The sequence below is a fragment of the Fistularia commersonii genome, chromosome 28 (genome assembly GCF_037954325.1).
Source record: "Fistularia commersonii isolate RoL2024-O1a breed Wild chromosome 28, RoL_Fcom_v1.0, whole genome shotgun sequence".
In the NCBI taxonomy this organism is placed as follows: Eukaryota; Metazoa; Chordata; class Actinopteri; order Syngnathiformes; family Fistulariidae; genus Fistularia; species Fistularia commersonii.
The window spans coordinates 8,114,224-8,258,402 of record NC_141311.1 but is presented as its reverse complement, the minus strand read 5'-3'; the positions used below and the strand labels follow the sequence as shown (position 1 = coordinate 8,258,402).

Sequence of the window (144,179 nt, the reverse complement as noted above, 5' to 3'; positions counted from 1 at the left end):
ATATATCTACAGCACAAACCGAGTGTTTGAAATACAATTTATGGGAGAAAATCTTGATGACCTGGACCCTGACCTTGTCAGTCACATCGCTGACCCTGGCTGACGCTGAAGCAAAATAAAAAAAATTCTCCCCCACCAAAACAGCTGTTGTGTAATTGTGGTGTAGTAAGTTGAGTGCTACCAAAAAGGTGCAGTGGCAGCTCAGATATTCGCTACAGAGACAAACACGTTTATTTTTATAAGCTTTACATGTCGGCTTTCGGGTTACACGGTCAACAGGTACTCATGACATCAAAACACTTAGGGCAGACACACGCCCACAGCTGTCTGTTCGGAGGATGGCTGCATTGAGATTTGCGAGTCGCAGTTTGTCTGATCACGCACACACACGCAGCCAAAGACACATGCAAACATACACACATGTAGTGAGCTGAGTGGACAGTTTGGGGCTGGGGGCACGGTGGGCTGACGGCTGCCCGGCTTTGTGCGGCGCTGAGTGGGCTCATTCCTGGCTCTGCAGACAAAGGCGGGGGTTTAGGGCCAGAGAAAGGAGAGCTGCTGACCCCAGAATAGAGCTCAGGCCTGGGGACACCGGGCCACGGACCAGCCTGAGTCCGATGGCGCCTGGGTCCAAGAAGGTGACGGTGGTAGGGAGGACGGGATGTACCTGGTCAACACGCACTTACCCATGGGCATGGGGGGATGAGGGCATCCCTGGATCATTTTTAGAACTTAAACATTTTTTAGGGTAATAAACATGTTTCAGCTTACGCTGGTGGTAAAGTTTTTTAAGAGATACCCTGAAAATACAGCTTATATTTTTAACAGTTCATCATCCTTTTTCCTAACCTTGGCCCTAAATTAAGTGGTTTCAAAATCATTGCAAAATTGGAAAATAGATCACAATATAAGTGACAAGAAAAAAAAAAAAAATCAGTCTAGATCTCAGATAAGAATTACCACGGAAAGAAGAATATAGGTTTGCTTTGATTAAAATATGTAAATACATACATACACAGAGTGATAAAGGACTATTCCTGTCCTGTCTGAAAATTAAGACAATCATTTCGGATGATTTCCACTTAGTAAGACAAGAACTATCTTAAGGACAAATATCTTAGAGTTAGGTTTTTGTACCTTTCACATTTGGCTCCTTACATGATGATCAGTAAATATTCGACTCAGTGGGTGCATTTTTTGCCGTTAGAGAACTTTCCGGACCTGTGAGGACCGTGAAAGGATAGGCCCAGTGGGTCGTGAACCCGGTCGGCGTCGCAATGAATCACGCACTGTGAGAGCAGCTTGGGAGGCTCTTCAGAAACAGAACAGGCGTCTCTTTGGGACCCGATTGTCCCGAAAACACCATGTGAGCCCGGAGGCAGGGGAGATGAGGACGGAACCGGAGCCAGCAGGCCAGAAGTGGGCCCATTGTCCTGGCCTGGCCTGGTACGGCCACGGCGCAAGCCAGTGGAACCAGAATAAGACAACAGGCCTCATTCAATCTGTGCGCCTATCTGCAGCTGCTGCGCGACAGGGTGGCAGAATAATAATAGGTGCCTTGTTTTTCGGCCGCCTCACCCCAGCCCGGCCTCCATATCCTTCAATTTCACATCTGGAGACGTTTGCCCCCCCCCCCTCCCCCTACACCACACACACACACACACAGACACACACGCGCACCTCAAAAAGCTAAATAACCAGTCACGCCGCAGCTCCTTCCAAACACAAGCACAATTTTGGATTCCCCAAGAACTGAAAACATGGCTTTAGACGAACAACTGAAAAACAAATCAAGAGGGGGGAACTATTTTTGGACCTTTCAGTCTGGCAGGGAGAACAGATTGCGGGTCACACTCGCTCCCCCTTATTATCCTCTTTACTCCTTGTGTGTTTATTCTGCAAACTTGCAACTGCCATTTGCTGCTGTAACCTTTTTAATGGACCCCCCCTATGTCCCGGTCATTTGTTTCCAATCAGCCAGACTTCTGTTCTCTTCTTGTCTGGCCCTTTTTTTCCCGGCTCAACCCCGCAGCCCTCGGCTGCAGCACCGTAAGCATTTATATCCCGGCTCCTAGCGGCTCCAGCCTGGTTTCACCTTTAATGCTGTTTAATACAGAAACACTGATTTAAGATACTCCCGGGGGGTTGAAGGCGCCCGCAGGGGCCCAAGTCTCACCTTGAAGTTGGTGTGCAGGGCAGATTCTGGAGGGTAAACAATGAAGTGGCGCAGCGTGAAGCCAAAACCCTGGGAGTTCTTATGGAGAACCAGCGTCCGGGGACCCTTCCAGCCCACGCCGACCCCCTCCCTTCCCGGCCTGGACGCCATCTGCGGCCGAGGGTTGTCACCAGCTGAGGAGAGACCATCCCTCCGCCCCTTAGCCTGTGGACACAGACACAGAGTCAGCAAAACTCAATTTCTGACATTATTAAGTTTAACTGCATTGAGGAGTTGAAGTGCGGTTGCAGAGAGCGGAATCCATCACATATGCATGGACACACTTATTAAACGATAAGGAGCTTCAGAATTCATCTCTATCAAGTGTTATTGACCTTCATACAGGACTTCAGAGCCAGAGCGTATCACATATCAGCAAATGCGCTGCGTAATTAACACTGACTGCCAGAAAACGCACTCAGTGTAAAAAAAATCCAAGTACTCATTACTCAACGTGGCCCATTTTTCTTTATATTTTGACATATACATGGTCCGCAGGCACTGACCGAACATTAGATAAGTATCAAGAGATGATTATCGGAGTAATGTTGAGAACCCAAAGTACTTAATTGAAAGACTAGGGAATCTGTTGGATTCTGCCTCAGTGATACATTCTCAGTCCACCAACAGGCCTGGAGGTGGGAGAAGGGGAAAGTCTACTATCAGGGAGACAGGACCACAGCTGCGCCGAGGAACGCGGGGCTCCTCTGACCTTGGTCTTATCAAGGAGAGAAGGTCCACATGGAGGGGGGGGCACTTCTCCCGGAGTGAAGGGCAGACGCAGATTCCCAGCTGCACTCTAAATATCTCATTCCCGTAGGCCGGGTAAATAAGCCTGGCCGGCCCAGCTGACAATCACACGTGAGAACTATCACCCCTGTGCTGCCCCGTCGACCCACATCTGTCAGTCAAATACCATCACCTGACCAAACAGTCATGGCCGAGGAGAACGAAGACGAGGAGGTGGGGGTAAATTCTCCTGCCGCCTATGGTTTGGTTATCAGGTGCTGTGTGTTCACTGTCAGACCTGTGGATGTCAGCTGTGCCGCAACCAGAATCAATACGTTGAACAACGTTTGCACATGCAGGTACTTCAACCCAGTCATTACCCAATAGGAATTACCTTCCTATTGAGTACATAGATACACATTATAATGAACAGAATCAACAAACTTGCATTTCAAACTAAATCAAGAGATGTTTGAATTGCAAAACCCCAGTGAAAACTGCTACTAAAAGTCCATCCATCCATCCATCCATCCATCCATCCATCCATCCATCCATCCATCCATCCATCCATCCATCCATCCATCCATCCATCCATCCATCCATCCATCCATCCATCCATCCATCCATCCATCCATCCATCCATCCATCCATCCACAGTGCTTAACCTGCATTCAGGGTTGCTGGAGTGCTGAAGTGTATCCAAGCTGTCATTGGGCAAGAGGCAGGGTTGCTGGTCGATTGCAGGGCCACATATAGACACAAACAATTATTCACTCTCTTTCATACAGCTGGGCAATTTAGGATCTCCAATTGACCCGCTACATTTTTTGGACTGTGGGAGGAAACTGGAAAACCCGGAGGAAAACCACATAGACACAGGGAGAGCATACAAACACCACACAAAAAGGTTGGAATCAAACCAGGGACCTTCTTGTTGTGAGGCGGAAGCGCTAACCACTGACGCCACTGTGCCGTCATGATGCTAAAAGTCTTTTTAAAATAAGATGGATGTACCGCATGTGGTGCAATGAGGTCAGCGCCAGCATGTATTTGCAGTATCTGTATTGGACAGTAATATTCTGGTGAGTGCCTACTTTTGGAGGTGAATCTAGAAAAAAAAAGAAAAGCATGTCGCGTCTTAATCAATCAATGAATCTGGATGGTGTGTTTTTTTAAGGGCTTAAAAATAAAATCATAACTCGGTCAGAAAGCCACAAGTCCATATGTAGACCTGTCGATTGGGGGGGGGGGTCCTGATGTGTTTCATGTCACCTAACAGGAGGTGGATGTCTAGACAACTAGCACCCCCTCTCCACAAAAAAAATCCACCATCCAAGATCCATTTCCCTTTCCACATATGAATACTCAATGACACACAGCAGACACACATGCTTGTCTGCGTCAAAAAACACAGACATATGTGACCTGGCAACAGGAAGTAGCAGGCTGGAAACAGGACGTTGGGTAGCATAGCAGGGCATGATACACCAGATGCTACCTAAAAATAACCGCCGCTGGTTGCCATCATAGCTGCTTCCTTTCCATCCCTCAATTCTTCGGTCTCCTTCGCCCGCCTGGCCCTTCCTCCCCCCTCCACCTTTTCTTCCTCCCTCGCCACATGGATGCTTGTCACAAAAAACGGGCCATGTGGAGTTTAACTCCGTGTTCACTTCCTGCACAACTTTTATATTCAATCCAGGAAAATCAACCCCAAAAATAAAAAAAGCCCACATATGTACTCTCTGTTCAGATCATTTGCAGCAGGACTCTTCTCCTCAGGTGTCCTCTTCTGCCTGGACACAGCTGGTTTTAACTTTTCAGAGGAAACTTCGGATTGGAGGTCATGGATTTTGGATGATTTGATAAATCCACGTGAAACTCAAAGCCTTCGATATGGAACACATCAAATCCGCCAGAATTCGGCCTTTGAAATACTTTTCCTTTTTTTCCTCCTGATGTATACTGTTCAGCTAGATGTGCACATACAGCCACCACAATTCTCACACCTCCATTCAAAACAGTGATGCACATCTCAGTGTGTGTGTGTGTGTGTGTGTGTGTGTGTGTGTGTGTGTGTGAGTGTGTAGCTGTGTGCGGGCCTTTCCAACTGCTGGCTATCAACACCTCAAGTATTGTCAATATAAAAACCAGTCAAACTATAGTAATTGCTGAAAGAGGTGGGCAGAGCGCTGTGTAATAAAAAAGAAAAAGAAAAAAAGGCATGCAAGGAAGGGGAGGAGCAACGTTGGTGTTAAATGAAACCGATACAGAGAAAGATGGAGGAAAAAGGGAATGAGGGAGTGTGTGTGGGGGGGTGAATTCCTTAACAGGAGCGGTTTGGCTTGGACAAGTTGAAACACACGCCGTGACTGCCTGAAGAGGCAGAGGGTGAATGAGAGAAGGAGGAGGCGGACAGGCTCCAGCACGCCGGTTTCGACCACATGGCCCCTCCCAGCGCCGGGAATACCAAACCCTGTGATTACCCAAAACACACGGGGTCCGACTTGGTTCTCCGAGCCTGCAGTTTTCCCGCTGGGCTGCAATGGCCTGGTCCACAGCGACCCTCCCTCACCTGAAGCCACGCAAACCCCCCGCCCCCCCATTACCTTTGGTTTGTCTGTTTCTTTGTTGTGTCTTTTTTAAAAATACACATAGAAGCTTGAAAAAAGTCCAAACCCGCTGACATGATCCGGTCGGCTCACGGATTTGGGCCTTCAGATTAACCAACCAGGCGCTTGGAAAATTTTCATGTGGTTTCTCTGTCTAAACTCAACTTCCTCCAGAGGCTTTGGAGCTCAAACCTCGGGGGTTGGGGACCTCGCTGCAGCTCTGACGAGAAAGGGGGGCATTCGGTATTTCCTACATTCCCACAGGGAACTTTTTCTTTTCACACTATTTTTTTTATTTTTGCCTGAAATTCGGACATGGTCTCACTCAGTTATGAGAGTAAATAAATCCTGGAGTGCCTTGCAGACAACATGCAGCCCAGACACACTCCATGACCTGAGCCTGATGTCATTAAGAAACACACCAAAAAAAGGACCCACACTGGAAACAATTTCTCTTAAGCAGCTATTAAAGCAGTGCAGCAGCTTCCTGCCTGCACTGGGTGTTCAGTAGGTGGAGGGCTGCATGCGCACGCACACACACACACACACACACACACACACACAACACAACACAACACAACAGCCTGATTTGCTGCTTTTAATTAGAAAGCACTCCATTAAGACTGAATACAAAGTGGACCAAAAGCAGTCCCAGAACTTCACGCCATGACAACTCGTCTCTCTCAGTACCAGCTAATTTATAAATGTTGTCTCCTTAGATGTTGCAGCATTAAATAGCGTAATTGGCTGAAATATAAATCAAAAGACTGCAGGTTCATGTAAATTATGTCCTGTTTAATCCAACAAAAAATCTTCTGGAGGGAGATTTTGTTCTAACTTTTAGTGACGGTGCCCCCATGAGGAGGACCACAGTCTCCTCTTCTTACTCGGCCTGGAGGCGGAGCGGGAATGCGGTGGTCGTAGGGAGCCCAGCGGGGCAGAACAATAATGCTCTTCTAAACAGCTGAGAGCTGCAACCTGTTTGAAAAGTGGAGCTTTGCGGACGTTACAAATGCTGACAAGCCTTTAAATCCCACCACCCGAGCCGGGCCGCCGGCGGAGAACAGCAGAGAGAAGATGGAAATGCAGGACCGCCTGACGGCTCCTTGACTTACCGAGCACGCGGAAAGCGAGCTCTGACACCTCCAGGGGTCGAAATAGACAGCGGGTTCCATCCTGAGCGTGCATGGCTGCGTTCTAAATATCTCTCCCGGGTTCTACTACACAATCTGCCTGTGCGGAAAAGAAGCGGGTTTCAAATTGAAGTGCAAAACAATTCCCAATGCTGCGGGTCTCTCCTTGATTTACATGACACGAGAATTTACTTCTCATTCATGAGAGTTTGCATGCCGCTCCGTGTCAGTGTGCGTGCCTTGCGGGTGTGTGCGCGCGCACGCAAAGACCGGTCCAACTCCATTGTCGGTTTGACTCGACAAATGGGTGGTGATGCAACATCTGCTGAACAGGGTTTTCTACTTCAGCTGTTCCGCGGCAAAACACGAAGTTCTTGCTTTGTTTGAATGAAAACAAGCATCATTTGACGCTGTAGATGACGATGATGATGCCAGCGGGGACGTGACAGCGAGGATCCGTTGTTTTACCCGAGTTTAAAAGGTTCTACTGCTGGACTTAAGTTTGTGTTTTTTATTTTGATTGTAGCAGTTTAATATGATGGATCTGATTGGTTTTTGGAGGCAGGTTATAAAAGACTTCACTGGAAAAACATACCAATCGCACGAAGCCGATCGTGCACGATACCGGGAAGTCACACCGACGTCACCACACACAAAGTCCCTGCTAAGGGGAGGGTGTGTGCGTGTGTGTGTGTCAAGAACTACACACTTCATTAGCACCCATAAGTTTGGTCAACCTCCTGCAAACACTGCATCAACAACATGACACGCCCCCTGTCTAAAACAACGTTTGCTCCAGCTGTGCACGTAAAGTCTCTCCAAACGGCCATCCAACCCACCCCCCCAACTCGCATTTAGCTGTGAGTCAAAAGTAGCAGGGGGGTGGAGGGAAACGAACAAGGAAAAGTAGAGAGTAAGAGGTGATCGTTTTTGCACAAGTGGCCACGTTGATATGAGATCATGGGGTGGGGTTGGGGGGTGCAGAGAATCAAAAGGGGCTGAGCAGGGAGGGAGAGGGGGAAATGGGGAAGCATGGGCCTCACCCCTCGCTGACCCCGAAACACCTTGCAATAAATTCTCCATTCATCAAAATGACATCATTCGGTCTTTTACTGTTTTTGTGATTCACTTTGAGCCAAATGTCTAATTTTCAACATCTGATTGGGAGTCGCTTTTTGATTTGGCGCCGGGACAACCTTTTAAATGCTGGAAAAATGATGAATGAAAGAGTCAATTAAACTGTTATCTGTCAGAAATCTAACTTTTTTCCCCAAAACAACTGTTTTGATTATATTTGCTGTCAGAGCACAGAGTATTTTCGCCACGTTCAACCCTCAATGGAGTGAACAAAGCCTGCCATGCCTCGCACGCGGAACGTTTCAGTGATGCCGTAATTACAGCTTAAACCTGCGGCTGGGAACACAATTTGGAGTCCGAAATGTAACTTAAAACTGCTTTTTGACCATGTGTTGCATAATGGGAGCTCATTAGTAAACATCAAGTGTCTGCTGTTTTTTTTGCCTCCTAGTTTTGCCAAGCGTCCCCTGCACAGATTCACATTACAACAAAGAAAAGCCGCCCAGCAGACAATAAGAATGACGTTATGAGCGTTACAACTTCAAAACAGTGTGACCTGTTTTTGTAAACCGCCTTCAGACGGAGGCTTTCCTCAAAGCACAACTCCTTCTTTTGGAATTTATAATATACCGTGGCAGCGGATGGCAATTCACAGAAACTTTCTAGGTACCTGCAGGTAGCAGGTAGCTGGAAATGAGGCAAAGTGCTGGCACACTTCAAACACAGTTACGCAGACGTGTTGATGGCATCCATGCGCGTAAAAAAAAAAAAAAAAAAACATGGAAAAGATTGTGTCACGAATCCGCTGGTATCGTTGTTTGATCCAGGTTTTGGAAAACCGTGAGGCTTGGATACGGGTGCCAAAACATTTGTTGCATCGCCCTGATGTGTGACGACAGAGCTCGCCGCTCTTCACTGCGCACTGATTGGTCCTGATTATCAATCAATCAATTAACTGAACGGTCCAGAAATGTAGACAAATCTTCAGTTTTTAGCTTATCAAGCAAGAACAATAGGATACTTATATTAATATTAAATCTATGTTAACTCATGTTAACTCATAAGGGGAAAAAAACAATAAAATAACAATAACTCTAAAAATCAGTTAATGGTAAAACACAACATTAATTTACTGAAAATAAGTACATAAATGTAGCAGACTACTCATTTTCATGTGCTGCTTTCCTAACAAGACAGAATCTCACTGATTATGACCTTCTTTGCTGGTAAAACAGTAATAAACCTTAAACCTGTACCATGTGACAAAGGTGAAGCGCTCCATGTTGGGTCAATAAAGGACCATTTCAAACACATTTGGCCGGGTGACCTCTCCTTACCCTAGGCTGATGTGAGTCCTGACTGCACCCGCTGGGCATTGCGGCCAGCGGGGTGGCCGGCGGGGAAGGCGGTGGCCCGGTGCTGCCACGAAGCACAGCGACCCAGATGCAGCGTGGCTCTGGGGAGCTGCAGTCCACCCCCACCGGGCTCTGGAAGCTCCAGTCAGACCCGGCTGGCGCAGGGCACGGGAGCATAGCAGCGGGCATCGGGGCATGGAGCTTTTTCAGATCCGCATCGCTGGCTGCCCTCATGGGCCGCGCGCATACGCACGCACACACACACACACACACTCAGGGACTGACAGGAGCTCACAGACAACGTCCCGAGGCAGCAGTGCGAAGGGGAGCTCAGGGGCAGAGAGGCGGCTTGAAGCAGAGCTTCGCAGGGCCTCCTCCTGTCATTCACTGGAGTCGGGCCGTCTCCTCTCCATTGGCGTCACTGCCGAGCCTTCCGAAAGTTTAATCCCACAAGTCGCACATCACGGCCGGTCGCTTCCACACTCCAGTGGGGAGAATCAGCTCTCCAACGCTCAAACGCATCAAGTCAGAGGGTTGGTCCGTCCTCAGCAACATGTGGAGGAGTGTGTCTGTGTGTGTGTGTGTGTGTGTGTGTGTATGGCGCAATCAGAGGTAGGTCCGGTTTCACTACAGACACACAGAGAACAACTGACAGCGTCACTCCTGTCGGTGTCCGGCAGTGCTCTGCACGCAAAGCCACTCAATCCACCCCCAAAGCACACACTGCTGTCCCAGAGGGCTGGATCTCTCCTCCCTCCCACTGCCCCCCTCGCACACACACTCACACTCCCTCCCCCTTTCTGTCTCCTCTTCACTCTGCGTCTCTGAAGCCAAACAAATCCATCTCGCCCCCTCCACCGAACTTATCTCAGCAAGCCACAGCCATCTCTCTCTCTCTCTCTCTCTCTCTCTCTCTCGCTCTCTTTCTCTCTCTCGCTCTCTCTCTCTCTCTCTCTCTCTCTCGCTCTCTCTCTCATTCTCGCTCGCTCTCTCGCTCTCTCTCTCTCTCTCTCATCATCCTTGGTTTCTGTAACCCAATCTGTATTTAAACAACCACTCAGTGTCCCTCCGAGCAAACCGGTTGTCCAAGAAAACAACAACAACAACAACAACTAAAATGCCAGAACCTCTGCTGTTCAAGCCAATCTCCAAACTTTGAACTCGGGATGGAGGGAGCGGCGGAGGAACCAGCGGCGGCCCTTTTACTGATAGACCTATGGAGCAGAATGGAGAAGACCGAGCCTCTTGTCTGCACGTGTACTACATGTGTTGGTGACCCACATGAAACAGAGACAGCGACAAATCCGTGATTCCCTGCAGTTAAAACTCCCCCCAAAAAAGCCCCAGCCCTGCCTCCATCACTAACCCAGAGGGAAGACACACACATACACACACACAGGGCAGATTTCCAGCACAGCAGAAAGAGAAAACATTTTCCTCGCTGCTGTGATTAGTGTTTTACTTCCTCTTTTTTTTTTTTTCCTTTTTGGCTTAAAAGAAGAAAATCCAGAGGAGAGGATGGGGGGTGATAATGAGCGGATAAAATGGAAAAAAGATGGTGGAGAGAAAGCAAGAGAGAGAGAAGCAGTCAATAGTGCTGTGCCTTGACACACAGACACAGATTGACCTGACCCACTCAAGCAGCAATGACACCTAAACGTCAACCCATTCGATCCCCCAAATTCTCACCAAACAGCCAGGTGCCCAGGTAACCTGGGATAGTGGCAGACAGGTGACCATGCCGACTCCGAAAAATCTCTAGTCCCCGCTAAAGAGCTGTGGTCGTTAACAATGTGAGGCAGGACAGGTTCCACCTGCCGCTACAGCAAGACAAGTATCAGCTTGACGAACATCTAGGTAGTTGGTCGGTTGTGCTCCGGCTGGATGATCCGGAAAGGTAACAGCGATCGAGAGGGCTGACAAATCTTCCTACCTCCCCGTAGGCATCCAGTCATCATATCGAGAGCGTTAACTTACTCACGATACCAACTGCGAATTGTAGCCACATGGTTCATGCATTCTTTTCCTAGGATGACTCATTCCGAGAAGTTAGAAATCATTTGCTTGTATTTGTTTTTTGGGGTGAACTGTACTGACAAGAGAACTTCAAAGATTAAAAAAAAAATAAAAAGTGCCAAAATAAACTCATTGCTGGATTTTGCTCTTCCCCAATGCTTTAACTTCTTGCTCCAGTTTCCTCAAAACAGAGGGCAGGAATGTCATACAGTACAGTACGTCTCGCTTTACTGTAAACATTGTTATGCATCTTTTCCTTCCAAAAGATTTCAATCTAGTTGTAGTTTGCACAAACAGAAGCATCTTTTCAGCCTGGTTGTTGTTGTAGATACTGACTGTGACAGCAGTTATCCTTTTTATTTCCCACTGGAATTTCATTTGGTTTTCTTCACTGTGATGGAATGTGTCCATGGCTACTTTTCAGATATTGTGTTTACAAGACATTTGTTTATCTGAATCGTTGCCATAAAGGCAGTGTCTTATGATATTATTTTAAAGTCACTGTTGATAGGAGGAAAAAAGAAAAACCTCAGCAAAGCTTTGTACACACTCACAAACACACACACAAGTTATTTGAGAATACACGCAAACACACAACGGTTCTGGCCGCATGTCCGCTGAGTCACAGCTGAGTATAAATATACTATAGTCTGTATAATTAGTGCTTGTCAAAAAGTCATGAAGTTATGTGAGTGTGTGTGTGTGAGTGAGTGTGAATGTGTGTGTGTGTGTGTGTGTGTGTGTGTGTGTGCGTGCGTGCGTGCGTGCGTGCGTGCGTGTAGAAAGGGAGCTCTTTTCTTTTTTTTCTTCCTCTGGTCCAGACCGGAGCTGGTGGACCGAGTTGCACTCGCCCTCCCATGGAGGGATGAGCAGGGGTCCTGCCAGCACGAGGCGAGGGTCAGCTGATCTGGGCCTAATCCGGATGGAGCTGCACGTCTCAGCTGGCACATCACTGAGCCTCAGCGGCACCGCATGTGGATTCCGCATATCTATTTCGCTATTGCCGTAAGATGTGCGCAATGTGCGTTCGAGGTGCTTTAATTGAAAACCAAAGGCTCCAATGCTCTACTTTTTTTCCCCTTTTTTTTATGAACTACGGGGGGGGGGGGGGGGGGGGTTCAGGGGAAGAGGAGGACGAGCGTGAAGCAACAGATGGACAAAAAAGGCAGGAACAAAAAGGCATTGAGTTACAGTTTACACCGAGGATGCAGTCACACATGAATGGCTGTGACAATAGCGGCCCTCCCCGCTCGCGACCCCGCACTGTACTCTCTGGCATGCTTGGACAGGCCGCCAACCATCACCCGCATGCAGGGGGCCTTGTGCACATCACCGGGCAATACCTCCTTTATCTGACTTTACCTGAGTGCAGGGTAAACACATGCTCGCTGCTAAGGAGACGGTGCATAATTTGTACTTGTAAGAGAATTTTATCACCTTAAGTTCTTGGAAGTCAGGAAATCAAAGACTGGCGCGTGCTGCCGTTCCAGCACCTGGCTTCCTCACCTCCTCTCCGATAACACACACATCAAGAGAAAGGAAAAGGAGGGCAAGATAGTGCAGAGCACTGCTGTTGGTAGAACAGACAGATTGGTTCAGTGATATGTTTTAATCTCCTTCGTACTCATAACATGACCACGGGCCAACAGATTAGCACGCGGCAACACCAGGCCTCCCGGCCTCCTTTTTTTCCTTCCGCCCGGAAAGACAAAACACGGGTTTTCTCCCCTCTGCTGTGCCTCCGCACTCTGAAACAGGGTGGCGAAAGGGAAGAAGAGTCTGCAGGCTGATGCTCTGGCATGCGATGCACTGGGCAGACAGGAGGGGAACGCTCAACACGAGCGATCACGGATCACAGAAAGGTGAGGAGGGGTCAGCTGAGGGCAACCCAAGTTCGACACTGATGGTGATACTGGCAGCACAAAGCCTGTGCTAAGTCTGAGGCCCCCTGCTGGTGAGATCCTGGCTCAATATGGAGGGGGGGCAGTTGTGAAAATTAGCACCAGCACGCGTGATCTGTTTTCATGTCACAGATTTTCAAAAGAGGTACAAAACGCTGGTGTCAAGCCGGGGTCGCGGCCTCCTTATCGTCTAGAAGACAGCTCTCGTGACGCGTCATGAGACAGCTCACAGGACACAGGAGACTAAACAACACACAACCTTTGACACTATCAGATTCATTCTCCCAAGCTGTGAAACTTTGTCCATTTCAGCCCTTGATTTAAAAGGTAGCTCTGCCATTTTCTGGGATTTTAAACAAGATACGCGGCCCATGCGCTATTACGTTCCTCCCCGGGTTATTCTATTCAAGGGTTATTCCCTTGTCTCATCCGCCAACTACCATTTGGAAGTTATTCGGATCCATCCCAGCTCAGCCCTCTCTAACAGGGATCTCTGGATACAATGTTTTTTCAAGGATATTTAGCCTTATCTGTAACTTCTCATGGTGTATCATTCAACAATTATAATTGATGATGCATTTCGTCACCCTGTTAAAATAATCACCTAAGTCATTTATTCTGATTTTTCAGGAAACACAAAAAACTGAACCATTTGACACACTCTTGACATAGGCAATTTCAACTAAAGGGGTAGAATGGCACAATCTGTTTAACTGAGGATGTAGGCAATTTTGCCAGAGGTGGTCAGCATCATGAGGAGATGATTTAGGCAAAAAAAACATTTTTGTAAAAAAATGACTTAGGCAATTATTTTAAGAGGGTGACGATTTCAATTGAAGCATTTGTGTGAAAACTGGGGGATAAAAAGGAGTCAGAGCTGTTTTGAGCAAGTTCATTTTAACTGTTATCTCCAATAAATCCTGCACACTGACCTGCCGGCCCATTTGGCAAATCTCAGGGTGTCATTACCTGCTAGTAGCCACTAGAGGGCACTTATAACACAGCTGCAGATGGGTGGTCAAGAGACAGGGAGAAAGTTAGCAACCACACACGCACACACACTCACACACGTGTTTTTATTCTACCGGGTACAGGATGTAGACTTTTCGAGTACCATCGCTGAACCTGATGCCAACTTCAAATGAAAGTCTTAAATAGGGCTGTGAGAGCCCAGCTGGGTGGTGGGGTTACACGGGTCACAACTATGGCGGGCTTTAACATGGAAACCTCAAGAAGTTCAGGGCCGATAGCAGGTGTCAGGGGGGTGGAGGCGATGTGCAAGAGGGGCAGGATATCCTATCGACCGCGGGGCTCGGGGCAGGTGGGTGGTCCCCCCCTGCTCTGCAGCCTGACTAGCACGGATACAGCAACACTACGATGCATGACTCAGGATTAAAGCGGTTAATGCAGCACACCTGACTGTGTGCCCCCCTACACACACACACACACAAATACACACACACTCACACACACACACACACACAAAGATTGCGAGCGTGTTATGCATGCATTCTTTACATGTGTGCGTTGCATGACTACATGACATTACAGTTGGCTGGACACCAAGGTCCTGAAATATGCAGTTAAAGAGGGGAGAAGGATGGAGGACATGTTCCTCTGAGGGTTTGGTGATTTCTGTGGTGTCAGGTGACCTAAACTGGGCACGAGAACATCTAAAACTGAAATGGGACAAGAGAAAATGTGCCTGTGTGTAAAACTACAGACTACAACTTACAAAAATACTTACTTCCTTACAAAGCCAGATAAGTCGGATTGTTATCTGATCCATCTATTTAGGACGGAATTGGGAAAATATTAGCACCCTATTTTAAATAGACTTAATGAAGTACTCTTCCTTGATTTGTAAAGTATAATTTTCTTACATTATCTTGGTTGATGTCGTCATATACTATCTAACTTCAAATACATGTGTCGGCATCGTCTCTGTAACTTTACATTAGACAGATTCTTAAAGGAATGTCCAACATTTGCATGACGGAGGTTCTGCAAAGCAAGAATTCACTTCTTGTTGACTTGCATCTAGCGTCTATTATTACATGACCCCTGGACAAAGGCTGCCTTTGGATAGACATCATATGATACGTCCAATTTACAGACCTGTTGCAGAAAACTAGGTGTCTTTGTGCACCCCTCCCAAAACATGTCAAAAAAAGAAACACTCCTCATGTTGATGTGTGCGGGGAATTAGGATTAAAACCAGTAGTGCTTTCCGTTTACACAGGTGAGAAAATTGGCATAAAATCAATTAGATCTCAAAAACAGGAATTATTTTGTATAAGCAGCATCTACTGCAGCAAATCGCCAGGAATGACCATGGGATGACCCAAATCAGGATGGAGGACGTGTTCGTGATGCCACGTGTGCCACAAGGGAATGTGGGATACATGAGCTGGCCAGCCGGTGTGTTTATGTGTGGGTGTGTGGGGGCTAACGGATGTTGAAAAGTGGACACCTGAGGAGTAGAGTTTACACGCAAAAAAGAGGTCATCAGGGCGAGAATAGCAATGACAAACACTCACATTTACTCACAAATACTCTCTTATTATACACACACACATACACACACACGCACTCCCCAGTGCAGCTCCCATGATGATGAATGTTTGCTGGACCATGGTGCAACACACCGTTGACAAGTAACTATGCCACATGACCAGGAGGATAGGGGGGTGTAAACAGATTAATACACATTGGGTTCGCTGTGCATTCACGTTGTTAAGAATCTGGGCGGGCTGATCTAATCAAATAAGACAAGAATCTGTAGAATTTCAGCCTTTTTATGTCACATCCTGACCTCTGCAAGACTCACTGAATCGGATTTGGATTTGACAGAAAAAGCAGCAAATTTCACTCCCCTGGCACATTAACAACAAAACAAAACAAACAAAAAAAAACAGCATAAATCTTCTGCTCCTTTGGGCTGTTCCCCTTCAGGGATAGCCACAGCCAATCAAATGCCTTCATCCAACCCTCATCATCCTCTTCTCTCACACCAACAAACAAGTTCTCTTTCACTCCATCCATAAATCACCTCTTGGATCTTCTTCTAGATCTCAGGTCTGGCAGTTCCAACCTCAGCATCCCTCAACCACTGGATTCACTATCTCCACTGAAAATGTCCTAAAACCTCAGTCTGGCCTCTCCCGACTATAAATACAATAGCTAAAGAAATGGTAAACAACTGTTTTACTTTTACCTAACTTGGGTATTTGGGGTATTTTGTCTGAAGAGGCCCTGTTTGAGACACTTCTAAAACAAATCAGAGATTATCTATATGCGTCTAGGAGTTTTTGCTCTCCGTTGAGGATTTCCAAGATAGAGTGGTAATTGTACAAGAAAAAAAAATCGCAATATAATTCAATATATCATAACATGACATGAACAAAGTTAAAACATTTGAATAAAAAGGCAGGACTTGAAAGGAAAAAAATAATTTTATAAGAATGAAGCTCAAAAATTTGAGATAAATCAGGGAAAAGGTTCACTGGTGTGATTTATCTTTTATTCCCTTAGAGCTAAAAACGTATTCTTGCCATTGCATTTATTCCGTGGTGGAAAATATTTCTTATTTACTCCGACCATCCACTATCTGTCAGTAAAACCAGCTCTCAGCCGACCGTCATGCTGACATACTGGCAGTCCTACGTAAGTGTGTATTTTTTTTGCTTTTTTTTCCTGTTGGGGGGGTGAATATCTAAGTCACTCTGGAATCCTCTGACAAATGTGTGCCTCCCTCCGGGTTTGTCAGGCTTCGTCTTGACTCTGGCTTTCGGCGTAATCACAAAAACACCAGATCCCAGCTTGCCTGGCAGTTTGCCATGAGAACCAACAAGGTGCGTCTCCAAGTGGAGGGTAAAGAACCCTAAGGGTGAAATGTTTTACAGTGGTGACTTTCATACTAAGTGTGGGTTCAAAATCGGTTTTCATGCATGGTTTTCTCTCGAGAGTTGAAATCACTTAACGGTTGCGTGATTTATGGAAGTTCAATCTGAGGGGGCGCCAAGTCATTCTTGGCTGGCACGCGGCACTAAAAAAAAAAATTAAGATAGCTATCCAAGATATCCAGTCTCCTTGCGTGACTGCTTTTCACGTGAAAGTTTGCGTGGCTCAAACGGGTGGCCAGGTGGGAGCTCAGAACAGATCTGCTGAGGTGGAAACCGCTGGTCTTTCTGGGGAATTTCCCCCGTCACGCAGCTCATCCTCACTCTTCGCCGTAAGCAAAGTGGGCGAGTCTTTCTGGTCCCGCCGGCGCTCGGATTAATTTCTTCAGCCCCATCCAGGCCCTACTTTCTCAGCTTCCAGTGGCTCCAGGGAGCCTAAATGACCACATCTGGCAAAGCGATACCCCCGTTTTCTGGCACTGTACCCCCTCCCCCGCCGCCCGCTTCTCCCGTGTATTGACCACAACCGCTGGGAGTGTCACGTCTGAGCTCCGCTGCAATAAAAGCCCCCCCTCCCCATTCCCTACTTCTTTCGCTGCTCCTTGTTCTTTTCTTCCCTTTCCTCCCTGGTTGTTTTTAAGGCCTCAGAAGCGCACAGTTACAGAAAAACCGCAGGGCTCCGGCATCTCCCCGCCCCCTGTCTGCATCTGGGGAAGGAACAGCCACGCTCTGAGCCATCCCCCCACCCCGTCCACAAGCCCACATGTATATATTTAGCTCTTCTCAGCCCCCCCCGTGTAATTAACAGATGAAAATTATAACTTCGGTGACTGAAAATGACGTCGGCGTTCTACTCGGCGAGGGCTGGAAACGGATCCACTCTCGCATCTCGCTATGTGAGGCCCCACACCAGGCAGGCGTCCAGGCTTCAGGGCGTGGTGGAGACCGTACTGAGCCAGCTTGGGAGGCCCGACCAACAGAGGGAAGAGCTGTGAGCCACGGAAGGGGGAGGAGAAAAAAACGGAAAAAGAAGGTGCGAGCATTGTGCTTATTAGAGCCAGGGAGATGGCCTGCCTGGAGTTTCCATCCCAGGTCATCTGGTTTTTACATTCCTGCCACTTGCCATTGCTCGCACCGCACCAAGGAAGCCATCTAAGTTTCAAATTAAACCCTTAGGGAAGAAGGGGGGATGACATTTTGGGGTGCTCTTGTAACAGCGAGAAATTCAATCAGAGGTGCTTCTAAAACGTGAAGATTTGGTTGATCTGGAGCTTTATCACTAACTCCGTCTTATGAGCATGAAAATGCCTAAAAAAAAAGATGGCTGGACTCATGGTATCATCTGAGAGCTCATATTTCCAATATGCCTTCCAAGACCATCTCAAATTACGATCCGTCATCCAGCCCTTGTGACTCTGCAGAGTCACACTGAGTGAACAACATGCCGAGCATTGGAGCAATAGACGGGGGGGGGGGGGGGGGGGGGGTCTTCAGGCAGTCGAATCAATTACCATATAAATTATGAGTTGACAAATCTACCGCCCTGTTAAATTTAAATTTGCTCCAATCTTGTCCGGGTCTGGGGCTTCACACGGAACAAGTGTGCAGGCTAGGGAGAAAGCTCAAAGTGATTCCAGGTCCCTCACGACCCTCCTTCTTCTCGTCTTCATCTCTGGTGGTACAGAGATGGTACACAGATACTGAATGGTGTGTTACAAACATGGTAGGATCAGCCCTCGCTATCGCAAGATCGGCCCGCCGCTTCCTGTTGATACATCACTGGCCGCAGAACCTAGCTATAAAACAAACAAAACAAAAGATATCTAAAAATGTGCAAGGAATTGTGGTGGATGCATGTTGGTGCAACAGTTTGTACTCTTGCCTCACAACATTATCTTCCCTGATCCAACCTGGTTCTCTAAAATATTAATTGTTTGTAAATGAGAGAGTGAACAGTTGAAAATCTCTAATGGAGCTTTTGAGAGAAAAGTCCCATCACGGCCCATCTTGGTACTTTTTGCATTTCCACCACCTCGTACCCAGTATATGTTGTAGTGCCTGATCTGGTGAGGTTCCAAGCAATTTGAGCTGATACTAAAAAACTGATGTCAACAGACTGCCGGCCTAATACAGAGAATGTTGTTAATGGGCACACTGTTAAACAGGAGAATAAAACCCATCACTTAAAAAAAAGAAGTAACGCCTCCATCCATGTTCTACATTTTTTGTGTTTAGTTTTGCATATATAGCATCTGGTCAGTTTTCCCGTGTGCCATGCAATAACGACCCCGCTAACATTGAGGAGGCAAAGTGGAGAAATGGAAAACCACACAAACTGAGTTGAGCAGAGTCGTGCTGGAACAGTGTAGATGAAAAGCAACATATACATACGGACATATATGAGTGTGTGTGTGTGTGTGTGTGTGTGTGTGTGTGTGTGTGTGTGTGTGCGTGCGTGTGTGTATGCATATCTATCTATCTCTATAACTATCTATATATATGTATGTATAATATACATGGATAGATGGATAGATATAGATATATATACATATGTGTATACATATATATACACACATAAACATAAATACACACAAACACACACACACAAACCCATAGATAATATATGGCCATGTGATTGACAGGTGTCTAGATGAGGTTAAATCCCACCACCCACCGTCAACTGCAATTGCCCCTCCATACACACACACACACACACACACACACACACACACACTTCTCTGTGCAGGATTATCTATTTAAATGATGAATGGCTGAATGGGCAGAGAATCACCTTGTGTAACCATGGACATTAACCATAATTCAGCCCATTTTTGTAAAAGAAATACATAGCTCAAGGATGAGAAAGAAATATCTTTGCCATAACAGGAATAAAAGTGATGCTCACATTTCCGCATGTTTAACCTCTGTCAGCCCAGATTAATCCGGTTTGAATGTCCCAACGGCTACTGTGATTATTGGCCCTACAGAAACAAACCGCCCTGCTCAGTTTTTCCCAGTGTTTCACTCCAGAAACCTCTGTGGGGCGACACACTTGTCGGTTTCAGTCACTAAATGGGGGACTGACTAACCAAAACTGGAGGCTTGACACGGCCATCTGACGCGTTCGTAAGGCTTCAGCTGTGTTCAGATTAAAGACAGCCGTGAAAAGCTAGCAGAAGTTCTCTGGGCCCCCGGTTATCAATTTGTAAACTGAGCAGGCGGAGAAGGGGGGATGAAACAAACTTTCTAAGGCTCAGATTTACTTAGGCAAACGTAACCACATTATGGGTGACATTTAGCTTTGAAAAAAAAAAATGTAAAAAGAAAGAAAAAAAAAGAAGAGCAAAATCAATATCCAAACATTTCCTTGGGTGCGCATTCTGGAAGAGTTTGATAGATGGGAGCGCAAGTGGCTGTAGAAACCAGGAGTAGACCGAAGGGAGATGACCAAAGAAGGCAGCGGAGGGGGATCAAAGCACAAAACATTTACTCAAAGTCAGGGGCGGGGGTGGCAGGGAAATAAGAAAGCTGGAATTTAGAGGGGTATTAAACACTGACTGAATATTACCTGATGAAGGAGGGCGATTCTTAAGAGGAGGGATACAAGAGAACAACTGGGCAAACAGTGGGTTTCTAAATTGAAGAACTGGCCAGATATTTGCATCGGTAAATTGGTGCAACACGGAACTTGTGTTTTAAAGTGTCGCGGGTACGGGGCGGGAAACGGGGCATCTTTACTGTTTCTTGGATAGATCTGGTTTTATCGCGGATACACTCTACTTTCTTCAACTCTAGGGAAAACGAACAAGGGCATGTTCGTACCAGCTGACTTAATTCGTCTCAATAGGGAAGTGACAGAATTATGCAAGCATTGAATTCACCACTCCATCCACTTGTGATATGCGCTCCAACACCCAGATGCAAAATATTCAAATGACGTGAGAGAAACACCAATCATTGGTCATGACAGGTTTGACCGATGTGTTCAGAACCACGGACCGACCCGGCATTCCAGACGGGAGCTGCACGTCCACGTGCGAGCTCATCTGAAGAATGATAAAAACACTTCCAGACGTGGCCAGGATAATTTTTTTCCCTGCATGGTTAATGATATGTTGCTGCTGCAGGCTCAAAATGCCTCAGATCGGCAACAGCCACGGGTGCGCCTGCGGCTTAATGTGAAAATGTCTACAGAAATGGGTGTTTATGAAGCTGCTCTGGCTTACAATAGTCAACATATTATTTCCCCCCCACACACACACACAACTCATGGAAGTAAACTGCTCGGCACAAAGAGCATCCCAAATCTCATCAACCTGAGGGCTTCTGGTGAGCTGACTGCATTGTCACTGTGGAAAAACCTATTCTGGGGAAGGGAAAGTTAGTCATGCACGTTTTCTGCTGATATCTGGGGCTCCCTCTTCCAGAGCCACTACTCTAGAAGTGCAATAACACACAACTATAGAAATGGTACGTCCGGACTATAACGTCCGGACTAAACCTTCCCGTGTCCACCTTCCCACCATCAAGAGCAGCCAACTCCCTACCGGCCCAAGCAGGCTGTTAATCGGAGCATGTAAACAGTGGCAGTACCGCTACAGAGCAGGAAAAGGGCTCTATCTTTTCTCAGCATCCTTAGGTCCTCATTGGCTACACATTAATCGCAGTCTTATAATTGCGCCTGTCAAAATGACCACCCCGCCCAATCATTTGGAGACTACTAAACACTAAGACAGATGCAGCTGCAACCCCTGCAAGATGACACTGCTGGTTGTTTGGGATGTCCAGGTAGAGGCCAGTGAGATGGTTCTCCAGCTCCAATACTTCAATCCTTCCACACAAAGAGTAAACCAGCAAACAGAAGCTGTCCTGACGACACAGTAGTAAGCTGTGAGAAAACCAGAGTATCACGAAAAGACGCATGATGCGCCAGAGGAAGAGCAGTTCCTGGCTTTTCCCGCAGAGGTAATCCTGCAAGGCCTCAGTGCAGCCTTCGACATGAAGTACATGAAAGGTGCAATGTGATGAAAATGAATTCTAGGATCTGATCTGAACAAATGATGAAAATGCCTTTAAAATTTAAAGTACCGTCTGACTTTTACAACCAACAGTCAATCTAGTTCACGCTGCTACATTACCTTGCTAAATCTCTTCTAAACTACATCCTATGGATTTTTAAAGTGTTTGCAAACGCTGAAATAATCTATACATGCATGCATGCGTCTTAATGTGGAATTTTATATCTCTACATGCTCTTACTCACTTGTGCAGGATAAGTGGCACAAATACAGACAGAATAACAGTAATAATGATGGAAATCTTCCGAATCTCAGTCAAAACTTTAAATGAGGGGGGAAAACATTGATGAGGTTCCAAAAACAAAAACAGTCTGTTTATCTTGCAGCAGAATGAAAGAAAACACTTGTGGTTCACATTAGTGCGGCATAAATCTAGCAGAACCCACTTTATTTTTGCATGCCTTCCATTTTAATGGCTGCATTGTTTTGATTTTTTCTTTTTTTTACGCTTGTCACACTGACATAGTTTACCGATTGACTCATCTGCTGATTTTGTTACCTCCTGCCCTGTTTTCCTACTGCCCTCGTCCTCTTTTTTTCCAGCCTCGCGCACATTCCAGTTATCGCAGGCTTCACAGCTGACTGGAGGAAGACCGCAGTGCACCTCCTGGGTTAAGGAGACATTCATCCACATGCACCCTTATGCCCCCTCCTCACATTTTCTCAGGAGGAATCCAAACACGGTGAGAGACCGAGTGAAAAATGCGCAGGGCTGATATGGAGGCGTGAGAAAGACACAACAAGATGCGGGGTCCGATTGTCTGAATGGAGATCAGTCAAAGTTTGCCCCCACTTAACCGCTGTCAGCCCCCGTCGCACACAACAGCAAGGGTTCCCCTCCTGCCTCTTTAGCCTCCCCACAAGGGGCCACGTGTGCGATGAAGGCTGGGGTTGGAGGCTCTAACCTTTGAACCTTGACACTGACTCCGACCCTGCAAAGCAGCCCTCAGGCTGATCCTTGACAGAGACAAACAGACAGGGCCGTTGCTTCAGAACAAGATCTGACGCGTTCTCCATTCCTCTGATTGAGCTGAGCGCTGCATTGGGCTGAAGCCCCCTGTATTGTTTTATAACCATCCATGCAAAGACAATGCAGTGAGTTAAAAAAAAACAGCACAGGGTCTCAAACATAACTGGGCCTGATCTCTTAGGGGGGGCTTTGATTTCGCCCTAAAACCTGAAATGAAGCACATCCAGCTGGAGCTCGAGAGTGCGACGGTAACTGACCCATCACCACTCTGGACAGGTAAAACTCACCTTGAACACGGTCTGTCACGGGCTGAATGGAGAAGGCAACATGGCTCATTAATGTTAGCTTACTTGCGAAGTCTTTTTAGAACTGGTTAAACAATACGCAAAACAACTCCCAGAATCCGGCAGTCCTTCATACTATCAAACTATTGAATAGGAATTGTATGCAAATTACTTTTTAAAATTTGTATATTCAACAAATGTAATAACACATTTCGAAGATACAGGTAATGATTGCAAAGCTAAAAAAATTATTTCCAATGAGAGTGCAAAGTCAGTTTACTGAGAGAGATCTTGACTGACTGACTGACCTCAGCAAAATCAATAAGGAGCCATTACTGAAACATGCCTGCTTTGCAGCGCTGCAGCCACCACTCAGCTCTCAACAACAGTGAACAAGGTCGTTGATGACTGATGTCCTTCGACCACCTACATGCTGGCCACGCCATGTTTGTGCAGCGTCAAGGACCTCCTCACGTAAACATGGAGGAGGAGGAAGGCCCAATCAGAACGCACGGCTGAGCCCTGCGTTTAAAAAAAGCTAAATACGGTGTTTGTGTTTGCAGCCGCGTCTCATGCACCTGCTCACAGGTTGATGCGTGACGTTAACATGCCAACGTGCCTACATTTGTGCACACTGGTGCACGACTCCATATGTGTGTGTGTGCAGGGGTAATTAAGAGTGTGTCTGCACGCACACTGTCCATGTGAATGATTGTGGATGTGAGGTGGTGCAGCTGTTGTCTCAAGGCCTGGTGAGGAGGAATGCGAGGGATGTTTGGACGGTGTTTACAGGCCACCAGGCTGTAAAGAAATCTACTGTCAGGCTCAGAGGCCACAGCACTGACACCTATAAAAAAAGTTAAATTATGACAGGAAATAGAGGTACGTTGCTCATGTGTGACTTGTGTTAGCCAATTCGTGCAAAAAAATCTTTTAAACGAGTTAAGAAAATTCTCAGTCTTCAACACCTTTATTTTTGCCGTCTGGCCCTGAACACTATGGAAACACCTACTTAAATATGGAACTGTCTTGTGTTCAAATAACTATGTTTTGCTTAATTGCAAAGTTTTTCCAATCCAAAGTTAGTAGATCCGGCAATTTGTTAGACCCCTGCAATAGTCCTCTGTTAAACAGTAAATTCTAATTCTCTTGAAAAAAAAGAGGGAGAATAATATTTGACCACTTAAAAATGTTTTTTCTTTAAATCCGTCATCTCAAATCCAGTATACACTTCGCTTCAGAGCTTCAATCCGGCTGGTGTCCCGTCAAAATGTTGGATGAGTGGATTATCAAAGATGTGAAAATCGTGTCAAATTCTCAGGATTGCTGAATTCTCCGCCATGTTCCTGTTGCGCGGCGGAGCCATCTGCTAGTGATCACAGAAATGCTTTCCTCTGCAGCATCACACAGCTGTTTTCACTTTACTTGCCTTGACCAGCAACTGATCCTGGACCTGCCGACTGGATGGGCCTCGGCCATTTTTCCTCCTGCAGCCTTTTCTGAGCCGGCTGGTGTGTGACCAGCTGGTCCCGCAGGCGTCCACACAGGACACGGGGTGTTTTTATACCAAGCCTGTTTGGTCTGGACCTCCTGACTCTTCAGCTCGGTCCAAACCATAATAGCAGGTGTATAAAAGCGTAACAAAACCCGAAGCTCCGTCCGGGCGTTCTGGCGTGAAAATGCTAGTAAAAGCATTTAGTTCATGCTTGCGTCAACCCTGACTCCTTACTGTTACCAATGATCCGGGGGTAGCTATTAGTGGCCCTCGGAAGCCGGACCTCCACGTGAAGCCCCAAATTTAGGTAAACAGAGCTGGGCAAAGGAAGAAGTCAAATGTTAAAGCATTAGGACAAAAAAACACGCCACTTATAACAAGCACTTCCTGTGCAGATATTCATGAGGCCAGGGTAGTACTGCAGTAACAGAAGGGCAAAAAATACTCAAATGAACCAGTTGAACCAACATGGGGATTTTAAGATCGGTCGCCATAAGATGTTCATTGCACTCATCAATAAAGTCAGGTGTCATGTGACATAACGCAGCATCGGACACCGGGGTCTCGTCTTAACCTCCGCCCAACCCTGCTGTTTGCCGCCCCGCTACAAACAGATCTATCGATCTCAGCCCTGCACTGAGAGGCGAACAACACTCTGGCATCATAACAGCGCTCAGCAAAACAGGCTCCTCCATCCTTTCTTCTTCTCCGCTCCTGCACATACAGTTTCGTATCTGTGAGTTTTACAGCTCTATAAAGTTGCAAGGGAAAATTCCTCACTTTGATTGAACGCGAGCAAAAAGCACAGAGAGAATGAGAGAGGCCTCGCTCAAACAAGAGCTGGCTGTTGGCTCATGTGGGTGGGGTCAAAGGTCGGGTATGAAATAGGTCAGGGAATCGAAGCGGAGGTCAGGGCGGAGGCTCACCTGAAAGAGGAGACCTACGCCGGCAGAACAAAAAATGGCATTTATGAGCTGCTGTTGACTGAGGAGATGATGCACAGCTGTCGTTACACAGTTATTGCAAACCCGCTCCACTTTTTCCTTTTTTTTACTTCAACACTAACAGGCCTGAAATTTGAAAGATAAAAGTGACTTCAACTTGTTTGAAGGCGCATTCGTGGGGTGTGATGGCGACACACAACCAGGGGAGGCTGAATCAAAGCGAAGCCACAGAAAAGGAAAACGTTCTTTTGCCGGAGGGAATAAACAGACGATAGACGGCTGAGGTGCTGGGGGGGGGGGGGGGGGGGGGGGGCAAAGATATTTGAGGAGAGAGATTTAATGAATTCTTAATTCTATGGAGTGTGCAAAGTGACAGCAAAGGTTGTACATGCACACATACACACATATAAATAGCAGACATACACTACATAGGATGAAAGAAAAAAAGGAAGCGCCAACTATTTCAGCACAACCGCACTGGAGCCGAGGCCTCGCTGAGGTTAAATCAAAGCACGCAGCGCTGGGCAGGAGACCAACCTGCACACAGACCACCGCCTGGGGCCACGTACCATACCTCATGACTTTACCATGACACATCAGCTCCTCAGTTTGACCCGAAACGGGAGGAATGAAATATACACTTGTTTATTCTCCACTCAGATACAGATTCTCCACTCACATACTCCGTACAGATCCATAATCTCTGTCCAGGCTTGGGGGGTGGACCAGCAGGAAACCCTATATTGCTGATCTGGTTATTAGAAATAACATATTCTTTATATCCCGATTGTCATTTCTATGTTTTTTTTTACTTTTTAAGGTTTCCGACAAACAGAAATTATGCAGGGATTCAAAGACGAGCAGCAAACTGCAGATGCAGTAGGTTTTGTTTGTTTGTTTGTTTACTTTACTTTTGTGATTTAGGCCCGTTTGCACAAGCGAGGCAAAGAAATCCTTGCCCCCCCTCTCCAAGCCATCTTTTTTATCACATTCACTAAATGGAATTTTAAATACAGTCTCTCAAACAATATAATCTTTTCACATCCACCAATTAACATCCGAGGAAAATGTTACCCGATAACTGCACTCGGGTCATCAAACAGAATTCCATTTATGCTACATCTGTGGGAAGAGACTGTCTGTTTTTGTTGACATGTTTCACCGGGTGTGATGAAATTATGAGGAAGTGCGAATAGGGGAAAAAAAGGGGAAAAATAAGAAGAAAAAAAACACTGTGCGGTCTTGTGATGTTCATTTAGTGGAGGTCATACTTTCCCCATATTTCCATTAGCTGCATCACTCTTTGGACCGTGCCAAGTCCAGGAAAGAAAACCATGAGATGTCCTGGCACAGTCTCACGCCTCAATCTTCACAGAAGGATTTGTTTTTTTGTCATTGTTTGGACTAATATAAGAAATACCCACCGCTGAACACACTGACTGACACTCCCTTGCCAACACATCCACGTCTGGGACGTCCCGTTAAGATCGGACAGCTGGGGATTGCCTCCTAACTACCGCACAAGCAAAAAAAAGAACAAAAAAACTAACAAAAAAAATACATATTACTAATATATGATGATAGAGGGGGGAAAATGGATTCAGTCCAGCCAAAATAGCAATCGATCGCGGGTTCATAAAATCGACACGCACACACGCACACTTCGGTACAGTATGTCGGTGTGTGTGTGTGTATGTGTGTGTGTGTGTACAATGTAAACTAGTGTTAATCCTCTTAGGAAATCACGCTCTCTGACGGCACACTTCAGACTGTCCAAACACGGGTGCCGGGCGCGCTCGGCCGCCAGTATCCGGGTACTTACGTGGTTCTCGGCGTAGGGCGGAATTCCAACAAGGCAAAAGGCAACTCCATTCATTGGACAGCGCGGACTGTTGCGGGGCTGCAGCGGCGGGACGCGGAGTTTTTGTTGCTGCTGCGACGGCGGTAGCCGGCGGGGGAGTCCGGGCGGGACAATGCTCTCCGGTCAGCGGCGCGCACACACGCATGCGAGCAAAACTTGTCGCAAACTGCCCTAGCTTACTTGCCCGTTAAAAAAAAAGAACCTCTACTCCGTTGCTGTTGTTTCGGGGCGTTCAACGGGCTTCCCCCTCCTCCACCTCCGCCTCCTCATCCTCCTCTTCTTCTTCTTCTTTCTTCTTCTTCTTCTTCTTCTTCTTCTCTTCTTCTACCGCCAGACCTCACCGGCCGTACATAACTAAATCCCCTCTGTGCTGCCTAGAAACTGACTGACTCGTCAACTGCTGAAGTCGAATACCGGAAGTACGAAGGCGCCCCTTTCAGAATAAGAAGCACGTGAAAGGAGTGCACAAAATATTATACATGTGGCTGTTATGAAATATTGCACAGTTGTGAACATATGTACAGACAAATTACTACAATTTACAGTAAGTGGGTGAGTTTTTTTTAAGGTTTTAAGATGTTAAGATTCTCTGCGACTGAAGGGAGAGGAATTAAAAAGTCTGTTTCAAAGTAAAGGAAGAAAACTAATAATAAACACAGCGTGTTGAAGTTTCTACTGTACAGCAACTGGTCTTTTCGGGAATATTCAGTCATTTCCTGTTTTATGGTTTTCCTATAAAATAACTCACCCCCCCCCCCCCCTTCTGTTACATTGTTATGATTTGTTTTTAGATTTATTTTGAAGTGCTTGGAAGCGCTGCGTGTCACTTAACTTGACCCTGCGCGGACGGAGGAGGGTCGACCGCGAGGGGAGGGTGCGTTTAGTAAATCCACGCGCGCCGCCCCGCACAGCCGCGGCGTGCGGGCTCCCTCTGGCTGCGCCGCAACACTGGCGGGATACGGTGGGCGGAACCGCGGACGCCACCAGCAGACAATGTAAAGTTTGAAACGATACAACGAGATAAATACATTCGCAAATTATCATTGGAAAACATATAAGAATCGGACTTAAATATACTGTGAAATATTCCAATAATTATATTTGTTCCATACTGAATTAACTCAAACTTAATACAGTATTACTGTCAGTACGGTTGTTGAAAATGTAAAAATAGTCAATATGGGATTTTGGATGCGATTGATTCTATTTTCCGTAAACTGGAGTTTGTTCATTCGAAGAATAATCATAAACTCACAAAAAGGAAATAGTTTTCAGCTTGAGACTAAAAGGCATCCACTGGGATTTTTGGGAATCCTGAAAGAAAATAAAAGGCGTGAATGTAGAATCTTGATTTGGATAATTAGACAGATCCCAGGGATGAAGGCTGGTTAATTTCTTAATTTCAGATTCATCCAAAAAAAATATATATATATATATGAAGTAAGTGATTGCTAGCCAAAACCTATTCATAAAGTTTTGTAAAAAAAATGCAAGCCATGTAAAAATATGGATAAAGTACCTCCAGAACTATCAAAGTACAGCACAAGAATGAAAGCGTCGACTCTTTCATTCAATGAAAACAGCAATATAATCACCGTATTCCCGTCACAGAGAGGCCAAACACATCAGACACTTCTACCTGGAATATATAATTCCCAAACAACGATAATTCCTTCCACCAAAAATAACTCAAGCATGTAATTTATGACAAACGACCGAACAGAAAAGGGCAAACAAAGACAGAGGTGATGATCTCATTCCTTGATGTCATGAATTCGACCCGACAGGCGGAATTGGATTTATTCATTCTCGGAAAAAAAAGGCCTCACATCTTTTTTTGTTTTCGGCCATCAGTTAAATACCCATATGAATCAATGGGCACATGATCAGGGGAAGTTTAGTCATCTGCGGAACAGGAAGTCTAGGCTACAGATGTTACATGCAAGCACTATGTGGGATATCGACATCGTGGAGTGGGCGATGACTGCAACTTTCCATGTTCACTAAGCCTTTTTCTGTTGATTTTTATGAAACAATATCACATTTCAAGAGTATCAACTCTGATATACGAAATTCAGCGAATGTTACATTATTGAAGTTTGTTTCTTTATTTCAATAAGCTTATTTCCTCGGCAAGATATTCATATACCTGAAGTAGAAACTACAATACATATATATATACAGTATATTCTGCTCATCCTGCACACACGGTTTGGGAGGTGAAGGTGGCCAATCACAGCTAATGTTGGGCAAGAAGTAGGGTTTAACTTTTTGATCACAGAGCCTTATACAGCATAGAGACATCCAATGAATTTCTCCTAGGGTTAACTGAGAGTCTGAAATGAAGCTGGTCACTGTTTTTGGACTGTAGACGTAAGACGGAGAAGCTGGAGAGAACCCGGTTAAGGATATGTAGGACGTGAGGTGGCCACACAGAGAGAACCCAAGGAGGCACGAGGTACAGAAAGATCTTGATCAGAATAAAAAACAAAACAAAACCCTGTCACAAAAAAAAAAAAAAAAAAAACATTCTTCACGTTACAGCTCCTCTGCTTCTATCCCTGCTGTTTAGGCCAGAGGTGAGAACAACCAGGCTTCTCAAAGCACGAGGCCCATGTGGATTCTATTACCCCAGAGGGAGACGAATATTGCAGTGGGCAAGGACAACCACTTTGAGAGGCTGCCTGCCTGTGGGGAAACACGCCTTCCCAAGCTGAGCGCTATGTCCATCAGCTTGGCCTCCATCATAACACTTCCTCCTCTGTCTTCACGCTCTTCTCCCCCATGTCCACTTTGAACACTGCAGTCGCGGCCTTCAAATCGACTTCGATCTCTCTGAAGCAGATCATTTCCCTGCAGGTTCATCGTACAGCTGAAAGAGCTGTGACCAACATCTAAAGCGCCGTCCTGACAAAAAAGGACAGCTGGAAGAAGAATATAGGGAACTTGGATTTTAGCAGACAGAAGGCTTTATCAGCGTGACTGAAGTGAATGACTAGATGATATCATATCCCTCCTGTGCTGAACTTTGTCCATGTTGTAGCGCACGGACACACGCCGAACAGCAATTTGCCTGTCAGGCAAGAAAAATGGGCTTTTCAATTATTGATGGCTGCTGGTCGGCTGAGAGTGAGGGGCGTAAAGAGAGGGGTGAGTCACACTATGAACATAATAATGCTAATATATTAGCAACTGTATTGTGAACACCAAACATATATATTTTATCATCTTCTGACTCGCTCATCGCTGCCTCAAAGTGAGCATCTTACTCTTCCTCCTCCTCCTGCTGCTTCTTTAGGTCAACCTCAGTCCCTGACACACAGCCTCGGGCAGAGGCAACGAAGACCTAATCTGACGAGGATGCGAGGCGAGTCCTCCTGATCGTTCTCCGCTGAGGCCTGGGGCCGGGTGGGGGGCGAAGGAGCATCAAGAGACGACGGACGGCCTCTCCGGGTCATTATATAATCACACACGCGGCCTGGCGTCTTGTCCGACAAACCCATAAACAACCATCATCCTATTTACTCGCTTGACCGCTCTCTCCCAACGCCGTCCGATGGCCAGACCCTGTAAGAGGTCCTGTCTGAGTGGGGCGGGGAGGCCCGGCAATAACGAGATTCCCGCTTTGCTACTGAGGCTGCAACGGCAGACGGAGACGAGGGAGGGGGAGTGATAGGCCAAGGGAGGCAGGGGGCGGGGGGTGGGCGAGGCAATGCAGATCACGGCAGGCAATCCAGGCCAGTTCACATTGCACAGCTATAGAGCTATGAATCATCGTCGCTCAATTGAACTTCTAGTTTGCCCCCTTGAAGTTTTACTTCCTGCGATTCATTCACGTCTCCTCTGCTTCCCATCAGTTCCCCTCTTGTTGAGCCAGTCCATCAAATCAATGTCTAATCGATAACCATGTCAAAACAATCCAGGTACATTCAGACCACGTCTACTATTTTGAACCGCTGCAGAGTTCATAATCCCTCCATCAGGAGCACTGGGCCGCCCACGTGCTCGATAGGTTGGCGTTTATTAATGGAGCTTGGATCCCGCCAACTCTCAGTAGTCTCTCTCTCTCTCCCGGCTGATCTAATAAGAAGCGTAACCGTCTCCGTGTCCTCGACTCAAATGCAATAAGAGGATGATTATCGCTGTCTGGGCCTGATAGCATGAAAAGGGAGAGCTGGGGCCGCTCGCTCAGAGCAGGGGAAGCCGCAGAAACCCGCACGATCCGGCTTACTGTAATATCGTGTTCTCATCTCACCGGGTTTAAGAAGACATGTTCAGCTGCTTGCTGCAAAGCATTTACAGACCGCTACGGGTCTGCAAGTGTGTGATTGAGACATGGACGGCATCGACCTTGGTGGGACATGCTCCTACTCGACCCCCACTAAGGTCACCTCTCGCCGCCTGACGACAAAGGATCCTGCGGCGCTCCTTTGAAGGCGGCTGTGGGAAGTTTGGGGTGCTGATTCCAGCCAGAGCCATAAAGTCCCTCCTCTCTGTGTGACAGGAGAAGACCTCTTTGTCTGGGCCGGACAACTGGCACAAGGGAAGGAACAGCTGACCAGTCAGTGCAGACGGGAAGACAAATTGTGACAAACTGCTTTGCTCTCGGCTGCTGAAACTGAAAAATTTATTGAGGCACGGTATTTTTAATGTCCCGCTCTGGGCGTTCCGATTGAGACATCGAGCTGCCCGAGACGAAATGTCATTTGTAAGCATGTATTTTGTTTATTGTTTGCTCTTGGTCTTGAAATCACACACACAGGCAGTGGTGAAAGCACCGGGGAAGAAATGGTATATACAAGCCAGTAGAGGAAAATTCAGGTAGACTGTGAAAATGCAATTATTCTCTACTCACAAGCCAACAAGAGTATATCTGTCTGCAGGAAATGTCTGACCCGATCCAGGAAACTGCACCGATTTCAAACATCACTAACTTCTTTGAGCGCAAATGACTTGAAAGCAAATAAGCAAAAATCAGGATCTAAAGATAAGATTAGAAAATACAAATCTGAGTCCCTATCTTTCATCTTGCCTCTTTCATTTTCACTCACTTAAATACAGTTTGGGGAAAACTCACTGCACTGAACCTGTTACTGCTCGAAAGGAAACTGTTTAGGAATGACAAAATATCCCACGCATGTGATATCCATGTAGATAGAGTAATAAAGATGGTGGTGTAAACACAGTACTGTGCGCCAAGATGAACAGTACGACGGGCACAGCAGTTCTAACAGACATTTAGAGAAAAGCGTGCAGTTATAGTTACAGCGGGACAAAGATTAGTGCAAACCATGGAGGTTTGAAGGGCGTGTGTGTTTACAGTGGACAAGTCTATGGTGGTGTGTGTGTAAATGTTAGAGCCATACTACATAGGGGCTCAAAGGTATGATGTTTACTGTGCTGCTACAGCGGTTCAGAGTCCCTTGAATTTTCAGCAGATCAGGAAATCCTTTTTTTTAAAAAAAAAAGAAAAAAAAAGTGATGTCTTCGTGACAGTTTGCCTCCGTCTAATTTTTGGTTCCAAGAACTCATCTGTCATGTATGTTCCTCTGGCGTTCCTCAGTCGAGGCCTTCCACTCCGACCCCCGACCACCACCACCTGGAGCTCACAGCTGCTCCGCTCAGTCTTCTGCAGATTGCGGCATTAACAGACGAAATACGACGACAGATTGGTGGAGAAGAAAGAGCCTGCAGCTGCAGGAGCGGCATCCAGTGCGGACGTTCAGCTCGGCAGAGCACTGGAGAGAGTGACTCACTGAGGCCAGGAATGCGGAGCGGCGTGGGCACAAACCTCAGCCGTGCCACTGGCCGCTGCCCTCGACTGGACGTGCTGATTAACCACATCCTGAGGCCAAGCTTACTAAATCTTCATTTTTAGCCCCGCTTTCTAACTTCAGTTTGCAGAAACTCTGCTGAGTTTCCAGTTCTTCTGACCTCTCCAGTCCAACCTGGGACTTTTCAGCACATTTCGACAGAGAATAGTGAATGCTTATTTGGCTTTTTTAGGCTAACTGTACACATGAAATGAATCCGGATGACCTTCAAAGACGTCTTTGAAAAACAGAGTCACAACATGTCAACACGTTCAGCTAGCAGGCTTGTCAAGAAGGCCTTCAGTTATTCATCAAAATTTTGTTCTATTCATCTAAATGCACACGAGTCCTGCTGTCAGTCTGGACTGTAACTGTGGACTGACTGAATGTTATTTTCATGAACTAAAACTCTGTCACTACTAAGAGAAAAACCAAAAGGTCATGACTAAATGTGATTTCCACTACTAAGATGTCCTTGTAGCATTTGGAATAGTTATTATCTAGGGTCAGACTGAAGCTACCTCAGCAGATATTTGGCTGAGGGTGAAGTTTAGCATGTCAATCACAGGGCCATAAACAGAGACGTCCAACCATTCACTCTCTCAATCACATCGACAGACAATTTGACATTCAATAACTGTGCTGACTGTGGGGAGAAGACGGAGAACCTGGAAAGAACCAAAGCAGACACAGGGGGGAACACGAAGACTTCAGGGAGAACACAGCCTTCCTGCTGCGAGGCAACAGTCCTAACCACCGGGCCTCTGTGCGGCCCGAGTTTGGGCCAATGCATATTTTTTCTGTTACTTACATGCTGGCTTTTATATAAGAAAGAAAAAAGATGTTTTGAGTGTGAGGTAAGCCCGGAGTCGAGTTACATATCATACCTTTCTGACTTACAAGCTGTAAGCTCATCCAAACCCTGACCCTTTTCTTTCTACTCTAGAGGACTGACTCCAGCAGCAACTCACTTGCATTTCAAATAAAAGAACAATAAAACAAAGAAGGAAATGCCGCAAATGTAATGAGGGAAGCCGTGGTTCACATGTCAAAGTTTATAGCAAGGACAGATGAATCCCCCCCAGAAGTCTCAGCTCCGTCTATCCTCCTTGTTACCCAAAGCTCCAGACACAAATAGCGACTGAGTCACACTCATCCCATTCAGGGTATTCCAATCTTTCTATAAATATGAGCTGTTACTATAAATGCTTGGCACACATTTGAACACAGGGGCACTCCTTGTCGTGCTTTCTGCCCCCCACCCCCCTCCACCACATTTGCTTCCTCTAAGCATCTTCTGAGAGGGAGAGTAAACACACTCATAGTTCCAGTAGCAGCGTGGCGATGGGGCGGCGGGAACTTCCTTCCCGTCGCCCCATCACTTCAGTTTGACAGAGCCAGCCAGCAGCTCCTTGACCCTCCGTAGGTTTCACTTCCTGCTGCCACCACTACTTCCTGCGATATAGAGATAGTTGGGGGGTGATGTATGTCCTCGAGTCACATTCGGGAACTGATCCATCACTTCTCAGCAGAGATATTTACACGCTTTTGTTTTTTTCTTGCTGCTGGTTACTGATGAGTCAAGAACATATGACAATAGCACTCAAATTAAAATAGAACAAATGCTCCGGTTCTAACTTTTAAGGAAAACAAGTCAATGGACCCAGACAAATGATTTTGACACTATTTTTAACTTTGGAAAAATCCTTGGAATGACCTGATCAAAAATCCCAGAAGTCTGAATGTTTACCATGGTGACTACTCATCGAGTAGCAACAATGCCGGGCATTTCCCAGGGAAAAATTACCAATTTTCCTTTATAACATCATTCACTCACTGTCTACACCGGTTATTTTGCTGAGATGATCGCGGGGGGGGGGGGGGGGGGGGGGGGGATCTGCTGAGGCTGAAGTGAGAGGCAGGGTTTAACCTAGAACAATCACCTGTCAATCACAGGGCCACATGCAGAAACACACAATCATCAATTCAACCGTTCACACCGACTGACAACTTAGTCTTCGTTGAACCGAATGATTGTTTTTGAACCCCAGGAGGAAGACAGAGAACCCGGATAGAACTCGGGGAGTTTTATTTTTAAGATAAGAAAACTGCTTCTTCAGGTCAAACAGAGCTTTTTCGGTTTCTCCTTCAGTCCAGGAGTAACATCAGATCAACTTTTCAATTAAACTCACACTAACTGACGATTAAGCATGCACTATTAGCTATTATTAGCCAGATTTAAACAGTTAAACCGTCGCCATTGTTGACTTCCACATTGTGGTTTTCACTGGACCATGGCCCCCCTTGGCTTCCAAGATTTAACCCTTTCACGCAAAGTCAAAAATAATTTATTCATTAATTCTCTTATAGCCATTCCCAAGAGAGATTAGGCTCACAGTACCATGATGCAAATTTGATTTTATTTAACTTAAATGAGAAAAAAAATATCTTTTCCTTAGACTTAACCTTAAAAAAGTTAATTGTATGTGTTTATTGAAATGACAGAAGTCCCCTTCAGACATCTTTGCATTTTTCTGAATCTCACTCTGCAGCATACATCATATGTGGGACAACAAAAGGTGTTGAACCCCGAGTCTTACTGTAAATACTGTGAATTGAATAATCCCGCAGTGCTGAGAAGATCATATCCTAATCCAAGTATTTCCCCGGCCTTAAAAACACAGAGATCAATTTGTCTAGACGTGGCCTTAAAGCGAGGTGTTTTCCTTTTGGAGGTCGGATGGCTACACAGCAGATTTTTTACCTCAGCTGAGGGAGGCAGGTCCTCATACATCCAGTCTCGGAGGACAACTTCAAGTCTGAGTCAAATCACAGGCCAAGATAGGAGACCCACATACAATGACAAATACACGTGCATGAATGCTCATGAATTACCATGCAAGCGATGTCAGTGTTTTTTATTGCATAATATAAGCATTACAAAATATTCAAAATACTATCTCCCATGGCAAATGTATTACATAAATTCTGACAAGGTTATGAACCAGAGGATTATATTTTCTCTTGCTGAAAGAAGACAAATACCAACTACCGTGATTAATACCAGCGAAAACAAACAAACTTGTTAAGGGCTGGATTCACAAAAAGACCACCATCTGGTCCTTTACAGAGATTTCACTAAATACATAATCCCCAATCCCCTTGAAAAGATACAAATTGAGGAGCAGTTGCATTTGACGGCCACACGAGGGCTCAGCAGTGGCAAGGCAGTGCAGAAAAAAGGGAGGGAACGGAAACTTTTTTATTTTTCGGGAGTTTAAAAATGAATCAGTGTCACTTTAACAGGGATTATGGAGATTATCCTACCAGAATATAGTAATAGCTGACTGAGCAACACAGAGGGGACGGGTTATTCTGAGGCAAAAAGATAAGTGTGTCTAAGTGATGACTGAGTAGGACTTAGCAGAGGAGGAGGGTGATTCAAGAGGCTGTGATGACATTTGGAAACGGCAACACGTCATTTTTATGTTTCTTCTTGTCTTTTTGCCAGCATCCGACTTGAGCCCACAGCTGATACTGGGTGAAAGGCCGGGTTTAACCCGGATGGGTCACATGTCAATCGCGGGGCCAAATATGTAGACATCCAACCATTCACTCTCAGTCACACCTAAGGACAATCTGGAGTCTTAGATTAAACCAACGGACTATTTTTGGACTGTAAGAGGAAAAGGGAGAGCCAGAGAGAACCCAGGAAAACCAGCTGGTCACTGAAATCAAACTGTGAACTTAAGCCACGTTAACATCTGGAGCTCATAGCAACAACAAAGAACAGAAAAAATGCATTTAAAATGTTTTTAACTAATTAATCTAATAGGTTCTTTTGAATGGAAAATAATTATTTATTAATTCTCCGTGCAGAGGGTTTGATTAGAAAGCTGTACTGATATCTCTAACTTTAAAAAAAACAGGCTAAGAGAGCGATGGTTCACGGGGTGTGGAGCTTCTACGTCAAGAAGAGGAGAAAGAAGAATCCCATCAGACAGAAACAGACTGCCCGGGTGAGAGTCTGAACACAGTGCCGTGCACAAAAAAATCACACGCATGGACATTAATTAGGCCGGCTGAGGAGCAAACAGCGAGCTGGATGGCTTCCTCTCTCTACCGATAAACTTCATCCCTATTTTCTGCTTAAATTATGCTGTTCAGCCGCTTTCAACCTCCGTCATCATTCGCCGGACGCAGGCAAAGTGTCACTGACAGGAAGGGCTTTGACCAGACATGCTAACCTTTGACCCAGGGAGGGGCATCTGCATTCATTGCTTCGCCACTGGAGTGTGTTGACGTTAAGATCCAGAGTGGCTGTCCTGAGCTGAACAGGAGCAGTTTGCTTCCTGGAGACGAAGTGTCCTACTTTCTTTCACAGGACAATCTGCCCATTGTCTGCTGGCGGGCATCGACCAATCGGTTACCGCTTGCCTGACGATCCAGTTAGCGCCTGAACTAAGAGCACGGGCTGTGTACTTACATCCTTCACACACACGCACACACAACTAAAAATCTTACACTTGACATTGCCGGCATGCCCTTTTAACAAAAGGAGACCCTTACTTCCCAGAGCTAAACACACAGTTCATGTGCAAAAGGGGAAAAAGCGATTTGGGTCTTTTCATGCAGGAAACTAAGAGAACAAAAAAGAAAACCACAAAAGCTGAATTTGAATGATAAAAAGGCTAGTCTGTATAACACTGTTAAACCCCTAAACACACACACACACACACACACACACACACACACACACACACACAAGACACACTCTCTTTAAGATACTTCAAGATCACATCACTTGGACTGCACAGCAAGACCATAAATGTAAATGCTCCAGGCTTTTATTCGAGTATGACAGGACTGAGAATGATGTATTCCAGCAGGCTGAAGCTGCTACACCGCAACGAAGGTCAGGGGTCAATCCGGAGCTCCACGTCCCACGAACTACCCCTGGGAGCCATGTATTTTTTGCTCACCAGCCCAAACTTTCCACTTCAGCCTCTGGCACGGTTAAATTTCATTGTGACGTCTCTCCGCCGCCTGACGCTGAACTGACCGCTGGGTCAGGGAAGCCGCGGGAGCTCTCTTCATGGCTTTCAGATATGCCTATATGTGTGTTTAATTCCAATTAAGATGCAAATTCGCTTGCAAAGCAAATTCTTTCAGGGTTCTTCAGTGTCTGCTGCTTGGGACAATAGGGCAAGAAATTCCTAAGAGTCCAGAGATTTGAGGGCTGTAAGCCGGGGGGCCTCGGGGTGCCATGGGTGGGGCTTCAGATTAGACCACCTGTTCCACCATGAGGCGTGCACATATTTCCTTTATCCTTCCCTCTCTAACATTTGTTGTCTTCAACATTCCCTCTCACTATCCCATTTGTAACTTAATAAGAGCTTTTCTTCTCTCAGACACACTCACAGGCTCACGCGCAAACGCGCACAAACACACACACTGCACTTTCGCTCTCAGAAAATATGTCCCTGTTGCTCCCCATAACTGCTGCGTTCTGAGCTAAATTTGACTGCATGCCTTTTCAGTCCCATCTATGGGAAACAGACAAAAAAAAGCTTGAAAGATAACTAGGCCACAGGGAATCACACACTAAAGAGCATGCTTTCTGGTAGGCCTCGCTCCTCAATATGCCATGTTCCCTAAGAATACAATCTGAGCCGCATATCGCATTTTGTGCTGGTGCGCACGCACAGACACACACACACAGACTGCTGTGGGCTGTTTTCATACATCCTCTATTCAAAAAAAACAAAAACTTAAGCATGTTTACGACTTGACGGCTCTTTCTGAGCAACAATCAGTTTCATGTAGTTGCCACTATAATACTGTCAGTTCACCTTTTTTTTTTTTTAACAAATCAACTTTAGATTTCTTCATCAACAATGATAAACTCATAGTGAGACACCTTTGCCATGTGATTTATGTGATTTTCATTTTTGGAGGTCTGAGGTCACCTCCTGTGACCGGTGGGAACTCGGGCTTTGGTTCAAGCTCGGCCTAAGCTGGCTCTCTCACCTGCTTCTGGTCTGGAGAAGACTAGATAAAAAGATCTGGTCCCAATACTATAGGTGTGACCATGTCATTCAAAATAACAGACCTTCTCATCACTGAGGCTCATCTAGCGTGATCAGGAATACCATCCGGTGGAGTCTGAGGGCACATTTTAGAAGATACTGTTAGCAAAATCACTTTAATGAAAGTCCGAAACCAACTTTTTTTGAAGTCTGGCTTCTACACCCCTTCACCCACAACAAAACAGTCCCAGCTCAAATTCTTTCTCCACGACAGTTATGCTGTCACAAAAGGGCGAACCACTAGTTTCTGCTTGATGGATGTGGTCGGACGTCTCCATCTCTAAACCGAGGATTGAAAGGGCCGCGGTCAGCGCAGCCCTGCCCAGGTCTGCCTTAATGAATATTGATCAAAAAGCACTAATGACCTGGCAGCGGGTCTGGCATTCTAATCATCCCGGGGGGACGGTGAAAACGCCCCCCTGGTATCAAACAGAACTGCTGTAAAAAAAAAAAAAAAGGAAAGGTTTAAAAAATCAGACACCTTCAGTGAGGACAAATTACATCATGTTATGATTACATCATGTGCGGGGTTCGGCGGGAGTGTGACTTGGATGCCCAAGAATGCAACTCAGATACCCGCCACTCGCGGCGCACAGTTGTCCAACTGCTGCCCTTGATTCCCTCTCTCAGACAATTTATGTAACCGGCCCTTTCCTGGTCCTCTTTGAGCCACTGCCCTGCTTATCACTGAACATGTGTGTGTGTCTGGACTGCGTGCATAGAAATGTCCTCGGCAGCCTCTTTACGGCTGTAGTAAACACTATGTCAGTCTGTTTACATTCCCAAATTCAATGTCAGAGCCAGTTTATGTCTCTGAATGACGCTACGGATCCTCCGATGTTTCTCAGAGACAAACTGTATATCCAGACTTATCCCAGAGGCTGACTTGGTCTAAACACACATACAGACCTACAGCAGGAAACATAAGGGTAGATAAAGCTTCACCGTCACGCTGGTGAACAACAGTAACCCTCGGTCACGTGACAAACAGGAAGTGCTATAATCATATTTGGCAATTACATCACAATGTGGTCAATACATTTTGAAAAAAAAAGACTCAGCAAGGCCACGCTGTTTCACTGCATTGTGCCAGCTTATAAATAGTTTGGGTTTCCTGTGTGTTCCACTACCCTGTCAGTTACACCATTCTTTTCTTGTGAACTGATACCGAGTGTGTTTTCATACCTGTAGCATTTGGCGAGAACATGATTTTGACTTATAGAAACAACACCGGTGTCACACATCCATGCGCGTGGCCAACAACGGCGGTTACGACACACACTTTCGCTCACAAACACACACAGTGTCTGTCTGGCGGCAATGATGACATCATCTCTAGTATAGCGGGGAGGGGATGGTTAACGTCACCCCAACCTGGGCGGGTGGACACAGAGGCAAGATGTTACCCGAATGGACAGCATGTATAATTCACCCACATAAAGGGCTGGGCAGGGGTGTGTCATCTATAACCCCCCCGCACCTCACAATTTCTCCTGTTCCTCAGGCTCAACCCCCCCAAAAAATTATGCTCACACCACTTCCACCTCAGGAGGAGGAGAGGACGCAGAACAACAGAGGAGACAGGGGGAGGGAGGAAAGGGGGAATGAGGTAATCAATGAGCAAGACATAGGCTGCCAGCAGGCCCGAGGAGGGTAAGAGAGAGGGAGAATGAGGGGGGAGTGGAGGAAGACCATCCATCGGCCGACTCTACAAGCAGGCAGCTGCAGAAAACACCTCAAACAGCAGCCTTCAAAACAGGGCTGTACAAACATGGATGGGGGGGGCTTCTACTGCAACTTGTGGGTTCATATAGAAGTTGGAGTGGGAGGGGCATCCAATTCAAACCCCTCCCTGCACAAACACACACACACAAACACACACACACACACACACACAGTTCAGGCGATGAAAACATGTGGATGACAGAAGGGTGATGATGGAGGGCACAGTGTTACAAAGCAGTTGTCAGCAGCTTCTATGAATGAAGGAGGAAGGACACACAACAATCGAGGGCTATTAATCGGGAGATGGGTCAAAACATCTCCTGCCTACATCCTGATTCTTGGCGTGGATGTAAAAAAAAAAAAAAAAAGACCTGTTATAGCGGAACCCCCACACTGTGGGTTCCACCACGAAACAGCCACACCCCTCTTTATTTTCCTCCCCCCACTGATGATCTCCGATAAACCGAGGAGGTGTTGGCTCCCCCCGCGGACTGCAACTTGCCGGTAGCTGTTTGACGGCAGGTGCTTCTATTGCCCTCAAAGCTAAACCTCCAAACCCCACCCTACGACCCCCTTCCCACGGTGAGACCTGGCTTGCCAAGCGCGCAGGGACACCGCAGCGCATCCCCGCCGTCTGCACACGCCCGGAGGGGAAGCTCAAGGTGGGGTGGCGGCTGGGATGGAGCCACCGGGAGCTCCGGTGTGTGTTTTGTGTCAGCAAGATGCGTACGGCAGATGCGGGAGCATCTCCTCTCACTCCCGCCCCGACCCCTCCCTCCTCTCCATCTTGATCATCCTCACCTGGTCCATGATTTCAGCGAGCCTCCTCCCTCCTCCCGGCCGCAGTCATGGCTTGAGATGACCGGCTCACACCCTCGGGGTTTTTTTTTCTCTCTTCCCCCCGCTCTACAGCGGGCGGCAATCCGGCTCCCGCGCTCCTCACGCCAACCGGTCAGCCTGGCAGCCCGCCTCCCCGCAACGGCATGATCCCGTCTCCCCTGGCGATTCCGTGCGTGACAATCCGAAGCATCCGAGGGACAACTCCGGTGTTGCCTCGGCTCCCCGGTCCTCCTGTCAGCCGGAGGAGGGAGAGGAGGAGGAGGAGCGGGGATCCTCGCGTCTCCAGCGGAGAAGCACACGGAGGGATGAGACTCCCGCTCTGCGTTTCCCTTCTCCTCCTCTTTCACTCGTTTACGGTGAAAACTGACCCCGCGTCTCCTCCTCTCCTCCCCTCCTCTCCTTCTCCTCCTCTCCTTCCCTCCCTGTCCCCACTTCCCTCCTCTTCCCTTCTCCCCTCCCCCTCCCGCTGCAGCCCGGAGCGGCCCGGCGCGGACCAATGACAGACGAGGAGTGAGCGGGAAGAAGGTGGGCGCCGGGTTGCGATTGGCTGCTCCGGGGTCACATGACCGAGGACCCTCTACCAGCTGTCCAGCTCATGCTTCCCGGTTAACCTCTGTTGCCATTGACGACAGCTGCTGCGCAACACACCAACCACAGCCGACCGGACGTAACGCGATTGGCTGGCAAGGATTTACTCTGGGTGTAGCATGCTGGGAAGTGTAGTCCATTCGAGCGTGTCAGAGGATGCACCTCCTGTGTGCCTCTGTGCACAGATATGCCACCCCACCCCATCACCCTCAGCCAGGCGCAGTAGTGGACGCCTTCGCGGAATTAGCATTTAAACATTGGCATGAAGTGGCACAGAAACACGGGGAGGAGAGGAAAGACCTCGAGGCCCGGGCATTCCTGGTCAGCCAGGAAGAAGACATCCTCTGTGGTTTCCCCCTCAGGCCGGCACAGAGGGAAAGCCCCCACCACACGCTCCGCCACCCACCGCAACAACAGGAACTCCAGCAACACCCCCCTACCCACCCCTTCCCCTGTTGGGGCTCACTCCCTCCTTTACCTCACTTGCCTCTCTTTTCTTTATTTGTTCTTCCTCTTGTCCACAACATCCCTTCTGCTCCTCCTATTGTGTTATCACCACCCTCCCCACATCCCCAACACACACACACCTGTTGCACTGGCACGCCAGAGAGGTTGCAGGTGAGTGGGAGATGTTACCAAAGGTCAAAGGTCACGAAACGCATCATAAGTTCAAAGGGAGAGTCAACAGCGGGATCCTCTTACATTGTGATCAGTCACACTCCTACCACCCGGGGTGTTAGGTGGATTCTCATTATTTTTAAACGTGCCTTTATTCAGGTTGGGTTAATTCCCTGATGAGTCAGGTGACCTGATGCAGTTGTGGAAGTGTGTGTGTGTGGGTGTGTGTGTGTGGGTGTGTGTAAGGTACTGTTCGAAAACCCTGAGCTACACAAAGCAAAGAAATCTGCAGCCACAACGTGACCATTCTGATTTCACTTCTCCCAATTTTTCCACTTTCACTTTACAGTTTAGGAAACATCTACTCAACTCTGACCTACAGACATTATCTCCCGTTCGTCCACATCGCGGAAGCGGCCGAGATCACGTGATGCAAAAAAAAATACCACATTAGGATAAAAGAGAAAAGAGCGGCCTAATAGAGAGCAAGACATCTGAATTTGCACATTTTATTTATTTTTAGTTCACGAACAATAAAAAAAATAAAGACGCACAGAAATAAAGAAAACAAATTAACAAAGCGATACTTTTACAATTATATTCCAGTTAACTTTTTCGTTGTTCTGAATATTTTGAAGGGACGTCAGCGTCTCTGCGGCTATCTACCGGTGAGTTTTTTTTTATGGCTGGAAAACCCGAACAGCATCCTCAAACATGTTTAGTAAATCAGCGGCTAGTCGGAATATTTGGAATTTCCTTGTCAGAATTTATCCCAAGTAGTAGTGATTCCTCATTCTCCTGACCAGCTAAATCGAGACTGCACAATGACTCACTAGCATACCACGCGGTACAAAGTGTTACTACAAAATGGGACGGCCTGGTGCCTCGCCAGTTAACAGGCTCATTAGAATTATATTACAGCGAGGATTTAAATGTGGGATTTGATATCACAATCACATATGAAACTTCATTAAACAGACAAACAAATCTAAAGCTAAATGAATAAACTAATGTACCAGCGATTGTTTAATTTCTTTTCATGTTTAAACGCTGCAGATTTAAGGGCTAACTAATAATGATGTTGTTTCTAGAGTCCTCTTTAAAAAAAAAAACAGCATTATTTTTAGTCTGTCCTTAAATCGGCAGTGTTTAAACACTAAAAGAAATTAAACAATTTTAGAGACCTCTTTGCTTTTACGCTAAAGATTGTCCCAATTTGAAAGCTCCTGGATTCACTCGCACTCAGCTCAACCTCTGTCTTACACATCAGACGATCACAACTTTACCATATTTGTACTGATTTCTGTACTTTTACTAAACCAACCTATTCTGAGTGCATCGGGGTGTAAATGTCACTGAAGGCTAAAAATTGAATTCCTGTTATGGAGCTGAAGACATGTTTATAATAAATCGGGCATAAAGTCAATTTCTGTCTGTTACTCACCAAGCTTGTGTGGATTTTTTTTTTTTATACATCTGCCTTTCTATCTATGTGGAGTTGTTAGTTGAATATGCTTGTAACTACATAGCGTTTCCTTGTTCATGTTTTTTTAACAAAAAGTTTTGAGGAATTCATCAGATTTGTGATTTTTCCGCTTCCTCGGTTGTGGGTTCTGTCCAGGATCAGACAAGGAAAGTCTTGTCCATCATTCTGGATGAGGTCCTAAAGTGTGCAAGCTCATGGATTTATCCCAAACACATGGGGCGATACAAACGGGATATTCTGGCTGTGTTTTTTTTTTTCGGTAAGGCTGCTCAAGAAGGGTTGCTTCTTAACAAAATAACAGAAAAACGAGAAAGTCAAATGTAATGGACTCAGAAATGTGAGGCATGTCCTAACAGTCCTCGGTGGGCGTATTTTTCCCCTGGAGAGACTGTTGAAAGTCCCAACCGGAGGCATCTGTCCACCCCCATAATACTCTATGTTCGTTTGGGGGTTGGGGGTGAATGAAAACAATGCAGCACCTGTGGTAGAATATTTTGATATTAGCCGAGACAGAATTGGATACCGTCGGATCTGTGTGATGGACCACTGTGTGTGTGTATGTCTGTGTGTGTTTTTGGGCAGGGTGGTGGTGGTGGGGGGGGGTCAGGAATGCAGGTCTGAGTGTGACAAGGTCATGCCTGATGAAGGGATGGATGGTGGTGGGGGATGGACAAACAACAACCGCAGACCCTGAACTGCTCTTGACAGTCCAGCTTGAATGCGTCCTTTCCTTTTCTCACCCAAAATTTACACCCACCGCTGTCCTTGCAGACAACACAGTTGCTGTGTCACCCGGTGTGCATGTGTGTGTGCATGTGCATGTGTATTCAGACAGAACAGCAAGCGTATTGTAATGGTGAGAGCAGCAGATTATACTATCAGGAGAGGAATTCCGATTATTTCCCAGAGTCTGTGTGTGTGTGTGCGTGTGTTTCTCCCATATGTGTGTGCGCGCACACGCGTGCACACATATGGGAGAAACTAAAAGTAAAGGTCTGGGAAAGGTGGGATGGAGGTGGACTCTCTCTCAGGCCTGGTGACCTTAAAAAAAAAAAAATCAACATTTTGGGAAACAGCTTGAACTTCATTTCCTCCTGAGAGAAAGAGGAGAGGGTCAGTGATATTCTCATGTATTACAAAATTTGTCCAAAGCAAGTAAACACACAACACACAAGGGAATTGTATCTGCATTGGTTTATGTGCTTGTTCACTCCGCAAGTTTCAATTTGACACGGAACACAACTGTATAATACACGCTACATGTTCCATAGATGGATATTTGATTCAAAATAAAAATAAATACAACAGAAGGCTTCAGTGTAAACTGGATCCTGGCTTAAACTCTTGACAACATTGAACAACATTATTTTTAGCTTTACTCGCGTTAGTGAAAGCGAGTGAAAAGCAACTGTCAACAAGCATTTACAGGATAATTTTACTGCATTAAAAAGTAATGCAGAGTGACAGTAGCTTCCCAAATGGAGTAAAAACAAAATAAATCCCTTTCTGGTTGTTTCCCTGCATGTTAAACCTGAAGCTCCACAATGATACATAAAAAGATAAATATAGTTGGCGCTTTGGCAGCACAGCACAAAGGACTCCGGTTCGATTCCGACAAGGGGACCTTTCTGTGTGGTTTGCATGTTCTCCCCGTGTCTTTGTCCCACAATCCAAAAACATGCAGCTTTGGGAAAAATTGCCCCAAATGAGAGACAGAATGATTGTTTGTCAGTAAATGTGCCCCTGCGATTGACCGGTGACCAGTCCAGCTGGGATATAAGCTCCAAGCATCCCTTGCGACCCTGAGTGCAGAAGATGGATGGATGAAAACAGATAAATAAACACTGCTCTCACTCCTTTGCCACGCATCTGGCAGGAGCTGCCTTCATTCGACCCTCACCCCGCCCCGCCCCGCACAGAAGCCTCCTGCGGGCTAATGGTGCCACCTGCTGGCCTGGGAGCGACACCAACATGCAGGGAACCCAACATGATCCTGTCTTACTGGACTGAAGACGTCCAGCGGTGGGATTCGTTTTACAAAGTTTTGGGAGTACTGCTGTTATATAGAATATACAGGTCTCAAAAGGCAAACCAAAACGAAATGAAAAAAATAAAAAAAAGCACAAAACTAAACAAAACAAGGCAAAAAGATCCACATCTGCTTCTCCATTTGGCTTTTCCCTTCAGGGGTCACCACAGAGAATCAACCTTCTCCATCTAACCCTGTTCTCTGTATCCTCCTCTCTCACACCAACTACCTTCATATCCTCTCTCACGACGTCCATAAATCTTCTCTTTAGTTTTCCTCGAGATCTCCTGCCTGGCAGCTCCAATTCCAGCATCCGTATTCAGAGTCCCTCCTCTCAGTCCCAGACTCTTGCCTTTCCTCTTCTCTCTCTGCTTCCAAACACGCCTCCCTCCTCTCCTTCTTTGACCTACAGTAGCCCAGTTTCCATCGGTTCCCTGCAGGTCATCGGTACCACTAGTCTTTCTAATGTTGCTTCTGCATCTTTTTTTTTAAAGACTACAACTATACACCATTAAAACATAGGCAGTGAGACAGGACCTAATGTCAAGCGTTGAAACATTGCCATGACTCATACACAACAGAAATTACTATATTATCATGTTATGTTTTATTCACTAACATAATCAAGAATGGAAGGCAAAGTGTAGAAGGTTTAGAGACAGTGGCATTGAGGGAAAGACACAAGGCAGAGCTGGAGGTAGCAGAGATGAAGATGCTGAGGTTCTCTCTTGGACTGAGGGACAACTCATGTTAGATGTTTTGGAGATAAAGTGAGACAGAGAGGGTTTGGACAGTACCGAGGAGAGATAGTGAATATTTGGGTAGAAGGACGCCCTGGTCGGAACTGCCAGACAGGAGGCCTAGCAGAAGACCGAACAGGAGATTTATGGACAGACATGAGGACAAAAAGAGGACAGGAAGTTAGCTGGTGTGAAGAGGAGGATCCAGAGAAGAGGGCTGCATGTTTGGCTGTGGCAACTTCTGACGGGAGCAGCCAGAAGGAAAAGAAGAACATTGACTAATGTGAGAAGTGGGAAATTGTGACATTTAGCACAGTGTTCGGTGGATATCAATAAGTATCTCATGTGTTTTCAAGAGACATGTTTGTGGACAGGGTTTACGAACAGCAGTGTTTTAAGCCTATCCTGTTGTGACACGGAAACCCGTTCCGGTCGGATGAGGGCATGAAAATCCCACTCTCTAGATGTCCGAAGGGAGAATCCTTCACATCCATCCAAGAGAGCGGAGATCCGCCGCCTACATGCACAGATGTTCCCCTTTAGAAATGCCTCAGAACGACAAAACCTTTCCTTTCGTCAATAAAAAGAAAGAAATGCAATACAAACACATGGAGCAGAACTGAAGAGAAGGCAACTGGGTTTTCCTGAAATCCTTTTTATTGGATGTACCGTGTGAAACTGACATCAGTCAAAATAAATCATCAAGAGTATTAGTAAAGTCTGCTATATAACGCGTCATTTATATGAGGCCTGGCGGGTAAAATCTTACGGGCTGCCTCTCATGCATGTCACTCACTTCAACAGATCAACACAACAGCTCGGGTTTGTCAAACATTTGATTATTGTGCTCGGACATTCCCGGTTTGACCCGGTGGAGATTTTCGGAGACAGCACGGGAACGTAGATGGACTGACGTCTATACTTTGCCATTTGTCAAAACGGAATATTATGCAACTCAGTGCCATAATCTACACCTTTCCTTGCAAAATACTCTCCATACTTGTAGTTTTACTGGACTTGTGCAGAGGAAGCTCTTCTCTAAAGAGAAACACGAGCCGCTGTGCGTTGTATCGTAATTAAACTGAGTATGGATTGCAGATTGGTAAGTGTGTGTGTGTGTGTGTGTTGGGGGGGTTGGAACAACAGTGCCACCTTGGAGACCTGATGAAGGAAGGGACGTAGTGGGGGTCGGGGGAATCTGACGGTGCAGAGTTCAGCTTCGGCCTCCTCTGATTCTGCTTTCCCTCGCTGCTTCACTTTGCACATGAGAGCTCCAATGGGTCGTCATCATGGCCAAACGCAGCTCTGCCGCCTGGAACGCATAACAGCTGTGCTCAGTTCACGGTTCATGATAAGGTAATAACCATATTTTACGGTGCACTTTTGCGGATAAATTGTTTCATATCAAAATTTTCCAGTTGTTATGCGTTACAAAGAACACTAAAAAACATGACTAAATAGACATATTAAATAACCTGAAAGGGATCTCTTTAATAGATTTGTCCACAACTCTATGTTACTTTATTTATTATTCTGGGAGAAAATCTCTATTATCAATTATACATTTGGCGTCATTGCATATATCAGTTTCATACATCTCATAAGTCCTGTAAGAGTGTCAGTAAATGTTATCACCAGGGTCTTATTTGGTAGGTTGAACATTAAACATATAATTCTAGAAAATAGTGTCCTGACAGACATCAAACTTCACTTCGTTAATTCTAATATCCGTTTCATCATCAATAGTCGTAGTATTAGTGGTTATTAGTTAAATAGTAATTTGTGATTGTTTACAATTAACGCAGAAAACCGAATTTGTTTGACACAATAGCGTTTCCTCACCCTCGTCCATGATGGAAACCGGGGATGCGGGAGAGGAAGAGCATCATCCTCCGCGCTCCGCCGGCGGGCCCCCTCGTCACAGCATGTAGATGATGTAGGAGAGGAAGACGAGGCCCATGATGGCGAAGAACATCAGCACCAAGATGTCCACCATGGCGGCGAGGGCGTCAGACGCTTGACGGTGCGTGTGGAAGACGCAGCCACAGCCTCACCGCCGCTCCTCAAGCAGATCGGCCGAGATCGGACACTTTCGGAGCACTTCGGAACCGGACGAAGCCAGAGACAGCGGGGAGAAGTTCGCCCTGAGGTGATTATGTCAGACAGAGCAAGGATGCGATGTCGTCGACAGGACTCTCATCCGGGAACTTCCGCGTTTACTTCAGATTACTAGCCAGTTGAACACGCTTTTTTTCATTAATATTCAATTTCCACTCCCGGTCGTAGTTCACGGCTTTGAGTGGATTTGAAATACACCTTTGAGCTGTTATATTTCTCAAAACCATTAAAGAGAGAATACTATAATAATAATAATAATAACAATGATAATAATAATAATAATAATAATAACAATAACAATAGTAATAATAAAAGACAATTTCGCGACGGAAATTATACGCCTCCCCTCGCAGAAATAAATCAGGTGAAACTTCTCCCATATGCAGCAAGCGGCGTCTGAATGAACCCTTCCCCCGCTCGCCGCACTGGCAGGATGGACATTTTCCCTCCAGTTTTTTTTAGTTATTGTTGCAATTTCAACCTCCTGATAATGTATCAAACCAGCGATGTTCCTTTAGTTGTTTGCTAAATGTGTTTCGGAGCGATCGGAACGCTGGCGGTAAAAATTGCGGCGATGCGACGGACCGGAAGGACGAAGACGCCGGTTTCCTCCCCGCGTCCCATTTGGAAGCGTCACACAGAATAATCCCCATCTCATTGTTCATCGATGGGATTATATTTCCCGAGTGGTTAAGATCGAGGCCTGCAGGAAACCGGTTCTAAGGAGCAAATGCGGCTTTAATTTTGGTTAATTTTAGCCCACTGGGCTTTACTCAATGTTTTTACATCCTGGGGGTGTTTAATTTCAAAAATATATGTACCCAAAGGCCTGTAACAGTCAGAAAGCAAATATTAAGAAAATTATGTCAAATGGGGCCTTCACAATCGGACACCATTGTTTCCAAATCCACAATTTTTAAATTCTGTAGTGGGGCAAAGGTGATGCAGGCGAAACCACAGTATGAGAAAAATGACATTTTTATTGAATTGACAGGTACAGTTTGAAGTGCTTCAAAGGGGCAACAGGAGATGATACCAGGTCCTTGATTCTGAGAATGTATTCGGAGATCTGAATACACGCGTATGTCAATATGCATAATGATATATATATATATAATTTTTTTTTTTTTAATTTTAAAAAATAACAGAATGATATCAAAAACATATGATGAAATGCACCACAAAAAAAAACCTGGTCTGAACGCTTAACCCGCATTCGTGGATTACATGTTTTCAACTGCAAAAGTCTACAGTATATAACCGGTATCACAGAAACGCAGGAGCCTGAGATGAAGGCTGAAGGGAAGCAAGATCTCAATTGGAAAGGTTACTTAAGAGAAGAACAGAAACCAAGCGGGGTTCTAGGAAATTATGTTGTGGTTCGGCGGGTAGACAGGTGATGCCAGAGCAGCGGGGGTCGTATTTGGCGCAAAAACTGACGAATCCCCAGGTCAGACAGACCTCCCACCCTTCTCACACTCACACTCACACACACACACAAACTAATGTCATCACAAGCCCAAATTTTCCTCTGTGGTTACAAATCAATCTTGAGCTGCACGTATACAACACCGGCACTCTTTGGCCGCATCTTTTATCACCGAGGACGTCAACCTACAGAAAAAAAAAAAAACAGAAGAGAAAACAAAAATCCCGAGCCAAATTAAAGCATGGAATAGACGTAAATAAAATGAAACCTCATCACAGATGTGCCAGGAACAACAACTGTCATTTCACTCTGAGCCAATCTACAAATCCTTCAGCTCACCCGGGAGAGAGAAACTGTGGCATCCAAAAGCAAATTAGTTTTCTTTGCAAATAAGCCCCTGCTGTTCAAGCAGTGGTTGATGCAAAAACACATTGCTCACATTTGGTTTGGCAAATGGGTGTAGGTCCCCCCCCATCAGCACTTTTACACTTTCATTACCACCGACGCAGAATTCATGTGTGTTCAACACTGACAGCTCGATCCACACCAGTTGACTTAAAAAAAAAAAAAACAACAACATAGACTTCCCTTAACCACTTCCACAAGAACGATGACGACGACAACAAAAAGAAAATCCCAACAAAAAAGTTCTGATCTTCTAATCGCAGGCAAAAGCACATCCTGGAGCGACATGACTCCCCCAACCACCAGCTCTATTATCCATATACAATTGTACAATGTCATCTAGCTACATAGTGAGAGCCTTTTTTCCTTTCGAGGAGGCTGAAACCCACCTTAGCGACACCCTTCATACTGTGAGACACAGGATTAACATAAAACCGCAAGAGGAAGGGAGCGAGGTGGTGAATTTCAGGGTTGGGGATGAGGGGTGGTGTGGGTGATGTGAGTATTTACACTGAAAAACAATCAAACGTACTATTTTTTTTTCTTTTCTGATTTTCAAAGTCAGACAAAATTCTCGCAGCATTACAAATGTCTTGACTGAGAGGTTGCAGCATGGCTGAATGGGGAGCTCGGGCACAGGGCGCGAAGCCTGATGCTTGATTCAGTGGCCAGAGAATGACGTAATATATTTCAAGTATTTCAAAACGACAAATTGTTAATTTACTCCTGTTGCAATAGTGAAGATGTAATGTCTGCAAATTTAAATAGAGCAAGCAGTTGGCTGATTTCTCTAAGAGGCCCTGGGCTCGGCTCCAAAGTGACCGGCGGCTGATCCAATACTGTGACTGCATACGTCTTGATAAAACTCCTTGGTAAATAGAGTTGCTGGTTTATTCACTTAATACAATGAAATGTCTTCTTGTGAAAATAAGCAGTTTTACAATTACAATGAAGGCAAAGGACAAAAGCAAGAGGAAAACAATTACAGCGGGTGGGGAGGATTTGACAATTTCACTCACCTCTCATCGAATAAAGACTGGAATGTTAATTCACAAAAGCAGTGGAACTAACTCAAAATTAAAATAAAAAAGAATCACATTATAGAGTTGTGCTTGGCTCCTCCTCTGTAAATGGATTTTCTTTCATGGTGATACTGTGGCAAAAGGAAAGCATGTGATTTAAATCAGGTCTGTTGGTGTCAGAGGAAAACGATGCACTCAGGGTGGTGGCGGGAGATTAACGTGTCCCTGGTCCCTCCTCTATCTTGCGATACCTGATGTAGGAAAATGGTAGGAGGCGCTCCTCAGTTAAGACTTGGATTCCAGTTTCACTACAATACCCGCGATGCAATGCTGAGCACTGGTGCGCCCAGCTGAGCGCATGGGAGCAAGCAAGATTCGTATCTCATCTGTACATACACTGAAAACCTCTGTGTTAAGACTTGCCGGTCGCTGCAACGGCACAAGAGGTCAGAGGAATGTGCACAAGTTAAAGTAATCAAGCTTCGTTCTGATGCTGAGATTCTGTACTGCATTTCCAGTCTGGCCAAGTTCTCATTGCTAAATTACACAAACAGGCTTTAAGAGAATGCAACGTCCAGTCACAATCCAGAGTGATTTAGTTCATAGAATACCTGCGTCTGCCTGCTGCCATGGAAACCATGTTTTGACTGAATGGAGGTGCCCCAACCCCACACACACACACCCTCCCACCTCCCAGGATTGTTAAGTGCTTTATAGCTAAGATGGAGCTGCATGACCCCTGGAATGACACTGCAATTTGTCCTTTGAGACTTTCACTTTCTACTTGAGACAGAATGACAGCGGAGCCGGGATCGTGGAGGAGATTAAGGGGCGATGAGCGACATTCAGACACGGAGAGACGTTAGCACAGACGGACAGAGAGGCAGGCAGATGGACAGAGAGGGACAAACAGACAGAAAGATAGAGAAAGTCTGGGGTTAGCCAGCTCAACGGAGAGAGCAGAGCAGGGATGCAGAGGGGCGGGGTTAGGGTCGCACAGGACAGATTAGGGAACAAGTTAAATCAAGAGAAAGCGGCATTAAGATGAGATGGCACTGGGCTTTTCCTTTGTTTCTTTCCCTCCATTTCTCTAAACTCCTTTCTCTTTCCCTCACACTCAGATGGCCTCCACGTAGTTGGCAGGCAGCATGCCCAGCTGGCCGGTGCGCTCCACGCGGCCGTACATCCAGCCCTCGTCGATCTGCTGCACATCTACAATCACGTCCCCGTCCACGAATGACACTTCGTCCTCATCGGCAGCAGAGTAGTCGTACACTGCCCTGTAGCGCTTCTGTGGACACACACAGGTTTCACATAACGGGTACATTAACACCACTGCCAGAGATTGGCGGGAGTTGTGTAAATAGAAGGCCTGAATAGTCACCAGGGGGAAAGTAAAAGCTGCTTCTTAAATAGCTACACTGTCAATCTGTGTCTGAAGTTCTTTTCAAGCTCCATAGGACGAAACCAAAACTCAAGAAACTAGTGTGGGAAACTAAGCGCACACACACCCAAGTCAACTGAAATATGTCATTTTCTGTAGTTCAGACTGTCGGCTGGGTGTCGGCCAAGAGAAATCTGTGAGCCGCTGACCCATTTCACAGGACTTAGTTGTCCAACCGAGGGACTACCGTCACAAACAGAAACGCCAGCATCAGCATTGAGCTGACGAAGACGCTGCAGCACTTAGCTGCTACCATTTAAAATTTTCATTTAGTTTATCACAGAACGTGAAATCTAGTATCAAACAATACGTATTTTTCTAACTTTATTTTGTTCTTGACACTGAAAGATGTGTGAGTTCAAGGAAGTCTCAGATCACTTTTTATTTCTTTTTCTTTAAACAATGGCATGTAAGTGCCACACCTCTATTTTGTCAAATAAACACATTATCAGTTGTCTGTGCTATAAAAATGATGTACGATGTCTGATATTGGAAGAGTTTTGGATTCCGCAGGCGGTATCTGGATTTGTGGTTTGACTGCAGCAAGGGAAAGTACTCACCCCAGCGCTTGCGGGAGGGGCGGCAGCTGCCTGGCGCACAGGCTCAGCGGCAGGCTCGTAGTTGTAGTTCTGGGAGGCAGCAGGAGGCTGGTAAGAGGCTGACGAAACGGGGAAAGACAGGAATGACAAATGTTGGAGCAAAGGATTTCAAATTAAGGCCAAGAACTCACCCGGTGGCGTCTGATTTCTGCATTACAATATCCTAAACGTGTGTGTGTGTGTGTGTGTGTGTGTGTGTGTGTGTGTGTGTGTGTGTGTGTGTGTGTGTGCGTGCATGCATGAAAACAATCAATACTCTTTTCACCAAGTTCTTAACACAGATCACACTGAAGACAATGCTTGAATTTAAGTTAAGGTGACTTATTTTGGCCAATTCCCATTTTCTTTACAAAATTTGAAGCCCGAATGGCAGCATGTGCAGAATTTTTTTTTCCACTTTCAAGAAACAGGCTAATAAGTTCTACAAATTTCACTGAAACAAATTCGCACTTGAGGAACTTAATATTCATTGTGCGTCATCCTTTAGAATAAGAAAATCTCTTGGGTCACAAGGGTTCACCTAAAACCAGAAAACCGGGTTTGTAATTGACTTAGAGTAGCAAACACAGCAGCAGATGTTTACTGACCTCCCCATTTTAAATCCACTCTCAGAATATTTCCTTATTCATGAGCACTTTCAACCCTCCGGTTCATCAATATCAATAAATATCTTAACCTACCATTTATGTGCCTTTTACAAACACTGTCTCTTTGTATCTACCAGTATTTTGTTCGCCTGCTCACCACTTGAGTTGAATTTCCAGTGAGACCACGCCCAATTCCAAGCACCTTGTTATCAATTAGCAGAATCCCAGTGCTGATTTAGATCCCTTAAATCATTCAATGGGCAAAAGGATAATAGAAAGTCTACTATTTAGGCAGACAGACAATAGATTCCAATGTGCGGGTTGTTGGATTGGTGGGAACTAAATATTTAATAGTCTATATTTTATAAATAAAACTATAGGTCAATTTCTAGTGACAAAAAAGGCCTTCAGATGATCATATGATATCTGACAAGATGTTCACTGATTGTACGTGTACTGTGTGCCATTTGCAGTACCTGGGGCAGGGTTGCATGGTGGGGCCTCTCCCCCCATCTTCCTCTTCTCAAACTCCTCATGATACTTGATCTGTGGAGACGAAAAAACCCAAGCAAAACAAAAAACATTGTCAAATGACCAAATCTCATTCTGAAAACTGTCACATGTAGTTACTTTTCCATCCACCAGATGTCTCCCACTTGCTCTCAGGCACCCCACTATTTGCTGTTATAGGTGGGGCAGGCAAAGTGCAGCAGCTCAGGGAGGCAACTTGATGTGGAGAGGATGTGACAACTCAGCGGCCGGAAGTAGCACGAGCTCAGGGTTGCATAGCAACCCTTGCTGATACATCACAAAGAACGGGTTAAGAGATAAAAAAAGAAGACATTTGACTTGGTGCTTCATCGTCACTGTGGTGAGAATGAGGTGGCACAATTGAGGAGATAAAAAAGGAATCAGATGACGAAGACCTTACATACAATTGCATGATTTCTTAGGAAATGTTTGGAATTTCATTGAAGTATTTGTGGTATGTAGAAGTAGGAGGCATGTGACCAGCAGTTTTTGGTACAATTACTCAGAACCTGCTCTGTCAGTGTGACAAAGACAAGTGCCATCGTCAGAAGATAAACTCACTCCGCTGTGATGAACCAGAGAATGAGTGACTGCTCTACGACTGCACAAAATGCCCCTTATTACCAGACTGCAACCGGACTGATTCACAGTGTCGTGGTCGAACTTTACAACCATGATGCTGTTGTGGCCTGCGGCGCCTATCAAAGAGCCCTGTGTGCTGGCGGCTTTCTGCGAGGAGAGTGTCAGAGACCCGATGGGATGACTGAGTGTTTGTGCAGGGACAGTGAGAAAACACAGCCAGTGTTCTCAAGTGCAATATGCTAAGCGAGAGTGTGTGTGTGTGAGTGAGATTATTTTTGTTTGTTTTGAAGGAGTAAATCGAACAGATGGCGTGCGTGTGTGTGTGTGTGTGCGAGTGAGTATTTACTGGAAGCTCCTGCTGAACCAGAACCCCCAACCCCACCCCCACCCCAAATGCTACATGTCAATCTTTGCTGCTTGACAAGGAGACAAGAACGGAAGAAACAAGAGGAAGAGGGTGGGACAGGTGAGGAGTTAGAATGTTGCATTCTCTGCTTTGTTTCTTGTGTCCAAAGAGGGGGGTGCAGTATTGAATCCGGAGTGGCTCCCCATGATCCACTTTGATGCGTTGATTATGAGCAGATGTCTTGTTTATCATGCCGAAGAGATTCTGCCATAACCCTGATATCTAGTCCACCAAAACGGCACTTGCTAGCTTGACATGGCTTGTGTGTGTGTGTGTGTGTGTGTGTGTGTGTGTGTGTATTTGTACACCCGCAGCTATATGTAATAAATGTGTTTCTTTTTCTGGCTCAAGCGTGTCCTTGATCTCAGACATGCAAGATCTTTAACCAAATGCAAGCAGCAATTACAATTTACCGTCCACACTAATTATGCAATCAACAGGGCTGGTTATTCACATTGGCGTGCGTTTGGTGTGTGAACGGGTTTCAAATAGGTGGAAAGTGCCTTAAAAGCAGTCCTGAGTAGTAAGAGAACACATGGTAAATAGAACACGCATTTTCATTGCAATTTTTTTTTTTTTTTTTTTTGACAACAGAGAAATACTATATCATGAGGCATTGCCGAGGGCAGGAGGAGAGTGGGGGAGAATGAATGATGTGGAAAATGATTGGGCAGATGAAAGATGCTCCAGAAACTGAAGTGGCAGACAAGAGTGCAGGCCTCCACCAAGGCCATGGTGAAAAAATAAAAAGACAAGATATGAAATTATAGGCTATGAGTCCTGTGTGGGTCCTCGATCGTACAAACAGGAATCGTGCGCTTTGGGATCGCAAATTAAAAAGTTTGAGGGTCTTCCCCTTTGCTGGAAAACACAACATTACTTTTGAAAAATAAACCTAAGGAGGCGACATAGTATAATGAAAGACCGCGCAGTTCATGCATTCGCTCTGTAATAATCACACACAGTCACATCTGCACACTTCCCAAGGATTACTTGAAACACATTGGTCTGTAGGCTTTCGGAAATCTTTGATAAAAAGCCATGAAACAATTAAGGCTTTGCTTTGTCCCCTCCAAATGTGTGCTTTTTATTCTTGCTGCAAGGTTATTTTAAGAATAAATACATTTGAAAATGGAATTGTTTTCATTTGTTTGTGTGGTTGCTCCAAAATATTACGGCCTCTTTTGGCACATGCTCTATATGCACAGGTTTTGTTTTTTAGCTCAGAAAAGTGGAGATCTTGGTCACAAAAACATATAACAAATACAGACTTTTTGTGAGTCACCCCTGCCCAAGACATCCTATGTGTTTAAAAATCATACACGGCAGAGTTTTAATAATTCTAATGACAGACATACATAAAGAAATTGTGAAAGTCATTCAGTGGCCACCACTTACGTTGCTTATTTGGTCCTGCGATCGCTTAATTCTCTGCAACTCTGGCGTGTCTGTGACCACATGGAAACCTTTCCCTTTATTCTTCTCAAAGTCCTCCCTGTAGAGAACCTGTGTGGAAAGAAAAAAACAAAACATTAAAGATTAGACAGGAAATATCAGAAAATTAAATTGATGCCAAAGAATATTTATTGCTCTTCTGACCCAGATGCTGACAAATATATAATTACAAGGGGAAATGAATTCACCTTTTCTTTTTGATTGCTTGAAAAGAAACTGACTGCCTGATCTTATACACAGGTCTGCTCAAATGGCTCAGTCCCTGCAGTAATTGAAGAATTCCTTTGCATCCTCAAGTCTCTCAATTTACTATCAATCTAATGTCCAAGTAAAGTGACATTCTCCCTACATAAAGGGGAGATTTTTGTGTTTTTTTTTAAACAGATACCCAGCAAAGTGGAAATTCTTTGATTCATGGGCAAAAATAAAACTCAGGTCCAAGTAATCAGTATGTCTGCTGACCCTGTGTTTATTGCCTAATCTTTTGTGGTGAAGTTCTCTTCCTGTTTGCTGGGGAGAGTGAAAGCCTTACAGAAAGGATATGCTGGTTACCATATATGGTCAAAATGAGAGGTAGCAAATGACAAGTTTGTGTGTGTGTTTGAATTATAAAAAAGAAAGCATTTCCAGCCTCTCCTGACCCTAAGGGCAGAAGAGGAAATGTCCAGCCCATGCAGCTTTAGATGCCTATCAGAGATTGCAATGCATGGAGATTTACCTCACTGCAGCCCTGTGGCTAGCAAGGAAGAAAAAATAAAAATAAAAAACAACTTAAACCCTCACGTAAACCATATTACAGGCCAGAGGCTCGCAGCCAAGTGCACACTTATTTTTTATTCTTTTTTTATCAAAACCTACATATTTAGACATTCCTCCTTGTCATTTCACAATGACAAATCATGTCATTCCATTTCCCTGCCATGAAGCCCTGTTCCTGCCCCTGTGTGAATTACAGATTTCCTGCACAAGCTCCAATAGAGGCGCCTACTTGGTCAATCCTTTACCAGGAAACAAAGCTCTGCCTCCCCTAAAGTCCACATAATGCCTATCACTGCCAAACAAGAGTGCTGACCGGTCCTCCTCTCATCTTTCCTGTGATGACACAGCGGTATAGTGACTCATAGCGATCGTGTGTGTGTGTGTGTGTGTGTGTGTGTGTTGTATGACGCAGTGTCAGATGCTCATATCTACAGTCATCCGTGGTGTAAATTCCCCTGATAAATGAAATTAAAACGATGTCTGATTCTGACTGTGTGAAATTATACACCACTCTCAAGCCTGCTTGCGAAGATAAGTCAAGAAGACCAATACAGCCCCAGCCCGTATTTGTCCTTCATTCCCGTTACCCCCCAATCCCTCACGTATGATCCTTCCCCCTATTTTTATTTCTCACTCTACCTCCTTTGTCTTTTGGAGTCTATGCAACAGCACCTCTACACCAATCATCTGTCTCCTTTCCATCCCCACCCACAAGCCTCTCTCTATGCGCTCCCTTCTTATTCATTCATGTTTTACTGCTTCAGCAGTGACAGATTTGTCCCACAGACTTGACCGGAGCACTTTCCCTAGATAATCATGGCTTCTGTTTGCATTCCTATTGCTTTTTTTCCATGGGGGTTTTGTTTTACTTTTATCTTGCTCTCTTACACTCCTTCTGTGATGGTGGTTTCCTGTATTTTCCTCTTTTCCTTGCACTTGTGCACGCCTCATTGCCCCCCTTTCCCTCCTCCTCAATTCGCTTTCCTCTCTATTTCTCTTTCCCTCCAACTTGTTTCTGTTTTCCGCCACAGTCCTGTAATGAGGTGTGACAAACCACTATCAAGCTCTCAAAGCAATCGGTTTCCAGTGGCAATGCACAGGCAATAGTATGCCATTAAAGAGCAATAGTTCTCCTCAGACAAGTTCCCTACTCTTACATGGACGCATTCATTGGTCTGCAACACTGATAGCACATCCTCCTCACAGTGAGAGGCCCATGTTAACTCTAGCATTTCTATGGTTGTTAAAAATTAATCAGGTTAAACGGTTTCTATTCATCTGAAAATCTCAGTGTATTCTCATAGAAAGTTAAAAAACAAATTGCAGTCCAGATATTATGTAATTGAAGAGAAAGCCAAATTGTGTGTCCTTTTAAAGAGACAGTTAATTTGGCTACCAAATCATGTTTCTTTTTGCTTGAAATGCAATTTTCTTTACTTGATCTGCATTATTTTGACATGACACAATGAATTGGGGACGTTTGCTGTCCAGATATTTTAATCTCTGAGAAACAAAGGGAATTGTACGTGTCAAGGCGACGTGCATTTGCAGATAAAGCAATTTTACAATATGCTAAATATGTTATTAAAAACATAACAATTTTTATTTTAATGATAGTCTTCTCATAAAAAGTGTCTTGTTTTATTTGTAAATTTTCCCTCCCTTGACAGTAGCCTGGTTGACTAGAAGCACTACTGGCTTCATTCACAAGATTTCATTAGCTTCATGGTGCAAATTTCTCATCAGTCTACCACCTATAAAAGGTTTGGAGGTATGTTGTTATGAAATCACAGCTTCCTGTGATAGCACTGATAAGTGATTCTGAGAGGAGAAAGAGAACATCAAAGATCTCCAGTCTTTAATCATGAGCACATGAATACATGAATGATAGTTCAATGTCTTTTGGGGGCTCTAATGATCCATTTCTTTCTTCAGTGTTCATGACAACCCTTTAATAATTTCTCTCTTTGGTGTGTAGTTGGTTTGTGTGTGTCGGGGGGGCTCAAAAAGATACATCCATGTAGAAAAACACCATCTGTCCCTCAATCTATCAGTGATCCCGCCCCCTATATGACCACTAACCCCAATCAAGACGCTCACTAAAGACACACACACGCACACACACACACACACACAAGTAATTTATTTTATATTTCCTTATACAGGGGTCGACACTGAGTGCTTTGGTCTCACAGCATCAGTCACCCTAGTTGAATTCCAGGAGGTGTTTCTGTGTTGAGTTTGCATGTTCTTCCAGTGTCTACAAGGGTTCTCTGGTTTCATCCCACAATCCAAAAACATTTAGCAGGTTAATTGGAAAAATTGCCCTGATGTGCAACACCAGGGTGTACCCCACCTTTCGCCCCAATGGTAGCTGGGATAGGCTCCAGCATCCCCGCGACCCTGAGTAGTAGAAGCAGTAAACAATCGAAGGATGGATGGATGGATGGATGGATGGATGGATGGATGGATGGATGGATGGATGGATGGATGGATGGATGGATGGATGGATGGATGGATGGATGGATGGATGGATGGATGGATGGATTTTCTTATACGGTCTCTCAGTGCAGGGAGTGCATGGAGTTCAAGTGAGAATGCTGTTCAAAGTCCATTTCTGAGTTCAACTCTCCCTGCCTCTTTATCAGAGCTTTTTTAGTAAAGCAGTAACATGTGGCCCAGTTAAGACGGATATTTTGGTCTGATGAGTTTTTTTTTCCCTCCTCCTTGATCTGAGAGTATATTTGGGTCTTTGTGATTTTAGCCTCTGCGGGAACAGCCAGACGTATTTCCTGTTCTTACACAGGGACATTCCAGAGCAATATCAATGACAATCTGGGAGGGCATTATGTGAGAAACTGAATTGTCATCATATGCCACAGCATTTATCTCCAAATGTATTCATCATGCCAAGGGCTAAAAAATAGCATCTAGAAGAATAAACATGCATTAACACAATGCAAAAGTTTTCACACCCAAACACAAATCAAAACAGCTCACAATAAATTCTGGGATGAGCCTTCACATTGTGCAACAATTGCTTCACAAAGAAAACCTCTTGAATCCAAAAGAGTTTGGCCCCCATCATGTGCAAGAACTCTGTATATTCAGTTCTGTTTGCTCTCAATCAGTGAAAATGTACGGAGCCCTAACAAAGACTCCCCAGTGCTGAGCATCAATAGCATTTTTTTTAATTAGGTCATTTCTACTTAAAATGCAACACTGCTTTCCTGACTTTTCAGTAAGACCTTAAATCAGACTAGAAGGCATTGCCCTCTCCAAAATTCTACCACTGAAAAGGTCTTTAGTGTATCAGAAAGGCTTATGTCTGAAACGGATTGAGAAACGGGTGCTTTTTTGTCAGTATACTCTCTGAATGACTTGCTGGTGGACTAGGCTGAGCTTGTAACGCGGGCAGCTTACATGCTAAGTGATTTTATTTCTGGTGTTAACATCTAAAGCAAACTGAAACAAGATGGATGACAGGCCAGTTGGGGAAGAAAAAAAAGGGCTTTTATCACAGTTTTTTTCATGAAGTGGGTAAAGGGTAGATTCTAAACCAAAGCCCCATGTGATAGAAGTTGTGTCAAGCCACTGTTGGCAAAAATACAAAACTACACCCTGGGACATTCAGCCTGGCAAGGGTGTCACTATTACAGCCACATCACCCGGACCTGCATCAGGCTCATGAACGTGATTATCTTTAAACACTAATGATGCATTCTTGGGGTTGGTCACGAGGGAGGGCTTTCAAATAAAGCATATCCATGAACGGTCTTCTTTCAAGAACACTGGACGTCTGTGAGTAATCTGTATGTGTATGTTTAGTAACAAAAACTACGAGTAGTTACGGGCTTGAGGTATTACATTGCTCTGCATCTTGCTCTGCTGTTTGAGACGGATGTTCTCTGGAGTGTCAGCCACACAGGTGAAGTTTGTCTTGGGGTAGTGTCTGTATGGGGAAACAGAACAGAGGAGAATGTCAGTGCAGTGTATAAACACACAGAGACAGATGCAAGGCTTTTCTCAGAATCTCACAGTGATGCTAAAGCCTTGACTTCAGGAGACAGAAACAGCATAACCCAAGCAGTGTGCAAATTTGTGGCCCCACAGTGGGGATGTTTGTTATTCAAGGTGGTCCTGAGGTTGAGTTAGGAGCCCCTGAAGACAAAAGGTATGTCAGTATAACACAGCGTTCTGTCAGTGGGAGCCAAGGTAGTCTGAGAAGGAGGAAGTGATGCAGGGGCAGCGTGAGGGGATGAGAGCCTTAAAGTTACAGAGTTTTTGAGTCGATTCATAGCAAGTGGGACAAGCTATTAAAAGTCCAATAGGAGAAGGAAGAGCATGCTATAGACACAGCAACGGGGCCAAATGACAGGGGGCAAGAGGGAATGATGATATGAGCAGCCCCTTTTGGTGGACCATGAGGACGAGTCTCTTTTACTGATGAATTCTGGTTGTTTTGCGGATAGCGGCAGACCCATAACCACCCAATCTCCTAGGAGAGAAATATTTTGACCACACACACACACACACACACACACACACACACACACACACACACACACACACACACACACACACACACACACACACACACACACACACACACACACACACACACACACACACACACACACACACACACACACACACACACACACACACACGCACACGCACACGGCATAAACACATAAATACACACCGTGTCCATGCAGACATGCATGTGGCACGAAGCATCTTTCCAAAAGCCATTTCTCACACGCTTGCTTAGTGATTGCCACAAAAACATTATCAGTGCATTCTGTGCACAAGACATCAATCAGTTTTGAATACGCTCAAGATTTTGAGGTACAAGTAGCCTTCTGCTCTACAAATAATAAGTGTGGTCCCTCAGGCTGCTGAAATACAGGCTTAAATCCACCAGGAATGGAAGAGCTCTCACAGCCTATTAAAAACCCATAAGGACTGCAGTTCCCAGCCTGCCCCGGGATAGTGGGCGACCTCAAAAATCTTCAACCAGTCATATGTGTCTGTGGGTATTCCATTTAAGAAGTCAGTTTACAGTTTCCTTGACAACATGATAAACAAATTGACTTAGCATCCACCCTGTTGTGCTGTAAAAAAAATAAAAATAAAGGCTTGTGGCTGATGAATTTCACAGAAAAGAACTATTAAAAAAGAGACATATGACCCACTTAAAAGAAACCCACAGAACCAATTTGAAAGAGTGTGAAGTGGGAAATAAATGCAACTGGATTTGAAAAGAGCAGAAGTTTTTTGAAATCCAAGCTCTGTGATAAAAAAGAAGACTAAGCACTTGATCCCTAATTGAATCCTTCCAAAATGCTGAAAATGCATGCAGACTGATGCTAGCACTAGCTAATACCCATTTTAAGTGTATGAATATCATGATAGGCAAAAGAAATAGCTGCCCTGACAATGCAAATAAGACTGCTCTGTTTACCTAATATCAAAAGTGAGTCCAATTTTCTTGGCGATGTGCCATACTATATTTAGGAGACAACTATCTATTCATTTTTCTGGGGCGTTTCTGGATTGTGGTGGAACACGCTTCCTTTATGAGGGAAAGGCTGGGAATGAAAACCCCTGCTTGTTAGAAGGATGGGCTGTGTATTTAAGACACACACCCTCCGGTTGCATTAGTGTTAACAGCTTTCTTGTCATCAATGTGTCCCTCTAACTTATAGGTCAGCACATTGTTTAACAGACAGCTTGGTAACTCAGTAATATAGTTTGAATGTATTTGCGCAAACCATGCTGATATTTTCATGCCCGCTTGTGGAAGCAACTCTCAAGAATGCTCTACTCCATCAGGTTGTATAACAACATCATGTAAGTCACAGATCAGGATGGGTGACACATGCACAAACTAGCCCAGTGAACGGTAAAGAGGGAGTGATCAAAATGGAGGGCAGGAACAGCTAAGTAGAATGGGTGTTGGGGCTTTGAATGTGCAATAATGAATTGACACAAAAACAAACACACACACAAACACACGCGCGCACAGCCTACTGTGCAGGAGGGGAGAGCTGTTTGCATACTGGGACCAGGAGATGTTGAGGCTGACTTGGCCCTGTGAGACCTGGAAATGGTGTAATGCATCATTCAAGAGAACCATTTATTTACTTCGACATATTTTGGTTTCGGAAAAAAAAGAAAAATCAATGCATTTTGAGTATTAATTGTGAGAATCATGACACAAATTTGATGGTACAAATCATTCAAGAATATGTAAGTGGCAGTAGCAATAAAAGACACTTCACCATAGGATATATCTGCTGACCTGACAGAAAGAATCCATCATACCATGAAATATATGTCTTAGAGGTAAATTAATACTCGACAATGCCTGTTTATATTCAACATGTAACATAATTCCCTGACAAAATCAGCCAGCAGTGTGCAAACTACTGTCACAATATTACAGTTGTTGAAATTATGATTGGATTATAAAATGTTCAAATGGCATAACAACAAATGACATTAAACACAAACATGGAAAACCGAAAAAAGGTATCCAACAATACAAACAAAAACACAAGCTTAAGACAATCTAAATTTGAACAAAAGGACATTCATTTCTAAATAATGAAATGTTATTTAAACATCATCTTATGAGTGGGTCCAACATCCTGAAGGGGCACTAGTGGATATTTTTGATTCTCTTATCAGCCCTTGTGAATCTCCCACAATCCCCCTGTGACTCCAGCATCTAATCAGGGATGGGAATTCTCAGGGTACAGGTTGGTATTAATAAAGTGAAAACAAACAAAGCCTATGTCAAGTCTTACAGACAAATATTGAGTTGCAACAATAAAGTGCTTATTTCACAGAACAGCAGCAATATTAGCAGCAGCAGCAGCATTCCTTTCCTGCAGCGAGAGGCATTCCAACTAATGATATTTACTCCTACAATCGTTGTTTTAAACAAACAGAAAGAAGCATAATAAACAGTCTCTAAAGGGCCTTGCTCCTTGTGGGGAACCAGGGAGGCAGGGGATGTCAGGACAGTGAGCGCTGTGATTATGACTGGCTCACATCTACCCTACCTACCCTCAGGTTGAGCCCATAACTCTCACCTCTGTCTTTTATTTTGTATTAATAAGGGTTGGTTTCAATTGACCTCCTTTTGAAATGCTTGATTCAGGCGGTCAGTCATATCTAGTCTACACACACAATGAACATATAAAAACGGTCAACATGCACAAACCCAAGTGTCATGAAATTGATATTGGACTGCTGGTGATTTCAACATAGAAACATTGATAATCACAATTAGGACAGGACAATACATCAAATCAACAAATATCATTTGTCATTGAACTATGACATCCTTTTGTGTTTTTTTTTAAAGAAAAATCAAACATATTGTGATTAAATACTATTCTCTATTTCTTTTATATTTTTAATTCAGAGAAGGTATGAGTTCTACCACCTCCCTTTGTCATGATGGAATGAATAGGAAAAATGCTGATTTTAATATTTGTGGTGACCTTTGATAAATATCAATATTGTATAAGGGGGTTTCGAATGTGGTGACGTGACCCCCCCCCCCCCCCCAGCGAATGGCCAGGCCATAATCACAGTTGAAAACCTATGCTACCATTTTTCAAATAGACTGTATAGTTCAAGGCTAAATTCAAATGATTCATTCACATACTGGAACTGGAGTTCATATTTTAAGGGCACACCAGTGATCTCTCTAGAAAAGAGCAACATCTGTTGCATTTAATATCCAAAGATTTTGGAAAGTTCTATCCCAAATGAAGAAAATAAATACATCTGTGCAACCTAATTCCATTTAGCTGCTCTAGTTTCAATGTAATTGCACACTTCATACAAGCTTACTGGAACACTGTCTCTCTTGGGCATGTAAACAGTGCCATTTTTACAATTAGTAGTGGAAACTGTTTTTCTTGTCAAGCAAATGGGCCAATTACATGTCTTTTATATGGCTAGAGTGGTTTAAAACTAACCAAATCTATTACACAAGTCTGGAGTTGTATGATGATACACTGTTGACTTCTACTGAAAGTAATCAAATTACCATACATAAAAAAATAGCCCCCTTTGCAGATGTACTTTTACACCCACACGCTTACCATGGGTTGACACGGAATCTTGTGATTAGTGGTGTTTGAAATTAATCTGTTAAAAGCTTTTAGCTTGCCTTGTATTGCAGCGTTAAGTAGTAATGTTTATTATTTGATCAAGGAACAATGGTTGAGCTTTCCACAGCTATTAAGACTTTATGAAGATAACTGTCTCTTCTATTTATAATGCTGCAGCAAAAACCTTTGACAAATTATTGTTACATTCCCCATCTGATAGCAAATAATAGTTTTCAGTAGATTTGATAAGATTCAACTATGAGGTTTCATACTCAAAACTATTGAGGCAAGAGAGAGAATAGGCAGTTACCATCAGTGTGACTATACTTCATGGATATATAGCCCAAAAGAAAATCTGTTAAATCCCAGTCAGTCTTGAAATACTGCACAACAGTGTTGTCTCAAAGGAGTAAATGTTAACTAGCCAGCCAATAAGCACAGGCAGCAAAAACACTCCAAACCAACACTGGGTGATTGCAGTGAAACAATTTTACTCTGTTCAATGCTCAGTTTGGGTGAAGGACCTACAGGGCAAAGAGAAAGGAAAATGCAAGGTCTATACAGAGTAAAATACATTGAAAATTTTAAAGTTAGACCACTTCTCATATGAAAGAGAAGAAAACCAAATCAAGTGTAATTTGATTATTATCCATCAATAAGAGAAAATTTGGTGACTTTTATGTATCACAGATGAGAGCGATACATACAAAAAGCAGCAGACAGCAAGCTAGCATAACAACACTGTTTCCACTGGAGAAGAAAAGAACGAAACAAGAATGAGATCACTTGATTTATTTTGCTGGCAAATGAATGGTTTTCAGGAAAAATGAACAGGAACTTGACGAGACATGAAACACTGCTTTCTATCTGACCTGCCTTTAAGAAACACAATTTACACACAGGAGGAGAAAAGCAGTAAGAATAAGGGGAGGGAGGGATTCCACAGATTCCCGATGAGCATTTAGGGTGTGACTATGTAGTGAAGCATGAGAGGACATGCTAGTTATCAATGTGCCTGCCTGTGTCACTGTAGAGGAACTTTAGGAATTTCCTTTGTTGATATCCCCCCATCCTCTCACCACTGTGGAGGGAGGGAGCCACTTTCCCACACCACATATAGGCCTTTTTTTCTGTGAGGGGGCAGCTAGAATAGTCACAGATAAACAGCAGAGGAGGGAGAAAGGGGCCATAGTTGGGTAGCAACCTACATACATTTGGAGTTTTGGGCCTTTGGATAGATGTGCGGAACTTGGGGTGGACAACATGATTACGCAACATAAGACATGTGAACTAACAGACAGTGACAACTTACGCATTGCAGTATGGTCTCTTCTCGAAGCCTTTGTAATTCTTCATGTTTAGAGTCATTTTGCAGACCTCGCAGCTGAAGCATCCTTTATGCCAGTACTATCAGAAACACAGAAAAACAAGATCACATGTAGCAAGCTGAAAAACACCCATCCATCTAGCACAAAATAAAATGTGCATGAGTCACTTAGAAACTGATTTTAACTCCCCGTGTGATTCCACGAAGTGCCTGTTGCAATGGCTGTTGAAGTGTGTGAAACCACTCAATACCTACATATGATAGCAGTGGGGAGTAAAGGAAACTTCTACTTATGTTTGCAATTCATACTACTCTATTGGGAAATATAAATAGCTAACTATATGTGGAGCATTAGGTCATAACTGACTGGTAGCTAATCTGGTGGCACCACATTTGCAAACTATTATTTTACTTGTATCTCAAATACTGGTCCTGTGATCCTAGATAACGGGAGATCTCTCCACCTTCCAATCATTTAGACAATATGAGCTACAATAGAGATAATTAAACAGACCTTGTGAAAAGACCTTATAGGAAACTATGCTCTCCCATTTTTGTTGACAGGCTATTTATAAATGAGGCCAACCAATTTTTAAGATTGAGGATGAGTCTTAAAACACTGGAAATTGATAATTTGATTGTGCATCTTCTGTGATGTATCTGAACATTATGAAGGATCATCTTGTGGACTTTGAAACAGATGAAAGATTTTTTTTAAATGTTTTTGTTCTTGAATTTGTAATCATTTCCACACAGGCTTTGTTAAGAAAGCTGAGGTAATGTCTTAATACTAACTTGAGACTCAACTCCAATTGGAAAAAAAAATCTGCTTTTATTTTTCTGAATGAAAAAAAAAAAAAAACACACACTCCAACCATATGTAATGGCTCTTAATAGATATATGAAATTTGGTCAAATAATTTGATATTTTTCTTTACAGGTATTTAGGCATGCAGTAAATGCAAAGTGATATATTATTTACCTGCATCACTGACATATGACACAACAGCTGAAAAAGCATGGAGTGAAAAAAAAATGCATGATAATATTTCTAACTGAAGACAACAGACCAGTTTTCCAGCATACACTCCCTTATTTGAGAAGGTCAATGGTGACTGAAAGAAGACATTATATTGTGATCAATTTAGCAGCTACATATGCCCCCAAAAGACTGCACAAAAACACACTGTCCATCTGTTCATCGTTGCATGCCTGCACTTGATTGCAACTCCTCCATGCATCCCAACAAGATGTTTCTATCTCCCTCTCCCAACAACCAACTAGCCCTTTAACTGTCACTCTCTCTCTCCTGGCACTGGGCTGATCTGCAGCCTAAGGGTTCAAAGAGGGATTGAGGGAGGGTGGATTGGTGAAAACTGGATAGAGGGAGGAAACATGAAAGGAAGGAGATCGAGAGAGCATGAAGGAGAGCAAACAGGGGAGGGGGTGGGCAAGAGAGAGAAAATGCCGGAGAGTGAAGCAATGATCTGGCTGCTCCTGCTATCATAAAGGGAAGGAAGGGAGGAGTGCAGAGACACAGTAAGACAGAATTGCAGGCAGAGAAAGAGGGAGTCCTTAACATGGCCTCAGGGCACGCCGCCATCCCTCTCATTCTTTTTCCTTCATCGCTTTCTAAATCAGTTTACCCACACACAGAGCATGCATGTAGAAAACAAACAGTAAGGAAAAGGATGTTTCAAAGTACTAACTGAAACTTAAGAAACTTAAAGCACAAAATCGTTGGTTTTCACACTAAAAACACATGCAAGTCTGAGATTCACACTTTAAACTCCATGGATTCCTTCTTGTAATGACACAATGGGCCAATGTAACTTATGTTGAAATACTTATAACCAGCTGGCAATAAATCAACATGAGGTTGAAGATTACTATCAGAAAGCTACAGTTGGGTAATCAAACACACTTCTCTATCTCTGACTGGATGTGATGGACCACCCAGTGTGGTATGTGCTGACAGCAGGCAAATGGATGTGTGCATGACATCTTTATCCTCATTAACGAAACAAATGTACAGCGGTGAACTATGGTAAGCTTCTAAAGAAACATACAAAATTAAAAAAATCTGAAACTCAAATCTTACTTGGTCTATCTAAGATTTGGAGTCAGTGTGGAAAAGAAAATCGAAAATTAAATGTATTTTCGAAGTTTCAACAAAATTATGCTCATTTAGAGTCACAGACTAGTAACACTTTTTTCTGATTGCTCTTCACACACACACAATCCACGCCCAATAATTCTTATGTTCAAAATGGTGATGTAACAATGCTTCATGAATCATACAGGTACCTTGTCTTGAGATTATTTTAGCACGGAAATTCAGCTTCACACTGATGAATGGGGCCATTATAGCCAGTATTGTAGAAGAAGGCACCCAGTGGAAATCAGGCCTGAGCCATGCTCAGTGGAGTTGTGACCCACAGCCAAACACACTGGGCCAAGCCCTCAAACTCCTTATCCCACTACAACCAAAGCAAAGCCGGAGGGAGTCACAGATAGACACATAGTGTTACACTTTCCATTGCTCTCCCATTTCATTCTCCTGGCTAGTACTGCAAACTTTTTGAAACAACAGAATACTGCAGGCATATTCAATTTCCTGGAGCTTCAGCTGATTTGCAGCTGTGGTGGCTGCCATTTTTGCATGCATAACATCTGTTTCATCTTAAAGTGCAGGAGCCCAGCATTCTACTCTCCACTGCTACACTCATCCTGTTCTTAGTTCCCATGAGCTGTTCCCAACCCTGCAACAAACCCAAGGATAAACTATCATTGTGTAATCTGAATAAAGAAGTGCAAAAGGAAATGGTGAGGATTACAGTGTGCATTTGCGTTGAGAATAGACTTTGCTTCCCAGGGTAAATATTGACCCAGGTTCTATTGAGAGAACATGTCTGTGGACCTTAACTGTTGATCACACTTTGAGCTGCATCCAGTTAACCCACATTCCACATGATCCCTTCTCCATCAAAATGTAGATCATGACCTCCCAGATGCATCCCTCAGCAGTTGTTAACACACTTCTAAGGCACATTTAATGTGGGGAATGACGGCTAGAAATCTCAAGTGAGCCTCTCTAAATATACTAAGTGTGTGACGTATTCAAGGTCTAGGCTGTGACTCTCAATTAGAAATTCAAAATTAAGATATTGGGAAAACTAATTTTAACAAGTGTATGAACTGCCTAATGATATCTACAGTTTCTGTAATCTGACATTGTCCCCACTCAAATGTAATCCATTGGGACAGCGTTGTAACTAAACAAACACCACTGGCTGACCTAATGGAATTTAAAATCTTCCATTATCCAAATCCATGATCACACACTGGGCTTGGTAGAGTTGATGAGGCTTGAGCAATTTAAAGTTAAACGGTAAGGCAATGTTGAACTGACACATCACCATGTTTCACAGAGGTGTTAGATCCACTGGTGGTGCTGTATCCTGTAATAATCCCTGGGTCAGTCAGTTTTCGAACAACAAAAGGCTTCTTCATATCGTTACTGTTTAACAAGAACAATTGGTTAACTCTGTGAAAGGGACAGGTTCTGAAGGTTTAGATGGTGAATGTAATGACAGAAACATCTTAGAGGCAGTGTGTGAAAATCATTTTTGAATCCGAAATGCAGTTGCAATAGCTGAGAATCTCACTTCTTTGCTGTCGAGGACAATTAGGGTTATGCAAATCACATTGTTGTGAAAACTTCCTTTCTCTCCCATGTGTGGCATCTTATTAACTCTTTATGGCAGTTACAGTGGAGCATTGACAGCTGATGGACGTTCTCCACTTTCCACTTCAGTCACTAAATGAAACCATGACAGATAGAGCATTCAACCATTTTTGGTGCTGAGAGTTAGGCTTTATGCTGTGTTATATCTCACTTTTTTGTGAAAACAAAACCAGTGGACCAAGAACTCTTAGACAGCGTGACAACACTTTTAAGTTTGTTTCTTTTTTTAGCCCCTAAAATTCATCTGACTACTTCTGAATGGTGATATGCAGTGTTGATTTCTTCTCAGTACTGGATACTGGTATTTATGAAGCTTCTTTTTATTTGTATATTTTTTTTTTATACTTACTCAAATTTATACTAAAGGGACAATCGTATTTTAATGACTATCCAAAGAGATCATTATAATAATTGAAGTTATTTCTTTTTTGATGTAATCATTTACAACTATATCTTAATGTGAATGCACAGGCATAGGGAAACCGAATTGAAGATAAATAGGTGAAATAAACAACAATTGGTGTTCCAGCAGGTTAACCCAGCTCTTTGATGCCAAGACAACCAGGCAGTCAGATTGAAAATGAGGACACTGCAGAGATGTAGCCCTAGAAATACCCATTAAAAAAACAACACTGTCTCCCACCATCAGTGCAGCCCAAGGGCATGTGTGCATGCATTTCCATGTGTGTGTCTGTGTGTATAAAAATGAATATTGATTGTATGCTTGTGCTGTAAGTTATGTATTGTATTGCATGATGTGTGAGAATCAGCAGAGATCCAAAGAGCCAAGGCTGCACTCATGAGGAAAAAAATATGCTCACTCAGCCTTACAGCTTCCGTTTTGTGAAAACCAAGTGTAAATCGGCCTGGAAATAAAACCCTGAAGATAAATTCAATTCAATTAAATAATTTCATTCGTGTCCATTTAAAAATTAAAAATTTTGATGTAAACGACAATTGCTCTTACCAGCAGCGGAGACAGCAATACAATTTTAATTTACAAACTCATATTTCAATTATAACAATACTATTGTTTTAGGCAGACAGACATTGATCTAAAAAGTTATTTTCTCATGCTTTTTGCATGCTTTTATGATATAAAAGGTAATTTGATTTTAGAAATATATTTGCCTTCCTATTCATAATGAGTAAAATGTGGGCATTATCAGAAGCAGGCAATGTAATACAAACGATAGCTGGATACAAGACAATCCAGTTAGTGGCTGAAGGGAACATACTGTTGGCATGTTGAAGCAACCCTTTCTTCCTCAGCACTGGTGTGTGAGATGGACAGAACATGTTACTGCTCTGGGCTGTCGGACCACAGGAACATGTTAACCTAACCTTTATGATCATTTGACTGAAAAGATGTAATAATTAAATTACTCCCTAATGTTTGAAAGCAGGGGCCAATATATGCCAAAGATCAGTTCAGTTCCACCACATGCATTGATGAGATTAGAGATGCAGGAATCAAAACTTTCATTTATATTCCTGTTACATTTTAACTAACTTTAACCACAGTTCAAACGAGAAACATATAAATTTAAATTGTGGTTGAGTGACCTCTGTGAAAACGATCGTGTCATTTTTTTTTCAATTCTGCTTGGTCTTACCTGCATCATCTTGCACCCATCATCATACAAGATTTCAACAGCTTCTCTAACTGGTTCCAGTGAATGCTGAATTGTGCAATTTTTGAAACGCTCATCCCAACATGGTTAACAAAATGCTACCAAATTTAGCATTTAACAAGTGCAACAATAACTCTTTTTATGTAATTGTTTATACATTGACATGAAAAGATCCACAGCAACTCCCAAAGCCAGACGAACCACTACCTGTGACACTAGAGGTACTATGTTGTTTAAATATTCAGAATGGCCAGCCAATCAGGAAGATATTAGTTCACTTGTGTCTCACCAGCTGTTAAAACTAGAATTCTCAAGTTGAAAGTAAAACCACTGCTTTTGCCATATTGTCATTTATCAATTATTTACCAACAGTTCTTTTTAGAAAAGTAGTAGAATAAGTTTGGCAATATATAACTATTTATATGTTAATATCTCATCATCAACAGCAGCAATGGCTGAACGTTTTCTTGTCTCCTTTTCACCCAAAGTGAACAACTGACACCAACTGAAGACATTTTAGCCAGACAAGAGAATTTAAAAAAGAATATTGATCAATGACTGAGTTTGTGATGTTGACTTCCTCCTTTTCAATATTATCATGCAATGTTTAATTAGGAAATAAACAGCAACAGGAGCCATTCATGCAGTAGACAAGACAGAGAACATATAGAAAAGCAATGGCAAACAAGCAGCAAGATGAGCAAGGTGGCTGATAAAATAGCCATGTACTATCAGGAAGCTTAACATAGGCAGTTTTACTGCAGGATTGTGTGAGTGAGTGTGTGTGTCTGTGTGTGTGTGTGTCACAGGCAGTCAGCAAAGAATTGAAGATTATTGTATGCAATGTTATAAATGATATCATAAAACCATGAACTCCCACCAATGGTTTAAGTGTGACGGGCAGCCAAATTGCATTTTACACTGTATGTCCATCTGAATCCCCTCCATTAGTTTCATATGCAAGGGATTCACAGGTAACCGATCAATCACAGCCAGTTACTGCTTGATACAAATGCTGGCAGATAGCTAATACCAAGAAAAAAAAAAGGCCAACACCAGTGGCATTTCTGCAAACAGTGGATGGACTCTGCCACATAAGTGGATTGAACACCCTGGATTGTATGTCTATTTCAAAAGATGACCAAAATGAGCAATTAAGGCTTTCAAAAAGGAAAAATTATGTTAGTGCAACTTCTGATGGCATCTGGTAGCAGCATGTTGTCTGTGTCAAGCTACGTCCAACATTCCATTACAATGAGTGGTGTAGGTCTAACTGATTGTTTCCACAGGCAAAGCTGGTTCTGTAGCCATTAACACCCCCTGCAAATCTGGCCAGATTTCAGTGGAACCGCACTACTTCAGGTCTGATTTGCATGGGTATGCCAGACTAGCTCCGACTTGCTCTGACGTGGCTGATATTGTTTATGAATCTGTTTAAATAAGAATACGGTATTTTATGAAAAAATAAAACACAAATTGGTTAGTCCATGTTAAATGAATCTAAATGGTCCATTAATATTGGTAACCATAAAATGTTCCCAACTATCACAGAACTTTTGGAATTCCCTTGAGAATCTACTGAAATGTTTCATAACTCTAATATAAATAAGTGGCTACTGACCACAACCAACACATTTAAGATCATGGACAACAGTAAAGATTAGTCATTATGACACAATTAACTATGTCACAATAATGGCACCCCACACACACACATACACAGAAACAGGACAATTACAGAAGCTCAGCCCAAGTGTGAGTGCAAACACATTTGCACGATATAGAACACGCCTAAAGGTAGAGTACCTACAAAGGAAACCAACTCATCAAACCACATTGGTTAATTACTGGCCAACCTGATGGCTTTCATTTTATCCGTGCCAAGGGCTTTACTGCTTGCAAGCCGACAGACGGTGATTTGAACAGACCATTCCCACAACTGTGTCAAGTGTACACCACGCACTTGACACAATTCCATAACAGCACGAACTAAAATGTAGTAATCCACACACTGAAATTACAATTAGAAAAAAAAATCCCTGAGGGGCATATGAAGTTAAAATGAGCACAGTCTAGGTAATTTGTTAAAACATTTAATCCGATACTTACTAGTAAACTTGATTGAAACTTGAAGACTTATTTGTATTTATTGATTTATTTAGAGTGGATTAAAAAGCAACCCCCCTCCCTCCTTTAATAAACATAAAGAGAAGTACATAGATGCTCAGCTGCTTCTGAATGTAATGTGCATTTTAAATTGTGACTCATTAACAAGGAGATGACTGGTGATGAATGGACATATTCCTCACCTCTTTTGGCATTTAGACTGCATGAATCAGCTCTGAAAATAGTCTGTCTAAATATAGTCAAGGTGGCCAATTTCCATAAAACTGGGTTCAGATGAAAAGCTTTCTTAGTAGATGCCCAGAGAGCAACTGCATGCAAAGTGTTAAGCATACGCAATATGACAATTTTTCCCTTAGACAAACTATAAACCCCTGACTACATGTAAGGTAATTTTGTAAGCCTTCGTTGAATGGATAAAAAAATATGAATATTGGTAGTTATTGTGATAACCAGTTTCCAGATTCCATCTATTACACAATTAAGGCAATGCAGAAATAGACAACCTGGGTACGATGATATGCTAACCCTTAATCCCTGTTACCAGTTAATTCTATGGTTGTGAAAAACCCATCTGAACTGAAGTTCGAATAAGTCAAATATAACAAGATGTGCCAATAAAACAACAATGCAGATAGAGTGCAAAGTTCCCACAACTTCATTGTAAGCAAGCCAGTCAACCAGGCCCAGACATCTGGCAATCTTTAGAAATGTATCTTTTTTTTGTCTTGTAGGAGTAACCACTCATTTTCAAGTAAAATCTTATTGCCATCTGTTCAAAGTAAGACAGGCGAACCTATGACACAAAACTTTACTCAAGCTTCCTGAAGATGGACATATCTTTAAGATGAGCAAGTGAACCAGAGGTAAAACCACAAACTACAAAATAAGTAACCTCTTCAATAATCTTGTCAGGACACAAAATATTTCAAGGTTTTATATCACAAGATTTTTTCAATATGTCTTTATGATTGATAATCACATCTGTAGTTAAAAAAACAAACAAAAATGCTGGATTTATCTACCATCTTTCTGCCTCATAGTTTTGCATAGAAATCAACCTGCATCTTTTTCCTTGGAATTAGGAATACATTCAAGAGCTAGAAAGCAGAGACAAGAGCCAGTTAAAATTGACCTACAGAAAAAAATATTTAAGTTTAAGCTCATCCCGTATAACTTTACTTAAAGCGCAACATTGATTAGAATGTGTTTTAACAAAGTAGGACAAAGAGGGCCAACAACACGGACTACAACTTGATGCTATGACACATTTGTCTCAATTAACACATTACATTTTTTAAAGTTTCAAAGGAGGAAACTTACTCTGCTTTTTTGATTGCCAAATTGAATCTCATACTAACTACAATGGCATACTTCCTTGTTTTGAGCTTCATGTCTCGATCAAAAATCTACCCTCAGCTCAAGCCATTTTAGCTGACATGGGCCAGACACACCCTCAGGTTCAACTACTAAATATGGACATCTGTCCTCATTACTTTCAATAAGCATTTTGCTGGCGTTAAATGGAGACCAGTATGAAGAGGAAACCAGTCACGAGCAACAAGAGCCCAAACCAAAATTCACTTCCTGTCTTTACATGTGTTCAGCTGCATGCTGTCATTGTTGAGCCCAGCCTTGCTATACAGGAAAAGTGTGAATTGGAAAGACAAACAAGCCTTTGTTTCTCAGTCCTTACACAGAATATAATATGAGACAAAAAATGTCAGGTATAATTGTTCATCGCGAGCTGAGAATACCATTGCAGCGGTGGTAGAAACCGTTGATTTCGCTGCATTCACCTGTGCTACCCTTGCACACATATGGAAAATAACCTTCTGCAGATGCGGTCTCGTCTGCTTTTCGCGTAAAAAAAGGACAAGAAGTGTGTGCCATGGGGAGGGAAACGGGAGGTTGTTTTGGCGTGTCTGAAGGGTTGAGTGCTGATGCGGAATGGCAGCAAAGACAGACGACAGGCCAGCTCCTCTCCTGCACTGAGTTCAGAGTAGGGAGACAGACAGCACAGCAGGCCTCTGACAGAGCACGTTTTATAGGAGTGTCTGTTTGCTGGAATGTGCCATGCTCTCTTCAGGCTACACGGTCAATCAAGCTGCACTTGTGGCAGTTTTGGGCTCACCTTTTAACATGTAAACGTGAGCACAAAGTAGGGTTTTTGTGAGATAAATAAATTCCCGACCTTAGCATTTGTGGAAAACATTAGTCATGTTGTAGCCCACAACACAGCTGAGTGGTGATGAATCCAATCAGGTATTGATGTTACTTAAGATAATGTGCAGCATGGGCTCTTTGTCTGCCTCCCTTTTCTGACAATCTGGACAGATAAGTATGTCTTGACAGGGATTTATTTTCAGCGATCATTTAGACGTCCATTAGACAAATTATCTACTTGCCTGAAGCGCTGTGGCCCTGAAACAGACCACACCCACAGCTGGGGAGAAGTGACTTACAGACATGCTTCAACTCGTAGGTCATTTATTTCAAAGTTACTGCCTAACGTTCGAGAAATTCCACTGTGCACACATTGTGACCACCCGAAAAGTTGGAAAACGTGAATTTCCTACATCACTTATGACTTAGGTCGCTGTTTCCTGTCCAATGTCAAAGTCCAAATGGATACGATTGATGAGATTATCACCTCGGTCTGAGATTAGGCTGCTGCGTTTGACTTGGTACGAATTGAAGCGACTCGATTATCCATCCCCGTCTGGGATTAACCGGGGGAATTGGACACCGACACAAATCTGTCCACGCTGCGCTCGGAAGTGGTTCCACAAGAAAAGACAGACGAACGGTCTATATTCATCTATGCTAGTGTAAACTCTGAATTCGTTAAATAAACATGCATTTCTCAGGCAACGCTAAACCATTTGGCTTGGACCAACTTTTCCGGGTGAAGTGTTAGCCAACGTTATCAGCCTTCCTCAAAGCAGCGGTGCCAGGCGGGCCCAGACCAGAATGAGATGTCTTTCCTTCACACGTTATCAATAGCACTACCTCACATTACCCCACGACGAAAACGTATAAATGCAATATTTGCTCTTTCAAGCCACACACTACCAATTGCACTAAACTCATTTTTGAGCGATGCGGACGTCGTGTTAGCTAGCGGCTAGCTCGACTAGCTAGCGAAATACCTGTGCTGTTGGGGTGTGCAATTCATTCACAAAAAAGAAAAAATGTGTAAGGTGTCATTTTGGGGCAAGCTAAAATAGTTTCCGCACAGACGAAATTCACAAATATGTGTGGGGTTACATTTAAACGAACAATATGAACTGATATTGGAAAAATAAACATATTCTTACCTTGTCCAGACAATTCACTTTTTCCGTGGGGTAGACGACTAGCTTACATCTGCTACACAACGGATTCATGTTGGAGGAATGCTCTTCTAGCTAGTTAGCACGGATTTTGCCGATGATACCGGTTATACGTATAAACTGACGAGTTTTCGCGTTTTAAAAAAGATAGCTACGGGATACGACAACAAGCCGCGGAATGACACCGAAGTGATTGCTGGCAGCAAATCCAGGAGGTTGTTGTTGTCTTTAGAGCCGCACAGCTGGCTGTCAGTCCGCTAACCAGACACGGAAATCGCGCTCCCGCCGTCCCCCCTCCCTTCCTCCTCTCAATTGCTCGTCCCCGAGTAGAAAGGGCAGCCAGTGTGGGAGGTGCCCCTCTTTTTACTCGGATTATAATTTAACCTCACAACATCTGTGGATGGCACGTATTAATCCAAGATTCCTGTAACAACGGTATGGCTTGAAAATCCCAGCCTAGCTAAACGCAATCTCAGCACTTCTTCAGCCATATGAATCCACGTAGTTCGACCCAGGTCAATTTTCTACGTGTCTGTTTTTACTGCTCTTCCTCTTTTTGCCAAGTCTTGTGAGGATTTTTTATTTATTTATGGGGGACGTGTGGGTCGGATGAAACAAGTGTTCCTGAATCACATTTTGCACATCTGCCACGTTCACTGCGATTTCTATTTGACGTCTACTTTGGTTAGGCTGACACCTGCTGACCGTTGAGCAGCAGCTTTTTTGCATCTTGCCAATGCACACCGGTGAACAAACGTGAAAATAGTAAGAATAGTAAAAAGATGAAGTACTTAATAGGAACCGACAAATACTTTTTGCAGTTTAATAAAACAGTTTGGTTGCAGTCAGATGGATAACTTTCAAAATAACAAGCAAGGTGAGATTCATGGACATACATATTTTTTTATGGAAGACAGAACATGCCTGATGTTTTTCTGTTGTCAAGATGTCCAGGGTTTTACATTCATTTCACAGTTCATGAGAGTTTTTTTTGTGGGGGGGGAGCCCAGTTTATTCATATAAAGTCATAAAGAAAGTAATTGCAACTAAAATAACATACATCATTCTGCTTCAATCTGCAGCTATACTGCTGAACTGCTTTGAAATGTAAGGGTAATATGTTTAACTTTGAAACAAACAAGTGCTAGTTGAATCTAACAATGTAACTTGTTAGACACACTGTTGCCTGTAACTCTACAGGCAACAGTGTGTCACTGCAGCGCGGGGAGGCTCAAATCAGTTTCTCCCTAATGTTTGAACAGCCCCCAAGGCCTTGCGGTCACTAAGACAGCTCATGAGCATGAGCGGGGTCGGAACTGTTAGATTGAGAGACTTCTGTCTTTACTTCCCCTTCTAAACAACAGAACTGTAGATTACTTTCCATGCTGCAGCCGTGAGACGGCCTACCAAATGTCCTGCAGGCTGCACACATACAGCGCGGCGCAAGTCAAATTTCAAAGTGACAAATAATATAATTGGCTTGGAACTGTAAATGTTTGGAGAAATCATTTCAATGCAAACATCGGGGGGATTCCAAATTTCCGGTCATGATCTCAACACGGCCCGGTTTCAACAATGCTGCCCTTATCGTGGCCCTCTCCTTCCACTTCTGTGTAGCCCGGCTGTTTCTTTTGAAACCTGAGGGAAGGCCAGTAGTTCTTGCGTCGCTAGGGGGAATCAAAGAAAGAACATTTAACAATGAATTATTTTGAGAATAAGTTTGGGCGTGGTTGTAATGCTTGCTTACCTGGATAAGATAGAGTGGTGATGCAGCCGGCTGGCAGTTTATGAGAAAGGCCACGAGTATCATGGCCAAGAGTAACACCAGAGCTGCTGCTATACCAGCTATCACACCTGTGTTCACCCATCCATCATTCTTAGTGGAAGAATCTTTCTTAACATCTGTATCCAAGACAAAGACACATTAAAAATTGCTTTTTTAGGCTCAATTAGTCTCAAAATTACAATGCGATCATGTGGATATAATGCTGATGTTTCTATTAAACCTACCATGGTAAATGAGCCATCATCAGTATTTGTATATTTTGTTTTAGCAAAGCCTGACATTGGGTTAGGTTTTAAACAAAATCTTAACAAATAAAAAATTCCTTTCACTCAGCAACAGAGGCCCAGCAGCCTTATTTACGCACAAAGTTGCTAAGACAGCATTTATCAGTCACCATGTTGGACATCTCACAATTTTCTTTTCATTTTGTGTGATTAAATTATTGGCTTAAAACTGATTTTAGCTAACAATTTTCTTATAAACAAAGAGCATCGTTTATGTTGGATGTGCTGAGACTGGCCTGTTAGTCTGCATGCATGCAACATTTCTCATGTCTCTGGCTTGTTTATTTGGGGATTTGGGTTATGAAAAGTGGGGGAACCCCCTCCCCTAGCAAGCCCAGGCCAGATGGGTGAAAATTTTAATGACATGACACATGCTGTGCTGCTCTTGAAAAATTAAGACTTTAGTCTGGAATACAGTGACCCCTATGGCCAGAGAGGCTGCTAAAGTAAACAAAAATGCAAAGTTCACCCTTAATAACCTCTGTAGCTCACCATTGCCTGTCTTTAGTGTATGATGTTTGACATTCTCTGTAAATTGAGAGAAATATGGAAATTTCCATACATGAGAAAATGTACATATTTTCATTAAGCGTCTACATTTTCCATTTTTAAAATGTCAGTCCAATTTATTTTTTTATGCTATGCCAGTATTGCTGATTTTCCAATGTTGGGACAGGAGAATGAGTCATCCTTACCATCACGCTTGCAGCCATTTTGCAGTGTGGGAATGGAGGTCACATCCTCAGTCTCGGGTGTAATAGAACTGTCACTCCTAGAGTAATCCTCACAGACTGCACCTTTGCTCTGGCCATTGGGAGCATATGAACTTACATTTTGACATGCATAAATGCATAATAATAAAAAAACAACCTTTGTCAATTCTTGACAGACAATACCTCCTCTGCGCAGCCATAGTCCAGCCACTCTTGTCTGTGCCGGTCCATCCCATCCGAACACCTGAAATATATGCAGTACACATGAATGTGGTTTAGGACCACACAAAACAAGCACTGAGTGCTCCACTCACCTCTGGAGTACATTACACCAACTACAGCCAGAGGTTTTGTTGGATGACAGGCAGAGCTCGCAGCTGTTGTGTTGCAAGCATGCTGAGCAGAAGATTGCAAGAAATTATGGCCGGTTATACTCCAAATGTTTTCAGTACTGATGGGAGATATAGGTGCTGATGTCTTACTGGGCAGTGCAGTGAACTCAACAGCAGAGTAGTTGGTGATCTTTTTGGTGTCTAACTCAATACGGTGGTACTCATAAATCGTCTGGCGTTGTACATCTGTATGTGGGAGACCAGTGGGTTAAATATCATATTAAAAAAGAAATCTGACAAAACAAGAAGGAAACAATTTCTAACCTGACGACGGGGGGGATGGAGCTATCGCCATGAAGGCATCCGACAAACCAGCCTTCACCGGATGTTCAGCTGAAGTAATTGCATCCAATGACAGTGGCATCTGGAGGGAAACAGAAATGCCCACGCATGACAAAAAATGGAGAGCAATGTGTATGCGAATGAAAAAATGAAGAAGTGCCTCTCACATCTCTGTAACTAAATACGATGTTTCCTGTTTTATATAGCGCCGCCTGAAAGGTGAAGCCCCCCTCCGACTCCTTGCCTGGAATTCTGACCCGCTCCCACTGGACCACAAACACCTCTCCTGAAAACAGTGAATGTGATGCAGGGTATGAAATAAAACCAGACATTTAAAGGACTATAGGACATGTAAAAACAAATGGAATCATACCAGTATCCATATATTGCACTGTGGAATCTTTGGAGTAGCTTGGGTCAAAATTACCCATTAGAGGGGCAATATACTGTGTTGTGGTCAGCATACGGTGACTGAGGTCCCCTGTGAAGATGAAGCCTGGAGGTGGGCAGATGGATAAATATGTAAGACTTGTGGCAAAGCAGATATCCTCAGTTCTTCTCCAAGAAAAGGTTACTTCAAGCATCTGTTACCAAATCAAAATGTACCTCCTGTTGCTATGGTAATCTGCCTCAAGTTGTGTCCATAAAAAGGAAAGTCAAATGTCAGGGCAACCAGCTGCAAAGAGAAAAAAAGATGAGGAAGGGAGCTGTAGTGATACAGTTCTATTACTTGTCACTCAACAATACGACACAGAACCAAGAAGATTAAGACAGTCTGCTGACATAATGCTCTTTCAAGTCATGCTAAAACCCGAATCGTTTCCCAACCAAGGAGAATGGGACAGAGCAATTTTGAATTGTAATTTGTCATCATAAAGAGGAAACAAAAGGGGCCTTTATATATGAGTGAAGGATCAACCTTAATCTCTATTTAGGGACATGATTTACCAGAACACAATTCGCACTTCTGATTTTAAATCCAGCATAATGGTTGGTAGTTTTTAAAAGGTGCCTGTGGGTTTACCCGTTTGTTCACAAGACTTTGCAAAAACTTCAAGGCTGATTATAGTGGAGGTTTAAAGCACTGGTCAAGGAGGATTTCATCTAAATTTGAGCGACCTCTGTTCGAAATAGTAAAAAAAACTGTCTTTAATAGTTCTATAAGCCCTTCTTTTATGATGGATTATGCAAAGGCCAGGTTGATTCTCATGGAGAATGGGGTGAAGACAGAACCCATTAAATGTTTTATCCTAATGCCAACAGTTCAATCAATTTCGTAGGATGCACTTAATGAGCATGGAGACATGAGCTCCACAGAGTTCACATCTAGTTAGGTATATGATTAACCTTGCATATGAATTAGATTGTGCCCAGACTTGAAGGAGGGACATCATGACCAGGAAAACTAGTGCTCTGTCACCTAGCTGTACTGAGCCGGGCGGGCCGTATCACTTCGTCTTACATTGATACGTTGTATCTTTGCAAAACAACACATTTCCACATTGCTCAATTTACAGTGTGATGCAACTATTTGGTAATCTAGTTCTGGTCAAGTTTGTGCAAACTTGGCTTTGTAGAAGTTCACAAAGGTAACAGGGATTCAATGTGGCAAAACAAATTGGACATGTACTAAAATGGACAACACCTATTTTAATTATCCTTCTCATGATCAGCAAGATAAGCAAGACCTTGCTGTATCCCTTGTAACTGACATTTGCATGAGTCCATTTTTTGTACCATAAAACACAAAATAAATGCATCTTTCATCATTGTTGATACTTGATAAGAACAGATTGTAGAACAGACCAGGTCATGGCTGGGCAGGTGTTGATACATCTGACAGACCTGTGGCTTCCTCCACTTGAATCGTTTACTGTCTCCCACATGGTGACATCAGTCGCTGATTTACTTTTTCATCCCACTTCCCTTCACATGTAGTGCTGAGGACAGACTATCAGCTGGACTTCCTCTTGGTTTTCCTCCCCTTCTCTATTCTCAGTTGAGGTTGCTTTTGACATTATTCATTGTTCTGTCAGTATTTCCATCATATATGCAAAGAAGAATTTGTCTGACGTAATTGTTACTTAATTCCTGAGCAACTGTGTGGCCAACTCATTGTCATGCGTATATTAGTCACATACCGTATAAACATCTGCACCAGTAATAGTTTGTTTCACACAATAAAACAGAGGGTGGGGGTCCATTTATGATTCTTTCATGAATCCAATTCTAACCATTTCTGCTGCGCAATAGAAATTACAACATGGAGTCCATTTTTTTCTGATTCAGTGGGGTATTTCACACTGTGAGACTCACTGAGGCCTGTTTGTACGAATTTGACAAAATGCCATGGACTCGAACTTGACCATGCCGGGCGTCACTCATGTCGAACCATAGATCCCGTGTGCGCTGGTCCTCAGGCCCAGAGATACGCCATGTGTAATATTTGCCAGAATCCTCCTTCCACACAGAACACAAACAAACAAACAAAAAAGACAGATAACACTTTTTAACAATGTGTCTGTTCACCGGTCACAATGGAACAGAAGGTTCAGTTAAATGATATGTTCTCATGTGGTTCTCGAAGAGAGTGGAAAGAGGCACATAAAACTTTCCGAAAGAGGGCAGTGTTTAACTCCAACAAAAACAAAGTGAAATTATGAAACATAATAAGTGAATCAATCCATTAGTCATGTGAAAACACAGTGGTGCAGGACTCACCGCTACACGTGTCATGTTGTTTGGCAAGGTGTCAATAGCTAGTCCTCCACCCAAAGCTGCTCTGTTTATTCTAGAACGGCCTGAGGATGACCTCTGGGCTCCATGATCCTCTGATTCCATCCTTGTGCCTTCGCCTCTAGCTGAATCATCAGTTTGCTGAGATATCACACCGTACTCTGCTCAAAACAATAAATAACGGGTTAGTATGTTGTGCCCATCATCTTGTATAGATTTAAGGACAAGCATCAAGTTGTGTAGTCGTCTAAAATCTCAGTATTCCTATTCTCCCTTTTCAAAATGTCCCAGACAATAGGCCAACTTTTCAAATCCTAGTTTTATGTTAACTGCTAAAATGATCTTCTCAGTTCTGGTTGTGTTTCCCAGAGATATTTGGAATTACTGCACAGCTTTCCTTTGAAATGGACAATATCATTGTTGACTGATAAAAATAAATGCTACTCTAATTGTGATTTATGACAAACTATTAAAGACTTCAAACATTGTAAACCTTATTTTGTGAGTTGCCTGGGGAAGGTAAAATTTTGAGTGTCTTGAGTCATGACTTCATTCTTTTACACCTTCTGTACTAAGCTGGGAGTTTCTTTTCACACCAAACTGTGCTGTTCTTTGGAGACCAGGGCTTGGATGTGAACCTGAAGACATTTTGGGAAGCTGAAATGAGCTTTTAAAAGTAACTTCTTTTGAAAGGGACAAAAAATGCCTTGCTTTCAGTTTGCAAAAACTTGAACTGGCATATCTAAGAGATCTTTCTATTGTTTACAAAGTAAATGAGAATAGTTGGAAGATGATCCCCCACTGAGGATTAAAATGCTTAGTTGTATTAAAATTTTGACTAATTCTTCCGGATACATTATTAAGGGAGTGTATTGCGAAATAGATTCCTAGCAAGTCAAGAAATCATAAATGCCAAATAGCGCGCTGGTCTTTATTGGCGTTTTCTCTTGAAATTAAATGACCGATTTGTCTTAAGAACAAAACTGGGAGTTTGACGGTGCCATTGCGTACCAATCGGATTTGGTGGCGGCGTTTATAACATATTACGGTTAAATTTGTTGCGGCCTTTTGGTGCCATTACGGGATACATTTGTGACGTCACGCAGCCTATATAAACGCATGGCTAACGTCATTGAACCAGCGGTGTGTTTGACCTAACCCTAATTACATTCTTGCCTCCTGTACTTATCGCTTTCTGTTTTCGGCTTTCAGTTAGCTACAGGAGGTCTCCGAAGTAAGGCCGGCGACGTGAACGAACGTAAGAAAAAAAAGCCATGGCGATAAACACCCGCCGTTTCAGTTTCCCGTCGGAGACACCGTGCATGTCCCACCGTGGTCGGCTTGGCCGCCGCGAAGAGTTCGTCTCTGTCGCACCGGTGTCTTTGTCGGGCCTTGAAAAAAAACTGAACAGAGTAATTTGAGCGGGTCGATGCTGCCTGACCTCCGAATGGTCTTGCTGGGATGGCCGAGCTCAAACATTCGACGAGACTCTCAACCCGAAAGCCTTGTTTTTTTGGTGCAATGTTGGCATTCAAGCCGGGTTTCGTGCTAACACGTTTCTATACCTAATTCAGGAACGAAATGCGCCACAGCGCCACTCCTGGTCGGCAGGGGTACTGCAGCGCTGCGGGCCACGTCGTATATCCCGGCTCATCTGATTTAAAATGAGCAGTATTTTTGCAGGAGTTCATGTGGACGAAGTATGGATCTTCGTAATCTGTTTATTTTTTCACTTTAGGACGGGCGTCGACTCAAAGAGCATTCGCTCGAAGAGTCAAAAAGCTAGCCAGCAAGTGAACTACGTGGTGGATGTTAAAGTTGGTATTACTGGCAACACTAGCATTCATGGCTAGCAGCAGCAACCCGCCCTCTTCAAGAAGGTTTCTCGTAAAACGTCCGCGCAGTCAAAGTTTAAACCTGATGTCAACAAAATTCGTTTTTCACAGCCGCCTCACTGCACGATTTGATTGCATGTATTGTCTCCGCGAACCAAGTGTTCAGTAAACGCCAGCTGCTGTTTTGCTCCTCAAACTTAAATGGTTCCAAATCCCACGCAGTCCTAAAAACCTCTTGGTAGTTTTCAATTTCAATCCATTGATTCAATTTTGTAACAGTTTGCTCACAACGTGGTTAAGTAGCTGTTTTACTAATCCTCTTCGGCTAAATCCTTTACCTGGTGCATGTTCAACACAGTGGGAAAACTTTTAAGAGTATTTGTCTGGGAGTTAACTTGCATTGATATCAGTGGGTCCACTTGTACACTGATAACTGACGTGGTCTTCTTCCGACTTTCAACATCACCTCAACACACATGGTTTTATTTGAATTCTAAAAATGACACTGAATGGTATGTGACCCAGTTTAGATAGGATCTCCAGGAAATGTGCCAATGAATTTGGTTATTCTCAAGATTGCGCCAAGTCCGCCATGACATCATGTGTCCGTGTTTTCTGGGGTTTTATTATTGCGTGTTCACTTCTCGCATGCATACGTCTCTCCTTCCTAACATTTGATTGCTTGTGACAACAAACTGCCTGCAACATCATCCCCTCTGCGTTGTTGATTTGCACATGTTTAGTGATGTAAGAATGGGGAGAGCCTAGTGAGTGCAGACCGCTGCCAAAAAACTGAAAAACAGGGAAACAAATCTAATTATATTAGATCTCTCATAATTCTATTTGGCCACATTGTCAAATGTGTTTTAACAAGTTCATGCCAGTATCCAACCTGGCGCAGTGAAATGCCTGCTGATATTGGTTTGATGCCTGCATGTCTGCCCATAGTGGGGGAAAGGAGTAAGGATGGGATTCCAGATCTCTAAGTCCTGTACCAAATCCTTGGGGTGTAAACTGCTAGGGACTGAGAATGATGAGATCTCCTTCAAACATCCCTCTGTGTTCTCACACTTGTAATCCCATTGCCATCCAAACTTCAAAACAATTTAATGTAAACACAAATGGCTTGACCTTGTTCGCTATTTGATTCATTATCTCCAGATTTTTGACTCATTGCCTTTGTGCCAGTTCATTTCCTGATCTGAGATGTGTGATTTTCAAGCGCTGGATCTGGTCTGCTCTGGGTTCATGAGGTAAGAGAAGAAACTATGTGAACAAACTTGTTGAGGTCTGCAGTGCAAGCAGATAAAACAGTCGGGTTTACAAAAGCTGGGAAGGGCGCACATGTTGAAAATGAAGTTTTGGCTTATAGTATCAGCCCAAGCCCTCAGTCCCCTGACAAGAGGCATTGCTATCTAACAGATAACCAAGAAGGTGAGATAGAAGTCCGGGTGTCTTTTCACCACAATGAAAAAAACACTCCAGTTACAAGATGAATGATGAGCCGCACTGCACCTATGAACTCTGGAACTGTTCTGTGTCGATAATTGTTAATGCTAATTTTGTAAACATAATATGACATGATTTTGAAAAAGTAAGACCATTTTTACTTTGTTCATTTGCCTGTTATGAAAAAATGACCTCATTCATGGCAGTAATGATAGGGATCCAAATGTCCTTTGCTGATTAAACAGTTCAGTGCAGCATTATACTGATAATTGATTTTATTATTTTTTTGTAAACTGTTTTTATTAAGATTCTTTTATTTATTATTAAGATTCTAGTTTTCATTTTGCCTTGCCTGTGTGTATTTCTTTTGTAAAGATAAGTTTTGTATACAAGTTGCTTGAAATAAATTTCCCATCGAAATGTGGGGCATTGAAGTCAATAAAAAAAGGCCTGTAGTTACAAGTCCTGTTTTTTACAAAAAAAATGATACTGACTTCAAAACTGTCAGAGGGCAAGAATCTTACAGGAAAGTCTGAGGTTGCTCTATCTCTGAGATTTCTGTGTATCTGAACACTAATCATGCAGCACATTGACTCAGCTTTAAATGCACTGTTACATAGAGACATCATATGACTGATTGATCTGAACCTGAGAAGCGAAAAAAGAAAAATGAAAACAAACAACCAAATACATCTGTTTCCCAGTTGCTAGACATTTTCGATGCTTTGAGTATCAGTAAACTATGCGATCATTTGATGATTGATCAAAGAGAGACCATCTACCAGGTTTACAAGGAAGAGTTAAGATTTGTTGCAGTTGCTAATGACCCGCAGACATTTGTGCGAGAAGCCAGGAAGATGGGAAATCACTTGATCTCATATCTATCAATGTAATGCAAGTTATAAGCTTGTTTTATTACTCAGTGTGTGAAATGTTCATCTTAAAAAGTAACCGCTGAATTTGGCCTAATTAACTCCATACAAATATTATATTACTTCTCTGAGCAGCATAAAATGAAAATACTTCTTAGGTGCATCACTGTTTATCATTATAATTGAGCATTTTCAAGATTATGCACACTTTGGAATCTGCATTGGGAAACTTATGAGTGCGTGTTCTTTTTACTACATGAAAATACTTCTCCGTTCAGAGTCCTTTTTTTTTCCCCTCTGCACACTAGCAAGAAATTTGATTTGACTGCTGTGGAGATTTGGAAATCCCAAGGTTTGAAATCAATAATCACGCAAATGACTTACTGTTCAGATAAATAACAATACATGATGTAAAATAGAGGTTCTTTTTTTGTAACTATTCCAAAACATAAATAAATATAATTACTTCTTCATTGTACTCTTTTCATTTTTAACCCTTCATCTAAAAAAATGGATATGATTATGTAATAAGTTGCACAATGTTGTATGTCTTCATTAGAGGCACATTGACAATGATGCAATCTTTATTTCGGTGTGCATGACTTGCCCCCACAAAAATTCCAGTGGGAAAGGTTTGCGGGAATGAATCAATATGAAAATGAGCCCTGATTGCTTTTGTGTGTTTTGTCTGTTTTAGAGGAAAAGGGGAACAGGGTGGCAGCTAACTCAAGTGAAGATATATAATGGTCTTTTTAGTGAATTTTAGTCGAGAAATAGCATTTGGATCTAAAAGTTCTTGTTCTGGAAACTCGGAAGAAGGTTGACAGTGAAACTACTCTGAATAAAACACGATTCTGTAAAGAGCAAAGCGTGGGATTAACTAAAGGTTGAGGTAAAACAGGACATGTTTCCATCAAATGAATGGGCAGATGTTTTGGGGCTAAAGATTGACCTCTGCAGACGCTTTTAGGAGCAACCAAACCACAGCGCTTAGTTGCTTTCTCCTGCGAGCGGTCAGCGGACAGAGAGGACACACCCTTCCTGAGCCGAGGCCTGGCGGAGCAGACACTCTTCAGCATCACACACCACAAATCTTAAACTGTCTGCCTTACAAATGGCCAATTAGGAATAACTGCTTTTCACTGGTAGTGAGGTGCTAACATAAAGAACTGAGTGGTATCCCTCTGAGAGGAACCTCTCCACTGAAATACTTCAAACATTTTTGTGTTGTACAAGTAGCATACATTTTAGAAGTACTTGTGTTTCGCAAATGAGCCCAAGACTACAGCTGTAGTTTTCCAATTATAGTTCAAGTGAAGGCCTTCAGTGATAAAGGAATTCATAACATCCCCCAGAAAGTGAAACAATTATATTTTAATATAGAACTCTGAAGACGTGTCACATTCCAATTTTGGTCAAGTCTTGTTAAGAAAACACTGCTGTATTATTCTTCTGTTATGGTGAAACTAAACCTCTGCATAGGAGAGGCGAACACATCATTCCTGCATCCCATTGCCCGATAAGAAAAATGAACAAAGTTGACACAGTTCAAGGCCGAACCGCTTCCAGAGCGGATGCTGTTCCAAGTTACATCATAATTCAAAGTTGTTCAGATGTTGGCGAAGAATGTTTTCTCTCCTGACACTTTATCTTTCCCTAAACACAAGGGTGCTTTGATATCGCAAGTCAAACGGCACATGAATCTTACAAAATAAGAGTCAATGTCGGATCCTCAGACACTAAAGGATCTGTCATTCGGTCCTGAATTCTTTTTTGATTTGAATTTCAAGCCTTAAGCTTGGTGATTTTCATGCAATTCGTTTTTCAACTGGACAGACTGACGTGAGGCCAATTACCAGGGTCACGGCAGGGCACATTTTCAGTTTGAGGGAGAGTATTCTCACAGTCTGATCCAGATGGTGTACATGACTCTCTAAGGACCAGAGACTAAATACTGTATAATGTGGACGGACAAGGCAGATAAGAGCGAATAAGGATGCTAAAAAGGTGCGTAAGTGAGGCCGGTGCAATCAGATGATCCCTCCACTCTTTTGCTGATATTTGGAACGCTGTTCTTCATCTGCAAATGATAAAATATCAATCACTCTCTTCTATCACTCTTCAGCAACGTTTCCACTGTGCATGTCTTAATAAAAATGGACAGATGAAACTGATAAACAGGCTAATACAGTTTCACTTCCTCTTCCCATACTGCTTTCAATTATTTCAAAAAAATTTAAGCAACTGATCGCGCTGTACTTTCTCCTGAAAGTGTGTGCCAGACACCACCAGGGAGGCAGAAAAACAGAATCAAAATCTAATTTTAAATCTAAGACAGCCTGTTTGTGGCTTGTTGTTTAGACTCAGTCGCATTCTTGTGGAATATGGTATTTTTATTGTATACTTTTTTTGGTAAAGTAGGTCACTCAATTGTGTGCGTAAAAAGGAGAAAAAAGGCATGACATGCACATTTGCTGCTCCATGAGGATTTGTCTTTAAGTTCTGTGGTTTGCAGCAAGTTAAAATAGAAGCGGTACTGTAAATGTTAATGAAAGTGGCAACCGACAGCTATTTTACTTTAGCTTATTTCACTGTAAACACTGATCACACTTGCAACTGTCACATATCATAGACCACATTTGCTTTCCAGGCCTTGCTCCCCCTTTGCAATTTTAACAGCTGAATCTTTTAAAGTAAAAAAAAAACAAACAAAAAATTTAAATTAAGTTCATAATGTAAAAGACAACAGGGTGGATGTTTGGTAAATGTGAGGTTTTACTTAGCTTCCACTCAAAAAATGTGAGTGGCTTATCTTAGGTTGGACAATAGAATGAGCTGAGATGTTTTATGATTAATAACTTGTGGGTTTGTTGTAAATTTCCCATTTAAAAATACACACAAAACATAATCAATCATAATTAATAATAATCAATAATAAAGGTCGGTTTAAACCTTGCCTCTTGCATCTAGATAAAATAAAACAGCCTCAAGGATAAGATTATCATGCCCATCCAAAATATTATCAGAATAATCCATATTATCAAGATTTTCTCAATGTTATGGCTTCGGTGTCAGGTGAGAGAAAGCATTATAGGAATATGTAAAACAAAAAAATTATGCTTTTTTTTTTTGGACTAAAATGTTCGGCTCGGCTAAAGTGCCGATAACTGTCTATAAAAGAAGAACGATCAACTCTTTAAATGACTGGTCTAAGAACAATTTAAGTACCTTAGAAGAATTACTCGGTGCAGTCACAGTGTTACTCTGATGATTTCTGACAGGGGAGTGGAGGATTTCTGTCACTAACTCATTAGCTTAATTTACATATTGTCATTAAAACCCTGGCGGTTGTTAAGGAACAAAACTTTTACAACCAAGTTTGGCGTCATGGATTTTTACAGAAATATTCTCCCTTATACTCATTCAGATAGAGAATAAAACTAAGGCAACACAGATGTTTACCCTCACAATGGCGCCGAACAATCAACCCACACACATCAACAAATTACACAATGTTCGGTTCCTTCAATAACGAAGAAAAAAAACAAGCAGCGGTAAACATGTAGCTCTGTTTTTAAAAACACATCAGGGGCATCTATGGCGAGCCTGAGGTCATCACAAATCCCAATTTTTGCTCACTGGAGGTGTTTGGATCGGAGTATCCAAAACTCAATTTTAAAGCTAATTAAATTAAATTAAATCCACTCAGACATGACATCGTCTCCACCGCCATCATCATCATCATGGTTTCTATTTGCAACAATTGCCTGCACATAAGCTGAGCCGGCTCCTCCCAGCTCACATATTTTAGGTTGACATTAATTAGTAATATTGCGAGAGGTGCAACACTTGCAGGACTAAGTTTGTTGCTGTGAGATGAAACTGACCGGTAGAACAGATAAAGTTCACAACTCTGTCTTGCTTTTATCATGATGAAATACAGTTTGCATCAAAATGTTTGGCTCCATCCACATCTGTGTTGAGACTCATGGGGACCTAGTCAACGTATTCTCAGGGGACAGCTCAGGAAAAAATATGACACAATGCAGAGTCTGAGCACTTTGCCTAAGTCAAGTACCAGCAAACACCAATAAGGGATCACCTGTGGTAGAACTGTGGCTGGAGAAGATAATCTGGATACAGCGTTGGAGACAGGATCTACATTAATCTCTGAAAACTGACTCGATGTATGATATGATAAAAAAGCGGAATGTATGTAAGAGACTTTGTCTGCTTACATTTAGTTTTCCACTTAGCAACTTCAAAACTTAAACAACAACAAACACAAGGAATCTACGTGGAAAGGCATAGAAAAGGGAGCTATGGTTAGTGGCCGAGAAACAGTCTCCCTTTTAAAAATACAAAGTAATTATTTTAGCCCAGAAAACACTTCTAGTGAATGGAATTATATATTCCTGTTCATAAATTTTGGAATTTAAATTGGCCCCTACCCCATGGAAGGCATTGGGTTTTTTCCAGTACATCCCCGCCCCATACGCACACACACACACACACACACACACACACACATATTGTTTTATTCTAACATTTGAAGAAATTCCATTTTAAAGATCTCATTTAAAAACATTAAAAGTGAAGAGAAAAGGTTTTTCATTGGCCAGAAACATCATTAAAAAAAGACACAAGTTGGAGCAGGACAAAAATATAAACAATTATAATACAGAAAACAAAATATTCTGTGTTTAAAAATAATTTTAAAAAGGTGAAACTTAACCCTAAGAAAAAAAGTAATTATGTACTTTCTGCCTTAATTGATAAATGCATTGCACTCGCCCCTAATTTTCTTTACACAAGTTAATGTATCGCATTCATGTCTTTGTTCTTTCTGCGCATCTTTTTCAATATTACATTACCAAGACTTACATTTGTTTGGAAAGCTACATTTCCTTATCTTGTTTCTGTTTTATCACAAATTCTCTAAGAATCCTGGACCACCTTCAACTGAACATCTTGAGAACTCAAGTTAAAAAAGACTTCTCACAGGAAAAATTCAGTATTGAAAATGATTAACTTATGCTTTCATAGCACTTCCTTGCGTCGTTGGAAGACTCTCAGGAAAAGGGATGAAAACAAAAAACAAGCTTTTTTACAGCAGTGCCAATAAATGTAATGCAATTTAGAAACATTGGAAAGCTGAGTAAGCCTGATATTTAAAATAAAAGTTCCAAGATTTTGAAAAGTGGGTATAAGGTTCTGGAAACCATTCAGTGAAACATCAGCATGCAAATCATATTTGGACAGAGTGTGAAAACTTGGACTCCGAGGTTCAGATGTGACAGATAAATAGAAAAAACAGGAGGTGATGGGACAGAGGGGAGACGCTGGAAGGCAGTCAGAACAAAGAGGATGACACAGCTCACCTGTCGTCTGCTGTACCCCAACTCTTGCCAGCTCTGCTTGGAAGAGACAAAGGGACAGCATCACCAAACTGAGACACATTTTTAAACACCAAAAGGTGGAAAGAAAAAACAAACAAACAAAAAGAAATGAAAAAAACAGCCGTGTCTCCCCGCTCCTTGTGTCTTCTCCCCCTTTTCTCTGTCAAAGCAGCGCTCTCTGAATCTCTCTTGCACCGGCCACAGAATCCTGCTCGCACACACCACCCTGTTTCTAACTACACCCTCTCTCTCCTCCCCACTCCTCTGTCTCCATGGTGATCACAAAGACACACAGATCAGCTGGTGAGACGTTGGAGCCCACGGAGTCTAGCAATGCCATTGCCAAACAGCTTGGGCATCGAGTTGTGCTCTCTATTTTCCTAAATGTACAATTTACTCCTCCTCTGGGGATTTTGGTTTCTAAAAATTAAACCCTCTGTTTCCCATCATTCCAAAAGACAAAGGGACTGCGGGAGGTTTGCAGGACATGAACTGTGTGGTTCCACTCTCAGCCAGACACAAGTGGAAGAACAGAGAAAAAGTGGCATTGGGTATTGGGGATCAACCTCAACATTGCCAGGCTGGGTTCTGCTGTATTGTGTTTGCACACAAACAATAGCATTACTGGTATCAGAAACAGTGGCAAGTGGTGTCATCGCAGCTGAAATGCCCAGCAATTGTGTGCGACCCCAATTTGAATGGGGTGAATGAAATTGATAGCAGTCCTGCTTTACGAGCGCCTTGGTGGACTCCAGCACCTCGCTGAGTGGCTGCTTTCATCACTCCCGCTCACTTCTAGAGAAAACAGGGAATCCTTGGCAGAGAAAATGGCAGCTGAGGATTTGCTGGACTCACAGCTGGAAAAGCAATCAGTCCCCATAATTCAGACCATAAACACTTACAGTGTCACAGCTGCCGGCGCAAACTCCAAGGGAGAAAGGATGTGTTTGAAACATGCAAATAAGTAACAGGCATCAACTGTTTTCAAGATTGTCATGTTTGCTGTTTTCTGATGACATAGTTCAAGCAGTTTGGTATTATTTACTGCATATTGCATGCGCATTAATTCAATGTTATATTATTGTCATACTTCGTAGACATGTTTCACAGAGTCCCTACTCCTTCATTGTACTTCTACTGAAAGTTAGCTAACAGTTTAGCATGTATTGTGACTTCAGTTGAAGTTTAATTGAACCAGTCGATTCTCTGTGCTTCTTGAAAACAAAACGCAAAAGAGAGGGAAGCTTTCAGACATTACTAATTCTTTTAAAGCCAAGTCTGAGGGGGAAACCCGAGGAGGCCTCCTCCAGCAAGAACGCGGAGGACTCCGTTTATTTTCAATTATGAGACATCTTGTGCCCGACTATTTGGTTTTGAAACACAGGAAGAGACTTGAATGAATTATATTTGCGACACAAAAACAGGGCAGGCACACGATGCTAGCTATTGAGAGATACGAAACAGGCATGTTAAGGTGGGAATTCAAGAAATGGTTCCTGGGATAAACGAAAACAACGGTATAACGGTGGCATTTGACGTACAATTTAAACATCAGTAACTTGCCTGATAGTTCACCCTCTGACTTCCTGGTGCGCTCATTTGGAACTTCCCCAGCTGTTGAACGCTGCCAAAATACACACATTTTCATAAATATGGAAAGAAACGACTGGAATCACTTCACTTCGTTTTAACCAGTAAACATATCGAGATATACCTATGTTTTTGTTATCGAAGCATGTATCTGTGTGTCGCTCAGGTGACAATGAATGAGCAGAAACGAGAATCTGCGCCATCGTGTGGTTTTGCCATGATACGAATATGCTTATACCGGTTTTGTCTGGTATAGGGGGTATAGCTCAGTGGTAGAGCATTTGACTGCAGATCAAGAGGTCTCCGGTTCAAATCCGGATGCCCCCTATAATTACCTATTTTTAAGAGGTGGAGAAAACTGATTCATGGCATAAAGAAGACACTGTGCTGGCATACTTTTTGAAAAACCAAACAATATGACAATACTATATATTTTTGTTTCCAGGTAACTATGAAAGCTAACGACAATGGAACATGAGAAACATATATACACCAGTGCTTTCTTTTTTTTTTTTTAAGTTAAAAAATGGAAAGGTAATCTGCCTTCAGGGCATATCTCACCTTATAATTCACTATATTCTTCAGCTTTATGAAATTAAACAATTTTGTTCAGGAAAACATAAACATATTGTTTTAAAGTATTGCTACAAAAAAGCCTTTGCGACAACAGGTGTCAAACCAAAATGCGCTGACCTCGCAGATGTAAATCATTCCATGCTTACCGTCAATAATTTCATTTTATTACACTGCCACTGATAAAATTTGTTTGGTTTTCTACAAATTAAACCTGAACAACCCATATACACACAGACACACACACAGTGGTTTCATCCATAGCAAAATAATGTTTTCCAGTCCATTCTGATCTGTGCTTTTCAAGTATGTAGGACCTTTCTGCGAATTCTGTTCTGACAGGAGTCGTGCTTTGTGTATAATTTCTTGAAACGATTAAGAAAAGACGAAATGACACATTCACTCCTACAGTTCATTTTTTATTTAAAAATGTATATACAAGAATAGGTAAATATAGCTCATCTGTAGCAGCAAGATTAGACTTTCAGAAATATTACTGTAATATACAGTAAATGCAGTTCAGGAGCTTGGTTTAAAAATAAATTAGTAAAATATAATCACATATATAAACTGCATTACTTGTTTAGACAAAATACTTTATACATTCTGTTTGTTAGGTGTGGATCCCACACATGTATTATGTGTCTGATTTCAGTTGTGCAAAGAGGGCCTTAAATTGTTAGGCAGCCGTTTTAAATTCACCTTAAGGCCTTTTAGATGCATGCTATTGACTTGGCTCTGCTCGATGAAGCTTCTTTCGGTTTTGGGTAGGGCAAGATGACAACCTGAAGTACTGCTAATGACGTACTGCAGTGGCAGAAGACAAACAGGTTCATTGCAAATTCAAGTCTTTGCTGACTCAATCAAGAGTCATAATAAGTTTGTGACTGTTGTCCTCATCCACATCCAGGCGTGTGGCTTTTCTGTTCATAAAGGATTTTTTACATTAGCATGTATAAACTACATGTTTCCTCACCAGGAATATCCCCTTATCACAGCCGAGGAAAAAAATCCAAAAACAAATTATTTGTCGAGACACAAAAATCAATAACCAGACTGGATTATTGATACCTGGCTCGTCTCAATGAGTCAGTCTGACTGTTCAGGTTTCTTTGTTCCATCTTCCAGGGAAAGACCATCTCCTTAGAGACATGTAGCTGAGTGAGATGTGCCGTGTCCAGGCATTAGTCCAAACCTGACCCAGAACACCTTAAATAAGCTGCGACTTTGGCCTCTGCAGAAACACCAGGGTTCACTAAGAGAGGGGCACTTCTCAGTTTGCAGCAACACGACTCTTCATCCAGTCCAAACTAGCAGGCAGTCTGGCGGGAAGGGGGAGAGAGAAGCACTTTTAGAGTTTGAAGGATACATCGTGGCTGATTAATGTTCAGTTATTTCGAAATTTTCATCCGTCCAGAACAACAGGCAGAAAACGTGATTGTGAAAGGAGCTCAGTGTCTTGCTTGATGGAGAAAGTATTCACAACTCTTTGGATAAAAGGGGGGTCTTTAGAGACTGCAGCCTTTACCTCCCTAACCCCTTGTAACTGTTGAGTGCTGCTCACCTCTTCATGCACAGCAGTGACAACCTATATGTACGCTGTAACTGATGAGAAAAGGCAAAACTGCTACTATAGAATACTCCAAACAGTAAAACTTGATAATTGAAGATGATGTTGTCGGTTTTCTTCAGACAATGTGAACGTTATGTGACAGTGTCTTGGTTTTTTTTTGTCTGTCCAGCAACAAACCATTTTGAAACATGTGACAGCTGTGTCTCAGATTTTTTTTTAAATTATAACACAGCAATGATGGTGAACACAGTGAGAATGTGTGGCGTGCCAAGGAGACCCACCCCTCCCCCGTCAGGGCGCAGCAGGCTTGGACATGCCAGGAGTGTGTGGTGATGGAGTCCATTGTGAGGCACTGGGAGATCTCTGCAGCGGTCATGGAGCCCTTCACATCCTGCTTGTTAGCTAGGACCAGAACAGCAGCACTCTGCAGATCCTGTTGAAAACAGTCAACTGTTGTTCAATAAGAACACTTACAGTCTGATGTCAGCAGAAAAGCTGATCACAGAAGTTTTCCTGTGACTCATGATCAAGCCTAGACTTCCCCATCGGGTTCTGTTGTGTTAGTCAGCAGACTGTCTGCTTGTCACATGTTCAGTGACAAAGGTAAGTTTTGCCAGTCTTAGAGATGAACGAAACCACCAGGCAAGCAGTTTCACCCTACAGTGAAGGTTCCATGTCAAGGCAGAACTTAAAAAACAAGTAAAATCAAAACAGGCCGCGGCTTTCACTACCTTATTTTTCATGTTGTCTCATGAAGAGAACAACTGAAATACAGGACGGGTGCAGAAGCTAAAAAAAAAAAACAACTGATATGTCGTCTTTCAAAAGTTGCCTTCTCAGCAGGTAATGAGGTACTTTATCTTATCCTCTTAATATGGGACGGTGCTTCACACAGAGAAGCTCAGACTTTTAGCTGCAAGAGCCAGAATGAGAACACACATTTATGACAAACATCAAGGGACAGCACTGGCTCTTTACCTCGTGCGCGAGCATCTTGTGCAGCTCTTCTTTGGTCAGTGTGAGCCGCTCCCGATCAGTGCTGTCCACCACCAGGATGACAATCTAAAAGAAAAAGAAAAAAAACACAAGTGAACATTCATACATGTTATCTGAACACATGACCTCGACTTGCCCCATTTAAGACATTATAAACAGTTATGTAACTGTGCTAGAGAACAGGCTCATAATCAATCAGACAATAATCGAAGGCTAAAATTGATAAGGTTTCAGCTCCCACCCATTTTTATTTCACTTACTTTTGGTATTCTACACTTTTTGGATACAAAGTCCAAATAGCACAAAATGCATTAAACCAAGTGTAGTGATATTTCACCCCCCATTCATATGTGTCATTAGGTAAAAGAAGAAGGTGCACTGAGAAGAGTCCACACCTCTGTGTTGCAGTAGTACGAGTACCAGCTTGCACGGAGACTCGACTGGCCTCCGATGTCCCAGACCAAGAAATGCGTGTTCTGCACGGTGATCTGCTCGACATTGCTGCCAATGGTCGGGGATGTATGAACAGCCTCCTTTGTCAGGCTGTATGTGTGTGTACGGGAGAATAGAGCAAATATTTGAAGTGATGCAGCATCAATATACGCAATGTCAATCAGATAATACCTCTTGATGCTGCTACTCTTTGTTGTGCATGTGTTTCACTCACAATTGGTAGACGATGGTCGTCTTCCCAGCATTGTCCAAACCCACAACAATGACTTTGTGTTCTGAGGAAAGAATAATGTTATAATCAATGATAAGATATAATTACATACATAAGATACTATATGTTGGGACCTCAAGTCTCATCGGCACGCACACGCACACACTACAGAATAAACAGAAACAAACACAAACAGTGATACACATGGTGACACTTCACAGAGGGTCACCAAGATATTAGAAAAACAATTCCACATTTCTGTTATTGATAGGAAATTATAATAATAACAATATTAGAGTATCGACAGGATTTATAGTCTTAACTCAGCATCAACTCAAATAGCAACATGTATTTAATTCTATAAAAGTGCAAAGATACTTAAAGCAGCAAGCTATTGAGAATATTTAAAATCATTTAATCATGGAGGATCTTCCAAACGCTTTCTAAATGTTATATTACTTCTCCACGTGTGGATTAAATTCAGGCATTTCATAAAACACTTTGACAAATGCTTTAAGTTTTAATTGGACATTCTGACATCTGAACGCTGTCACAGGGACTTTCACCGGCGAGAGAACAACTTCCGGCCCAGACCGGAAGCGGACAGTTACGGGACTCTGAGCTGATACGTCACTGATTTTCCGTGATACCTGTCCTGTCCGACAATGGACCCAAGTCAAGTATCATTCAACTTCTCGTAGGAAAGATAACGACGATGAATCGGAAAAAAGTAATACCCGCGAATACTTGATATTTTTACTACCGTTTAAAAGACAAGTCCGATGGTAGATGGATTCAAAAGACCATATAAATGGCAAATAAGCTGAAGATTTACCTCTTTCGCCGAACACGGCCATCATCTTGGTGAGGAGGAACCCCATGTCCGGCCGGTGTGTGCTTGGAGGTTTAAACAAGAAAAAGAAACAAAGGAAAACCGTGAATCCGGTAAATTCTACCTGCCGGTGTATCAGATTCCTCAGTGTGCCTGTTTCAAATAGTTGTAGACAAATGTAGTAGGCGGGGCCTCGGGGGTGAGTCATACGCTCACAGCGGAGTGGTGCTGCGTTCAGGGAATGCCAAGGAATGTCAGAACTATGCGTGTTGATGAAAAAGTGAACGTGATGTTGATTATCAAAATAGCAATCTAACTCCAAACTTGACAGAGTAAGCTTGTATTGTGAAAAACATCTTTTGAAAAAAATGTGTGATATTTTCTCCGGCTTTCAGAGTTCTGGTCCATTTTCAGGTAATAATTCAGAAACAAATTATTTACATTTCCCCCCAAAGTATAATTTTAAACAGGTATCTGAGAAATTCAGCTATATTTAAAGTACATTTGTAAAACCTATGGACATCATGTCAAGCAAGTTGAATTCTTTGATACAAAAAAACATGAATATTTGCCGCATTGTTTTTAAACTGGTTTATGTATCGTTATGTGAAGGTTAATAGAATCTGACAAACGTAGTGGGATCTATGTGTGATAAACGTTGTTTTATCACGTAGAACGCACAGGAAGATAACAAACCCCGAATAAAGCTTTCATCGAAGCGTCAGAGTGACACCTGAAGGCACCACATTGTGGGCGTTTTCTGAGGAGCGGAGCTGTGACGTAAAAGGTGACGTATACGTCAGGTCCCTGTATGGAAAGGGGAACTAAAACTATCTTATGATCTATCTTTGCAAAGACGTAACCGAAACAGAAATCAAAACTGCCTACTTCAGGAATCCCCCCCCCCAACATAAAAACATTCAAGTGTGGGGGAGGGGGGGACAAGATGTTTTCTCCTGACTCAACTTCTTTTCTTGAGTTCTGCAAAAAAAATGCAGCTGAGTGAAACCAACAGATGCTTTGGAACGAGATATGTGAGATTAGATGCACTCACTTCCAAACAAAGAACTTAAGTAACATCTAAGGAACAGAAGCAAAGTGGGGAGGGGGAGATGAAGTGAAACTGCTGTTGGGCCTGAACAAGAATGCCATTAGACGGAGCTAGAGGTTGTTTGAGGTCGATTTTTGAGCAAATTTTGGAAGGTGTTGACTGTCAGGTAACCTGGAGGAGAACTAAAATGAGGAAGGACCAACCTTGCTTTCACTGCCTTGAGTCACAGAGCTAAGTGGCTCGCTGACTCCGCTGTGCTTGTCTGAAGATTGACAGACCTTCGGTGACCTTTGACCCCTTCAAGTATCTTGCTGGGATTTTTTTACTTCAGGTTCAGTTTAAGGGCTAATGAGAAAGATCACAAACATTGAATGAGTATTGATGAATATCTAAAATGTTTGAATTTTGAAATAGAGTTACCCCCCCACCCTCCATGGTCCTGACCTCTCCTGCCTTATCTCTTACTTTTTTCTTCACTCATCTCAAAACCAGTGATGTAATATATGCGTTTGCTGTCATGCCTGAAGTTTGTACCTTGTATAAATCTTCATACATTCAGAAGTAAATGTGACATAGTTTAACCTTATATGTCCTCGAAATCAGTTAACACCGTGGTGGATTCACAGGGTTTGCATTTCAAGTGACACATTGAGGAAAAGTTGGGAATACAAGTCACTGAGTAAAAATCCCACATAGAGGGCCTTTCACATTCCCTCATTAAGGAGAGAATTAAAATGTGCTTAATTTCTAGCTGATGAGTATTACGGTGTCCCTGTGGCCCATCGGAATAATGTTGTGTTGCTTGCGGTTTGTCAACAATGTCAACATTCCCTCCGAGATAACACAACACATACTGAATGAAGTGACACAACGGCACTTTCTGCTTACATTTTTAATTAAAATACGAATTTATCCACAGATTAAAAATGAAAGGCAGAAAAAGCAAAATGTAGCTACAGTCAGGCACCAATGATACATGTTATTTCATTTTTTTTTTTAACAATTGCGTGAACGCAACAATAACATTATTTACTTATGATAATTTAATATTAATTTTTCCAACTGAAGACAGGGGTGGGGCAGAGTAGCCAACCGGAAAAACATTCATAGATATGCCAAAATAGATGACTGAGTAAAGACCAGAGTTGATCCTACCCCACCCCGCCTGATACACCTCTCACCACCTCACCAGAACGGAAAACTAAAAAAAAGACAAAAAAAATTGCAAGTGTCCACAGGAGAAAAAAAAAATCATTAATTTAGAAGAAATGGAGAGTGGGATTTCATATCTGACAAGTGAGCTGTCTAGATTTATTTGAGAGGGATTAACCACACAAGTATTCTTTTTTAGAGTAATTTATCCATTAGCCCAAGAAAAAAAAAAACAACAAACCAACAACTAAGCCGGTGCAAAGAAGTCTTGTGTTTGAGCAATGGGCACAAAAAGACACAGAAATGGCGTGAGTGTAAGGAATTAAGACATCTCACCGCAGCAGTGGATATGGCTTGGCGAGACATTCCGGCACTTGTGATTGGAGATCTCTCAAAATGAGCGTGTTTGGGAGGGTGGGCACGGCTAAGGCAAGACGCTTCATTCACACAACTATGACCCTCAGCGGTGCTCTGAACCTGCACCACGTTGGGGGAAATTAAAAGAAAAAAAGTGGCGAGGTCGGCAGGCAGTGTCGGCCGCCTGGAAGAGGAGGAAGAGGACGAGTCAGACGTGTAGAGCTGGTTGAAGATGCTGACACGTGTCAGGGAAGAAGTAAAAGTCTTTGGAGTGTCTTCTTTGTCGTTATCTAGCCAACACTGGTGTGACAACAGCAACGGTAAAATCTCACGTGTTTAAGTATGGCGACTGCTTCACCGGCTTTCTTTTTAAGGTCTGGGTGATAAAAGCGGAGGTGAAGACCCTTTCACTTCTGTAAATAAGTAGAGGCGCCTCTCAGTCCCCCCCCCCGAAATTCAAAAGCCAAAGGTGAGATAGTGGTGAGGAAAAACCCTGACACTGTACAAGGGGACGGCGATTTTAGACCCTGTTTAAGACTGTAGAGGAAAATCGGGACAGACTACAGCTCTAGCAGCCCTCACACTCTACAACTGAAGGAGAGTTGTACAGATCACAGTCATAGGCTCGAAATCAAAACAATCACTGTCCTCGTGCTGTCATTACAGAAATCTATGATATTTTCATGCAGTATTAACATAGAACACAAATAAAACAGAACAAAATTGTTCCAACTAAACATAAATAAAGTAGATTGCGAGAAGAAGTGGATGAGAATGGCATCTGGCAATTATGTACGGTATTCTTTACATTGTACTGGGATGTAAACAGATCAATTTGTTAGCCTGACCGGCATGGCCCCAGAATCTGAACCCTTCCGGAAACCTTCCTCTGCTCTCAGTCCCTTGTCCTTGCCTCCGTGGTTTTGATGGGCACTCAGCGGATGTAGACATCCCGCCCCCAGTCGTCCTGGTTCTTGTTGCGGCTCATGTTGGGCCCCGTGTCGGCAGGGTCCTGGCAGTAACGCTCCCTCAGCTTGGCGCGTCCGTGCAGCTGCGTCTGGCTCGGCATCGGGGGGTGGTTCAGGTTTTCCTGGTCTGGCTCGGCGCCCTCGTCTTCCCAGGAGGCCTGCCGGCCGTGATGCTGAGCGAGATGGAGGCGGCTTCCACCGCCTCCTCGGTACGGCTCGGGCTCTTCGTATGGGTCAGTCTCAATGTCCATGCACGAGTCGCCTGCCTCAGTGTACGCAGAATCCCGGCTGCCCTGGGTCTCTGAGTCAAAGGTGTCTTGCCTTGACAGGCCCCGCCCACCGCCCCCTCGTAGCTGGCCGCGAGAGGAGTGCAGGTACATCTGCTGCTGCTGGGGCTTTCCTCCCAGGTCAGTGTGATATTCATGGAGAGTGCCGCTCCCACCGCACTCTGTCAGCGGCCCCTCGCGCTTCTGCTCACCGTGCACCAGGTTTGGCCCCTGCAGCCAGTCGCAGCCATGCCACACAGCAACCATGCAGAGACACAGACAGCAAAGCAAAAAAAACAGTCCGTCAGCGGTGAGTCAAAAGGTTAGCAGGATGCAGGTCACACAGCACAGGACACGAGAAAGAGACAAAAAACACACAATGAGCTAAAAGTTCCTCTGTTTTAACTTTCATTAAAAAAAAGTGTTGGCGAATGGCACTGCTGTTATAATTTGCAAACATAGCACGCAAATTCGCTAACACCTGCTGAAGAAAGTCCACAGTCCACACACCCAAAGCAGCTGCTTCGTTAGTCACAAAGATACTAACTAATGGAATCATGACAACTACTACACACGCACGCACGCACGCACGCACACACACACTCACACACACACACACACACATACACGCACACACACACACACACACACACACACACACACACACAAAAATGCACCCAAGCTGTTATTCTACAAGCAGACTAAGCACCTACTATAACAGCAGCGCCACCTTCTGGCTGACTGAGCTCATGGCACAAAAAAGCAGCGCAACATTAAAATCATGTTCTGCATATAGTTGCATTTGCTTGGGTATTTGTTATCTTTAATGAAGGGATCAGGCTGAGGGGCTCAGGTCAGTAGAAGAACCTTGCAACTGATGAAAAGCCAGCAGTTATCTGTGCATTAAGGCATTGTTAGCTTAGCGTTTTACTGTTTAAATCATAACAAAACAATTGCTCAGAATACGGCAGCGTGTTAGCAACAACATCTACCAAACTAAGCTTCTCTGTCTGAGGAGACGGGCATGACTTGCTGTTTTTCAGGGGTGGTGCCATGGCAACATGGTTGAAGACGGCAAACCGATGTCAGCCTCCCGGAGAAGAAACAAAGTTCTGGAGGAAAAAGGGTTGGGTGGTGCCGGAGTTATCTTTTTTCTTCTTTTCATTATGGGAAATCGAGGAAGGGGGGCCATTACGGGGCAGAGGTGCCTCATGGGTTGTCCCTGTTGTTCAGTGAGCAGCTCTCAGTTTTAATAGTGCAGGGAAGTAAAGGCTGACTTAAATTTAGATTAATTCACATATGAATTTTCTAAAACTAGCAGGAAGAGTTCGGGATGTTGCCTTGAACTCCTCTTTTTGTGTGGAGCTGTGCGATTGTGTCAGATGTCGGTTGTCTTCGTCTGTGTCTGTGCTGTGTTTCTATATACAACATAACCAGGGGTTTAACGCGCTCTTCCTTCAGGTAAAGACATCAGGCCGTCAGGGCAGGTTAAAGTCGAGTCCCCCTCTCTTGGCTGGACTTCAGAGAGCATGTTCTTCCTCTTTCCCATCATTGGCTATAGGCCCGTCCATGTCAGGCCAAAGATCCATATTTCTGCGCAGGGAGGTGAGCACCTGTACCTGCAGGTTGGAGACGGGCTCAGGAGAAGCGGCCAGGGCTGCTGTGGCCATTGTGCGGTTGAGCAGGGGGTTTGGTGGATTGCTGCTGGGAGGGTGCGTTGCCTTCCAGTACGCCTCTAGGTAGTCAGCCAGGTGCTCGCAGGCATCCTCCAGCTGGTTCTCATCCAGGATGATGTCAAAGAGTTCCTGCCGGTAGATGAAGTGCTTTTGGTCTCAGTTGAACCAAGATTGTTAGCTTCCTAAATCATGTTTTTGTGACTGCTCTTGGAAAGAGCCTGAGGGTAAAAACTCACGGGGGGACACTGAGCCAACTTGTCTGCTGCCACCATCTGCACATTTAGGTGTTTGGCTTGGGACTTTCCTCGGGATTTGATGAGCCTCTGGAGGACCTGGAGGCACAGGAGAGGAGGCATTCATAATTTGGCCATAGTTGAAGGATGGCATTTAAGCGAGTGAGTTTTTGGAAAATGTAGAAAAATGCAACAAAAATCCCCCAAGTCAAAAAACATCCTTCTTCGGATATGGAAAATATATCTGGGTACCTTCCGAACTTCCCATCATCTTACAAAAACTCTAGTAACTTCAGAATAGCTATTGACTTTTGAAACTTTTTTTTTTTAATTACAAAACCACACACAACCTAGAAAATGTTATGTAGAGGCTTTACAGTTGACCAGGCTACAAGATGTACTGCTTGCCTAGGTGTGACTCATAAAAGTACTTTTTTTTTTTTTGATTAAGGCCTTTATTACCATTGTAAAAATTTTCAGCCATTGTGTGATTATTTTTTTCAGTGAAAAATAAGAATTGAAGACAGAGTCTGACTCTAAAATGATCTTCAGAACTACATTTTATTGAGTTGAATGGAATTTATTTCTATAATACCAAATGAAAAAAAAATCTATAAACGTCCATCTCTGTATACCTTCTTTTTCAGGGAATGAGGTGTTTGAGGGCTGGGATGAAGGACCTCAGGGGAAAGAAAGTGCCGTGCACGGGTGTCTTGTGTCCTCAGGCACCATCCTGAACGCTCAGTTTGGTTTGTTTGCTTCTATTAAAGGTCCTACCAGACATCTTGCACAATTAAATGTAAACAAATAAGGCAAGAACGTGCCTCTCCATTTTGCTGGTTGCCAGGGTGACGAGTGTCGACCCATTTTCAGGCAGCCCCATGACGGCTAGCTTCAAAACGGGAGACAAAAGGCAGCACCGGTGCTTTTTGGAAAACTGTATGAATAATCTGCAACCATTTTGAAAAAATAAAATAAAATAAAAAGACAGAGGCGCTCTGGAGAAAAAGACAAGTCCCTCTGCTTGTTGACATGGGGTCCTGAACTCATCTGTGTCTTATCTCTTCATATGTCTGATTATATAAGGGACCAAATCGTTGCTGTGTTGAATTTCACTCTTTCAGCTTGTGATTGACAAATATAATCACCATAGACAAAAACAGATGACAGGAAGAACAGGAGCGAGCCAACATGCAGGTCAACCAGTGTGGGATAAAAGTCTTTTTAAACCATTTTCATGCAGAAATAAATCTGGACTCCTTTAGTGGTCATTTAATTTCAGTGCATACGAGCTGAGAGGGGGAAATCCTCCAGGGAACATTTAAGCTCATCTGGTGTCTTACCTTAGGTGATGCTATTTTGATATAGACAATAATGGGGGCCAGCGAGGTCTTAGCCAGCTGAGAGGGATGGTTGATGGTATCCGCGTCCAACGCCACCAGCTGGAGGGTGCGGGCCAGCTCAAAGATGCGCTCGATCTCGCTCTGCACCTCCGCTGATGAAACCAACAACAATAAAAAACAGTGAGACCGGAAACGATGACATAAACCAGAGACGATACACAAGACCAGCCAACCTGCTTCAAGTCACCAGCATGTTAGTTCAAAATCATGCAAGTCAAAATTTAGAGTTCCAAGCGTATGGATTGAGTCAGATCAGTTCCATTTATGCACAGCTAAATGGAGCGGTGCAGCATTCTCATTCTGTTGCCACCTGAAGGAGATCCAAAAAATTCACTGCGTGCTTCCGATCTTTTATCCATTGTCACTCAGTGTTGTTATTTTTATTTTTTTGTCACCGAAGGGGGCACTTAAGAATGAGATGCCGTGGCACTTGGTAAAACTGATAATAAGGATACGATCTGTCACCATGTCAATAGCACAGAAGCAAAAAGAAAGAAAAAAAAAACCTAATCGAACAGATGAAATGCAGGATTAGATCTCTTTTTTTTTTTTTTGCTAAGTTTCGGTTACAGGTTACTGTGTGCAGTGAAACACGGCTGGTGAAACCACTTCTGTTCTGTGGGCGACTTGGTCATTTTGTTTTCATTCTCCTTCAACGGTAGCCAGCGAGAGCTTTCCACTGCAAAGGGTTTCAAGCATGGTTCCCTTTTTTTATCAGCCTGTTGACATGTAAGGAGGGGGAGATTAAAACAGAGACCAGAATGTCCCATCACCTTTGTCTCATCGAACCTCAGCACCTCTGAGGCGTGCGCCCCGCCGCCCCGGCTTTATCAGCCTCAAGGGGGCTGAAGGATAGACAATTAAAACTCGAGGCCAAACAGGGCGTGCAGCACGATAAGACGCATGAACTTAAATTAATACAGACAAGTAGCAGGCGAGATTTCCATTAACCTCAGCACAAATTTGGATTTGACGTCATCGAGGAACCTGCTCCGGTGCCGTGGCCGGAGGTAAAATCCACCTACGCTGAGTTCAACGCACCCGAGCTCTGTCAGAGGATGCACTTTGGTATGACTGCGCACACGCTGCATCAAAAGTAGTAACATGAGGGCCGAGAGCGGCCTGGAAGTATCAGCTTTCCCCTCTACGTGTTCCCGTTTGCAGTTGAAGAGCAGCTACTGCCCTCCCACAGATCTGCTCTTGCTTTGGTTTCGTAACAAGTTTCTTTTGTTAGAGACAAAAAGCTGTCACACAGAAGTATGATGAGTGGAGAGGCTGACGAGCAAGCAGACAGGCAGACAAACGACGTATGAGCAGATGATGAGTATAGTAAGAAGAAGAAGGGGAGGGAGGAGGGAGAGATGCTTCGCCGGGGCGTTGGAAGGGGCGCATACGTACCCAGTACGTCTGAATCAAAAAGAGAGTGGAGGAAGATGGGTGGTGGGATAGAAGGACAGGCCAAAGGAGGGGAGGAAAAGTGGATGAAGGGCAGAGAGACAGGATGAGGAGAGAGAGGAGGCGGGATCAGACTCAGGCAGGGAAAAATAATGACACTTTCAGGTCTTTGGATGATGAACAACAACATCAGTCTGCACCTTCATACTCACTAAAACCATACAAGTTTGTCAAAGTGAAAATTTGCAATTTTTTATTGGGATCCACAGTTCCAGCAGCACGCAGATCCATTATCATTGCAATTTGCGAGTGCGACTTAAAGCAACATTGTGTCGAGCAGCAGCGCCCTCTGCAGGACACAACAGAATCTGTTAATACGCCACACCGTGGAAATTCTGCACGTATCCATTGGAGGTGAAAGAACTCATTTCTGGGACAGTGATCGGAGCAGGGAGCGATATGAGCCCGATACGGTGACCATCAATCTGGAAAGTAAATATCTGTGTGTGAAAATGCTGTCACTGTCAAATAGCATCACCGAACAAAGTGACTGGCAAACGCCTCGGGTAATTTTCTCCCTCTCTCTTCACTTTGCTTATTCCATATTTTTAGTATTAATTTCTGTGGAAACCTAGCAGGAACTCCTCTGCTACAGTTCCTATCGCTGCTGAGTGGTGCACAGAATTGGCTCAAATTACAGAGAGCAGAAACGCACTTTAAGACCGCAGGGAGAATAATGAAAAGGGATGTCATTCTATGGCAGGTCAGTTTGTCATTTAAATCAAGGAGAAATCCATGTGATAATTTATCTGTCTATCTAACTAAGGCAGGGGTGAGCAATTATTTCGGCTGGCGGGCCACAATTCATATTTAATTTTTAAACACGGGCTAATTAGGTATAATGTAAATTGAACAAAATGAAAATTGCAATTTAAATATTTGAATTTGGGGGCATTTTATTTCAACTTTAAAATCATTAATGATCATATAAATGTACTGACATTGTTTCAAATGTAATCATCCATAAAAAAAATCAAACAAAAGGAAATAATAATGAGTTTCTAAATTCAATATTGATTGAAAATACTTGATAAAATTTTCAAAGAAAACTGTTTGGCGGGCTGAATAAAAAAGCGAAATGGGCTGGATGCGGGCTGTAAAATGCCCAGGTCTGATCTAAGGCCAAATAGAGGCAAAACACAGATAAAGAGCGATAGTTAAATGAATGTTCAGCAAACTGAAATGAATGAAAAGGAAGGATTTTTCAATTTGCTGATCTCTATTGCAGCGGATGTCCTTATAATCCAGTTTTCTTTGCTGTCAGATGAGGTGAAGTCCTGTTAGCCAAGCGTTGCTGCCCTTGTCTTACCCAGGCTGGAGCGGGTGCTGGAGCGCTCTATGATGGTGTGTTTGCTGGGGTTGTTGAGGACCGAGCGTTTGGCCAGGGAGATGTCGGCTGTCACCCGCGTGATGGATATCCTGAAAAAGGGAACAGAGTGTGTGTGAGCTGACGGGCACGTCTCATTCCAAAGACAGTGGATGTGATGCTTACCTGCCCTCAAACTTGTGTTTCAGAAAGTCAAAAAGCGCTTTCTGCATCATGTCTGTCACCTGAGAAGGACGATTCAGCATCAGGAAACATGTCAGTGAGTTCGATGCTAAAGAAGCGCATGTATCGCATTTGCCTCCTCACCTCGTAGCCTTTGAGCGAGGGCCCGACTAGGATGATGGGTCTCATGGAAGGAACCACGTCATAGGGGGGGACGTGCTCCATCTGCGATGAGTAATGAGAGCAAAAACCTGATGAGTCAGGATGCGCAGACTTTGTTGAAGTTCACACTCTACAAAGCCCTCGCCCAATCCACATTCACACAATTAAATTAAAGTGGATGAATCAAAATTCACTGTTTGTCTTTTCGGAGCTCGAGACTGATGGGTGCTCTGCCTCAAAGGTTGTGAGGACACTTTTTTTTGGTAACACTGCTTTATGAATGCTCAGGGGCAGGGATGAAGTTCTCAAAAAAAGGATCCACTTCTATTCTTTGGACTGCAGCTTCACTCAATTAAAGTGTTCATAATTAAACAAGACGCTGGAGTGCCAGGAGAGCCCTCGCGACTGTGCTATTGCTGCTGTTTGTCGAGCTTCACACCTCTCATTCTGTTGTGCGTCAACACTTCCGGGGGAACAGTCATGTTGTTGCTTCCAGCAGACTGAATTGCTGCAGTGCTGCGAGTAAGGATTCACTGATGGTATCTGCTCCCGCTCGACAAAAGAAAGACATTCGCGGGTTCAAATACTGGTAAGATTTACGCTGATCTGTGATGAAAATTTTATCCAAATTTGTTCCGATTTGTGCAAAAAAAAATCAAATGCACAGGCAGGTTAAACTTATAAATCACAAAAGATTGACTGATTTACATAACTTCTAAGAGAACATGGTTTTTAACTTAAAACAGGTGATAATAAATTGTAATAAACTGTGATAAATGAACCAACGTTCACGGTCCCGTTTGCATACTTGAATTTTTCATTTTCCACTGATTTGTGTTTTAGTGCGTCTGTTTCTTCTTCTTTTTTTTTCTCCTTTTTTGTTTGTTTGCATTGTCGAGGTCCTCATCTATTAAGACCCTGTGTTCATGGCAGATGCTCCTGTTGCACATCATTGTCTGTCTTCACGTCAAATGTAGCTAGTAAATCTTCGGCTTTGTATATCAACCTCCCCGACTGAATAAAAAAAAGGGTTACTATGGTAACAATGACGGCATCAGAAACTGAGCAAGCACAAGCACATGGAATGGAGAGCCGCCGTCTTGCTTTCTAAAAAGCTACTTGTTCTTATTGGGGATTTCTTCCATTCTTGTGCAGTGCTAACTGAGCCTTAGCTAACTTAGCTTGACCACTTGGCGTCATTAGCTGCTCGGTACGTCTGGCTTTAACGCTGTACTTATGGATCACGTTGCAAAGAAATCCTTGATCATTGCTCAACAACATCCTGGCATAAGCCCAGTCTGGAATCACGCCTCCTTGCAGCTTTGATTTTATGCGGTTGTTTTGTCATCCAGAATGTCAAAAGTCAACCTGGACCTGCTAAAGATCAAGCTTTGGACCAGCAGCGTAAACAAGGCCCCTGTTCTCTTCTTAGTTCTCTTCATTTCCATGACCATTCTTAGTCCAGGGATTTTCAATTTCACTCTGACAAACAACTTCTCTTGTTTCATGCCCGTCTCTACTCGGCTTCTCCTCTCTTATGTTTTGCTTTGGGTTTTCTCGAGATCACCCGTGTCTTGCCAAACACTCGGTGTTGGTCTGCGGCCGTTGGCTCTCCTGGAGCTCTCCTCCAATCAGCTTCCTGCCCGGCCTCATGTTGTCAAGCACTCTTGTTCTATATCGTGACTTCAGTTGGATCTCAGTTGTGTCTTAGTCTTAGTCAGGTTCACTATTGTGACTTTTCCTGCTGTTCATTGCAGGTTCTAGTTCCAATTACAGTTTCTTTTGGCTCCTCTTTTTATTTTCAGTTTCAAATTTGAACAGCAAGCTGCTGTGTTCCGGTTCGCTCCTTCATTCTTTCCCTCAGTCCTTAACACAATTGATTGCCAGGAGTACTCCCAGAAGGCTTTAACTGGATTAAATGAAAGTCCAATTCATCTGTCTTAAATTTTCTGCCATTTTTCGATGTGCAATATTCTTTTATCCATAATATAAAATTGTGAAAGTCGAAGGGGCTGCAAAATTCTGATGACTACATTTTCCATAAAAGTGATCCATTTAGTTATTCATGCCTCCAATACATAGGACTTTTTAAATCTAGATGTACTGTATATCATGCACTATACACATATATAGTTCCTCATATATTTATGATCCCATTTGATGGTTTACATCTGTCAGCACAGAAAGAATGTACAAAAGAAGCCGTGCATGGGCCCAACATTTCTTGGCCTGGATGGCAAAATAAGAATCGCCAGGTCACGGCGTTTCAAAATGACCTTAAGCAGGCAAACAGAGTCGTCATGCCGCGACACAGCTGCAGCCTCCACTTCAGAATGTCAAAACAGTTTTAGCCATGAAAGAGCCATTAAACAGGAACAAATTTAGAATTTTGAAATGTGACTATTGAAACATGTATTTGTTTTTACATTTTCCCAAATATTTGCAAATGCAATTGGCACACCAAATAATAAAGATAAAATGAGATTTCATTTAATTATACGTATAAACATTTTTAGAGGCCCGCTTTTCCAGGCTTTAAATTTCAGCTTTTTTAAAGCCCGTCGCAGAGACATTGGTCCATCCCACAACTGACACGGTTTCCCATATAGAACACCCACACACAAACAATCCATAATGTGGTGAAACAATGTGAGCCCTATTCTTACATTATGAGTCATGAAACTGGTGATTCATCCATAAGGACCCCTTAAGTGTTTTTCCCCTTTAGAAACCACGTACTTCCTTAGGTGGCATAGCCTATGCACTGACAGAGGGAAGCTGGAATTATTATTATTTTTTGTTTTGTTTTTTTTCCTCTTTCAGATCCGCATTCCAAGCACGCCTCCGCCTCTGTGTGCGCTGCTGTGAGAGGCTTAGAGTGCTTGAATGCCCCACTCCGCTACATTACATCATATAAAGCCGGGGCAGCGGAAGCTCATTTCACCTCATTTGTATTCACGAATGCTAAAAATACATTTTTTAAAAGTTTTCCAAATGGCCCTTGTCCGTAACAGGGACGAGCTGGAGGACAGCCAAACTGCACAGCGAGGTGTGTTAACCTAAAGGGGTTTTCAGTGTAAGTAACACCCTTGGGTAAATAATTACCACGAGATGAAGAATCTCTCCAAAGAAATCAATACAGATGGATAAATCACTCGTCACATGATACGGTGTGTGTTTATCTCCTAATCCCACATGGTAATAAAGAGGATGATACACATTTCAGTAGTTTTGAAAAACAACGCACACCAAAAAAGGCTCCAAAAAGAAAAGACGATTTATTTTCCATACAACACAAAATACTTATTCTCGCATGCATGATGTTTTGAGCAAAAAACATAGGCTCTTCCTCAGATGCTTACCAGAGATATGTGTAAAATGAATAACAAATAAATTGATAAACAGGAAAGCATCTGAGGAAGGGCCTATTTTTTGCTCAAAACGCCATGCATGTAAGGATAAGTATTTTGTGTTATATGGAAAATATATCATGTTTTCTTTTAGGAGAATTTTGGTATGCAGATTTTTTCAAAACAACTGATTCAATTTTTTTTTTTGATCCAGCAACCACCCCTTACTGGGCAGCGGATGTGTGTGGATTTTTCTTTTCCAACTCGATGATACACATTTCACCTGACATTTCAAAATGAATTATATCTGAAAACCTTAAAGATTGGCTACTTTTTAGCTTTGACTTACACAACGTGATAATAATAATAATGAAACGGTCCAATAAATACACCTGTGCTTGATTTGTGCTGCAGACAATTTCCAATGCAAAAAGATTTTGTCGGCAACTGCGAATTTTTCAGCACTTTCAAGAGCGCCTGGAAATCTTGATTAATTCAGCAACTAAAAGGCACTCATCTTTAATTTTGAACGGCACATTGTTGCTTGATTGTTTCACATGGTATTTAAGGTTTTTTTCCTAATTACTTTGACTTGTTTTTGTTTTGTTAGTTTTCCTAAATGCCCTTTAAGGAAACACTTCTGCAAATATCATTTGCCACGTACAGAGACACTTGAACCAGGCAGCGGTTTCAGTCTGGTGAAAATGGCTACATTTAACGTGCAAAATCGTGTATAAATGAATGGAGGGTCACATTTTAAAATGTTTACCCTGAGTGAACAATGAGTTACTGTGCATGTAGAGCATGCATTTAAAAATACTTCAGTAAATATTTTTATTACTGAGATAGCGATGACTTTGCACACTGTCTGTATTTCCTATCACCTCCTTGCTTATCATTGGGCTGCTGCTTCACAGGATCCACATTGTGTTAAAAAGAATAAAAAAAAAAGACTGATTCCGAGCCACTGTCACTCAAGCCAGCCATCACCCAAGGAGAGGAAGAATATCCAGATGCGTCCTTGCCGAATTCTGGGCCAAAAATGGGCGCCAAAGAGGTTCACCGATGATTTTAATCAATATTTGTGTTTGGATGTGCAAAGCTGCGTACGCTCCGCGAGCAAGACACGGGCCGCAGTTCAGAGGAACTGAGACAATGTAAGAAAAAACAAAAAGAAAAAACACATCTGAAAGAATGAAAGTGAGAATTAGAGCTGTTAGAGGTTAGTTTGGTTAGAAAACAAACCACACTCACCGACTTCTGTTTCTGTTTAGCCGGGCCACCTACAGTAGCATTCCACAGAAAAAGCCAGAGGAGACAAAAAAAAACACAAAACAACACATAAGACAAACACAAGAGCACATTTAGTTAGTGTCAGATTAGGAGGGGAGTTGGGAAGTGGGGCGGTTGGGAGAGAAGATCCGGCTATTGCCTCCACCGTGGCGTCGTTTCAGCAAAGACGGATCTGCAGCAACAGCCGTCTCAGAGCGCCACTGAGCTCGGCGCCTTTTCCAGCCGAAAAGCACGGAAGCAAACATTCCAACACCTCATGGTGGCCGCAGTCGGGGTGGGTTGGGGGTAGTTCGGGGTTGGGTAAGGGGCGCTTCAAACGTGAGAAGTTAGTGAGAAATAGACGAAAACGAAGAAGGAGAGCAGTTAGACATTCGCCCGGATCGCATCTGGGGGGGGGAGAGGGGCGGCGAACACAGGAGGCGAGGGGTGGAGGAAGGGGGTGGCGTTGGTGAGGCAAGCGGCCTCCTGGGCCCCTGATGTTACCTTCTTAAAGAAGGGCAGCCGGTGGGTGTTGGCCTGAGGGGATGTTACGCTGCCTGACATGCCCTTGGGGGAGCGGGGGTCACCCTGGGACTCAGGGAGCTCCTCCGCATCAAGGTCGAGGGGGTCAGCGTCAAAGGCCACCGTGGACATGTCCACGGGAGCTGATGAGGGGAGGGTCAGGGGGGTGGCGGTGCAGAGAGAGAGAGAAGAGGAGGGAGGGAGCACAGAGGAGGAAGAAAAAGGTGATGCAAAAGAGGATGGGAGTGGAGAAAGTAATAGGAAAAATAAAGGAAAAAGAGGGAAGAATGAATAGAAGAATGTGAGCTGCATCTGAACACAGGCATGGAGTAACTGAAGGCAAAGAGAGAATATATCACACATTAAATTAAAAAAGGCGGCGCAGTTTGGCCAAAACCAGAAAACACAGCATAGATTTGAAAATAAATAATAATTAAAAAGCACAGATGACGAGCACGGTAACATTAATAGCTGAGGAGGAAATGGTTTTAGTGTGAGGGAAGAGCAAGTGTGAAAGAAGTCGGTGAAGAAGTCGAGGAAAATGAAAAGGGGCGATACTAAAGGGAGGGGGTGCTGTTTTCAGGAAGAACTCATCATGTGACGAGCTCGATCAGACTCTGCGACCCGCCGGTATTAAGAGCAGCCCATCAAATCTATTTGATTAAAGTGAACCTGTTATTTGTTTTTTTGCACTTGACACCCCCCCCACTCCCCCATCCCCATCCCCCCACAGCAAATGGATATAGAGCGGCGGTTCTGCGTCGTCCCGGCCATACCCGCTCAAACCAGACACACTTATCAGGTTTAATGAGTGTGGCCCGCTCTCAGCTCTATTTCAGGCCCGCCCTGTGCACTAATGACAGACCTTTTAAACCCCCCCACCACCTCTGAGACACGCTGTGATTCAACATCCTGCCTGAATAACCAGCCAATTAAAAGCTTCATCTAAATATGATTCGTCCTCTGTTAACTTTATTTTTTCTTTCTTTTCTAACTCGGACGGTTCTGGTCTGTATGATGTGCTCGGGGGAGGGGGGGGGGTAAAAATTGAGTTTGTCATATTTACTGTGTCCTTTACCAGATAAGACGTTCAGCAGTATAAGACAAAAAAAAAAAAGGCAGCATCTCCTTTCACTCGGACGCTCTCTGTCAGGCTTGTGCACGTACCCGCGCGTACACCAGTTCGCCATTTGTTCAGGAGACCTATCTGACCTCACCTGTACCGGGAGGAGTGGGCCTGCGGGTTCCCGTGGCAACATCCAGACTAGAGCTTCCTCCGGATTTACTGGAAGAGGGAAGAAAAGGCAAGGGTGACTGACGATTCACCGCACACGGGCGTGAGGATGCGCCCGTTGTTCAAGTATCTGTTTTAAAGCCGCACAGACAGATACAAACATCAGGACTAAAAAGCCTTTGAAAAGAGCTGTTCATAATTTGAAATGAGAAATTCGTTTATAATTAAATATTCCCACAAATCCTTCTCACTTTTCTGCCGTTAAGAAAGGATCCTTCCCGGTGAAGGGGATGATTTGACAATTTGACTTATTTTGATGAGAAGAAAAAAAGAATACCTTGGCTTGAAATCCAAAAGGTTGGCAGTGTATTTTTCCAGGCTATCAGTGGGTGTAACGCGCTGTCGGCCGTTAGGAGGAGGCCAGCCCAGAGACTCTGTTTTGTTCTTTTCTCAACGCAATCAAAATTTTTTTTTTTGGTCTGATTGTAACTATGGCAACATAGACACACCATTTTATTGCATAGACGTCTGGGTATATTTAAATAAATATATTTGATATCAAAGCCGATAACAAATACTTTATGTGTTTATAAAGAGTGCAAGTTAGTAACAGTTCACAAATTCATTGCATCACGAGGGGTGGGTGGAGCCGGTCCATGCTGTAAAGCCAGGTTCAACCTGGAACAGTCATCTGTCAATCACAGGGCCTCATTTTGGACGTCCAACCATTCACTCTCTTATTCCCACCTTCAGTCAGTTTAGTCTTCAATGAACCTACTGACTGTTTTTTGGACCGATAAGAGAACCAGAAGAAAACCCACGCAGGAGAAACCCAGAGAACGTGCATCACTTCGAAAAAAACCTAGCTATTTTTTTTTTACCAGAACCTTTTTGCTGTGAGCCGTGAGTGCTAACCACCGCACTGCATTGCCCTCCACTAATAGCAATATCAATAATTAATAATAATAATAATAATAACTATTATTATTATTATTATTATTATTATTATTATTTGCACTGCATTGCCCTCCACTAATAGCAATATCAATAATTAATAATAAGAATTACAATAATAATGGGCGACAAGGTGGCACAGTGGTTAGCTCCGCTGTTCCACAGTTTGAGAGGTAATTCAAATCTAGCTCCCTCCATGATAGTGGTGCTGCTGATAATGATCACTTATCTGCAGAGAACCTCCATGGTTACCTGGAGCTGAGACGGTTCTGTCTCATCCTCTGCTCCTGCAGCAGACGGGTGTTCTCCAGTTTGACAGGGCTGGGGATGAATCCCACCTCGCAGCCCTCCTTCACCAGACGCCCGATCCACCAGTCATTGTTGTATTTCTGCAGCGGAACACGGCGCCAAACATCAGGAGCCGACTCACATTTCCGTTCGAGCGAGATCAGAGCGATTTAGAGGAAATTACAGAAACTACATTATATATTTGTGATCCAAGTCATTACGTCCGTGGACTAAAGTTACATTCACAGCCTAAGTTGCTGACGAGGCCTGTAAATGAACAAGATGGAGGTCAGAATAGCATGAGAATATAAATAAAATGAGGGCTGATTGTGCTCTAAGATTGCCAAGCAAACAAAAACTAAGTCGTCCACACCATCAGCCCATATCTGACATCTCACTCCTGCACTGGAGATGCCAAGATGAAGCCGCACCTGAGATCTTAATGAAGGCGAAACTGAATAAACGATACACACGCATTCACCTTAAAATATTTCTGAAAGACTAAAGTTGTTAAGCTCTCACCTCTTTGATGTGTAAGAAGTCTTTGGCTTCAAATGAAATGGCCATCCCTTGCACGGGAACATCATCGCTGGGGCCCGGGTTGTATCCCACATTTGTCCGCACGGCAAACGCCACAGGTTTGGTCTGCAAAAGATGCATGAGGTGGGTATTGTTACGCACACTCAACGTGTAATACAACTCTGACGGTGATCAGGATGTTAAGTGATTGTGCGGCGAAAACAACTACAATAATACCTTGACCTGAGTTGAATACATGCGCTGAGGTCATAACTCAATTTACCCGTTTGTCAAATTAAATTTCCCCATTAAAATGGAGTGAAATGCTATTAACCTGTTCCAGCCCCCCAGTTTTGTTGTAAGAAAAATGTATTTTAGAAAGAACAAATAATGTATAAAAATGACACCACATATTAAAAGAGAATGTAATTAAATAAACGGGTGTTATTACACATATTTACCTTGAAAATCAGGCAAAGAGGGAGGAGGATTTATTAATGCTACAATGTATTGCTAAATTTAACTTGCACGCTGTGCTACACTTTATCACTACATTTAATTTAGTGACAGAGTGAATGCTGTCCTGTTTTTAAAAAGATCAAACCATCACCGACTGGCATTGAATGACTCTTCCGATGTCCCGCCCATTGATGTTCCTACCCTCTGCTGTGCCAAATCTCTGTAAATATTTTCTCACAGATGATGCTCCTGCTCACGCATCTCACCATTCTTCACGGAAAAGTTGACAAGACGCACACCTCGGTCATGCTTCCTTTCGATTATTTTCGCTTGGCTATGTAGTGGCGGGCAACGCGTCTGCACTTTGTGGACAACTGCAGTTGATATCGGCTCGAATCCCAAAGCAAAATAATCGACTGAGTGTTGGCTTGTATTCTGGAAAAACTCGCTAGTTGATGCACTCTTAAATCAAGGTTCCACTCCGTTACATTGTAAGAGCGAGCTGCAACAGATGACCTCTGACCTTTGCTTTCTCAAGCGTAGCAAGAGCCTGTCGGTCGGCCTCTTTCCTCAGGGCCTCGGGGTCCTCCTCCAGGGACACGTCCGAGTCTGACGGCCTGCTGGTGTAGGAGTCGGCAGAGCCCTGAAATAAACATCGGTACGTCTGAACGGCGGCGACAAAGAATGAAGGCCAAAGAAAAACAAAACAGAAGAGCCAGGTTATGGAAATGAGCTGCTGTTTTATAGTGTTTTCCCAAAGTGTTTTTCAGTCCTGTCAAATTCATCTTCACGCACACTGACAGCTGTGTCAACCTGTTCATCAGTAAGAAATAAGGCTGTGTTCACCAGTTTGTCTGTGGCAATCAATGCTGGATCTTAAACACTGCTTTGCATCAGGTCTCTGGGTGTGTTCATTCCAAAGGCAAGAATCTGTGTGACACTGAGATGAGGCACCTTAATTAATGCAACTCCTGCAAAGCCCGGTATAAATTAACACAAGTAAATTACCTGCAAATGAGCACCCTCAGTCTGTGAAAAGGGAAAATCAGCAGCTGCTTCACAGTATGTAGATAAACCTTTTCTTCACGCCATTAATCATCGACAAACCAGCCACACCGCTGCGGTTTACTGGAGTCAAAAAACCACAGGTTCCCGTATGTCCCATAATATTATCCAGAAATAAAGCAACGCTCATTCAGTCATTATCGATGCAGCTTGTCCTGCGCACAAACCCAGGGTGAGAGGTGGGATCCGACCTGGTCACCTGTCAACCTCAGAAGATATCCAACCATTCTCTCCCTTATTCACGCCTACGGACAATTTAATCTTCAGTGAACCGTCTGACTGTCTTTGGATTGCAGAGGGAAGAAGGTGGACCTGGAGAGAACCTGTGTAGGCAGACGGGGAACATGAGGACCACAGAGAAAAGACAGATATTGACGACTGCGATGTTCTTGCAGTGAGTTGAGAGTGTCGAACCTTGTACCGCTGCCGCGCCGCAAACCGACTGTGAAAGTAACCAGGGGAACGAATATTATACAATGCGGTGAGGTTTCAAATACACCAAACGCTGAATACAACATGCTTGCAATGGACCAGAACTAAGGAGTAACAATAGTTCCCTCTCTAAAATATATTGAGTGTTTATCACATACCCCAAAACAATTTCTACAATTTAACAATAATCCAAATCAAGAGTCCTCGTTTTCAGTCGGTTCACCCGCACAGCTGAAAAATACTACTTAGGATACGACAAGTTAACTGACTGCTGTATTTTCAGGCTTAAATGCAGGTAAAATGAAATGATAGTGTTTGACAAAAGTTATATTTATTTAACTCAGCGGGCGGTTAGCTCTCTTCTGTGAACCTGTGGGTGACCCGCAGTTTGAAAAGGTCGGTTACCACCAAATGAACAGAATTAAAAAAAATAAATCCTCACAGCTTACCCGCCTGGGCTTCAGTATGGTACAGCCAGTGCTAATTGGTTTGCTCATCTCTTAATTATCCAGCACTACCTTAATTACTCTGTACCTTAAATTAGCATCCGTATTGTCTGAAACGGAACGGCGGGGAGACTGCGCTGCAAAAGCCTTCACTCCCCCGTTATGTCAGGGCTGACCTGCATCAACACACAAATGGACCCCTCATACAGGCTGAAAGCTGACTCTGTGTAATATGAGGCGGAGAGGATGCATAACAACGCACTAATATTCCCAACGAGGGTTAAGAGAGGCGCAGTTGACACTTCTGCGGTGGAAAACCTCGGCCAACATGCATAGGTGCATCACCTTGTGGGCGTGTCAAGTGGCGGCGGAACAAGTACAGGTGGGGGGGGGAAAAAAAAACTAAAAAAACGCGTGAGGACTGTTTATAATATTAGCAGGGATATAAATTTCTCATGAAGAGGCGACGGTTCCCAACACATCCGCCACTCATGTGGCCCGTAACCTGACTCTCGGCAACTGACCCTTATCCAGACACCCATACCACAATAAAAAACCAGAGCCTCTGGTGAAGCTTGTGCTGCCGGCCCACTGTACTACCGGGCAGAGCGGTACAGTGAGAGGGGCGGCCTGAAGTCCTGAAGTGTTTGAGTGCTGGCTTTATGTAACAATCCCACTTGTTCTCTTCTAGCTGTTTTTTTTCTTTTTTTTTTTTTTTAGGTTGACAGGCTGCCTGGTGCCTTGTAGGAGGTGCTGACAAGAATGCGGGCTGCTGAATGTGCCAGGCAGAAGAAGTGAGTCATTAGGTGTTGGCTTTTAAAATAGAGGTGAGAACGCGCAAAGATGACATACGCCATATGTAATGATGATGAAAATTCCCGGCTGGAAAGCAAGCAGATGTGTCAGACAACACAAAGAGGGCACTCGCTCGACGAGCGAGCCAAATTCGGCGAGGCCCGAGCAGTTATTGTTTCGAATCTTTTGATCTTGGTGCCCGAACGGTACAAGGGTTTCACTTTTGGCAACAAAACAGTACACCTTCGCACATAGCTGTGTGAGGAATAAACACCTTTTTATTCCACCAGGGTGTAGAACCACTCGATAAGGTCCGTGACTACACTGATACAACAAACAGTCGATGCAAAGATTTGGCGAGTCAGTCGAATAAAAAGGAAAATAAAAAGGAAAACAAAAAATAAGGGTGCCTTTTTAAAGAAATAAAGCAATGGCGGGTCGATAAGGAGAAAAGGTCACATCCTCATGTATCCGCAAAAACAAAAACTGAGAGCGTGATTGCCGGGTATTCATGATAATTCGTTCATTCACTCATTATCTCAACTGCTGATCCCATAGTGGGGGGGGGCCTGGAGCCGATCCGTGCAGGCATCGGGCGAGAGGCGGGTGCGTCCTGGATCGATCACAGGGCCGCACAGAGACATACAACTACTCACACTCGTAGTCATGATTATCTATTCATAAAGAATATTATTTTGTCGAAACACCACCTCCTCTTTTGTTTTCTCTTTTTTTTTTACCCGATTATTTTCCTCAGGTGGTGTGACGACTCAGCCCGAACACCCTCGGGTCACGCTGTGATGTGATCGGCGAGGGCAATAAGGAGAAATGACGGGCCGAACACGAATAACTCAGCGCTGTCTCGCAGCCATCCTGATCAGGATGAAGTGACGGCCTCTCCTGCTTGTTTGTTGCCAAGGCAACTCCAGACCCCTTTTCAGTCAATCCCATGAAGGACTGGAACAAAAAAGAGCAATGGCAATGGCAATGGCGCCAGAGCTTATGAAGTGTTCACAGGTCTTTTATATTCCTTTTTGAACTCACAGAACCATCACTGACCCGACCTAGACATTCGCTCAAAAAAATAAAAATGTCCTAAAAATCTGTTCAAGCAAAGCATGCTAACTGTCAGTGTTACACACTACGCTTTTCAGAGAGAAGTTGTCGGGCACTGACATTTACTCAAGATAAAGTCTTCAGTGAATCTCTTAATTTTATTTATTTAATGTACGCTTGTATTTTGTGGATCTTTGTCTTTCCAGCGCTAACAGCCAAGGACTTCCTGCAACTAATTTAGCAAACATACTAAATCAACAGTTTCGCACAGGCCTTGCAGACCTGTACTTCAGAGCGCACACATCTGATTCTAAAAATGAAAAGCAATTCTGGTGGCCAAGTATAAACTGCGACATACCACGGCACTGCAGCATACTCAGTTTATCTCAGCTCTCGTTGTCTAAATGTGTCAGTTGAAATAAAAAGTGCTAATGATGGCAAAAAAAACAATTAGTAACCACACCAACAATGAATGAAAATATGAAAACTTTCAGTATCAGTAACTTGCAACGACGGAAACCATTGCAAAGGTCTGGACAATAAAACATTTTTTTTTACAAAGATGGTATAAAAAAATATAAAACATGGTCTGGAAAGAGTAATGAAATTGGACAGAAAACATGCCTTTTTTTATTTTAGAATGCTTTAAAAAGAGCAAGGATCTCCAGCTTGAGCCCAAAATGTAATCAGTTCTTGCTCTGTCTGCAGTGCCGAGTCAATTGAGAACAGTACATTTTGTGTTATTCTGCTCAAAAAAGGGTGAACAGACTGCATGAAAGCGGTAATCCTTTGGACAGAAGTAATAATAGATAAATAAAAGCATTAAATAAAGGCCGTTCTTTTATAAACTTGCTGGGCAAACACATAGTATTATCAAGAACTTTGAGTGAGAAATATTTTCAAGAGGCACAAACACCACCACCAAATATAACCAGAGAGAAAACTGGTCATGTGTGGAGGAGTGAAAGTGAGTGTGTGTGTGTGTGTGTGTGTGTGTGTGTGTGTGTGTGTGTGAATGTGTGCTGCGTCAGCGTGTGTGTGTAACACTTCTCTATGCGTCTGATTGTTAACCATGCGTCTGCGTCTGATCTGAAACGAACCGACAAAACGTCAATGTTGATTCTGCCCCGGCCACCTGTTGCATTGTGGCACTGCGCGGCTTGGCAACGGCAGATTTAAACCTAGACACTCCCTGTTGCTAAGGCGACGGCTGGCTGCCACCTCGTGTTCTCGGGCATCCACACTTCCTGTTTCATTTACTCAAACTCTAACACTCGCAGCAGCGCACCCGCATCTCACTCAAGTGGGAGGACTGATCCTGTGAGTGGCGTTCTGTATCTAATTAGGACGAAAACAGCCGCCCCCACTCGCCGGCTCTGAGTCACCCTCCAAACAATACAGGTGCATCCCGGCACGGAGCCGCCGCGGAGGGGAGGTCAAATAAACCTCTGCTGGCGAGCTGCAGGGGACTTTTGGAGAGAAACGGAGGACAAATATGACGACAGAATCGACTCGACGGGTTGAGGCCGCGGCGAAACGGAGAGCGCGAGTGGGAGGGACAGGTGGTGACTCTGTGTCAGTGTGTGAGTGCACGGTGGAAAATGTGCGGAGAAAACGCTTGTAACCGTGAGTCACTCGTTCAGTTCACGTCCGAGGGGACGGACCGCGACATGAACACGAACTCAAAAGTCTATATGTTGTGAAAAAAAAAAGGTAAAGGTGGACAGACGCCGATCGATAACCTCGGTGCGCCCTCCGCCTCCCCACCCCGAAACCAATCACACGGCGTTGATTGACTGACAGGGACTGAACAAATCTCTTCCGCCCCGTTGCTTTCCGAAAGCTCCCCCTCTTCTTCCTCTCCTCCTTCCATGTCAATGGGTTGTGTCTCTAATTTAGCAGCTTGCTTCACTTCACATACAGCTCCCGTTCAAAATAGCTACAGGCCACCTGATGGTAGAGCTGCCTCCCCATTGGCGGTGCCAGACGACAGAGACCCCGGCAATGTCATAGTAACCATCTTAGCTGGTGGGAGCTGCATTGGCGAGGAGTCGGAAGGAATACGTGGGGAAAAAGGGTAAAGAAAAGACCCCGGGGGGAAATTGGCGCCTCGGATCCGGCGTGAGGGCTCTCACGGCGCGGGTCAATTGAGCGTTTCACGACCTGTAGTTAGAGTTGTGAGGCCGGGAGTTTGTAAATCCGCAAGGGAAGGCCGTATTCACGACAATCAAAGTTGATACTGCTTTAAGATGGCAGGCCGGAGAAGCGGCCGTTGGATAAGACTATTAGATTCAGAGAAATCACACAGACACAGACTGACTTCCTGCCTACAAGCCGAAAAAACAAATATACAAAAGCAAAGGAGTTCAGAAGGTCTGATATATAAATACACATATGTATATAAATGTATTCATATATATATAGCGGGGCGTCAGCATGATTTCATACCTCCTTTGCCATGATGCAAAATAAATTGGAAAAGGCGAGGGAAGCAGAGAGCGGGGAAGGGTAATGGAATCAGGAGTGAGGGCGGGTTCGGCCAAAGACAAGTGCTTTGAAGAACGAGGGTTGAAAAGAGTCACTGTACAGCGAGGAAATGAGCTAACATTGTTTCGGTGGCCTTTGTAAATGGCTCCGAGAGAAGAAAAAAAAAAAAAAGAAAAAAAAGAAAAAGGCAAATGGGGAGAAGAAGCCGTTCCTCCTTCAGAAAACAGAGGAAATGACGGCTGCCTCTCCTCAAGCTCGTGTCAGATAACAGGTCAGAGACTTTTGTCTGCGTCTGACACGCAGCAGCAGGAGCGTCGCAGCAGGTTCCGTCAGACTCCATAATGTATGACAAAGAAGTGATTGCCGAATGAGCGCGAACACATTGTGTGAACTCCATCTTCGATTATTATACGGATAAAAATATCACCGCGTCGGATGATGTGACAAGCAGGGGGAACAAAGGGGAAATACAGCACATTAAACATCCTTTTCCTGGGGGGAGCGGGGGTTCCTGGGGGGTGTTCTTGGGCTCCAGCCATCGAACACTTCATGAGAAAAGAGAACATTGGTGTTTGACTGCTCTCACGACACATTCAGGGTTAGATCAGCAGAGAGGATGATCAAATGTTTGTCCCGAGCGAGGAAAAAAAACAAATGGAATAAAGGAGGGAGATGTTGTCCAGAGCAGGCAGATGTACAAACGGTAAATTCGCAGAGATTTCCTGTCTGAAGCTCATGGCCGGCGGCAGTAAATGGCCATATTCCTTCTCTCTGTCACAACAGTGCCATGGCAACAAGCTGGACGGCGCGGAGATGACGACAAAAGATGAATCACGGACTCAACTGACTAGGAATCCCCGTTATTAAGAAATGAGCGGAAGGCAGGATGATGTTGTTAATTTAAAAAACAAACAAACATACATATATATATCATATCATCACAAAATTCAAGTGTAAAATTATAGTTCAATATTATGAGAATTTATACTAATTAACATTTAGGGATAAAGATCATAATCTAATAAAAACTGTGGCACTATGACTTTTGAAATCTAAATAAGTTGATCTAAATAATAATTTTCTTTTTGATTTAACACTATTTGCTGCAGCTTTTCAGGGAGATTATTTACTAAAACATAAAAGCAACATTTAAATAATGAAAACCCGCTCTGGGTTGTTTGTTGTTAAATGAAAATCAAAATAGCCACTGCTTTTAGGGAATAAAAAGGATTGTGACAGAATTATCACAACAATTAATGGATTGTTTAGAAGTTTAGAAGGATAAAAATGAATTACCAGCTAGTCAATAGATTCATATAAATCTAGCAAACTGTGGGTCGATTGCATTAAATCATGTCATTTAAATGCTAATTCACGAGCGACAGAAACTTATAACTTGATCCTTCACATTGATAAGGCTGGTCCGCTGTTGGGCTTTCTGTCCAATATTTCTTACAGTAATACCTTACAGAGATAGTTTTCTGATCACGACAATACGATTTCAAATTATTTTCAACAAATTAACCCAGTACACAAAGAAGATTAGAGACTACAGTGAAACGGCCACAGTGCTGGGACAGCCGGGCAGGCAGTGCACATATAAGCCGAGGCGGCCGGTGGGACTGGAAGTCTAAATTAAAAACATAGCGCCTCTCCAGCAGCTGCGGTCGGCCCAAAATGGAATCACAAAGAGAGAACCACGTCGGAGGGGTTCGGCGTGACCAGGACGCTGGCGGCGGACGAGATTCCCGGCTGACAGACTCAGAGCAAAGGTGTCGGCTGAACTTTAAAAACTCTTATGTGGACACGCGGGTTTCATGCGGCGGCGCTGGTCATTCAAACCCTCCGCGGGGTCCGGGCAGACGCGGCTCAAAGAACACAACTTTGGTTATTTTGCCAGAGGCTTCTTACCAGGACGGGCCTCTGAATCCTCTCGGTCCGCTCCATTCCTCGTTTGCCAAATTTGCCTCACGATGGCAAACCCGGGTGGGGGGGGGGCAATTCTGGAGCCCAGAGTGTGTGCGTGTTGGTGTGTGTCTGTGTGTGTGTGTATGTGTGTGTGTGCCTATGTGACAGTGGCTACAAGTGTCTGTCAGTTAGTTTGACAAGTGCATACGTGTGTGTTTGTGTGTGCGGTGTGTATGAGAGAAATCCAGAAAAGAGTGCAGTGTGTGAGAAAACCACCGAGCGTTCTCTTCACCTCCAGCCCTTCACACACCCGCACACACACACACACACACACACACGCACACGCACACACGCCCCCACCTCCACAACCCTGGGGAACGTGAACCTTGTGTAGAGGAAGGGAGCTGGAGTAGGGGTGGGTAGGGGGGTGGCGGACAGAGGTAGGGGGGGGTCGGGTTGCAGGACTTGTGCTACATTTGCAAACTGGGGAAATATATTTAGCCTTGGGCCGGGCAGAAACCGGGACGTGAACGCAGCGAGACCAAGAAGGACACTTGGTATGCGTCCGTCAGCCATTCAATGCCCCAGCTGACGTGCGACGGGGGCTGGGGCAGCGTCCAGGGAAACCCCCCGCCTCCCTCTCTCTCTCTCTCACACTCACACACACACACACACACACGCTCTCTCACTCTCTCTCTCTCTCTCTCTCTCTCTCTCTCTCTCTCTCTCTCTCTCCTGCTTCATTCTCACCAGTCTCTCTCCTGGTCTCACCATCTTTGTATCTCTGCACATCTCCCGGAAGCAGGGCATCGGACAGGTGGGATTAGAATGGATATACGGGAGGCTAAGAAAGGGTCTGGTGGGAGGTTCACCGTTGATCTGAGGACAAGAAGTTTGCCGATCGAGGCTTTATCGCTTTCAAGCAGCTGGCGATGCAATGGACTTTTGAATTATGTGATGAATTGTTGGCACTTGTGACCCATGAATCTGTGATCTAAAGAGATCTTTTTGTATAATAACTGCATAAAACACATTTCTTTAGAAATATAGGTCTGGTTTGGGATTAAAAAATAAATTTCGATGTTGTTCACGCTCTTTGAAATTGGAGCCTGAGTGATAAATCAGGCGGCTCACTTTATCAATCAAGATCGGCTTGTCACACCTACACACTGGTATCTGCATTTCAGGGCAAAAATATGTTTAGAGTACTAAAAGTAGGGGGTCGTAAATGTTCGGAACTGTCAAACAAGAGTTCTTCCCTCCAAATTTAAAGCTTTGTATAAAAAAGTTTATATTTTTTTTACAGAATACAACATTTGAGAGACTATTTGAATCATGTTGATGTCCCACCCCCTCCACACAATGACAGGGTGGACGAAAGCCAAGTGTGACCATGACCCGTCTTATGACATTGCTTCACAACAACTTTTTTTCCCTTAAGTTTTTTTATTTCTTGCTAAAAGGACTGCCTGTGGCACAAGCTGGGAAATTAGCACAAAATAAGCAAAAGGGGAGCAATTTGACCACAAGTCTTCATGAATACTTAGTTAATATTTTCATGAACACAATAACGTATCGGGAGTGTATATTGGGTTTTGTTGGGGGCGGCTGGCAGAATTGGGGGGATAAGAGGGGTCCAACTGGCCCACTAGAGGGCAACCTCGGGCTCGTTCCATGGCTGGAGGCCCAGCAATTTCCCCCACGCTTTTGTCGGTGGCTGATGACAACACAGTCAGCTGGAAGGTGCAAAAACGGGCAGAGCTTGGAGCGGCCAGGCGCAGCAGCAACTGGAGCTCTGCTGGGATTCATATGTCAGGGCCGGCAGGGCGGCGGCTCGTCTCTCTGCACCCTCTAAACCCTCTGGACCTTTTCGGACACGGCAACCTACCGAGGCATCCTGCGTGCAGAGCGACGGAGCCAAAGGTGGATGCTATCATCACTGCTGGACGAGGCAGTTCTTTGGCAGCTCAGAATCACATGTGCACTTGTGATTTTCGCTCGCTAGCATAGAGCGTTCCATTGGCCTTTTGGTGATACATCGGTATACATTTATTCCCGTAGTTATGTCACACTTAGCTCCTTCAACGCCTAATTCTATAACTCTCAATCCCAGTTTAATTTCGGATTGATCTCAGTTAAACGGTATATTTACCAAAAATACAAATTGATCTGCCTTAGTTCTATTTGTTATTGCTGTTTTTAATATCTATTATTTTATTCACTAAACAGCAGTTTTCCAGAGCCCTAAAATCATCCTCCAACAAGCCCAATTCCTTCCTGAATTATCTTTAGGTTTGTGAAGATGATTCTGTTTTGTTTCTAAAATAACTATCATGCGGCATTTTCAATTAAGTCAGAATAAAAAAGTCCAGTATCTTATTGTCTCAAAGAATCTGTCAGAATAATGCAGAGGACAAACCCAAAAGACAGCATTTTTGTTTTTTGGGCTGTACTTTGTGAACAGAATCTAAATCTGTAAGGAAAATGAAAAAAATTCCAAACTGTTATATACATAAGAATAAATACATTTAAATTGTTGACGAAAAGATTTGTCTTTCCAGTCTTTGTTTTTTAAAAATAGTCTAATTTTCCCTGTACTTTCTATCCATTTTTACCCTCCAGATGTTTTTCTAACTATATGAGAAATAAAACACATTTTATACTAGATTAGTTTAAAAACAAAAATCAAAATGAAATTGAATGCTGTGTCTTTTTTGACGTGGCGGCTTCCAACAGCCTGTGGCTGCTGTCGTCACACACCTGAGGATGCAGAGTGGGTTTTTTTTTGTTCAATTCGACACACAAACAAGCAGCACAACAAACACGTAGGCTGCACCCACACACACATAAACACACGCTCACACACACACATGCAAACACAAACCCATCCAAGCAACCTCTCTTTCGTGTCTCCATCCCACTGTGCCTGCACGCAGAGGGAGATTCAGTGGTCCGGTTACCATGGAAACCAGGCCGATTGTACCAGCCATCTCCAATGCTGGCCTATTGTGGCTCTCGTGTATTTGTGTGTGTGTGTGAGTGAGTGTGTGTATGCAAGCGCGGTGAATGATTGTGCACTTGCGTAGGTGTGTGTGAGACTGTAAAGCCTATATAGAGCTATGCTCAGAGTTGCTCAAGGGGAGGCAAAAATAGGGCAGATGATGAAAAACAGAAACCTTTAAAGTGACTGGAAGGTTGATTTTCTGTGAATAAAACCCTCTTTTATTTTCTAAACATTGTTTCAGGAGCTTTGTATACGTCTGGAATATAATGGCCTCTACCGCTTAGATGAAAAATATGAATCTCCGTCTGGAGGCTGTGCAGCAGAACAAGACAGGAATGAAGATGAATTTCAGGAGGTGCTTCATTTCTATCACCTGCCACGGCGTTTCTTTTCAAGCGTGAGCGATTTCCGAATCCAGCCTGACCTGCAGGCGCGACTGCACATGATCTCCCTACCAGGCCACGTTACAGAGTTAGTGACGGACAAGGGGGGGGGGAAAGGATGCCGCTAACCTTTAGAATCTGCAGGAGAGTTCAGCTCCCCGCATTCCCCGGCAGAAGTAGAGATTCTATTTATTTATTTTTGGGCTTTCTTTTCCCCTCAGAGAAACAACGATGCCATTCCAAGAGGGGCAAATGATATCCTCGTACGAGTGAGGAGGTCAGACATACGAGAACTAAAGAAGAAGCTAGGATTTGTTTAGCGGCGGCTTTGAGAAATATCACGCGTGAATGAGGATGTCGGTAAGAGGTTGGGCGTGCGTGATGACTCGAAAAACTCAGCGAGATGCTTCTTTAAACAATTCATTTCACAAAAATACAACCTTTTTAATTGGCCCCTCCTGATGAAGCAAATAATTTGCGACACCTGGGGAATAATCGGATTCTTCGGAGGCCGCTGTTACCGGCGAAGATCTCTGAGCCAGAGTGAAGGACAGCACATGGAAATTACTGTAGTCACTGCTTGTACTTGAGCTTGGTGAGCAGTTTCTGTCTGCCTGTCTTATTATTGCTGCAAGAAAAACTCACCCTGCCGACCAACACGCCGACGTGAACCCTTTGATATGTTGTTTGTGTGTTTTTGAAACGTTCCTAAGGAGCTAAAACAGCACTGTTGAGGAAGATAAAAAATTTGATCCATTGGCTTTTCTAGGTATTTCAGTTTGGTTTGGTTTTACAAGGAAGAAAAAAAGATGTTTAACACACATGTGATGTATTGCGTTTTCATTACTAATTACAAAGATTAAATAATGTTAAAATACATCTGAGTATTTCAGATAAAACTGTATGTGTGTGCGCATGTGTATGTGTGTCAGAGCTCCAACATGTATGAAAAGTATTTAAGTATTCAAATTTTGATCCTGATTCAGATCCATATTTGGATGTTCAAACTGCTCCATGTCTTTCAAATGGATGTGTGAAAGTTTTTTGCCTCCATTGACTGAGAACTCACTCAGCGGTACAGCATATTTGACTGGGATTTTACTCGATATGAACACTTTACATAAAGGAATTAAAACATTTCTATACACATGTGAGAAAAGAAAAGAAGCATTTTTCTTGCTATTAAACTTGCATAAATACACCAAATCTGACTAAAACAGATACATATGTATATATATAAATATCTGTTTTGATGAAAGAAATTTGACGATATTCGATGATACTTTATTGACATTGACAGTCTCAAGGGAGCCACTGAACATCCAGCCCTGAAAGTCTGCTTTTTTAACTTCATTAAATTTTCATTCAATTCTTCATTAAGGGGAAGGGAAAGCGGAGATGCGCCACTGGCCCAGGTTGACAAGCACGGGAGGATTAAGTGCGAAACGTTACCTGTCGGACAAAGCTGTTCGAAGTGGTGTCAGACGAGGTGCTTCCGTCCGAACGCTTGAATCGGCTCTTCCTCTTGGCATACTTTCCCTGGACACGGGGAGTTTGGGTCGCGCCGGGGAGGGGGAAGGGGAAGGGGAAGGGCAGAGAAACAAGAAAAACTTGAACAATTTGACTCCACAATAACTTATCTTGAGACATTTCTGAGAAAAACTGATTTCTATGGCGAGTGACACCTTTAACCCTTTGGCTCGATGTTTTTAAACACGATCAGGCGGTCAGATCGAGCTGCAGATAAAACGGTACTCAGCCAATCCCGGGGCATGAGGCTGACCGGGGATAAATACGCCCGGCGTGTTCATTTCATGTCATTTTTCATGTTCCATTGCAGCCCCTTTAATCTGATTGGCAGACCCTTGGCGAACGGCCACTCCGGGTTGGGCAGAGGCCAAACGGCGCATTACGAGCCCACCCCAGCGCCGCATCACCATGACTACACAATGCCGGATAATCATGTTTGTTGATCAGGGGTCTGCCTTTGTGAAAAACAATCTGCGATGGTACAGAGTGGACTGTTCCACTGAGCGTGTGACCACGCCCACAGAGCAGGAGGTGGGGGACCGGGATAGGAATTCAGGAAAGCACGGATGAGATGATAATGCCCCTCCGTGGGTCGCACTCCCCTCGCCCACTGGGAATCAGGCAGATGAGACCTTTAAATCGGAGTGCGCCGTCGGCTTTCCCCTTTCAAACACCGACAAAGCAAGATGAGCAGCAGGATTTCTTTCGGCCCTTCACAGATGATATACATCAAAATGAATCACGGGTGTTTTTAGCATTAATTCGCTTTATTCCACTGATTCCACAGAGACTAAAATAAAACCAACAATAATCCCCATCCCAGTTTTTTCCATTTTGTTTGCATCCATACATGCAATACTATCAGCTTAAAGTACCATAAGTTTTATTGGGTCATGAGTTATGAAAGACATTTTACACTGTAATAAAAATGTAAATCTAAGTTAAAAGTTGTTTTGTAGAATAAAAATGTTTATTTATTTCTATAAATTTAGGAGAACAATTGAGATAGAAAAGTTACTTTTGCCCAATTCTAAAGCTGAACCTCCCTTGATTATATCCTGTTGCCAAAAGAAAGCACAATAAAACGTTTACATTTGTAAAATGTAAACGCGCGCATTTTGGACTAGAAGCCTTTATGCCGCCCCCGACGACATCCCATCCTCGGTCAGCTGGCACAGCTACAAAAGTAAAAGAGCACCTGGGGGTGTACTTTCTCATAAATATGAAACAATATGAATCAATCTCAATGGGTGTGAGTGAGAGAGTGAATGGTTGGATGTCTATATGCATGGCCCTGTGACGGACAGGTGACCTGGCCCCGCCTCTCACTCAACAACAGCTGTGATTGGCTCTTACCTCCCTTACCTGAGACCCTGCGATCCCAGTATGAGTTTTAAAGTTGTATTAGAAATATACTTTTGTAAAAAAAAAAAGAAAAAAAACTGTAGTGTTAATCTATAAAAAAAAAAACTACACATTTGGGGTTCTTCGAATAAATCCCTGTCTAATTGTCTCTGCTGGACACAGAGCTGAGTGAGAGCCTCGTAGTTGGATGAACGACTGATCCGTTCTTCTAATGGATCCTTCCAGATACACGTTTTTTTTGTGCCGACCGTTTGTCGTGCGTGTCACCTGGATCAGGTTACACATCCTTTGTCAGCAAATACATACAAAGAATTCAAGCGAGTGTGAGCCATTATGTCATTGGTCGAACAGCAGCCGTCACGTGGTCCGGACCAGATTTCCCCGGTGGTACCTACGACCATATTGCTGTCATTTAGCTCCCTTCGTCTGCCCCTTCTTAGACTAGCAATAAAGTCTTTCCCGTTACTATGGTGACGGCACAGCACATGATCCAATGCGACTTCGACAAATTGTCTGGGAAAGCACAGGAGCCCGGCGGACAGCTGATGAATGACGCGAGGTCCGATTAGAAAACAGCCTTCAATTACGGCCCATTTCGGAGCACTTGAGGTCATGGCGTCAGATTGGGGGCGCAGGAGTTCACCGCAACTGTGATGCGCTTCATAAATTAACCACATATAAGGTTGGTCGCTAAAAAAAAAGATAGCAATATCAAGTGAAATAAACTTGATATCGCCACTTGGTCGAGTATGACTGGGCCTGTTTTGGCCAATGAGGTGCACTTGCTAGAGGATAACTGACTCTGACTGAGTGTGTTTACATTCTTTCCCCATTAAATAGCCTCATGACGGCCCTCGAACTCAACCGTGGGTTAAACTGTAATTTGTAGATTCAACCCGACCACCGTATGTGCGTGTGTGTGTGTTTGGAGTGGTCTCATGGTGGGGGCAACAATTGGGCGGCTTCCCTCTGCTTAAGGGCAGGGAAATGCCAGAGGGGGTGGGATGCGGAGGCTTCCTGTTAGTAAACATCCTCCCCAAATGACGTGTATAATTAAACAGGGTTTTGAGTGTGTGTGTGTGTGTGTGTGTGTGTGTGTGTGTGTGTGTGTGTGTGTGTGTGTGTGTGTGTGTGTGTGGTAGGGTGGGTGGGGGTGTTAACTGGCAGTGAGGAGGGAGGTTGGGAGCACAATATCGGGCCACAGTGCCTCCACTCTGCTTGGACATGAGCGCTAATCTGTAATCTGGTGGTGGTCAAATCACTGTTTCTAATCTCTAAGTCACCACCAGGCACTGACTTGGGATCAGTCGCCCACCTGCCCTTTTATTTATTCTCCCTTGTGGAGCCGGACAGGTGGAGAACTCAGTCCATCTCCTCCTGGATATTGGAAATGTGGGTCCCTGACCATCTCTCAACCGTGGAGTTATAAATAAGTATATCGGTATGCGGTGGTGGATGAAGTATTCAAATTCTACTTCAGTGAAATCTAAAGGTCCTCCGTGACGCATTTAGGTCTGATTTGAAAAGTCACGATTGGGGCGTCAACAGACGCAGGCTATGGTTGAAAACTGTTTTATACGGCAGATAAATCTATCATGGGATGGGATTCATTAAAGAAAGATTGATCTGTAAAAACAACCTGATCAGGTTGCAAATTAGACAGCTGAAAACAGTGAAATAAGAAATACATATGGGGAAAAAAAAAACTACTATTATGCCGTGGTGGCCTGAATTATGAAAACATCCACACGAAGCCAGCTACCATTACTTTTGCATGAATGTTGGAATTATCTGAACGTTGGCTCCCTTGCTGTCTGGACAGTTTTAACCTCAGGCATTGACGATGTGCGTGCATAAAATTAGCGATGGCAACGGCAAAGCTGCACCCTCCTGCACCCGACACACCAGCATGAAGGGATGGCGGATGACAGAAGGGGAAATGCACAAATAAACCAGGTCGTCACAATAAAGGTGTACATTTCTGAGGCCTGCGTAAACGCCTGGATCTGAGAGTTGAACGACAGCTTGCTGCTTTTGGCTTGGCCAGACACAGCTAATATTTAATATAAGCACTTCCTACAGTGTCCTGGGTGTAAAAAAATTCACTGCAAAAGAACCAAAAGCTGTCAAACAAGCGGAGGAAACAGAATCTGTCCGTCTGAAAAGCGGCAGGGTCGGAAATGATAAAATATACTACGAAGTTTGACTTGAGTATCTGTGACACATTGCAGGCTGGATGAACTTCATTTCTTATTGATCAGAGGTGCCAGGTGCACGTGTGTGCGCGCACACACACACACACACACACATATCCCGACCATGCTGCCTGGCACACGGGAGGACTCCATCTGTTCCTCAGAGGACGTTCAGCAGATTACGACCTGGCTGCTAAGAGATGACGGGACGAGTGGATGCTGGATGACGAAAGTCGGAGACTTGCACGAATGATGGGTGGAGGGAGAACCTGGAGGAGCGGGTGGCGGGGTGGCGGGGATGGAGGGCGGGTGATAGAAGGAGCTTGGAGGAGTGGGAGTAAAGAGGAGAGCGGGAGTTGGCATGGGTTAAAGCAATGGTTGTCTGGTGAGGTGTTTTCTTTCACTCTCTCTTTCTCTCTCTGGAGAGACAATGACTGAGCTCAGCGTGGGTGTGTTTGTTCCAGATATTCTCATCTTTTATATATATATATATAAATATATATATGTTTTGTTTTTTTTCCATTTAAACTCCTGTGACTAAACATGCCTACGACATCACTAAGAAGGCCAGAATTCTATTTGCGGCAATGAGGGTGTGACGGCGTCAAAAGTTGAGGGATAAAACTATAAATGGTGGGTTGGATCAATAACAACAATAATAGTTACTATTAAAACATGGCTCCCTGACAGTGTTTCGACACGACACATTAGTGTTCCACTTCAGATTTGAAAATAAAACATCAGTTTTACATTCACAGAGAGGGAAACACTGTATCAGATAATTACTCATTAGTTGAGACAAAGGCGTGGCTTCCAAACGAGCAGAGGAATAAACAACAGTCGTTACGGACTCGAACACGTAGTTAAAACACGTTGAAGAAAAAAAATCAAACATATACACGACTGATGACGGACGTCAACAAAAGGGAAAACAAACGCCTCTTTTGTAAAGACAAAACAAACAAAAAAAACGGTAATTTGGTGTGAAATGTGTTTCATAAGCAGCATCGACCTCCAATTAAACGCCTTAATTGATGAGCAACCTGTTAATCCTCAGCAAGGCGTCACTTATCTAAACACACACACACACCTGTAATACCGCAAAAGAACGTGTGCGGTTCAGTGAGTTTTTTTTTCTTTCTTGCCAGTGCTCTTCCGTTTTTTCCTACCTGTGTGTGAGGATGATGGTCGAACATGTCCATTTGGATCTCCTGGGTTGAGGTCGAAGGCGTCCTGGACATACTACTTTTCTGTACCATTTGATTTAACTTTTTTTTCTTGGAAAAAAAAAATCTGTATTACAGCTTCGTGTGTTTACGACGGTGTCGACGGGCTCATCTTCGTATTTAATTTTTTCCTCTCTCCAGCCGCTGATGTATCTGTGCAAAGCTGATACATGTAACGGCAACAGCTGCCTTCCTCCAGCCTATAGCGTTACACACTGACTCGCCAGGGTCTTTATCTGACGTCAAGTGAGCGGAAGAACACAATACTACATCCGGTTTGAGATTTCAAAGTAAATCTCTCAGAATAACACCCGCTGCTTTGTAAATCATAGCATCTGTTTAGACTGTTCGTTTGTATCTCAAGCAGAACGGCTGACTGAAATATCCTCCACTCTCTTCGATGGGAAATTAGATCTTTAAACGTATTTGTTCACCTGTTCACTGTCTTTTTTTTAATCTTTTTATGCTTTTTGTGATGCCGAAAAGAAGCCAAGACATGGCCCCATCTTTGGAGAATCCAGTTAGATAATTGGATAATTGTGCGTTAGATGGAAAACGATTATACTGCTATATAAATGAAGAGCCCTGGTCATAGTTGGAAACAGGTTGATGAAGAAAATGATCTCTCTGATATCCGTTCATCCATTTTCTGCCGCTTATCCTGCGCTCAGGGTCGCGGCGGCTGAAGTCTATTCCTGCAGAACGGTCGCCAGTCAATCGCAGGGCCACATAGAAAGACTGAAAACATTCACTAACCATTTGGGATAGTTTCCCATTTTTTTTCCCTATTAACCTGCTGAATGTTTTTGGACAGCTGGAGGAAAAACAGAGAAAACCCACGCAGACACGAGGAGAACATACAAACTCCACCTTGCCCGAATCGAACCAGGGTCCTTCGTGCTGCCCAGGAGAATCAAAATATTATAGTGTTTTAGTCAGGGAAACACATGTGTGATGGCAAAATGTCTTGTGGTGAGTCACGGATGTTGGGGTTTATGTTGATGCTTGTTTTCTGTGTGATTTTGGGGTTTCTGGGAATTGAGCAGGAACAGAGTGGTATTGCAGGCTTGTGTGGTGTGGCTGTGGCCAACAACAGCTATTGCTTATCAAACGGACGTTTTACCGTCAACCAGGTGTTTCCCCAAAATAAAACGCTACAGTCTGTTTAATAAGCAATAGCTGTTGTTGGCCACAGCCACGCCGCACAAGCCTGCAAAACAACTAACTGTTCTCGCTCAATTCCAGGTAAAAAAAAAAACAGAATACATTGCATCCCAAAGCACACCCACAAAATTCCCTACAATCACACAGAAACAAGCATCAACATAAACACCAACATTCGTGACTCACTACTATATACCGGTAAATCTTATTTGTTGCGATAGAGGATATGCTGGTTCTGACTTTCTGACTGCTTGAAAAGAGACAGAATAATCCTTTATTATTAAATTTGCATTATTTCCACTTTTCATTTCAAGCTGCTATGTCACTGAAAGATGGATACTGTAGTGAGCCACGAATGTTGGGTTTCATGTTGATGCTTGTTTTCTGTGTGATTTTGGGGTTTCTGTGAGTGATGCTGGTGTGGTTTGGGGTGCGATGAATTCTGTTTTTTTTTTTTTTTTCAACCTGGAATTGAGACGGAACAGTCATTTGTATTGCAGGCTTGTGTGCCGTGGCTGTGGCCAACAACAACTACTACTCCTTAAACAGACGTTTTACCCAACACCCGGGTGTTTCCTTGACTATGTTAATCCCAAACTGTGATTTACATGCTTTTATTTTGAAGGAAAAAGTGCCGGTCGACCGTCTATGATTCGTCTACCTTGATGTCGTTCCTCTCCCGTTGAGCGCTCGGCAGGCTCCAGCTGGGCGGCGGAGGTCCACGCCCCACCGGGCAGACCCCACCCACGTCCATCGATCGATGGGGGAAGAACCGAGGGACGGCGGCACCGGCAGAGACAGGACGTGTGGACAGACCGAATGGCCCCACAGGCAGGACCGTGGGGCCCGGCGGGGCGGAATGAGACTTAAAATAGTGCAATTTCTCTGTTTGCGCAGAGGGCTTGTCGTATGTTTTCCTGCAACACCGTTGGCTCCTGGGGGCCTTTGCTGCATCTGATCCAGCTGTGGCCCCCGGAGGAGGCAGTTTTATGTCTCTGACGGATAGAAAAGAGATGTCGAGAGAAAGTGAGGGAGATTAATATGGGATTAATGGGATGCACCTCGAAACCCCACCCACAAAATTCCAAGCAACCCCAAAATCACACAGAAACCGAGCATCAACATAAAACCCAACATTCCTGACTCCCTACAGTAAGGTAAAATAAGATAGACACGATTGATCGCCATAGGGGAAATTCCTTTCTCGCAGCAGCGTTACAGTTATAGTGTCAGAGAAGGGGAAAAAAGGAAATAAATATGAATATATATATAAACAGAAAGGCAGAGGACAGAATATAGCAAGACAAGAGACGACAACAATAACAACAACATCAGGGATGACAATGGGCAACATCAGGGAACAGTGAGGGTGAAAAAAATACACAACTAGAACTAAATAACATTATAAATAGAATGACAACTAAACAATAATACAAATAGAGTGGCAATTAAACAACGATATAAATAGAGTGACAGCTAATTGATATAAAGAGTGACAACTAAACAACAATATAAATAGAGTGACAAAAATAAGTAGTAAAGAATAAAATAAATAACAAAAATAGGCAGGAAGTGTGCGGGCTGGGGCAAACAAGGAGAGACAGCAGAGTTAGGACGTGCAGTGAGTGGGTGAGGTAGTGAGCGGAGAAGGGGAGTGAGATTGTGGAATTGTGGAGGCAGCACAGCTGCACTCAGGCCGGTCACAGTTGTAAATAGATGCCACTTTCAAGTCAAACTCATCGGTCCATTTCTCGAGCAAAGAAATTAAATCTAAGGACAAAGGAGTAAGAAATTGTAATAAAGGATCTCATTTGTCGATTTATGAATAGAAAAAAAAAGCCAATGAAGTATGAAGAAATAGAGGGAAAGTGGCCTAATTGGTTATTTGTGGTTTAATTGGGGTTACAAATTTGAATTGAAAAGATAATGCTTTAAAGGTGCCCCTGGGGGTAGAGGTTAGATTTGATTTTAAAAGGGACTGAAGAAAAAAGGCAATTAAAATTACACTTAAGGACTCATGAATTACAAATAGATTGAAAAAAAAAATGTTTAGAATGAAACGCAAAGACAAAAGGGGCAGCTTAACTTTAAATGAACAGCTCATCATCCATGTATGAATTCTTGTAAAGGTTTTTTTTTATCCTGAGGGAGACTCTCCTAAGGGAGACCACTGCTGGATATTAATTTTGTGAGCCCCATATGTATTAATATCCACGGATGGATTTTCAAATGATTACCGAAATTCTGGATTTTATTGCTAGTTAAAATGTCAGATATTTAAATAATTAGTCATTTGGCATTGTGCTATTTGTTGTCAAGACACTAAAAATGTGGATCCGGTAGAGCACGCCTGAATAATAAGATAATGAAATGGGTAATTAGACAAAATGCATGTGCAGAGCAGCCAGTTTTAAGTGCTCAAATCTAAAAGTATAATCCATCAAAACATTATCAAATAAATCATTTATCTCTTAAGTCAATTTTTTTCTGCAGTTTTGCATTCAGCACTGCAGAAGGTATTAGGAATGCACGAGCCTCCAAGCAACAATCACACATCAGTTACTGGACAAATCTTGGGTTTTGTCACTGCTCTGCAGGGCTTTTCTGCTTTTCAGATTGTCCTCCTCTGCTCAGTGTCTGCTAATGGAGGTCACCCTTTTGTAACGTGTGGCGAATAAAAACCGTAAGGTGCGGTTTCTCCTCCATGTTTTGAGAACGATTTATGACCCAGACTGGCCAAGAGCGGGCGAGCTGGAAGTGCACTCCAGAAGCACGGATCGACGCCAAGTCCTCCACAATATTCCACGGGAACTTTCAGATCAGTCACTAGCTTTAATTGATTATTTCTTGGTCCGGATTTCCACCCCTGCTTCATCAGAACCAGGCTAGGATGTTTTGTGCTATGAGGAGGCAAACAGGCAAACAAAAATGACAGTGCATCCTCTTTAAGCAGAAAAAAAACAATATAACGGAATAATCAACATTGGTTGAAGTGACAAGATATTTTTTGACCCGCGGCGACGGCTTGAAATGTCAAAGGCCATCGTCAGGTCAAAAGTCCAGTCTTTTTAAAATCACGCACACATTTAGATAACTGCATTGTTCTTGTCCCCCAGTGGGTAGCCTTTCTAATACCACCGTGTCCTGTGTTCTATGGTTGTATTTAAATGACCCTTTTATTTTTATTTAAGATTTATATTTTTACAGTTACTGATTTTCCAAAGCTGTTTGCCCATTGAATGCTTGTATTTCTCTTTCAGCAGTTCATGACTGTCCTCCGACTCTGAGCGTCTCCTTTGTCTTCATTAATCATCATTCTGTGAGTTGCCTTGCACAGGATGACCTTCTGTAAAAAAATAATTCCCTGCGCTGGAGTCAGAAGTGAATACCTTTAGCAGTAGACTGGGTTCATTCAGGCAGTTTCGTTTTTTGTCTCACGCAACAGAATCTGAAGCCGTATCTTCACTGAAGTCTTCGATTGGGTGGAGGGGGTTGGGTGACACGGGTGTGTTTTCAGCAGCGCAGATGCTCGGGCTGATCACTGACAGAAAAAAATGGGTGGCCCAAGTGACAACGGGGGAATTTGGTCGTAATTCTGAAAATGTCCTTCGCTTCGACAGCAAGTCAAACTGTTGCTGTTGGGAAACCAGTCAAAAAGCAGGAGCCATAGCAATTTTAGCTGTAATTCTTATAGCCATCGCTTGTGGGTGAATTTGAAATGTCCACAAAATTCATATTGCTTCAAAAGATCTGAAAGTTGTTAAGGTCCTTGACCTCGCGGTTATTTCTGGAAAGACATTTGCACTTTGTGTGGGCAGCGGGTTTGAGAGTTCTCTCGATTCCTCAAGGTACAAAATGTACTTCTGATTTGGGGGTCTAATGCTCCTCGCTCTGCTGGTTCTCAGAATACTGTACTTTGGGTCATGCTCTGCCCTGAGATTCTGGTTTCAGTCAGGGATTCAAGATAAAGAAGTCATACGAGTTCGGCTAATGCACCCAGACTGACTGTGCCGTGTTGCCATGGCGACTGACTGGCGAGTCGGAGGATGTAACAGTGGCATTGTTAATAAGTAGCCAGCCAAATGGTAATGTACCAGTGGAAACCTTCTGACTTTGACAAACAGTAGCTCGATCAAATGACAGCTATTTAACATTGCATCTATCTCTTCAAATCTTAGTCATTCCTGAATGTATTCCCTTCTTTTACCGGAAGTTTTGTAGACTTAGATTGTTCGACCTTATTATCTTCTCATTTCAGTAGCAATGGAGCCATATAATGATGTCTGTACAAATCAAGGTTTGCAAGGAAAGAATGTCTTTCATGTTGAGTTTGATGAGAAAAGATGACTGATGATCGTGTAGTTGCTCGTGAGTTTAAAATGCCTACTTCAACATTTCAATAAATACTGTTTTTAAGCTTTAGTTCGGAATAATGAATCCAAATAAACGTCCACATCAGCTGCTGATGTTCGTGAAATTAAATTTCGCGTGACACTGCCCTCGCGCGGTGGGACTCGAGACTCCACTCTCACCCACAATGCTTTGCGGCCGACCAGGGTAGTACCATTATATTACCAAGGGGTGCTATGTGACGTTTAGGTTCGTAATAAACATAATTCGTATCGCCGTTTGACCACATAAGGTTTAAGACGTATAGGTAAAGTTCGAAATTAAAGCTCTTGATACTGATTTCAACAATACCATTGAAATTTCTTCGCGTTACATTTGCCTATTTATGGTCTGCTGGTTATGGACTCTCCCTAAAAAAATGGTAGATTCCGACTCGTCCACCGATTCTTCCTTTTCCTACTGAAGTGGCAGCCATGAGGTACGACCCAAATCGACTGAGCTGTAAAATCCAAAATTTCGCTGATTCAGTGCGAATTTGTTGAACTGTCGTCATTATATATTAGCATTTATCGTCTATCACACCTTTAATGTGAAGTTACAAACGTTTCACCACTCTACTGTCCCATATTTTCACATTGTTTCACATTACATGATGCAACTGAAGCCGAGGCCATGTTGCCTATCGGCTAGCACTTAGCTTAATGGCTAGCCCACAGTTAATAACTTAATATTTTATGAACACGTTTGGCACAACCATTAATCCCAACGAATTAACTTGATGATCGGGTGTTGCCTTTTCGTCCTGTAGCATGCTCAGGCTCCAGAAAAGGCTGGCCTCCAGCGTCCTACG

The 144,179-nt window shown here is 43.5% G+C and overlaps 6 protein-coding genes, 1 long non-coding RNA gene and 1 other non-coding gene across 17 annotated transcripts in view; 2 read left to right on the top strand and 6 right to left on the bottom strand.

Moving 5' to 3' along the window:
• arhgap23a (Rho GTPase activating protein 23a) overlaps window positions 1-42,494 on the bottom strand; it is a 66,662-nt gene extending 24,168 nt beyond the window's left edge. For 4 of the 6 annotated variants that reach the window (XM_086176137.1, XM_086176138.1, XM_086176139.1 and 1 more), the window contains exons 1-2: window positions 9,101-9,837; window positions 2,177-2,380 (exon numbers count right to left, since the gene is read on the bottom strand). In XM_086176137.1, the coding sequence (XP_086032263.1) occupies window positions 2,177-2,380; window positions 9,101-9,352 (456 nt within the window). In that variant the 5' untranslated portion in view covers window positions 9,353-9,837. Of the gene's footprint in view, window positions 1-2,176; window positions 2,381-9,100; window positions 9,838-27,530; window positions 28,109-41,997 lie in introns of those variants that run through there. The other 2 variants (XM_086176142.1, XM_086176141.1) reach the window with 2 other exon arrangements.
• A 5,651-nt stretch (window positions 42,495-48,145) lies between these two features.
• LOC147217437 (uncharacterized) lies at window positions 48,146-49,775 on the bottom strand. The gene is made up of 2 exons (XR_015108967.1): window positions 49,340-49,775; window positions 48,146-48,809 (listed from the first exon to the last, which is right to left on the bottom strand). It is a non-coding gene; the product is annotated as an uncharacterized LOC147217437 (long non-coding RNA).
• Window positions 49,776-50,577: 802 nt separating this feature from the next.
• lasp1 (LIM and SH3 protein 1) lies at window positions 50,578-79,446 on the bottom strand. The gene is made up of 7 exons (XM_086176184.1): window positions 79,123-79,446; window positions 68,282-68,376; window positions 62,702-62,786; window positions 58,019-58,126; window positions 55,578-55,647; window positions 54,476-54,573; window positions 50,578-53,762 (listed from the first exon to the last, which is right to left on the bottom strand). The coding sequence occupies exons 1-7, from the start codon at window positions 79,189-79,191 to the stop codon at window positions 53,589-53,591; spliced, it is 699 nt and encodes a 232-aa protein (XP_086032310.1). The 5' UTR covers window positions 79,192-79,446; the 3' UTR covers window positions 50,578-53,588.
• A 500-nt stretch (window positions 79,447-79,946) lies between these two features.
• On the bottom strand, window positions 79,947-86,809 carry LOC147217435 (plexin domain-containing protein 1-like). Of its 3 annotated transcripts, XM_086176171.1 has the most exons (14): window positions 86,662-86,809; window positions 85,316-85,491; window positions 84,911-85,054; window positions 83,201-83,270; window positions 82,968-83,090; window positions 82,762-82,880; window positions 82,577-82,676; window positions 82,403-82,498; window positions 82,235-82,316; window positions 82,104-82,164; window positions 81,903-82,011; window positions 81,700-81,735; window positions 80,885-81,039; window positions 79,947-80,804 (listed from the first exon to the last, which is right to left on the bottom strand). In XM_086176171.1, the coding sequence occupies exons 1-14, from the start codon at window positions 86,807-86,809 to the stop codon at window positions 80,691-80,693; spliced, it is 1,533 nt and encodes a 510-aa protein (XP_086032297.1). In that variant the 3' UTR covers window positions 79,947-80,690. The 3 variants fall into 3 exon arrangements, with proteins under 3 accessions (XP_086032297.1, XP_086032298.1, XP_086032299.1); XM_086176172.1 differs by lacking the exon at window positions 81,700-81,735; XM_086176173.1 differs by lacking the exons at window positions 85,316-85,491; window positions 86,662-86,809 and having other exon boundaries at window positions 84,911-85,242.
• Window positions 86,810-96,730: 9,921 nt separating this feature from the next.
• On the top strand, window positions 96,731-96,802 carry trnac-gca (transfer RNA cysteine (anticodon GCA)). The gene has a single exon. It is a non-coding gene; the product is annotated as a tRNA-Cys (tRNA).
• A 652-nt stretch (window positions 96,803-97,454) lies between these two features.
• arl5c (ADP-ribosylation factor-like 5C) lies at window positions 97,455-101,266 on the bottom strand. The gene is made up of 6 exons (XM_086176187.1): window positions 101,117-101,266; window positions 100,285-100,345; window positions 100,013-100,160; window positions 99,600-99,683; window positions 98,903-99,054; window positions 97,455-98,370 (listed from the first exon to the last, which is right to left on the bottom strand). The coding sequence occupies exons 1-6, from the start codon at window positions 101,160-101,162 to the stop codon at window positions 98,322-98,324; spliced, it is 540 nt and encodes a 179-aa protein (XP_086032313.1). The 5' UTR covers window positions 101,163-101,266; the 3' UTR covers window positions 97,455-98,321.
• A 2,752-nt stretch (window positions 101,267-104,018) lies between these two features.
• On the bottom strand, window positions 104,019-138,021 carry cacnb1 (calcium channel, voltage-dependent, beta 1 subunit). Of its 3 annotated transcripts, none has more exons than XM_086176164.1 (14): window positions 137,759-138,021; window positions 132,952-133,038; window positions 120,447-120,566; window positions 119,468-119,590; window positions 118,910-119,046; window positions 117,687-117,754; window positions 116,452-116,612; window positions 111,308-111,388; window positions 111,167-111,225; window positions 110,984-111,093; window positions 108,160-108,311; window positions 106,820-106,915; window positions 106,527-106,712; window positions 104,019-105,138 (listed from the first exon to the last, which is right to left on the bottom strand). In XM_086176164.1, the coding sequence occupies exons 1-14, from the start codon at window positions 137,846-137,848 to the stop codon at window positions 104,608-104,610; spliced, it is 2,001 nt and encodes a 666-aa protein (XP_086032290.1). In that variant the 5' UTR covers window positions 137,849-138,021; the 3' UTR covers window positions 104,019-104,607. The 3 variants fall into 3 exon arrangements, with proteins under 3 accessions (XP_086032290.1, XP_086032291.1, XP_086032292.1); XM_086176165.1 differs by lacking the exon at window positions 116,452-116,612 and adding an exon at window positions 115,930-115,958; XM_086176166.1 differs by lacking the exons at window positions 132,952-133,038; window positions 137,759-138,021 and adding an exon at window positions 128,116-128,486.
• Window positions 138,022-143,761: 5,740 nt separating this feature from the next.
• The window catches only part of rpl19 (ribosomal protein L19), a 2,221-nt gene continuing 1,803 nt past the window's right edge, over window positions 143,762-144,179 (top strand). Inside the window, exons 1-2 of the mRNA XM_086176186.1 lie at window positions 143,762-143,807; window positions 144,138-144,179. The exon at window positions 144,138-144,179 is cut by the window's right edge and continues 65 nt beyond it. Coding sequence (XP_086032312.1) covers window positions 143,803-143,807; window positions 144,138-144,179 — 47 coding nt within the window. The 5' untranslated portion in view covers window positions 143,762-143,802. The remainder of the gene's footprint in view (window positions 143,808-144,137) is intronic.

Coding starts and splice junctions, on each gene's coding strand:
- LOC147217435 (XM_086176171.1), bottom strand. CDS start 86,809: ATGTTTGAGCTCGGCCATCCCAGCAAGACCATTCGGAGGTCAGGCAGC. Junction 81,736..81,902: donor AAATGGCTGCAAGCGTGATG/GTAAGGATGACT, acceptor CTCAATTTACAG/AGAATGTCAAACATCATACA. Junction 80,805..80,884: donor CACCACTCTATCTTATCCAG/GTAAGCAAGCAT, acceptor GATTCCCCCTAG/CGACGCAAGAACTACTGGCC.
- lasp1 (XM_086176184.1), bottom strand. CDS start 79,191: ATGAATCCGTTGTGTAGCAGATGTAAGCTAGTCGTCTACCCCACGGAA. Junction 54,574..55,577: donor ACCATGCAACCCTGCCCCAG/GTACTGCAAATG, acceptor CCGTTTCGTCAG/CCTCTTACCAGCCTCCTGCT. Junction 53,763..54,475: donor CCCCTCCCGCAAGCGCTGGG/GTGAGTACTTTC, acceptor GTGTGTCCACAG/AAGCGCTACAGGGCAGTGTA.
- arl5c (XM_086176187.1), bottom strand. CDS start 101,162: ATGGGGTTCCTCCTCACCAAGATGATGGCCGTGTTCGGCGAAAGAG. Junction 100,346..101,116: donor GGCCGTGTTCGGCGAAAGAG/GTAAATCTTCAG, acceptor TTCTTTCCTCAG/AACACAAAGTCATTGTTGTG. Junction 99,055..99,599: donor ACAAGATGCTCGCGCACGAG/GTAAAGAGCCAG, acceptor TGTTTTCAACAG/GATCTGCAGAGTGCTGCTGT.
- cacnb1 (XM_086176164.1), bottom strand. CDS start 137,848: ATGGTACAGAAAAGTAGTATGTCCAGGACGCCTTCGACCTCAACCCAG. Junction 133,039..137,758: donor ACCATCATCCTCACACACAG/GTAGGAAAAAAC, acceptor CCCCGTGTCCAG/GGAAAGTATGCCAAGAGGAA. Junction 108,312..110,983: donor CAGCACCCGCTCCAGCCTGG/GTAAGACAAGGG, acceptor TGGTTTCATCAG/CGGAGGTGCAGAGCGAGATC.